Genomic DNA, 125,000 nt, shown 5'->3' with positions numbered 1-125,000 from the left:
TACAATGTGTATTTCAATGTGTATTCCTTTGTTCCTGAGAAAGAGAAAGTATAAAACTGAAGTCTGAATCGGCCCTCGGGGTTCAGAATTGCTTGTTGCTATTGCTTCTGAACCTGCGCAATAAATCTCTCTGCTAAAACCCTCTGGAATTCGTAAGAGTCCTTTCATTTTCCACAAAAGCCTGGTTGCTGGCATGCCGTGGTCTGGTACCTGTTGGGGACCCCTGAAGTAGAGATACTACCTGTTTAGATCTCTAACACAAGCTTGCAACCCAAACGGGCAACTACAAAGAGTGCAGAAAAGAGCAACAAAGATGATTAGAGGGCTAGAGGCAGGAAATGGGTATGTCTAGTCTAGTGAAAAGAAGGACTTTGGGGTGACAGGATAGCAGCGTTCTAATATCTCAGGGGCTGCCCCAAAGAAGAGGGAGTCAAGCTATTCTCCAAAGCACCAGAAGGCAGGAACAGAAGCAACGGATGGAAACGGATCGAGGAGAGAAGCAACCTAGAACTAAGGAGAAATTTCCTGACAGTTAGAACAATTAATCAGTGGAACAACTTGCCTCCAGAAGTTGTGGATGCTCCAACACTGGAAGCTTTTAAAAAAGAGACTGGACAGCCATTTGTCTGGAATGGCGTAAGGTCTCCTGCTTGAGCTTCAGAGGGTGAACTAGAACAGGGGTCCACAAGTTAGGACACTTTATGACTTATGAACTTCAACTCCCAGGAAGTTCATAAGTCATAAAGTCACCGAGGAATTCTGGGAATTGAAGTCCACAAGTCATAAAAGGGCCAAGATTGGAGATCTCTGTATTAGAAGACCGTCAAGGTTCCTTCTAACTCTATTCATCTGTTATTCTGTTAAATTTCATGCTTAGGATTCATCTGTGTGAAACGGTTTGTAATCCACACGATTAGGTGGTAATACATGTCTTAGTTTTAAGGAACCACTACTCATAGTGGCTTTAGACCCAGGGCTGGTGGTTTTTTTCCCCCCTTGGTTACTCAGCTTTTTTAATCTTTGAAATTACATAATAGGGAGATAATCTGATGGTGTTGCCTATCTTGAGTAATGAAACGTCTGCAAGAAAACAACCAAGCTCAGAGTGCGCCAAAGATGCCTCAGATAGAAAAATCACCCAATAAAGTGTTTCGCCGTCATTTCATTCACGACTACGTTGTGGGCATAACAGTGACGAGAGGATAGCAACAACTGATGGAAGCAGTTTACTTATTTTTCTATCCATGAGCTGTCCTTACTCTCAGGAAAATAGAAATCCAGTATCAAACTGGAAAGAATCAAGTTCTTTCAGTTCTCAGTTTTCAGCTGCAAAACCCACTTCCTTGTTCACGGTGATGCCCTTCTCGAACTACATTGAATTAAAATATTTGTTGGATGGAAACGAATCGAGAAAAGAATTAAGGAGAAACTTCCTAACAGTGAGGACAATTAATCAGTGGAACAGCTTGCCTCCAGAAGTTGTGGGCGCTTCATCCCTGGAGGCAGTGGTGGGATTCAAATAGGTAAACAACCGGTTCTCTGTGTGGATGCCACTTCCAGAAGTCCATTCTGGGCCTGGGCAACAAAAAATTAGCTACCGGTTCTGCCGAAGTGATGTGAACCGGCTGAATCCCATCCCTGACTGGAGGTGTTTAAGAGACTGGACAGCCATTTGTCTGAAATGGTATAGAGCAGTGGTTCTCAACCTGTGGGTCGGGACCCCATTTGGGGTCGAACGACCATTTCACGGGGGTCGCCAAACAATGCAGTCCGCCATTTTTTCCCCTTTTCCTTAGCTGTGCTATTCCCTTTTATTCTATTGGCTTTTGAAAGCCAATAGAATAGACTCTCTTAAATAGAGTCTAATTCTATTGGCTTTCAAAAGCCAATAGGAATTGTCCAGGCTGTCTCTGCCCTGCTGAGCCCACCAAAAGTCCCATTCTGCAAACGGTGCTGCACCAGTTGAATAGTCCTTGACTTACGACCGGTTGAGTAGTCCTCGACTTACGACCGGTTGGGGGTCGCGGGATTAAAAAGGTTGAGAACCACTGGTATAGGGTCTCCTGCTTGAGCAGGGGGCTGGACTGGAAGATCTCTAAGGTCACTTCCAGCTCCATTCTGATTCTGGATTTGATCTAACACAGTCGTTCTCAAGCTGTGGTCCATGTCATCACAGGGGGTCCGTGAAGGCTAGAAGAAACATTATGATTTAAATCTTGAGTTATGTCTCGGGGGTTCCGTGGCCAGGATATGTGGCCACAAAAGATATTTACAGGGGATCCGTGGTGAAGAAAAAGAAGCACTGATTTAACACGCTCAGGGATCCCAATTGGTGTCGTTTCTGAACCACAATTTGTGACACGTGGATTTTTGAAAAGAAGGGTTCATTCCGCAAATGCAGGTGGTCCTCAAACGTACGGCCACGACTGAGCCCAAATTCTATGTTGCGAAGTGAGAAATTTGTTAAGTGATTTTTTGTCCCGTTTTACGACTTTTCTCGCCACTGCAGCTGTTAAATTAGTTACACAGTTGTTAAGTGAATCTGTCTTCCCCCGTTGACGTTGTTTGTCAGAAGGTCGCCAAAGGGGATCACACGATCCCAGGATCACTGCGACCGTCATAAATGTGAGTCAGTTGTCAAGCATCCGAAGGTAAAACGTGACCACGGGGTGCTGCAACAGTCATAAACGTGAAAAATGGTCTTAAGTCGTTTTTTTCAGCGCCGTCGTAACTTCAAACGGTCACTAAATGAACTGTCGTAAGTTGAGAACTACCTGTATTGCAAAATTTGGCTTAGTGAAACAAACGAATTCCTTTGCTGTCTCTTATCCTAACCTTTGATGCTGGGCTAACTGTGACAGGATAATTTGGGGAGAGAAACAAAGATTCTGCCCCCCCCCCATGTATGCTGTCTTGAAATAACTATAGTGGCTCAATAAATTAATTCTAAACTACAACTGTAGTGGCTAAATGAATTAGACATCACCAGTAGTAGACGTTTATATACACTGTGCTAGAAGCACCTTCACCCTTCACGATCCGCAATATGACTTGTTCGATTTTAAACGGCCACGTTCCGTGAACATCGCCGTTGTGGTTTGCAGACGGCAATTGTTAGGTTTATGTCTGATTGGCTAATGGTAGTTTATGTGAGGCTGGAGCACAATGTATGAACTCCGACCTTATGCAGCAGGAGATGGTTACAGCCCCTAGCAAACTTGGCTAATCTTGAAAAATCTTGAGCAGGATTGTTCCCAGTTGGGACCTGGATGGGAGGCCACGAGGTAATCCTGTGGTTCTGGACTTCATCAACGACAGTGTTGTTGATGATGATGATGATGAGGAGGAGGAGGAGGAGGAGGAGGAGGAGGAGGAGGAGGAGAAGAAGAAGAAGAAGAAGAAGAAGAAGAAGAAGAAGAAGAAGAAGAAGAAGAAGAAGAAGAAGAAGAAGGAAGAAGAAGAAGAAGAAGAAGAAGAAGAAGAAGAAGAAGAAGAAGAAGAAGAAGAAGAAGAAGAAGAAGAAGAAGAAGAAGAAGAAGAAGAAGAAGAAGAAGAAGAAGAAGAAGAAGAAGAAGAAGAAGAAGAAGAAGAAGAGGAGGAGGAGGAGGAGCAGCAGCAGCAGCAGCAGCAGCGAGGAGGAGGAGAAGGAGGAGGAGGAGGAGAAGAAGAAGAAAGAGGAGGGGGAGGAGGAGGAGGAAGAGGAGGAGAAGAAGGAGAAGAAGAAGAAGAAGAAGAAGAAGAAGAAGAAGAAGAAGAAGAAGAAGAAGAAGAAGAAGAAGAAGAAGAAGAGGAAAAGGAAGAAGAAGAAGAAGAAGAAGAAGAAGAAGAAGAAGAAGAAGAAGAAGAAGAAGAAGAAGAAGAAGAATTCAAACAGATAAGCACCTACCCCATAACACCCCAGACTTAACAACTGTCGATAAGAAAGACAAAAAAGTCTGGATAGTGGACGTGGACGTGCCTGGAGACAGCAGAATAGATGAGAAAGAACTGGCTATTCTATGGACCAGGTCTCTCCACACCTTGCACTGCTTCTCTTAGTTATTCCATGTTCTGGCTGGCATCAGCTTGGATGGTGTCCACAATTACACACCATTTCCAAGAAAACTGCATAAATGTGTCCATGATATGCCGGGATTCTTTTCCCTCTTAAACTTTAGCCACAAAACCTCTGGATCTCCCTGCGGTGTGGTTAGTTGGCCAAATAAGTGTCGTTCCTCTCCTACCTTGATCTTCTCCAGGTTGGTGGTCACCAATGTACCCATCTGCCTTCCGGCTCTTCTTCACCGCAGGCCTCCCGTGAACTTCTGCAAACCAATCTTGCCGTTTGTCTCAGGGTGTTAAGCAATCCCAAAGGGAATTTCAGGGAACCATCCTTATCATCCTTATTGATCACAGGCTCAATGGTCAAGGCCATCATGAAATCTTCGTGCCCTGTAAAAGTTAATGGAAGTTAACTATTAAGGCTGTATATATTGAGTTTTCCGCAGCTATATAAAGGGAGGCGTTTAAATGGACAGACACATACCTTGAACGGCCTCTGATTTTTCTCCACTGGGGACAAAAATCCTAGCTAGATGCATCTTCGGTTCCACAGAGCTCGCTGAAGACTCTTCCAGGGTAAGAAAGAGATCTGTTTATACAGATCATTATAAGTTTTATATAGTTATCCAGTTATGCAGCATATATATATATATATATATATATATATATATATATATATATATATATATATATATATATATATATTTGTTTTCTGAGGTTTTCGCGGGCTTTTGTATGTAGGTCTTTGGTTATTTGGGTTTTCTCCTACGTAAAATTGGAAGTGTCTTGCCAACGTTTCGACAAAGTCCCATTCGTCATCTTCAGGCATTGCTCCTCGAAGCACGAAGCTGAAAACACCAGCCTGAAGATGACGAATGGGACTTCGTCGAAACGTCGCCAAGACACTTCCAATTTTACGCGGGAGAAAACCCGAATAACCAAAGACCTACAGATAGATAGATAGATAGATAGATAGATAGATAGATAGATAGATAGATAGGACTAGTTCTCTCTCTCTCTCTCTCTCTCTCTCTCTCTCTCTCTCTCTCTCTCTCTCTCCCTCCCTCCCTCTCTCCCTCCCTCCCTCCCTCTCTCTCTCTCTCTCTCTATATATATATATATATATATATAGGACTAGTATTGTTGTAGGACTAGTTCCTTTATATATATGTATATGTATGTATGTATGTATGTATGTATGTGTATATATATATATATGTATATATATATATATATATATATATATATATATATACGCATATATATAAAGGAACTAGTCCTACAACAATACTATTGTTATTATCTATATTTAAAATTCCCTTTCTATCAGGAACTCAAGGAAGTCTACACAATCTTCTCCCATCTCCTTTTTTTACTGCATAACCATAATCTTAGGAGTTTTATTCTTCATTTTTTTTAAAAAAATATTTTTCATAAGTATTTTGGAGCATCGGTGGGGCCGACAATGTTGATTGCTGTAGATACGGTCTGTGTGATGGCCAGCCATTTTAAAGAATCAAAAGTCAAGGGAAAAATGGATATCCTGAATCTTGACATTTAACGCAGGGCACCATCTAGAAGGACTTCTGCTCTGTGGACCCAATGGATTTGGAAGTTCTGATGGACATTGTCAACGGGTCTTTCAACCTGGGTCGGTGTTATGCTGAAGCTGAGCTGGAACAATTACTGAAGACCCCGTGGTCTAACTGCATTGGTTCCTTGAGAATGGTAGACTCATACGGCTGGAAGGATCCTTGAAGGTCTTCAAGTCCAATCTCCTGCCCAAGGCAGAAGTCCTTATACCATCCCAGACAAAGGGTTGTCCAATCTTTTCTTGAAAACCTCCACCCATAGCTCCTGGAGTCAAACTATTCCGTTGTTCTCGCTGTCAGGAAATTTCTCCTTAGGTTCCAGTTTGGATCTCTCTTCAGAACAAACTTTCACCCATTTCTTCTTGTGCTGTCCTCTGGCACTTTGGAGAATAAATTGATCCCCTCTTCTCTGTGACTGGCCCTCAAATATTGGAAGACAGTGATCATGTCATCCCTAAACCTTGACTAGACTAGACTAGACTAGACTAGACTAGACTAGACTAGACTAGACTAGACTAGACTAGAATAGAATAGAACAGAATAGAACAGAACAACTGAAAGAAGCATTGTTTGTCAAGATGGCATGCAGAGCACTTGCCTATAAAGTCGCCAAGAATCGGACACAACTGAAGGGTTAAAACAGTGGTTCTCAACCTTTTTAATGCCGCGACCCCCAACCGGTCGTAAGTCGAGGACTATTCAACCGGTCATAAGTCGAGGACTACTCAACTGGTGCAGCACCATTTGCAGAATGGGACTTTTGGCGGGCTCAGCAGGGCAGAGACAGCCTGGACAATTCCTATTGGCTTTTGAAAGCCAATAGAATTAGACTCTTTCAAGAGAGTCTATTCTATTGGCTTTCAAAAGCCAATAGAATAAAAGGGAGTAGCACAGCTAAGGAAAAGGGGGAAAAAAATGGCGGACTGCGTTGTTTGGCGACCCCCATGAAACGGTCGTTCGACCCCAAATGGGGTCCCGACCCACAGGTTGAGAACCACTGGGTTAAAACAACAAATGGCAATTATTGTTATTACAGTTCATTGCCCAGTCAGCCAGATGTTCAGGCTGGATTTGGCATTCTTATCCACCTATCTAGTCCTTCCCAAGGACCTGGAATAAGCAGATGTGGATGTTTGATGGCGGTTAAAGGTATCGCAAGATGGAAGCTGTTTGAAGTAAAGCTGCTTTTTTGCAATTGGCCGACGGTGATTTTGTCAATGCCGGAGGCGTTCAGGAGCGCTTCAGTTGTTTTGGGATAGCACCCAGGGCATCTGTGACTACTGGGATTGTTGTTAATATTATTAGCTGCAGTAGCATTTATTAATTCAGTTTCATATAATAAATGTTTGAGGGTGAGGCCGAGGGAGAATAGGAAATTTCACGAAGGGGTCCATTTACTGAAGCGTTTAAAAGGAACAGAGTGTTTACACAAACATCAAAGCAGCTTCAGCTGAGATTCCCAAACCCAGGACCTTCAGTAACGCAGGTACTCCTCGGCTTACAACAGTTCATTTAGTGACCGTTCAAAGTTACAACGGCACTGGAAAAAAAAGGGATTGGTGACTTTTTCACCCTTACGACCTTTGCAGCATCAACAGGGTCACATGACCAAAATTCAGACACTCGGCAACTGACTCATATTTACGACGGTTGTAGCGTCCCCCCTGGGGTCACGTGATCCCTTTTTGCCACCTTCTGACCGGCAAAGTCCATGGGGGAAGCCGGATTCACTTAACAACCGTGTTACTGACTTAACAACGGCAGCGATCCATTTAACAGCCATCTCAAGAAAGGTGGTAAAAATGGGGCAAAGCTCACTTAACAACTGTTTGGCTTAGCATTGATTTTGGGCTCATTTGTGATCGTGACTCAAGGATGTACCTGTAAAAAAGATGTTGAGACTCTAGAAAGAGTGCAGAGAAGAGCAACAAAGATGATCAGGGGACTGGAGGCTAAAGCATATAAGGAGCAGCTGCTGGAATTGGGTATGTCTAGTTTAACAAAGGGAAGGACGAGGGGGGACATGATAGCAATGTTCCAATATCTCAGGGGCTGCCCCAAAGAAGAGGTAGTCAAGCTATTCTCCAAAGTGCCTGAAGGCAGGACAAGAAGCAACGGATGGAAAAATCAAGAAGAGAAGCAACCTAGAACTAAGGAGAAACTTCCTAAGAGTTAGAACAATTAACCAGTGGAACAACCTGCCTCCAGAAGCGGTGAATGCTCCAACACTGGAAGTCTTTAAGAAGAGACTGGACAGACATTTGTCTGAAATGATATAGGGCCTCCTGCCTGAGCAGGGGGTTGGACTAGATGACCTCCAAGATCCCTTCCAACTGTATTATTATTATTATTATGGATCATCGCACAGTCAGCCAGATGTTCAGACTGGATTTGGCATTTTGTCTACCTATCGAGTCCTTACCCAGGACCTGGGATAGGCAGATGTAGATGTTTTATGGTATTACAGGTATCGTCGCAGGATGGAAGCAGTTCCTAATAAGGCCGCCTTTTGCAATTGACTAATAGCAAATTTGTCAATGCCAATGGTGTTCAAGTGGTGCTCCAGTTGTTTTGGGATTGCGCCCAAGGAGCCTATGACTATTGGTACTACCTTGCTTGCTTTTGCCACAGTCTTTCTATTTCTATTTGTAGGTCTTTGTATTTTGTTATCTTCTCCAGTTCTTTCTCTTCTATTCTGCTGTCTCCAGGCACTGCCACGTCCACTATCCAGACTTTTTTGTCTTTCTTATCGACAATTGTTACGTCTGGGGTGTTATGTTGCAGGTGCTTGTCTGTTTGAATTCTGAAGTCCAGAGCAGTTTAATTTGATCATTTTCTATGACTTTCTCTATTTTATGATCCCACCAGTTTTTGCTTACAGGCAAATGATATTTTTTGCAGATCTTCCAATGCACCATTGTTGCTACTTTGTCATGCCGCTGCTTGTAGTCAGTCTGTGCAATCTTCTTGCAACAGCTTACCAGGTGGTCCACTGTTTCTTCAGCTTCTTTGCATAGGCGGCACTTACTGTCTGTTGCTGTCTTCTCAATTTTGACTTTGTATGCATTTGTCCTTAAGCTTGGTCTTGTGCAGCCAGAATTAGTCCCTCGGTCTCTTTCTTCAATTTTCCTGCTCTTAGCCATTGCCAGGTTTTATTATTATCTGCTTTCCCAGCTATTTTTTTCATGTATTGGCCATGTAGTGCTTTGTCTTCCCATGCCTCTATTCTGTTCTTCATTTGGTCTTTCTTGTAGGCCGCTTTGGTCTCTCCAGTAGTTAGTAAACCTTCCTGATGTACTAATTTCAGTGCATCTTCATCATTGTTCTTCAGATATTCTTCCAAAGCCATTTTTTCTTCTTCAACCATCTGATGTACTTTTAGCATTCCACGCCCACCTATTTGCCTTGGTAGATAAAGTCTATCAATGTCACTGCGTGGATGAAGGACATGATTCATTGTCATTATTTTTCTGGTCTGCCTATCCATTGCTTTTAGTTCTGCTTGAGTCCAGTCCACTATTCCAGCTGTGTACCTAATGACTGGGATTGCCCAGGTATTGATTGCCTTTATGGTATTTCCTCCATTGAGTTTGGACTTTAAGATCTTCACTCTCTTGATGTATTCACCTCTAATCTTTTTCTTGACTTCAGTGTGCTTGATGTTGTCAGCTTGAAGGATACCCAAGTATTTGTAGTACTCTTCCTCATCCAGATTCTTAATGTTATTTTCATGGGGCATCTTGATTCCTTCAGTTTTCACTATTTTTCCTTGTTTGATAGTAAGTGTGGCACATTTGTCCAAGCCAAACTCCATTACAATATCTTGGCTATATATACGGACAGTGTTGAGCAGCGATTCTATTTCAGATGATGTTTTTCCATACAGCTTCAGATCATCCATGTAAAGGAGGTGGGATAGTCTAGCAGATGTTTTTGATGTTTGATAGCCATGTCCTGAGTTATTCAGTATTGTTGACAGAGGAAACAGTGCAATAACAAATAGTAATGGTGATAATGAATCTCCTTGAAATATCCCTCTCTTGATATTAACCTCTCCCAGCTTCTCACCATTGATCTGCAACTGTGTCTTCCATTGTGCCATCGATCTTTGCACAAATTTTCTGATGTTTCTACTGACTCCTGTTATTTCTAGGCACTTGATTATCCAATCATGTGGCAGAGAGTCAAATGCCTTTTTGTAGTCAATCCATGCCACATTCAGGTTGGTCTTCCTTCTCTTGCAGTTTTCCAAGATCATTTTGTCTATTAGGAGTTGATCTTTTGTTCCTCTGCTATTGGGGCAGTTTCCTTTCTGCTCAGGTGGAAAGAGATTGTTTTCAACTAGATGCTGTTGTACTGCATCAGCTACCACACCAGTTAGTAATTTGAAAGTTGTTGGTAAGCAGGTAATTGGCCTGTAGTTACCTGGTGTTGCCCCTTTTGCTGGATTTTTCATTATTAGGTAGGTTTTCCCAGTTGTTAGCCACTTTTCAATTTCTCCTCCTTGTAGTATATTGTTGAACTGCTTGGCAATGAGTGGGTGTATAACAGTTAGATGTTTCAACCAAAACCCATGCAGTTCATCTTCACCTAGTGCTGACCAATTTTTGATTTTTTTTGCTCTTTTTTCTACCATTTTTGTTGTTATTACTAGTTCTTTCATTTCAACTTCTGTTTTATTTGCATCCACCTCTTTTAACCAAGCCGCATCCTTGTTGTATTTCTTTGGGTTATCCCATATCTGCTTCCAGAACTGCACTGTTTCTTATTATCAATCATCGCACAGTCAGCCAGATGTTCAGACTGGATTTGGCATTTTGTCTACCTATCGAGTACTTACCCAGGACCTGGGATAGGCAGATGTAGATGTTTGATGGTATTACAGTATCGTCGCAGGATGGAAGCAGTTCCTAATAAGGCCGCCTTTTGCAATTGACTAATAGCGAATTTGTCAATGCCAATGGTGTTCAAGTGGTGCTCCAGTTGTTTTGGGATTGCGCCCAAGGAGCCTATGACTATTGGTACTACCCTTGCTTGCTTTTGCCACAGTCTTTCTATTTCTATTTGTAGGTCTTTGTATTTTGTTATCTTCTCCAGTTCTTTCTCTTCTATTCTGCTGTCTCCAGGCACTGCCACGTCCACTATCCAGACTTTTTTGTCTTTCTTATCGACAATTGTTAAGTCTGGGGTGTTATGTTGCAGGTGCTTGTCTGTTTGAATTCTGAAGTCCCAGAGCAGTTTAATTTTATCATTTTCTATGACTTTCTCTATTTTATGATCCCACCAGTTTTTGCTTACAGGCAAATGATATTTTTTGCAGATCTTCCAATGCACCATTGTTTCTACTTTGTCATGTCGCTGCTTGTAATCAGTCTGTGCAATCTTCTTGCAACAGCTTACCAAGTGGTCCACTGTTTCTTCAGCTTCTTTGCATAGGCGGCACTTACTGTCTGTTATTATTATTATTATTATTATTATTATTATTATTATTATTATCATCATCATCATCATTGTGGATCATCGCACAGTCAGCCAGATGTTCAGACTGGATGATGATGATGATGATGATGATGATGATGATGATTATGGATCATTGCACAGTCAGCCAGATGTTCAGACTGGATTTGGCATTTTGTCTACCTATCAAGTCCTTACCCAGGACCTGAGATAGGCAGATGTGGATGTTTGATGTTATTACAGATATCGTCGCAGGATGGAAGCAGTTCCTACTAAGGCCGCCTTTTGCAATTGACTAATGGCAAATTTTATTATTATTATCCCCCAGTGAGGCACTACCTTGACGTGGTTGTGGGGCTTGTGTACTTATTATTATTATTTGGATGGAATAATCTGGATGGCTATAGATTAGCAGAAGAGTAAATGTATTTCTTGGCTGCTAGTTTTAAAGCTTCGGCAGTCCACATACAATAACCCCACTTTTCTCAAAAGAACTATTTCTCCAGCACAGCAAAATGAGCTGCTTTTTCCTGTTTTGAGATTCTCGGTTGCCAGAGAACACTAAAAGGAAATAAATCTCTGGTAATCATTACTATAAATGTCCATATAAACCCACAAACCCACAAACCTGCTCTTGGGTTCCACAATTTCCTCAAGTGTAAATGAAACCTTGGTCATTTTGGCTCGGCTCCATCCCTTCATGGTGAAAGGACAGGTTGAAATTAAGTGGACCGTCCCTCTTTTTTCGAAAGCAGCCACGTTGCCCTTTCTCACCATTATAACTGGAAGCACACAAAAAGGGCCTTGATCGTTCTAATCTCCGAAACCGTTGACTCAGAGATAGGCAGATAGCTTCCTTATATTTAAGCTCTTTTGTCAGAATTGTGGTGATTGTGGTGATGGGGACAGAGAGTTTTATTTTTCCTTGCCAAAGAAGTGTGGAAATGGAGATGATGGAGGAGGAGGAGGAAGAAGAGGTTTCAATATTATATTCCTATTTTGTTTGATCTTCAAAGGTGGCAGTACTTAATTAGGGCTTCACGCCACTCTGGTCTTCAGGATACTAAGTTATGTTTTAAAGCACAGCCTGTTATTTATTTTCAAGCCTCCAGTGATTAAGAAGATGAAGGACTCAAACGGCTACCAGAAGGAACACTTGGCCAGAGAAAGGGTAGAAGCTGTCAATAACCAGTACGTGATCACCGGACCAGTTTACTCAGATCTATCATTTGATGAAGAGCACCAGAAGGTCCATAGACACCATAAAACGTTGGTGGACCATCTCAGATTATGCTTTAGGTAAGAGGCTTGCTTTTTTTTTTTTTTTAAACGTCATACTATAAACAATTAAGGGTTGATCATTGTCAGGTTTTCAAATCAGGTTGGTGAGATTAGGGGGGGGGGTGACCTGCGTGAAGATTTTCATGGACCTGATTCATCCATTGCCATAATAAGCCATGGTTTCAATTTGGCTTACTGACCAAACCAGAATGGACTGAATGGGCACACAAGGCACAAAAAATAAATTTACAGGCTGCAATGTCTAGATCAGTGGTTCTCAACCTTTTTAATCCCGTGACCCCCAACCGGTCGTAAGTCGAGGACTACTCAACCAGTCGTAAGTCGAGGACTACTCAACTGGTGCAGCACCGTTTGCAGAATGGGACTTTTGGCGGGCTCAGCAGGGCAGAGACAGCCTGGACAATTCCTATTGGCTTTGGAAAGCCAATAGAATTAGACTCTATTCAAGAGAGTCTATTCTATTGGCTTTCAAAGCCAATAGAATAAAAGGGAGTAGCACAGCTAAGGAAAAGGGGAAAAAAATGGCGGACTGCGTTGTTTGGCGACCCCCGTGAAATGGTCGTTCGACCCCAAATGGGGTCCCGACCCACAGGTTGAGAACCACTGGTCTAGATTCACACCCCGTGTTACCTGTCCAGAGAAAAAACCTTCACATTTAGAGCAGAACGTGTACCGAGTGGGTGGCTAGTTAATACTATATTGTGGCTGATTAATTTGCAGCCAAATATCTTGTACAAACCCAGGTGGTGTTGACAGTTTATGCTTCTATAAAATCCGGCAAGTGGATTAACCGATTAATACAGATACCAGTTAATCATGGATGATCATATTGCAATAGTCAGCATTGGGGTGCTGAAAAGAAAGACAGAATCGCAAAGGCTTTTTGTTCTGTTGATTTGCACCATAATAGGAAAAATATAACTTCTCACTTAGTATCCTGCTATTATATTCCACAAGGGAAAAGGATCTTCCCTTCACATTGTCAAAATACAGGATAAGAGAGTTGGAAGGGACCTTGGAGGTCATCTAGTCCAACCCCCTACTCAGGCAGGAAACCCTATACCATTTCGGACAAATGGCTGTCCAGTCTCTTCTTAAAAACTTCCAGTGTTGGAGCATTCACAGCTTCTGGAGGCAAGTTATTCCACTGGTTAATTGTTCTAACTGTCAGGAAGTTTCTCCTTAGTTCTAGGTTGCTTCTCTCTTTGGTTAGTTTCCGTCCGTTGCTTCTTGTCCTGCCTTCAGGCGCTTTGGAGAATAGCTTGACTCCCTCTTCTTTGGGGCAGCGCCTGAGATATTGGAAGACTGCTATCATGTCCCCCCTCGTCCTTCTCTTCATTAGACTAGACATACCCAATTCCAGCAATCATTTATCATATGGTTTCACCTCCTGTCTTCTAATCAGTCCCCTAAATACGGTTGCAGTTGTCTCAGCTAGCATATTAGTAGTAGAATATTTAGAACAGAATAGAGCTGGAAGGGACCATGGAGGTCTTCTAGTCCAGCCCCCTGCTCAAGCAGGAGAACCTATACCATTTCAGACAATATCTGAAGGATTATAGGATTTTCTCTTTGACATAACGTTGTTTCCACGTAAAATGTCCGTATTTGAACCGTCGCTTAGTGCTCTGTTGTCTTTTCAGGTGTACCCCACAAAGGGCCAAAAGTGCCGCTCTTCATTTGTTCCCTGTGGCTTCCTGGTTACCAGCATATCAGATCAAGAAATGGCTTCTTAGCGACATCGTTTCCGGAATTAGCACGGGGCTGGTCGCCATCCTACAAGGTGGCTGTTTTGCGTTTCCTGGTTAATAAATGCATCCTTTTCTCTTTTTTTCTGCATGAGGTGCTGTCCTCACCACCTCAGCTTATGACCACCATTGACCCCAAAATTTCTCTCGCTGAGCAAGAGACAGTGAGTTTTTAAGTGAGTTTTGCCCCCATTTTACGACCCTTCTTGTCCCAGCTGTAAAGTGAATCACTCCAGCTGATAAGTTAGTAACCTCGTTGTTAAGTGAATCTGGCTTCCCCCGTTGACTTTGCTTGTCAGAAGATCCCAAAAGGGGATCACATGATCCCGTCAGGATGCTGCGACCGTCATAAATACGAATCACTTGCCAAGCATCCCTATTTTGATCACGTGACCGTAGGGATGCTGCAACGGTCGTAAGTGTGAAAAATGACCGTGTCACTTTTTTCCGTTGTAACTTTGAACGCTTGTAAGGTGAGGACCATGTGCAGTTTTTCACTCAATATTATTTTTTTTTCTTTTCCTGAAGGCCTAGCATTTGCTTTATTGGCAAACGTTCCTCCGAGTTATGGACTCTACGCAGCATTTTTCCCCGTGGTTATATATTTCTTCTTTGGCACGTCCAGACATATATCGGTCGGTAAGTTGAACTAAATTCCAGTGAATTTGGAGCCAAGGTTTTAATTAGCCTTGCAATATCACATGCTCAATCAAGCTGAAGCTCAAATGACGTGGCTTATGATCAAGTGCAGCTGAGAAAATCCATAAAACATAATCTCAGGGGTCAACACAAACTTTTTGTCATAATCATGTTTGAGGGAGGCAGCATAAATAGGTGGCATAGGGTGATTTTTATGACTGCGCAAGACTGTCACGCATGAAGGAGATCTAAAATTCTTTCAAACAAAATTATATCAAGGAGAGAAGACACCTAGAACTAAGAAGGAATTTCCTGATAGTTAGAACAATTAACCAGTGGAACAACCTGCCTCCAGAAGTTGTGAATGCTCCAACACTGGAAGTTTTTAAGAAGAGACTGGACAGCCATTTGTCTGAAATGGTATAGGGTTTCCTGCCTGAGCAGGGGGGTTGGACTAGATGACCTCCAAGGTCCCTTCCAATTATGCTATTCTATTCTATTCTAGTCGAGAAGCAATCTAGAAATAAGGAGAAATTTCCTCACAGTGAGGACAATCAACCAGTGGAACAGCTTGCCACCAGAAGTTGTGGGTGCTCCATCAGTGGAGGCTTTTTAGAAGAGACTGGACAGCCCTTTGTCCTGAATGATATAGTGCAGGGGTAGGCAACATTGGCTCTTTTATGACTTGTGGACTTCAATACCCAGAATTCCTGAACCAGCCATGCTGACTCAGGAATTCTGGGAGTTGAAGTCCACAAGTCATAAAAGAGCCAAGATTGCCTATCCCTGGTATAAGGTCTCCTGCTTGAGCAGGGGGTTGGACTAGAAGACCTCCAAGGTCCCTTCCACCTCCCATCAGGGAGAAAATCCATGAGGTCCCTAAGGGTCAACAATGACTTGATCTCCCGTCAACCTCTTCATCGTTGTGATACAATTTCATTAATGACAGACTCCTTCTCTAGACTACGTAGCATAAAAATCACGGTGGCTGTTTGATGGACAGATAAATGAATAAATCATGTCACACAGGACCGTTCCCCATCCTGAGTCTGATGGTAGGAGGAGCAGTTTTAAACATGGTCCCAGATGAACCTGGGAATCCCAGCGTGCCAGCAAACAGTTCATCATTAAACCAGGAAAGAGTTATGGTGGCAGCATCCGTTACAGTCCTGGCTGGCATCTTCCAGGTAAACTTTACAAATGTTCCCCTGTTTTTAGTATTTGAAGCCATGCCAAAGTTGCTATCCATTTCCAAATGCTGTGCTATCATTCTCTTTTTTATCTCAGGTGCATGTCTGTTAGATAGCATCGTGACATTTTCCTGTCCTGTCCTCAACGCAAGCACTAACTACAAGGGCAGAGACAGAGTTGCAGAACCTTTAGTCCAGTGTTTCCCAAACTTGACAATTTTAAGGCATGAGGACTTCAACTCCCAGAATTCCACAGCCAGCGTTGCTGGCTGTGGAATTCTGGGAGTTGAAGTCCACATGCCTTAAAATTGTCAAGTTTGGGAAACACTGCTTTAGTCCTAAGGGCACGTTCAGAAGCAAGGGGGGGGGGAATCCCCAAATCCTCAGGACTATTTTCCTAAATAAATAGTTGTGAGTTGAGGACTGCCTGTATCCCAATTTTGCAAATTCCTTCGTTCCATTGGATCGAAAGAAATTGATTTAAAAAAAGAAATCGAAAAGAAGCTGATTTAAAACAACAACCACCACCACGAGAGAGGACAAAATTATTCACTGTTATTCGCTATTTCAATATTATTTTCATTAGTTAAATAGCAACGGTATATTAAGTAATATCCCACGAATGGAGGAGATATGGAGGAGAAGGAATGGCAGAAGCTGGGGGTGGAGTCAAAAGAGGAATCACCCTAGAATCCCTACGTAGCCACAAATGGACTAGGTCAGTGATGGCGAACCTTTTAGAGACCGAGTGCCCAAAAACTGCCCCCCCGCTTCACCCCCCCTGCCCTGCCCCCACTCTGCCCCCCCATCTCCTGCCCCGCCTGCCTGCAGGGCTACTCACTGCCTCCAAGGCCCGCCGCAGATCACTCAGGCAGCCCAGCAGCGCTATGGTGGTCATGCCCTCTGCCCACGCCCTGCAGCATCAACGGTGCACGATGGGGTATGAGGGCAGAGTCTTGCCTACACTGCCTGGCTGCCATGTCCTTGGCTGCGCTGCTCCGTGTGGGCCACGCTCGGGGGCGCTTCTCCTTCGGGGGGGCTGCTGGAGAGGAGGCAAGGGGGGAGGCGGGTCTAGGGCAACGGCACGTGTGCCCACAGAGAGGGCTCCGAGTGCCACCTCTGGCACCCGTGCCATAGGTTCGCCACCACTGGACTAGGTCCAGGCTCCCTTGGATTCCATTAACCAGTATCTAATTCCAAGCAGGTACTAACCATTAACCGAAAGGTGCTTTTTCAACAGGCAAGTGGACTTTCTTGTTTTTCTTAGAAGACGTTTTGCTTCTCATCCAAGAAGCTTCTTCAGCTCTGACTGGATGGTGGGGAACGGAAGGATGTATATTCCTTCCAGACAGCTGGTCATTTGCCTTCTTTTAGAGCAGTGGTTCTCAACCTTTTTAATGCCGCAACCCCCAACCGGTCATAAGTCGAGGACTATTCAACCGGTCGTAAGTCGAGGACTACTCAACTGGTGCAGCACCGTTTGCAGAATGGGACTTTTGGCGGGCTCAGCAGGCAGAGACAGCCTGGACAATTCCTATTGGCTTTTGAAAGCCAATAGAATTAGACTCTATTCAAGAGAGTCTATTCCAGCGGTTCTCAACCTGTGGGTCGTGACCCCATTTGGGGTCGAACGACCATTTCACGGGGGTCGCCAAACAACGCGATCCGCCATTATTTTGTCAGCTGGCGGCACCGCACATGGGGTGGCACCGCGCACGTGCACTGCACATGTGCGCTGCGCATGGGTGTCGCCGCTGCGCATACGTGCTGCGCTTGGGGCCACCATCGCGCATGTGCGCCGCTCTGCGCATGCGCGGCTCGCCCTTATGACCAGGGTCGCCACAAAAAAAAGGTTGAGAACCACTGGTCTATTCTATTGGCTTTCAAAAGCCAATAGAATAAAAGGGAGTAGCACAGCTAAGGAAAAGGGGGAAAAAATGGCGGACTGCGTTGTTTGGCGACCCCCATGAAATGGTCGTTCGACCCCAAATGGGGTCACGACCCACAGGTTGAGAACCACTGTTTTAGAGCATTGTTGAGGCCATTTGGAGGTTTACCTGTGTCCTCAGGGTCACTTGAGTAGTGCAAATGTGTGTGGAGCCTCTGTCCTGTGTCCCTTCACTGTTGAAGACAGGTGCAGGCTGTTGGGGATGAGTCTGTGTCATCTACATCTCAAACTGAAGCGCAAATGGTTCCTGTGGTCTGCAACGTTTTCTGGAAATCCATTCATCCTCCCGCACCATTCGACGGGACCTAGGGCAGAAAACATCCTGCAGCCAAGAAGGCTGCACTACTCAGGTGACCCCGAGGACACAGGTAAACTCCAAGTAGCCTCAACGACTCGCTAAAAGAATGCAAAGGACCAGCCGTCTGCAAGGAGTATAAATCTTCCTGTTCCCCACCATCCAGTCAGAGCTGAAGAAGCTTCTTGGGTGAAGAGCAAAACATCTTCAAGAAAAGCAAGGAAGTCCAGTTGCCTCTTGACCTGGATGACTGAGAATATCCATAGCACTAACCATTAGTTGAGAAGATCCCACTGTATTGGCTTTTAGTAATAAATCAGCTTAATTGAACCTTTACAGGTGGACCTACCGTTCATACCTGGTACAAAACGATAATTTCTATTCCGAAACAAACGTCCATCATTTAATTTTCAGTTTTTTCCCGAGTAACCCTCAAAGATCCTCATTTCTTCTTCCATCCCTAATGCCATTATTGTTCCGTTCCAGTTAGTCCTGGGTGCCTTTCGCTTCGGCTTCATCGTCATCTATTTGTCTCAGCCACTCATCAGTGGATTTACGACGGCTGCTGCGATACACGTTTTTGTGTCTCAGCTGAAGTTCATTTTTCAGCTACCGGTTGAGCCCTTTAACAAACCACTGGGACTCATCTGGGTGAGTGTTTCAAACCCCAAACCCTGATTTCTCACTTCTCTGATTTGCTATTATGAATTGCTGCTGTTTCTCAAGTACAGGAGTCCTGGACTGACCACAGTTCATTTAGTGACCGTTCAAAATTACAACGGCACTGAAAAAAGTGACTTATGACCGTTTTTCACACTTACGACCGTTGCAGCATCCCCACGATCACGTGATCAAAATTCAGATACTTGGACACTGGCTCATATTTATGACGGTTGCAGTGTCCTGGGGTCATGTGATCCACTTTTGTGACTTTCTGACAAACAAAGTCAACGGGGAATCCGGATTCACTATAACAACTATGTTACTAACGTAACTGCAGTGATTCCCTTCACAACTGTGGCAATAGAGGTCGTAAAATGAGGCAATACTCATTTAACAACTGTCTCGCTTAGCAAGGGACATTTTGGACTCCATTGTTGTCAAAAGCCAAGGGCCACCTGCCATCACAACAAAAGCTTTTTTCCAGTGTAAAATTATTGTATTGATCCGAGCCTTTTCTCGACAAATTTAAATCTAGGGTACTCATTGAAATATAATTGGGAAAGGTAACTGGATCACTAAACTCATTGGTCTTTGACTCAAGATTGCTCTGAATATTTCAGAGAAGTATCCAGATGTACGCCTTGATTTCTAGGGTTCTAATCGAGCCATTAAGGCAGATATGTCAAACACAAGGCCAGGGGGCCGGATGCGGCCCGCAAAGTGGTTTCATGTGGCCCGCAAAGCCATCCTGGAAACAGTGAGGGAACGGCCCCCCACTCCCTTGGCCCTGGCTGAGGCCGGCTGGGAGCCAATGTACAATTTTGTGGTGGCCATCTATGCTGAAATGCATTCAGTCTTAGCTCCACAAGGCCGTCTGGAAACAGCGAGGAACCAGCCCCTGCCGTGTCGGCCCCGTCCCCTGGGTGCATGCTGGGGAGGGGTCCCCCTTTGTGAGGAATGAAGAAATGCACCATCGCCTGGAAGTGGCCAGCAAATGGTCCTCGCCTACTTCACATGTCTGGCTTGATGGGCTCTGCTCTGGTCCCACCCCTTTCTGCCAGAGACCTTCAGATCTGTCCCACTCCTGCCCAGGCCTCCACAGGCACCCTTGACGCGAATGATGTAGAGCTGGCCACGCCCACCCAGTAGGCCACACCCATTCCATCCACGCCCACCCAGTAGGCCACATCCACCCTGGCCACACCCACCCACCCCCCTAAGGGCAACCACAATGCTGATGCGGCCCTCAATGAAATTGAGTTTGACACCCCTGCATTAAGGTCATTTTTTCCCCTAAAGTTCAATTGCGTCCAATTCTCAGAGCCCTACCTGGACAAGTCCGTGCAGTTTTCTTGGCAAGGTTTTTCAGAAGGGGTTTGACATTGCCTCCTTCCTGGGGCTGAGAGAGAGTGACTGGCCCCAGGTCTCCAAAGTGGATTCATGTCGGGACTAAAACTCCCAGTTCCCAGCCTGGTGCCTTAAACACTAATAAGAGAAAAACAAAGTTGGAAGGGATCTTGTAGTCCAGCCCTCTTATTGAAACAGGAACCCTATATCATTTCAGACAAATGGCTGCCCAATCTCTTCTTGAAAATCTCCAGTGTTGGAGGACCCACAACGTCTGGACCAAACCACCTCCCACAACTATACCAAACGGCCAGTATGATCATGATTACTATAGGGCAGTGGTGGCGAACCTGTGGCACGGGTGCCAGAGGCGGCACTCAGAGCCCTCTCTGTGGGCACGCGCGCCCTCGCCCCAGTCCTAGGCCTTCAGCTGGGTTTTATAAACCTTTTCGCCTTAGGCCTCCGCCACCGTGTGTGCAATAAAAAAAAAAAGGTTCAATCAATTTCAACTTCTCGCAGGAAAAAAAAACATCTTGCAAAGTTGGAATTGATTGATTGAACTTTTTAGTCCCACCCAGTCTGCCATTACCACCGCAGCCATGCCCATCCAATGGGTCACACCCACCCAATGGGCCACACCCACCCGGCACTCGACGATGCATAAGTGGATTTTGGGTTGCAGTCTGGGCACTCGGTCTCTAAAAGGTTCTCCATCACTGCTATAGGGTCTAGGCAGCTAGCCTCAGAAGGATGTTGTAATTCTGAAGCTGTATCTAAACATACCCTTAAGCCATGATTGTTTTCAATTATTAATGAGCAGCCACAGTCACTCTCACAGGTCAAAGTATCAAAGTATGCCTTATTTATCCCCGTTTTCCTTTTTTTTTTGAGCAGCTTTATAACAATAATAACAACAATAATAATAAAAATAAAGTTGGAAGGGATCTTGGAGGTCATCTAGTCCAACCCCTTGCTCAGGCAGGAAACCTTATACCATTTCGGACAAATGGCTATCCAGTCTCTTCTTAAAAACTTCCAGTGTTGGAGCATTCACCGCTTCTGGAGGCAGGTTGTTCCACTGGTTAATTGTTCTAACTGTCAGGAAGTTTCTCCTTAGTTCTAGGTTGCTTCTCTCCTTGATTAGTTTCCATCCGTTGCTTCTTGTCCTGCCTTCAGGCGCTTTGGAGAATAGCTTGACTCCCTCTGCTTTGGGGCAGACCCTGAGATACTGGGAGACTGCTATCCTGTCCCCCCTTGTCCTTCTCTTCATTAAACTAGACATACCCAATTCCAGCAGCCATTCCTTACATGTTTTAGCCTCCAGTCCCCTAATCATCTTTCACTTTACAGTTAATTGTTAGAGGCTTGGATGAAACCAACCAACCAACCAATCAAGAATAAACCACGCAGTCACAAACAATTCACTTGTCTCCTGTTTGGCAAAATCGACAAACCATGATCGGTGCCCACCACAAGGCATGATTTTGCACTGATTCTATTTTCAAGCCCCTTTGGGCTAACAGCAACCAACTCCCTTTGCTCTTTAACGTGGCACGTGAGGCTGAACATTGCCTTTATCAAAACACAATTGATCCCGTTCCTTCTTCATTTGCAACTATGTCGTATTAACATCCAGTTTCTTCTTCCTTTTTAACAGACCCTTAAAAGTATATTTGAGCAAATCACCAACACCAACATTGCGGATTTAGTCACTGCACTCATTATCTTAGTCGTTGTGTCAGTGGTCAAGGAACTGAATGACCGGTACAAAGCCAAACTGCCAGTACCAATTCCGATTGAAGTCATTGTGGTAAGAATGCCTCCATTTTTTTTGCAAGCCAAAGTACATTGTAAGTTTTAAAAAAAAACTTTAGATGTTTTGGGTTCTGTTAGAAATTCTTTTTATATATAGCACCACAGATCAAACAAAGTGTACAGTCACCATGTGCTTTACAGCTTAACTGTTTAACTGTAACAGGAAACAAGAAACTCTACTTACCACTAAAGAACATAGAGTATATACCCTAGATCCAAACTTGTAAACACTGCCATCTACTGGCTGAATACTACTGTAGTTGTTGCACAAAAATACATTCCAATAGTGAATTCCAATTTGTTCACATTTAACATTTGTTCAAATAGTGGCATCCTCAGTTGGGGGCAGGTCAAAAAATATCAAGATGGTAGCCACAATCATCTTACTTTTTTAAATGAAGCACATAAGAAAGAAATGAGGCTTCAGTCACGGCCACCATCTTGACTTCTGTGACTTGACTGCCTGTGGAAGTAAAAACAGAATACTTTCCACATCTGGAATTAAGCCACAAGATTATAAATAAACAGTGGGGTCCTTGGTGCTCTCTGAGCTTGGTTGTTTTCTTACAGACATTTCATTTCATGACCCAACTAGGTAACATCATCATTGTTAGAAGGGAGTGGGGTTTGGTCTCTTTTTATATATCCTGTCAGTGTTGGTGTAGGCTGTCGTTCATTGTTAGCTTGTTTGTCTGAGTTGGTCACTTCTTGATTGGATTATTGTTTATTTTTTGATTGTTGGCCTAGTATTAGCATTGGTGTTAATCTCTGCTCATTTGGGTGTTGATTGCTGACAATCAAGGGAGTTTGGATCCTTTTGTTTCCTCTTTGGCTTTTTGATTGTCTCTTTTGATTAGTGTGTAGATGTTGTTTATCTCTATGTGCCTGTTGATGGCTGATTTATCTGAATGCCAAACTTCCAGGAATTGTCTAGCATTTTAGGACTTGGCTTTGTCCAGTGGTGGTGAACCTATGGCACAGGTGCCAAAGGCGGTACTCGGAGCCCTCTCTGAGGGCACACGTGCCGTTGCCCCAGTCTTGCCTCCCCCCCATGACCCTCTCCTTTCCAGCAGCCTCCCTGAAGGAGAATTGCTCCCAAGCGTGGCCCACACGGAGCAGTGCAGCCAAGGACATGGCAGCCAGACAGCGTAGACAAGACTCTGCCCTCCCACCCCATCATGCAGTTGATGCTGCAGGGCGCGGGCAGAGGGTGTGGCTGCCATAGCGCTGCTGGGCTGCCTAGGCGATCTGCGGTGGGCCCTGGAGGCGGGGAGTGGTCCTGTGGGCAGGTGGGATGGGGGATGGGGGCAGAGTGGGGGCGGGGCAGGGGTGGAGCAGGGGCAGGGCCAGTTTTGGGGCACTCAGTATGTAAAAGGTTCGCCATCCGTGGCTTAGTCTATGATCAAGTTTCCAATTGAAACTATGGTTAGCTTTGTCCATGTGTTGAGAGATTAAGGAGTTTTCATCACATCTCCTGATTGCTGGTCGGTTAATATGGCTGTGCTTTGCTAATCTGTCCCTGTCGAGTGGGGTCTGACTCTAGGGCTCAATGTTCAATGTTCATTGATGAGCCGAGGTGGCGCAGCAGTTAGAGTGCAGTACTGCAGGCCACTTTAGCTGACTGTGTTCAGCAGGTCAGCGGTTCAAATCTCACCGGCTCCAGGTTGACTCAGCCTTCCATCCTTCCGGGGTAGGTAAAATGAGGACCCAGATTGTTGGGGGCAATGTAAATATATATATACATTGCTTACTGGTGTACACCACTTAGAGAGTGCTTGCACTTAAAGCGGTATATAAGTCTCATAAATAAATAAATAAAATCTCCGTTTCTTAGCCAAGGGAGCCAACATTGTCCAAAGACATTTTTCGTGATCATGTAGCCGGCATGTCTACACCAAGGCATAGCTAACATTGTTACCTTCCCACTGAAGTGGTATCTATTTATCTAGTTTATCTATTTCTCTACTCGGATTTGCATGCTTTTGAACTGCTTAGGTGGGCAGGAACCGGGACTAGTAACAGGAGCTCACTGCATCATGCAGTACTTGGGTCTCAAACTGCCATCCTTGACAAGTCCAGCGTCTTAACCGCTAGGCGACCACATCCCTGTAGAAGTGTAGGTGCTATGGCCCTGGCCTTAATCAACCCCAGTATTTTCCTGAAGAGTGAAAAATGAGTTTGTTCCTCAATTGGGAGTGCTCTCAATTTCCCACGAATATAAAGAGGAAATGACCCCGTCAGTCCTTACTGTGAAAAACATCATCAATTCAAACTGACAAATCTGGGTTCGGGTTTCAGAAGTGTTTCAAGTATAAAGACAATGAAAACTCGATGGCTTTTCTCCATCATTCATGGTGAAAGGCCAGGGTAAAACTGAACAGGCGTCCAGTCTTTCTTTAAGAACTTGAATTCTGTACAATAAAGTGAAAGTAAATATTGAAATAGCCGCTTGAAAACTTGTAAAGTTTTTTTTTTAAAAAAAAAATCTGTTGTTCTTCTTTCCAGACAGTCATAGCAGCTGGACTATCTTACGGCTTTAATTTCAAAGAGATATTCCAGGTAGATACAGTTGGAACATTAGATATTGGGTAAGTAGACAGTATCTGTGTATATTAATAAAAACAGATAGCTTTGGGGTTTTTTTTCCCCCTTCCTAGTAAATTTAGCCACAATTATAAACTGGAAGAGCTTCCACAGTCCAATTTAAATGCTTTGTAATTGGAATCCACCATATGGGCCATAGGTTTAAGCATACAGGAAGTCAGCCATCCATTCAGTGACCGTTTGAAGTTACAATGATACTGGAAAAAAGTGACTTACGATCGTTTTTCACATTTAGGACTGTTGCAGCATCTCTGTGGTCACGTGATCAAAATCCGGATGCTTGGCCAATGACTCCTATTTACGATGGGTCTCAGTGTCCCAGGGTCACGTGATCTTCTTTTGTGACTTTCTGACAAGCAAAGTCAATGGGGGAAGCCCGACTCACTTCACAGCTGTGTTGCGAACTTAACCATTGCAGGGATTCACTTGAAAACCTTGGCAGGAAAAGTCGTAACATGGGACCAAACTCACTTCATAACTGTCTCGCTTAGCAAACAAAAATTTGGGGCCCAGCTGTGGTCGTTAAGTCGAGGATTACCTGTACACTGAAGCAAGGGGTCATCCATGAGGGGTTGGAGACTGGAGATCCTGTTTTATATTGGCCTGCTTTGTTCTTATCAGGCAGATCAGATCAGATGTAGTGGGCATAGAGCAGGGGTCTTCAAACTTGGCCACTTTTAAGACCTGTGGACTTCAACTCCCAGAATTCCTCAGCCAGCAGAGGAATTCTGGGAGTTGAAGTCCACAAGTCTTAAAGTGGCCAAGTTTGAAGACGCCTGGCATAGAGAGTTCCTGTCACAATGGTGTCCCTGGACGTGTGGGTGCCAAATTGGCAAACTGCTGGACACAGAGTCACAATACAAGTGTCTTGGGTATCTCCGTAAGATGTCACACACACATTTCAGAGAGCCAGGGCTTGGATTACAACATTGCATCTGCCATCTTGTGATTTTGAAACCTTCTGCTGACACCCTTGAATCAATTAAAGAGAATATTTGTAGCTCTGGGTGGATCCGTGGAGTCCCTGGCGTTCTCTAAGCTTGGTGGTTTTCATGCAGACATTTCATTACCCAACTAGGCAACATGACCAGTTTGCACTAATGATGTTACCTAGTTTGGTAATGAAACATCTGCCAGAAAACCACCAAGCTCAGACAGCACCAAGGACATCACACACCCTTGAATCGCTCCCTTGAAGGACTTTTCAGAGTGATTCTCTCCCCATTCTGATGGCGGGACAACTTGCCACAGCCAATTCGTCACAGCCAACTCACCGAGGGACAATTCAACAATTCAATTTCGTTATTTAAAATAATTGAAAAATTATTTTAATGTCTGTCACTCACATTTAATTTTGTCCCTTTTCTGGCCTCCTTTCTTTAATGACTCTATTCCACTCTTCCTTTGATATTAGTCCTACAGCGAGTTGGCCGCGGCAAGTTGTCGTAGACCCTTCTGATGGTGCACTCCAAACAGGCAGTGCTTTGATTGCACCACTGAGTCACCAAGTTTTTAAACTAGGGGTCCCCAACTCCCGGTCCGTGAACTGGCACCGGGCTGTAGCGTGCCAGCAACCGGTCCGCGCAAAAAAGCAAAGCCCCATCTGCGGGAGGTAGGCAGCACACGAAACCACGCATTCTTCGTTCCTTGGAAAAACCTCTCTCCACGGAACTGGTCCCTGGTGCCCAAAACCTCTGTTTTAAACCATGTCCTGCAGAGCCTCCTGGACCCCTAAAGGCAGGGACAAACTACCAGCTAACCAGGACCCAAAGTGTCTTTCTCTAACTTAGCCATCTGTACTGAGTGCTAGGAAAACTACACAGGGTCTCCGTTTTAATGTCCTCCTCTGCCTTCATTCCAGATTTCAGGCTCCAGTTGCCCCAGATATCAAGTATTTCGAACGTTGTATAGGAGACAGCATCTCTATTGCCATTGTCGGCTTCGCTGTTGCCTTTTCAGTGGCTAAAGTTTATTCCATTAAGCACGATTACCCCATAGACGCCAACCAGGTAAGTCTCTAGCGCAGAGATCTCCAACCTTTCTCAGTTGGTGGACCGGAGGGAAAGGGAAAGGGGGAAGCATTTTTTGCACATGCACACACAAACTGGGCCACGAGCACACGCGACGCAAATGGGGCAGGGCTAGCGCCTGCGTGACATTCACTGGCACCGCCTTGTTTTGGTCACGTGGGCACTAGTGATGCCCCGTTTTCATTGTATGGTGCCCCGCTTTTTGCCATGCAGCGTCCCGCTTTTGCCACGTGGTACCCCATTATTGTGACGCAGTGCCCCGTTTTCACTGTGCAGTGCCCCATTTGCGTAGCGGCGATGCTAGCACGAATGGGGGTGAGTGCACGCACATGTGTAGTGGGTCGCGGTAGTAGGCTGCGGCCTACAGATTGGGGATCCCTGCTCTAGCAACTGTCACAACTGTTGTAAGTCGAGGACTACTTCCTGTTACCTTGCAGTGTGTAATTTGTGTGTGTTTTAAAGGAATTAATTGCCTTTGGAATCAGCAACATCTTTGGAGGGGTCTTCAAAGGATTTGCAGCAAGCACTTCTCTATCAAGGTCTGGAGTGCAAGAAAGCACCGGGGGCAAGACACAGGTATCTGGAGATTTAAGGTGTTGCGGTAAATGAATTACCCCCAGTTGTTTTACAGGAAGTGTGTTAACCAAGGGCTTTTGTCCTGCAGATTGCTGGACTCCTGTCAGCTATCATTGTCATGATTGCTATCTTAGCCATTGGCTTTCTCTTGGAACCGCTGCAAAAGGTACTGGCTTTGGGATCTAGTGGATTGGGTTGGATTGGGTTGGCTTGCTACAGGTGGCATCCTTTTCTGTAACTGGTAGTCCTCAACTTATGACCATGATTGACCCCAAATTTCTGTTGCTAAGTGAGACAGTTGTTAAGTGTGCTTTGCGCCCCTTTACGACCTTTCCTGCCACTGTTGTTCAGTGAATCACTGCAATTGTCAAGTTAGTAGAATAGAATAGAATAGAATAGAATAGAATAGAATAGAATAGAATAGAATAGAATAGAATAGAATAGATGGAGTGAGTAGAGTAGAATAATCTATATATAAATAAAAATGTAAATGTTCGTTTGTTCAAAATCTTAAATCTCCAAAGGTTCTTCACCGATTGCTTTGAAATTTTGACACAACGTTCCATTCGAATATGTGCGTGTTTTTATATACCTATATTATATAGATGTCACACCTGTGACAGGTAAAAACATGCTTTTATTGAAAAACAGATAAAAACATACTTTTTTGAAAAACAGTGCCATCTGTTGGACGTAATCTCTATATCTGCACACACAATGGAACAACAAAAAATATTGTATACCCACAAGCATTGTGAAATTAAATATATTACAAACGTGTGCTTTCTCTTTTCTTTCTTGAGCCACAGCAACGCGTGGCTGGGTACAGCTAGTGAAGAATAGAATAGAATAGAATAGAATAGAATAGAATAGAATAGAATAGAATAGAATAGAATGGAATGGAATGGAATGGAATGGAATGGAATGGAATGGAATGATAACTTTATTGTTGTCATTTCAAATGTACACTAATCAGCATGCATTAAAATGAAATTTTGTTGCATTCAGCTCTTAAAGGATCACCACCTCCGATATACACTGCATAAATATAACAAAAATAAATAAATACAGAATGATGCATATACCCACATATATTATATGATGAAGAGAGACAACACAGTCTCGTTCGGGTTATGTATACATGTGCATGGCGAAAAAACCAAAGCTTGTGAATTTACCAGACGGATGGCATGGGGAACAAAGCTATTACAGAATCGGTAGTCCTGCTAGAAATACTTTGAAACCTCCTCCCAGTGGGGAGCAACAGAAACAGACCATAAAGTGGGCATGTGGGATCTCTAACAATGCTTCAAGCTCTAAGCTCTGAGTGCTTATAAGCAGCATCCTGAATACCAGGGAGCGAGCTTCCTATGATCTTCTCAGCTGTCCTCACCACTCTTTGTATGGACTTTCTATCTGAGCAACTGCTGCCCCCAAAGCAGACAGTTCAATGAATCTGTTTTCCCCATTGTCTTGGCATGTCAGAAATTCACAAAAGGGGTTCACAAGACCCCAGGACACTGCAACCATCATAAATATGAACCAGCGCCCAAGCCTCTGAATTTTGATCACGTGACCATGGTCGTAGGTGTTAAAAACGATCATAAGTCTCTTTTTTTAGTGCCATTGCAACTTTGAACTGTCACTAAATGAATTGTTGTAAGTCGAGGACTATCTGTACTCTGAGATACTTCTCTCTCTTTCTCTCGTCTCTCTTTATTTCTTGCATTGTGGGGTGTTTTTTTTTCCCGTTTCCCGTGTCTGTCTTTCAACATGTACGTTATTCTTTCATTGACAGTCAGTCCTTGCAGCTTTGGTTCTGGGCAATTTGAAGGGGATGTTGATGCAGTTCAAAGAGATTGGAATTCTGTGGAAAAAGGACAAGTGTGACTGTGTAAGTGACTCCTCACCCAGCTGTGCAAATAGCGATTCAAACATAAACAATGTCATTGAACATGTCTGAAAGGGAGACCAAAAGCAGGGGAATCTGTCAGCCATTTTGTTCTGCTTTGGTGAAGTTGGTGATTCCCCCCCCACACACATACACTCTGCTCTCATTTTCACGAAAAGTTTATAAAAGGAGCCCTGGTGGCGCAGTGGTTAGAATGCAGTATTGCAGGCTAATTCTGCCCACCGCCAGAAGTTCAATCCTGACCAGCTCAAAGTTGACTCAGCCTTCCATCCTTCCGAGGTTGGTAAAATGAGGCCCCAGATTGCTGGGGGCAATATGCTGACTCTGTAAACCACTTAGAGAGGGCTTTGTAAAGCCCTGTGAAGCAGTATATAAGTCTAAATGTTATTGCTATGCCTCCCTCCCTTTCCTTCCTTCCTTCCTTCCTTCCTTCCTTCCTTCCTTCCTTCCTTCCTTCCTTCCTTCCTCTCTTATTCACTTTCTCATTCTCCTTCCTGGTAGCACAGTGGTTAGAATGCAGTATTGCAGGCTAATTCTGCCCGCTGCCAGGAGTTCAATCCTGACCGGCTCCAGGTTGACTCAGTCTTCCATTCTTCCAAGGTCAGTAAAATGTAAAATGAAGACCCAGATTGTTGGAGGCAATATGCTGACTCTGTAAAGCACTTAGAGAGGGCTGTAAAGCATTGTGAAGCGGTATATAAGTCTTAAGTGCTATTGCTAAAAGGAGTTTCTTAATCATACACTATTTAACTAACCATGCCAAATTAGCTAATGCTAGTAAGTGCTTTCATTCGCAAATAGAATGCACGATTGTGTATTTGGGTGAATATAGAAATAAGAGAAATGGACCCAAAAGAAGGTAACAAAGATCCATGGACCTGAATAAACATGTAACAACAAAGATATCATGGAGGCAAAGCCTATTTTCAAACACAGTCACACTGAACTGAAACTGAGCTGAAAATACATATTTGTGTATTCATGTTGATGGGATGTCTAATGCACAATCTTTAGTGCTCTCTGAGTTTCATTGTTTTCTTGCAGAAGTCTCATTGCCCAAACTGGGCAACATTATCAGCGCAAACCCCACTTCCTTCTAGCACTGATGATGTTACCTAGTTGGGTCATGAAACGTCTGCAAGAAAACCACCAAGGTCAGAGAGCACTACGAACCCTGCATTTCAACTCTAGGCTACAAATATTCTCCTTTATTGGTGTCTAATGGGATATATATATAGTTTTATCAACAGTGTTTCCTTGACATTTCCAGACAGAGCTGGGGAAAGTGTCTGAAAATCTGTAAAACCACTGCAAAACAAGGCTCAAAAAATGAAGCAAAATTGTTGGACAGTAACCTTCCCAGTCGGGAGGAGGGCTGACATAGGGAATTAGCCTGGACTCACTACATAAATACAAGAGGGTGAAGTCTGAGTAGTCCTGAATGCCTTTGAGACTTCTCTGGTCTTTCCCATGCGAAAGCTGCCAGTCGGGGAGATTCCTGTAGTATAGGCAGAGAACAATAAAGTAGCTAGTTTGAACTCTACACTTGTAAGTTTGGTTGTTCGTATCTGATAAAAACAGACCAACATCTGACTTGATACAAGGCAGTGTCTAAAGTTCTGTACATTGTTAAATTCCTTGCATGCCTACTCAGAAAGCAACTACTACGTCTACATGTCAAACAATGATATTGTCATCTATCACGTGAAGTATTAATACCACTCTTCAATGCCTTGGTAAGGCCACACTTGGAATACTGCATCCAGTTTTGGTCACCACGATGTAAAAAAGATGTTGAGACTCTAGAAAGAGTACAGAAAAGAGCAACAAAGATGATTAGGGGACCGGAGGCTAAAACATATAAGGAACGGTTGCTAGAATTGGGTATGTCTAGTTTAACGAAGAGAAGGACAAGGGGGGACATGATAGCAGTATTCCAATATCTCAGGGGCTGCCATAAAGAAGAGCCTTCAGGGGCTTTGTTTTCCAAAGCCCCTGAAGGCAGGACAAGAAGCAACGGGTGGAAACTAATCAAGGAGAGAAGCAACCTAGAACTAAGGAGAAACTTTCTGACAGTGAGAACAATTAATCAGTGGAACAGCCTGCCTCCAGAAGCAGTAAATGCTCCAACACTGGAAGTTTTTAAGAAGAGACTGGACAGCCACTTGTCCGAAATGGTGTAGGGTTCCTGCCCGAGCAGGGGGTTGGACTAGATGACCTCCAAGGTCCCTTCCAACTTTACTACTATTACTATTTATCAGCAATAATTTTTACAAAAAATGTTACATGAACCATCCCTACTATTTCTAGCATAGTTTCTCATATCTTGCTGTTGGTGAGGACCAGAAATTCCTTGCTGGTAATTTTCTCTAGTCAAATATATCAATGGTTTAATGTTTATTTAATGTTTTGTTGTTGTTGTTGTTAGCTTGTCTGGATTGTGACTTTCCTGGCTGCCCTTCTACTGGGACTGGATCTTGGCTTAGCTGCCGGCCTTGGATTTGAGCTCCTGACAGTTGTATTCCGGGTCCAGTTGTAAGTAAATACTTATTTCATTTGTCAGCTCAACTTCCTGAAGTGGAGGAAAGACATAAAGTCATTTCAAGTGGAGTGAAATCATTTAACCACCATATTATGGTCCATTTTCTGTCACAAATACACTACAGACAATATGCAGATCAAATATATGCGCCATATTTTCCTATTTTTCACCTGGACTGATGCTGTAGTATCTCCAAGGAAGTTTCCATGATGCTGTTATCATTTAGTGACCGTCCCAGGTTATGATGGAACCTCTCCCCCCCAAAGGTACTTATGACTCAGATTTAAAATTCCAAAGCTCCCTCAGTCACATGCTTGTATTTGGGCTGCTTAGCAACCAGCTCGCATTTACGGCCATTTGCAATATTCTGTGGTCACATGACCACGATTTGTGTCATCTTTTTTGTGCCAGAAATTGGCGTATACTTCCAGTTTACAGAGGGAAAGAACACCCATTACAAACAAGGGATTCTCTTGTGCTCTTCGCTTAATGACCGTGGCATTTGCTTTATGACCGGCACCTTCGCTTAACAACCACCACAAAAAAAAATTGTCATAAAATAATGACTGGCATAATTTACAGACATAATTCCAAACTCAATTACAGTCCTAAGTCAAAGGCAGAGTCCCTAAAGACCTACACATGCTAAAGATGTAGAGACTGCTAGAGATAGTTGTTGTTGTTCAGTCATTAAATCATGTCCAACTCTTTGCGACCCCATGGAGCACAGCACGCCAGGTCCACCCCTGTCTTCCACTGTCTCCTGGAGTTTGCCCCAATTCCCGTTCATTGCATTGACAACCCTTTTCTAACCATCTCATGCTCTGCTGTCCTCTTCTTCCTTTGCCTTCCATCTTTCCCAACATAAGAGTCTTCTCCCAAGAAGTCCTCCCTCCCCGTTAGGTTATTTTATGAGACTTATATACCGCTTTAAGTGCAAGCACTCTCTAAGCGGTGTACACCAGTAAGCAATGTATATATATATTGCCCCCAACAATCTGGGTCCTCATTTTACCTACCTTGGAAGGATGGAAGGCTGAGTCAACCTGAGCCGGTGAGATTTGAACCGCTGACCTGCTGAACACAGTCAGCTAAAGTGGCCTGCAGTACTGCACTCGAACTGCTGCGCCACCTCGGCTCTTTTATTCATTGTAGTAACACTCATATTTTTTATAACATTCGACCGGAATTCCATCTAAGCATGGTGATCATACAAATATTCTCATATTATTTAGTGCATATACTGTTTTTACTCTAATACTATTTCCAACATTAAAATTCACCCCTTTTCATCCAAGCATATTTATTTAATTTTATTTTCTTTGACATATATGATAATTCCTCCTTTCTTGTTTTATGCTAATATTGTGTATAATGTTTCTAAATTTTACTTTCTCTAGTAATTTTCTATAATCCTATTCTATGTAAACTTCCTAAAGATACATCACATCTATATCCAATTTCCTTAAATTGTTAAACGTCTAAACTCTTTTTCTTGATATATTTAATCCATTAATATTTATAGGAAAGAGCTTAATTACATCTCCCATTTTTAACTTGATCTATTTTTTTTGTTTTTATTTTGTTTTATACTTCTTGTCTCTATAAGTCTGCCTTTTGCTTCTCTTTCTAACCTTTCTCTTTCTTGTAACTTTTGTATTTCTCACTCTCGATCAACTTCATAACTCGATCTTCATCATAACTTTTACTCTCCGGCTGTTCCCTACTTTCTTGTTCTTCTCCTTGTGAAAAGTAACTCTCATAAAAGTCCTGTGCTTTCTCAAGTGTATCTATCTTGTATTTTTTCTCCTGCCAAGTTAAAAGTATGCCTTCAGGTATTAACCAACGAAACTTGACTTTATATTTAATTAATTGTGTCCATTCAACGGTCAGGGTTAGTTGAGTTCCTTTAGGATTGACTAATTTGATCCCCTTGCAGTCCAAGGGGCTCTCAAGAGTCTTCTCCACAATTTGAAAGCATCCATTCCTTGAAAGCATCCATTCTTTGAAAGCATCCATTCTTAAGATGCTCAGCCTTGTGGTCCAAGTCTCACAGCCATACATTGCTACTGGGAAATACATTACTACTGGGAAAAGAAATTACTTCCAGAATATCAATTTTGTAATTCTGTCTCTATTTTCTCGAAGGTAGCACCATTGAATCCAGCAATGAATATTCCCAAATTTTGTAGCTTAAGGGATACTACAGATATAAGCAAAGGCCCGCATCATTATTAGAATAACAGTTGATCCCATTCATTCTGCATTAATCAGCTCGTTTGCCTCTTCTCTTTTCAGTCCAAAATGCACACTTTTGGCTAACGTTGGAAGGAATGACATCTACAGAAACAGAAAAGACTACTCAGATGTAAGAACACCGTATTGTTAATTGCAATAATTTAACACGCACAGTTTTGGCAGTAGAGTGCCTCAAAATTAACAGGTGATATTTTGCTGTCTAGATATATGAGCCAGAAGGAGTGAAAGTTTTCAGGTGCCCATCTCCAATCTTTTTTGCTAATGTTGACTTCTTCAAGGAAAAATTGACTGCTGCGGTAAGTATTGCACAGACCATAATCTTAACAGAAATGATTTCCCATAAAACTTTTAATTTTAAAACCATATATACAGTGGCAGGAAATGTCTCACTTAGCAACAGAAAATTTGGGCTCAATTGTGGTCGTAAGTCGAGGAATACCTGTACAATTAAACACATAACTAGAATCTATTTAAATCAAATCCATGTTTTCCACTTGAAAAAATACAGTAGATTGTACTAAGGTGATTAAAATATATATATAATCAAATATCTGCTAAAACAATGATTCCATATTTCAGGTTGGTTTTAAACCATTGAGGGTGTTACAGAAACGCAACAAAGCTCTAAGGAAAATAAAGAAGATGTTAAAGAAGGGAGAACTTCAAGAAACTCCAGTAAGAATCCTTAATTATTTGAATGATAACCACAAAAATTGTGACCGATCTCTTTCACGTGCACTCTCTCTACATCAGACATGTCAAACACAAGGCCTGGGGGCCGGATGCGGCCCGCAAATTGGTTTCATGTGGCCTGCGAAGCCATCCTGGAAACAGTGAGGGAACGGCCCCCACTGCCTTGGCCCTGGCCCAGGCCGGCCGGGAGCCAATGTACAATTTTGTGGTGGCCATCTATGCTGAAACGCATTCAGTCTTAGCTCCACAAGACGGTCTGGAAACAGTGAGGAACCAGGACAACCTTGAGCAGCAGCCTTGAGGAAGTGGAGCTGGGCTTGGTGCGTGGGTGCTCAAGGGCCAGACTGGGCATTTGACCTCTGCTGCCCAGGGCTCCGGGCAGCCCGCACCATCATCCAGCCCCCCCCCCCCGCATGGCCTGAGAGGAACAGTGAGGTTCTTCCAGTGGACCATGCCTTGGCCTTGCCCCGGTCCCACCCCCTTCTGCCAGAGACCCTCAGATCTGTCCCATTCCTGCCCAGGCCCCCACAGGCCCCCTTGACGCAAACGATGTATAGTTGGCCATGCCCACCCAATAGGCCACACCCACTCCATCCACGCCCACCCAGTAGGCCGCACCCACCTTGGCCACACTCACCCGGCCCCCCGAGGGCAACCGCAATGCTGATGCGGCCCTCAATGAAATTGAGTTTGACATCCCTGCTCTACATCCAAAAGAAGCCATTCAGCCTTCAATTTCAGAACTGGCTGGTCAAGTGTTCCGATTTCTCTTTTTGTGGTTAAGAAGCATTCTGAACAGTTTCCTTCTTTCCTTCTATTTCATTCAGAAAGGTTTTCTTTGTACCGTCACTAATGCGACCGACTCAGATGAAGAGCTGGACAACAACAGGGTTGAAGAACTGAGTCAGCCCATAAATACGAAGGATTTTCCAGTTCTGATAAACTGGAACGCAAGCCTGCCTCCCAACATCAGAGTTCCGAGAATTGATGTCCATAGCGTCATTCTTGATTTTTCAGCAGTGTCCTTTCTGGATGTTTCAGCTATGAGAATCATCGGAGAGGTAAAATTGTGCTGTGAGCTGCGCATAGGTGTCAGGAAGGGCATCCGGCTAGTAAGTGCTCAGCTCCTCTCAGTCACCCAGACTCCACCCCAATGCAAGGGTTTTTAAAAGAATATAAAGATTGAGTTCACTCAGGATGAACTGCTCATGGATCCTTGTGTGTGTGTGTGTGTGTCTCTGTATGTGTGTGTGTATTTGTGTGTGTGTGTATGTACTTGTGTGTATGAGTGAACTTAATCTTTACAGAACAGAGTTGGAAAGGACCTTGGAGGTCATCCACTCCAACCCCCTGCTCAAGCAGGAGATCCTATAGTACCCGTGGTGGCGAACCTATGGCACATGTGCCAGAGGCGGCACTCAGAGCCCTCTCTGTGGGCACCTGTGCCGTCACCCCAATCCTAGGCCTTCAGCTGAGTTTTATAAACCCTTTTCGCTTTAGGCCTCTGCCACCGTGTGCAAAAAAAAAAAGGTTCAATTAATCAATTTCAACTTCTCGGGGGAAAGAAAAGGATCTCGCAAAGTTGAAATTGATTGATTGAACTTTTTAGTCCCACCCAGTCTGCCATTACCACCGCAGCCACGCCCACCCAATGGGTCATACCCACCCCCTGAGCCACGCCCACCCGGCACCCGATGATACATAAATGGGTTTTGGGTTGCAGTTTGGGCACTCAGTCTCTAAAAGGTTCGCCATCACTGTGCTATACCATTCCAGAAAAATGATTATCCAATCTCTTCTTAAAAAATCTCCAGTGATGAAGCACCCACAACTTCTGGAGACAACTCAACGTAAGGAAACAAGATCTGAGCTTGTTTCTCTCAAAGTTTAGCCTTTCTAATCCCAGACTACATAGAAATAAAATACAATTCACAGTTACTCATTTGTTGCTAATCACAGCGATAGCAGACAGAACTGCAAGAATGTTATGCCGGTGGCTATTATTATATCTATATAGTTATTATTCTGCTATTATCGTATTCTAAATTATTGTACACGCCTTTGTCTGCCTACAATTAAATATCACCCATTTCTCCTTTGAACAGACTTTAAGAGAATTCATCCGGGTTGATGTTGAAGTTTATATTGTGGGCGCACATGGTAAGGCTCTTTCTTAGTGACTGTTTTGATCTCCTTATCGATGTCCATGTAAAACAATACTGTGTGTGTGTGTGTGTGTGTGTGTGTGTGTCTGTAAATTTAGATTTTGCTGACAAAAGAGTTACAGGGAGACTAGTATAGCTATTTCAAGCTATTTAGCTCTCATCAGCTAGCCATACCCTTCTGAGATTCAAACCTGGGCTGCTTGCATGTTAGGCAGCTATATTAACCTCTAGGCCACGGGTTCTCCTCACTTCTGTCAGCTGAACCAGGGAGGATACATAGTAATTGGGTGTGTATGTGTGTGTGTATAGTATATACATATACATATACGCATACACATACGTATACGTATATGTAGTGTATAAGTGTGTGTGTGTGTATACATATATACACACACATACATACACAAACTTATATATTTATATTTTATATATTTATATTTTAAAAGCTGCTTTTAAAAGAAGGAAATAATTGCACTCCTAATGTTAGAAAGTGCATTCCTGCAAATGTGATACTGAACACAAAATATGTGGAACAAATCAAATGATACAGATAGTCCTTCATTTACGACCACACGAGTACAAAATTTCCATGGCCAGACAAAACAGTGGTTAAGATGAGTTTTGCCCCATCTTATGATCTTTCTTGCCACAGTTGTTAAGTTAATAACACGGTTGTTAAGTGAAATCTGGCTTCCCCCATTGACTTTGCCTGTCAGAAGTTTGTGAAAAGGGATCACATGAGCCTGAGACACGGCAACCGTCATAAAATATGAACCTGTGGCCAAGCCTCTGAATTTTGATCATGTGACCACAGAGATGCTGTAATGGTTATAAGTGTAAAAAATGGTCATAAGTAACTTTTTTCAGTGCCCTTACAACTTCAAACAGTCACTAAATGAATTGTTGTGAGTCAGGGATTATCTGTGTTGTTTAAAACTCAGTCACATCGTTTTCTAGGCCTGTAATTCTGTTTCTCTTTTTCCCTCTTCCCTCTTTGTTTTTCCTTCCCTTCCCCCCCCCAATCTACCCCTACACACACACACACACACACACACACAAAGATGGTCTCCTGGAGAAGCTACAGAGATGTGGATTTTTTGATGACGAAATTAAGCCCTCCATATTTTTCCTGACCATTCATGACGCAATTTTATACATATTGATGAAGGAGGAAACGATCACCCGCTTATCAAAATTAGAAGCCATCACGGTGAGACTGTTCATCCCTATAGTTCAAAAGCAGAATTTGGATCCTACCGTTTTCAGAATGTAAAAACAAAAACATCATTGAAGGATGAATGGAACTCGGCAACCAAAAATTTTCATGGCAATGAGAACATATTGGGGTTTCTCTTTTCCACTTAGATGTCCCAAAGGTGCTTTTTCCAAGAGGCAATTGGACTTTCTTGTTTTTCTTTGAAGACATTTCGCTTCTCATCCCAGAAGCTTCTTCAGCTCTGACTGGATGGTGGGGAAAGTCCCCTTTAACACTGGTTGGGATTAAAAGCACAATCTTGAAAATTGTAAGAGTAAATTCCCAGGCAGTGTTAAAGCAAGCCAATCAAAGCAGCAGTGTCTTCTTTAAATGTTCCCTTCTGTTAGAAATTCTGTTTATATATAGCACCACAGCTCAAACAAAGTGTACAGTCACCATGTGCTTTACTGCTTAACTGTAACAGGAAACAGGAAACTCTACTTATGACGAAAGAACATAGAGTATATACCAGTGGTGGCGAACCTATGGCACGGGTGCCAGAGGCGGCACTCAGAGCCCTCTCTGTGGGCACGCGCGCCGTTGCCCCAGTCCTAGGCCTTCAGTTGGGTTTTATAAAACCTTTTCGCTTTAGGCCTCCGCCGCCGTGTGCAAAAAAAAAAAAAAAGGTTTAATCAATCAGTCAATTTCAACTTCTCACAGGAAAAAAAAAGATCTTGCATAGTTGGAATTGATTGAACTTTTTAGTCCCACCCAGTCTGCTGTTACCACTGCAGCCACGCCCACCCAATGGGCCACGCTCACCCGGCACCCGACGATGCATAAGTGGGTTTTGGGTTGCAGTTTGGGCACTCGGTCTCTAAAAGGTTCGCCATCACTGGTATATACCATAGATCCAAAATTGTAAACACTGCCATCTACTGGCTGAATACTACTGTAGTTGTTGCACAAAAATACATTCCAACAATGAATTCCAACCCCTTTTTATGGCCCACATGTGTGGGTTAGATTGCCTCTTCTCACACCCACTGAATTGTTCCTTTACTGCCTGCTTCCTGCAGATGTCTACGACCATGGACTAAAACAGTGATGGCGAACCTTTTAGAGACCGAGTGCCCAAACTGCAACCCAAAACCCACTTATGCATCGTCCAGTGCCGGGTGGGTGTGGCCCATTGGCTGGGTATGGCCCATTGGCTCAATTTCAACTTTGCAAGATCTTTTTTTTTCTCGCAAGATTTTGAAATTGACTGATTGAACCTATTTTTATTTTTTTTTGCACACGGCTGCGGAGGCCTAAAGCGAAAAGGTTTTATAAAACCCAGCTGAAGGCCTAGGACTGGGGCGACGGCGTGTGTGCCCACAGAGAGGGCTCTGAGTGCCGCCTCTGGCACCCGTGCCATAGGTTCGCCACCACTGGACTAAAACATGAGTGTTTGTAGGGTACAATGAAAAAAGTCCAAAGGGGGCGACATTGTGTCGCGTTCTGCTCTTTTTTCATGTGGCTGCCATCTTAATTTTGTGGACCATAATTTACGGATCTCCCTAGACCAATTATTTCATATAACCTAGTTTGTGAACATAGGTACTCGAACTAAGATTGCTGTAGCTACAAATCAACAGATATTTTTTTTTAAATTAAAATAAGGGAAACCCATTGTTAACAGCGGAATGTTTATTCCATTACAGGATAATCAAAACAACAATCACTATATAATTAACACGAGTGGAGGACTACGCAATCGGGACCTAACGGTAAGGCTCTCTTCCCCATCTTGAATGGGATCAATAAAATTGAAAGTCTATAAGAGTCTCTTGAATGTAGCTCTCCTAGAACAGGGGTCCCCAACCCTCTGCTGTGGCCCATTGCCAGGACTTGAGCAGTTTGGAACCAGGCCATGGAAGTGTGGGGGGGACGAGCGCGTGCACACATCCCCACTTACGCAAGCAGCAGGCGTGCAGAACCATCCCCTCTTCCCCCTGCCAGTCCGTAAATCCCGAAAGATTGGGGAACTCTGTCCTAAAAGGCACGAGGCAGCTGAATGTTGATGAGAAGGAAAGTAGATCACAAGGACTCCTAATTACAAATATTTTTCATTTTAAACATGCTGAGGCAAATTCCCAGTTTCTCATTGCTAAATACAGTTAGTTCTCGATTTATGTACACAACTGAGCTCAAAATTTGTGGCTAAGCAAGACGTCTGCTAAAAGTAAAGTTTTGCTCCATTTTATGACCGTTATTAAGTTCAGTTAGTAACACAGCTGTTAAGGAAGTCTTCCCCATTGACCTCGCTTGTCAGATGATCGCAAAAGGGGATCCCACGACCCCGGGACAGTGCAACCGTCATAAATACGAGTCAGTTGTCGAGTATCTGAATTTTGTCTTTCGCAAGCTTGAAAGACAGTCGTACGTCGCTTTTTTCAGCGCTCTTGTAACTTTGAACGGTCACTAAATGAACTATTGTTCAATCGAGGACTGCCTGCACGTTTTTTTCTGGATCCAATTCCACTTTTGGTGACCACGTCTGAGGACCTTATCAGGCATAACCGCTTTTTGGGCAACTCTACAAAAGTGACTTGCTGTTCGTTGACTTCCTAAATCTTTGTTTCTTTCGTTCCCACAGGAATCAATAGAAACGAGAATGTAAAAGAACCGCCCAATCTTGAAACAACTGATAAAAGGAGATAAAATGTTGGTTCTCCAACAGGATCCCACATTGAATGAGGACAGAGGTGAGGGCCTGTCCCTCTTGTAAGGACATTAAGTCACATACACAAACATGTATGTACAAAAGAAGGTGGGCCTTCAACTACACGCCATGCCTGACTTCCGGCAGATTTAATTCCTTTCACGGATGCTTCAGCATCATAGGCAACCATTTTTTGCCTCTTAAAACTTTTTTTTTTTAACATCTTGTTTTGTTTTTCATGGTTTCTTCAAAAAAATGTTTGGGGTGTTTTTTTATTTGAACTTTTTTAAAAAATAAAATTAAAACAGATTAAAAAAAAAAGGAAGCACTTAACCAGGCTATCCCTGTATATGAGTGTGTAGATCGCATGTTGTGTGAAAATGCTGATCTCAAAGAGCACTTGGTTTATGCAGTCCCCCAAAGATGAAATATCCATTTCGTTGTATATTCCTCTACTATGCAAATATGTATATACAATATGTGTAAATAATTCCGTTTGTCGGTTGAAGATTGTACATTTCCACGTTGTAAATTGTTTATAGGCTTCGATATATTTTTTTCATCGTTTTTAATACTTTGTATTTTGTTATGTAAATATTGCTTCCATAGAAGTTTTTGGGTTTGTTTTTTTTTTTAAGCAAAGGCTATAAACGAAAGGCCTTTATAATTTATAACCACAATCAGGACTAGAATTTCCCATTTCTGAGCAAGGTGGGACTCGCACTCGGTTTAAAGACCTTTTTTATCACACTAATTAGGCGAATCGCTGAAGTTAAGTAAAACCTGTGGTTGTTAAATGAGTGTAACTTCCCCCCCCCCATTGATTTTGCTTCTCGGAAGAGCTCAATTTTTGATCACGTGATCTTGGGGCTGCTGTGACGGTCGCTAAGTGCAAGACTCGGTTGTAAGTTAATTTGTTTGTAACTTTGAACAGACGCTAAACGGATGTCAACTGAAGACTACCTCTGACTTGCTGTTTATTTGAGCAAAATGAAAACCCTAAAAAAATAAAATCCTCTTTTAAAGAATGCTTTAAGGTCTGTAGATCTGTGGCATTTTAAAACCAACGAGAAAAACTCAACGGCCTTTTAATGTTAGGAATGGCCCGTGATTGATAAAAGAAGTCTCTCTCCGATGGAATTTGAATTTGATTCCTAGTGTTTACCTCATTCACGTAATTTTAAAATCCGAATTGTGCTTGAAATCTAAAAATTAATGTTACCTATCCAATCACAGTGGATACCTTTCTCTGATATGCTTGATTTTTAATGCAATATTCGGTAAGCAAAAAATAAAGCATATTTGTTTTTAAAAAATGCTGCATTATATATCTGTGTGCTTAAACCAACGGTTCTCAACCTGTGGGTCAGGACCCCATTTGGGGTCGAACGACCATTTCACGGGGGTCGCCAAACAACCCAGTCCGCCATTTTTTTCTCCTTTTCCTTAGCTGTGCTACTCCCTTTTATTCTATTGGCTTTTGAAAGCCAATACAATAGACTCTCTCGAATAGAGTCTAATTCTATTGGCTTTCAAAAGCCAATAGGAATTGTCCAGGCTGTCTCTGCCCTGCTGAGCCCGCCAAAAGTCCCATTCTGCAAACGGTGCTGCACCAGTTGAGTAGTCCTCGACTTACGATCGGTTGAGTAGTCCTCGACTTACGACCGGTTCGGGTCGCGGCATTAAAAAGGTTGAGAACCACTGGCTTAAACAGTGTGGTCCTTATTCGTAAAATGTCTCCCAGCAACTAGTACTAGCCTAACTCCTCATATGTTTACAAGGCAATCTTACACATCACAAGTTCTCCAAGATGGCAACACTATACTTTACCAATAAAAGAAAATACTCAAATTAGCCACCATCGCTGCTGGATACTTTCCAATGATACATGCATTTTTGTGACCCTCTATTACAGTGGTTCTCAACCTGTGGGTTGGGACCCCATTTGGGGTCGAACGACCATTTCATGGGGGTCGCCAAACAACGCAGTCCGCCATTTTTTTCCCCTTTTCCTTAGCTGTGCTACTCCCTTTTATTCTATTGGCTTTTGAAAGCCAATAGAATAGACTCTTTGAATAGAGTCTAATTCTATTGGCTTTCAAAGCCAATAGGAATTGTCCAGGCTGTCTCTGCCCTGCTGAGCCCGCCAAAAGTCCCATTCTGCAAACGGTGCTGCACCAGTTGAGTCGTCCTCGACTTACGACCGGTTGGGGGTCGCGGCATTAAAAAGGTTGAGAACCACTGCTCTATTAAATCAGATCAGATAATAAATGTGCTGTGATTCATGGCTGGCTTTAACTCACAGGAACAGCCATCTGTTAATCTCCAGGTTTTTCTCTCTGCTTTAACACTACTCTTCCTTGAGCCACACAAGCCTAATCCACTGTAAAACCAAAAATAACGCCAGTGTTTGAATATAATAAGTTGCTTCGGTGCTTGGTGAAATATAAATACTGTGCATTGAATAGAGGCAAAAGACAATTTTAACTTCACGCTGCCCTTATTTTCAGAATCAATCAAAGCCTTCTCCTTAGAAAAAAAACCTCATTTTTCCAGCTTGAAGAAGAATAATAAAGAAAATCAAATCATTTCTCTTTACTCCTCAGCCCACCCCAATCTCACGTAAAAGAGCAAGCAGTTTTGGACAATAAATTTAATTATACACGGGTTGACACACAAAAAAAGTATCACAACGAAACTATCCAGATTTAACCAAAAATACTTTAAAGTGGTACAGTAAGTGTGGTTGTCGGGAGGCCTTTATAAACGTTTTATAACCTCTGGGACAAGCCAGTCAGACTAGGGATACAAAAATCTTTTTAAAACGGTGCTGTCTGCTACACAGCCACTTAGCTTACAGGGTACCAGGTGTCAAGAATCCTATAACCAAAGTTTTCTTTTTTAAAAAACAAAAATATTTAAGCTTTAAATCCCCCCGAGAGCTTTACAGTCGGAAATTACCTTTTTTTTTTTCTTCTTCAAGAAACAAAGCAAAAAACAGAAAAGAGAGCTCCTTAAACAGTCGGATTTACGAAAAGGCTTCTGCTTAGAACACGTTATCCTTCGATCGTGTTTTAGTTCCAATCGTTAACGACTATCATTGATAGTATGGCCTGTATCTGGCTTGGTCGGGGTGGTGGGGTCCCGGAAGTGGCGCTTGAGAAGGCGGGCCTTGCATTCGCGGGGGCGGGGGCGGCCCCCTCGGAGCCGGCCATATGCCTGGGCTCATCCCCCCGGGCTGAGTGAACGGTGGGCTGAGAGTTCCTTGGTCTTCGCTGAACTTCTGCAGAGCGTTCGGGTTGTAATGATGAGGAGGGGGTGCATTGACGTTGACGGGGGGCCCGCCGTGCTGGGGCGGCGGCGGCCCAGGGGGAGGGTGGTTCATGTAAGGAGGAAGCTGCGCAATGATGTGTCCAGGAGGCGGGGTGATAGGGGGAGGAGCCGAGGTCATGGGAGGGGGCGGGGCTTGGCTGTAAACCAGGTGGGGGGTACCTGCCCCCTGGGGAGGGTGCTGCATCGGGTGGTTGATGGGGGGCGGGGGAGGAGGGGGCGGGGCGTAGTGCTGCTGGGGGGGCATGATATGGTGTGGGTGGGACACCACGGGCTGGCCCTGATATTCGGGGTGGTGGTGAGCTGGGCCTGGGCCCGGCGGGGGCGGCTCGCGAGTGCCGGAGCTCGAATCGTCCTGGATAGGGACGGTGATGAGGTTGCTGTGCTTCCGGGTGGAGATGCGGAAGGTGTCCTGGTTGACGGGGCGAGGGGGAGGCGGCACCATGGACATCTCGGCGGGGGAGGCCCGGATGTCCTCGTGGGGCTGGTTGTAATGCTCGTGGGACACATGCTGCAGCGGCGGCGGGGGCGGCATCAGGAGGTGCTGCTTCGGCGGGAGGTGGCTCAGGTGATGCTTCTCGGGCGGCAGGATGAACCGCTCCGGGATTTCCGCTGGAGGAGGAGCAATAGGAGTGTGGACGGGCTCGAGAGGAGGACGCGCCACCGGCTTGCCGGCTCTCATGTGCCGGTGGTTGATGTGAGCCTGGAGGTCCCTCTGAGATAGGTAGGTTCTCTTGCAGCCCTGCACGATGCTGCACATGAACAGAGAGCCACGAAGGCACTGCTCAATTCGCTGCACCGGCTCGTTGCAGCTGGATCAGAGAAAGAAAGAAAGAAAGAATGGGGTTGGCGGACACCGCTGTTACTCAAACCAAAACAGAGGGGACAGCACAGTTCTCGACTTACAACCGCAGCTGGGAGCAGAATTTCCGTTGCTATGCAAGGAGGGTGTTGAGTGAGCCGTGCTTGATTTTACGCCTATTTTTGGCCACCGTGAATTGCTGCAGTTAAGTGAAGCATGCAGGCATTACATCAATCCCGTCCCACTCCCCCCCACTCACTTTGCTAGTGGGAAGCTAGCTGGGAGGGTTGTAAATGGCGATCACATGACCCCAGAATGCTCTAAATCAGTGGTTCTCAACCTTTCTAATGCCGCGACCCCATAATACAGTTCCCCATGTTGTGGTGACCCCCGACCACTTATACATCACCGGGTGCCAGTGGAGTGGCCAAAGAAAAGGGGAAAAAAATGGCGGACAGCCTTGTTTGGCGACCCCCGTGAAATGGTCGTTCGACCCCAAATGGGGTCCCGACCCACAAGTTGAGAACCACTGCTCTAAATGGTTGCCAAGGGCCCAAACTTTGATCATGTAATTGGGGATGCTGTGACAGCTTCAGTGTGACAACCGTTTTTTTTTTTCTCACAGTGACGCTGTAACTTTGAACTGTTGCTAAATAAAACAGTTGTGAGGACCGTTTTTTTTCCCCCTCACAGTGACCAGTTTTTTTCTCTCAGTGATGCTCTAACTTTGAACTGTTGCTAAATGAATGGTTGTAAGGACCATTTTTTTCCCTCGCTGTGACACTATAACTTTGAACTGTTGCTAAATGAACGGTTGTGAGGACCAGTTTTTTTTTCCTCACAGTGATGCTGTAACTTTGAACAGTTGCTAAATGAACGGTTGTTAAGTCAAGGATTCCCTGTATATGGGTAATCCTCATCTTACAACAATTCGCTTAATGACCGTTTAAAATTACAACGGCACTGAAAAATGTGATTTATAAGCGTTTTTCATACTTACAACCATTGAATTATCCCTGTGGTCATGTGATCAGAATTCAGATGCTGGGCAACTGGTTCATACTTATGATGGTCGCAGTGTCCCGGGGAGGTCATGTGATCCCCTTTTGCCATTTTCTGACAGGCAAAGTCAGTGGGGTTAGCCAGACTCGCTTAACAACCGGGTTACTAACTTACCAACTGCAGTGATTCACTTAACGATGGTGGCAAAAAAGGTTGTAAGATGGGGCAAATATCTCACTGAACAACAGAAATTTTGGGCTCCATTGTAGTTGCAAGTTGAGGACCGCCTATATTCTTCAAGTACAATTATTGTATTCTGTGTTGGCTCTTGGTTTTGAGTTGGAGTTTGCACACTGAGCTGACGGAGATGTAGGACGATACCAAGTTTCTCCGAAAAGAAGTCCAGGTCTTGTATTAATTTTTGCTCCAAAAACACACCTTAGGTCTTATTTTCGGATTAGGTCTTATATTCAGGGAAATACGGCACTAAATGCGTCCATCTGGCTGATGATCTTAACTGGGGCTTATTTTTGGGGTGGGCTTATCTTACAAGCATCCTGAAAAATCATGCTAGGGCTTGTTTTCCAGCTGGGTCTTATTTTGGGGAAAACACAGTAATAAACAATGGATTTTATCTGGAATTCCCTAATGCCACTGGGTCTAATGAACCACAGGCTGATTATTATATTCTGATCATTTTTCTGCTATAGCGTGCTGTAGAGTGGAAGTCTCACGGCTGTCAGCTAACCCTAAAATGAGGATTTCTTTGCAGGCGTTCAGTGCCATCCAAACACAGAGCAAATGTGATCCAATCACAAACGTCTTTTCTTCTCGGCTCCAAAAGAGAGACGATTCGGGCCTCAAAATGGAGTCGAGTACAAAGGCGTACTTTATTTAATGTTACACATTCTAATGGCTTCCAGACTGGTTTTTGCTCAAAATTGGAGGAATAAAGGAATTCCAACAGAAGAAGAGATCCTGTATAAAATCCTTTCATGTGCTGAGATGGACAGGCTTACAATGATTATGAAGGACAAGACAGAACACGAACACTTCGAAATCTGGGACAAATGTTGGTATGAATTAAGGAGAACTGCTCGGATCTCAAGTTAATGATAGGATTGATATATATATATATATATATATATATATATATATATATATATATATATATATATATATATATATATGATTTGTATGTAGGTCTTTGGTTGTTCGGGTTTTCTCCCGCATAAAATTGGAAGTGTCTTGGCGACGTTTCGACGGAGTCCCATTCGTCATCTTCAGGCTGTGTTTTCAGCTTCGCTTCGAGCAGCAATTCTTGCTGCTCGAAGCACGAAGCTGAAAACACCAGCCTGAAGATGACGAATGGGACTCCGTCGAAACGTCGCCAAGACACTTCCAATTTTACGCGGGAGAAAACCCGAACAACCAAAGACCTACATATATATATATATAACTGTACATATAATTGTATATTTAATTGTATTACATAGAAGGATGAGGCTTATATAGACATTAAGAATGATGTATTAAATTTTTGTACCACGAGAAGCAAACTGTTAGGAATACTTACTCTGGAATGTCACGCTTGTCCAGTTTTGTTTTAATTGTATTACAAATAAAAAACTTTTTTAAAAAAATGGAGTCGAGTAAAGATCAGGAATAAATGACAGATTATCAGCTACCCACAAAAACACCCTTTGAGAAAACTTACCCCGGACACATCTTGTCCGCTTTCTTCTCGTGTAAGAGCGCACACTCGTAGCAGAAAACGTGTTTGCAGGGTATCTATTAAAAAACAACACAAAAATAGACAATTCTTTTAATTGCTTCAGGGAATGAATGAAGGAATGGATGAACTTTGCTAAATCTGCCCTTTAAAACAGGACAGTATTTTCTATTCTTATTTTACATTTCGATTTTACATTCAAATATTTTATTTATACACACGCACACAGATTGTTTAGCAACTGAGGAGCAATTAATGAATATCAACTAATAATTCCAAAAGAAACAAAGTGACCTGGAAATAAAAATACCTGTGCCTGAATTGTTCAAAGGACTAGGACAAGGGTCTTCAACCTTGGCAACTTTAAGACTTGTGGACTTCAACTCCCAGAATTCCTGAGCCAACCTGGCTCAGCTTGGAAACCTCTCCCTTTCCCCTCAGCACAGCTGGCTCAGGAATTCTGGGAGTTGAAGTCCGCGAGTCATCAAAGGGCCAGGTTTGAAGACCCCTGGACTAGGACAATGAAAATATATTTATATATTATTTGACTGCTTTTCTCTCTCCCTCTGCTGGACATTCAAAGGTTATACAAAACCTTTTACTCTTGAAATGTATATATAATGAATGGCAGAGAAAAAGGCTGGACGGACTATAGCAGACATCCTTTAAAAAGTAGTATTGGGATGATTTTTGGGTCATTTTGACCTATCTATCTATCTATCTATCTATCTATCTATCTATCTATCTATCTATCTATCTATCTATCTATATCTATATCTATATCTATATCTATCTATCATCTATCAATATCTATCATCTATCATGAGCCGAGGTGGCACAGCAGTTAGAGTGCAGTACTGCAGGCCACTTTAGCTGACGGTGTTCAGCAGGTCAGCGGTTCAAATCTCACCGGCTCAAGGTTGACTCAGCCTTCCATCCTTCCGGGGTAGGTAAAATGAGGACCCAGATTGTTGGGGGCAATGTAAATATATATATACATTGCTTACTGGTGTACACCGCTTAGAGAGTGCTTGCACTTAAAGCGGTATATAAGTCTCATAAATAAATAAATAAATCTATCTATCAATCTCTATCTATGTATCTATCATCTATCTATCTATCTATCATCTATATCTATCTATGTATCTATCATCTATGTATCAATCATCTATCATCTATCTATCATCTATCTATCATCTATCTATTATCATCTATCTATATCTATCTATCATCTATCTAACTATCATCTATATCTATCTATGTATCTAACATCTATCTATCCATCCATCCATCCATCCATCCATCCATCCATCTATCTATCTATCTATCTATCTATCTATCTATCTATCTATCTATCAGGAGTATGATGGAAGGCATCAAATCCTTTGACTTACCATGCGCCCGTACATTTTAATGGGTAACCCACATTTGTCACAGAAATGAACTGGAGTGTCATCCTTCTCTCCAAGTAGATTTAGCTACCAAAATACAAATATTGTGTTTCATTAGCTGATCGTCATCCTGTACTTAGCGAACGCATCTTTAGAAAACCCCGATTTTTATTAAAACTTTTCAGCTTTTACCAATTTGATTAGGTTCTCGAAATATAAAATACAAAGACAAATGAAATGAAACAAGAAAAAGGGAGGAAAAAAGGGGAGAGGAAAAAGTGTAAAAGGGGGAAGATTAAAGAAAAGCATTGTTTTTGTGCTCTTTGTAGCGCAGAAAAAAAAACAAAAAACAACAACATTTCGGGGTCAACTTTCTATAGTAATGTATAGTAGCCATTTCTGTAACTCGGTTTTCTTAAAATTTTCAAAAGCATTTTGTTAGATCGCTATTGCACATTTATTAACACACAGTTCCCACTGTTTTAAAAAAAAAGGGAGCGAACTCCTGGTGGAAACACCTGAATTTTTATAAGCAAGCTAACATGTTATTTAGTGTTGAGTCAATTCCCATACCTTGAAGTCCCAGAAGAGGAGCCCAGGGAATCTTCGCTGGTTGCTAAACACGTCAGCACCTTTGCACTCATATCGTTCTTCATCGTTGTAATCAAACTCTTATGGAAAACAAAAGTCCAAACAACATTTTCGGCGTTCGGTCTCACCCTAATAGGTAAAATTCTAGCCTAAAAATGAATTAGAACAGTGGTTCTCCACCTGTGAGTTGGGACCCCATTTGGGGTCGAACGACCATTTCACGGGGGTCGCCAAACAATGCAGTCCACCATTTTCCCCCCTTTTCCTTAGCTGTGCTTGAAGAGAGTCTCATTCTATTGGCTTTCAAAAGCCAATAGGAATTGTCCAGGCTGTCTCTGCCCTGCTGAGCCCGCCAAAAGTCCCGTTCTGCAAACGGTGCTGCACCAGTTGAGTAGTCCTCGACTTACGACTGGTTGGGGGTTGTGACATTAAAAAGGTTGAGAACCACTGAATTAGAATTTCACAATCTAACTGGAAGTCAGAATGGCACAGTTAATTTGGATAAATACACCTGTCCAGGCTGACTTGGATTCTATCGCTCCCTGCAATATCAATTCCAATATAACTGAAATGTTTTCTCCATAATCAAAATACACGCTTGGATATTATTCATCATCCATATTGGAAATGACAGGGTACAAAGAGGCCATGTAAAAGACTAATGCCAACAGTACTTGAAAGATGGAACGTAAGTGCAGTTAGTCCTCATTTAGCAACCGCAATTAGGACCGGCCGTTAAGGGAAGCAGTTGCTAAATGAAACCAATTGCGGTTATCTTACTTCTGATTTTCTTTGCTTGCAAACCTGCAAATTTTATACATGCGAGGGCTGATTGCAAAGATACTTTTTCATCATCCTCTTAACACTCACCAAAGGAGTCAGTCACAAACTGGAATTAAGGAGAAACTTCCTGACAGTGAGGACAATCAACCAGTGGAACAGCTTGCCACCAGAAGTTGTGAGTGCTCCATCACTGGAGATTTTCAAGAGACTGGACATTCACCTGTCTGAGATGGTGTAGGTTCTCCTGCTTGAGCAGGGGGCTGGACTAGAAGACCGCCAGGGTCCCTTCCAGCTATATTCTATTCTATCATTCTAAATGACTCAAGACCTACAAGAGTGGCCAAAATTGTGGACACCTTTTGGGAAAAGTGTATTTTTGAGTTTTGATGGCTAATAACATCACTTTTTTTGGGGGGGGGGAGTAGCACCATAAAATTATATATCAATGGAAAGATAATTTAATCAAGAACGTAATGCAACATAGTTTGTTCAATTATCTGTACTGTATTCTGTGAAACGTTATAACCAAATAACCAGAAAAAGGAAGCACAACTTGCTTAAGTTGATCTCAGGTAGCTTTCCTTCATCTGATGGTAGCCAATGAGCGCGAGTGTTTAGAAAGCCAATCAGGTGTCCTCTTGTTGTGGCAATGAGCCAATCAGATCACAGGAGATTCAGTGATTGATGTCATGTATTGAAGCTGAGAGGAGGACATTTGTCAGGGTGTTATGTGATCGCTATCAAGTTGGTTGGGTTTTTTTGTGTTCTTTCACTTAGGGAGCTTGTGAAACGTAATAAAATTAAAGTCATGGTGCAAAGAGTTGACTGGTCGCCCAGAAAGCGACGTAAAATAGGATTATTAAGTGAACAAGGCTACAGTTATAAAGAAATTAGAAGAAAAATGGGTGGAAGCTTAACCCAAGGTGGCATTTCTACTATACACTATTCCCAAAATTTTGGCCACTACTGTATGTGAATGCTAACCGAAGAGGTGTCTCCAAAAGTCCACTCTGTTAATAAAGACATCACAAGACACCCAACAGATATACACAGACCGTATTCATCTTTAGCTGAAAAGTCGATCCCTCTCTTCAGAAAAATGATGAATGGATGTCAGAAAGGGCAAAAAAAAAAACCCAACCCCAAAATATTCCGGAATTTCAACAGAACGCTGCCCAAATTTGGATTTACCTTCATCTCCAGCCTTTGAAGGGACCCTGTTCATATTTCTTGTAGGGCGAGGCGGTGTCGGTTTGGCCTTGATGTTCTGTTTGGAGATCAGCTTTATAGGAATACGCCGACGGACATCCAGACCCCCCAAAGTCCCGGAACTGTTTGTGCCTTGCAAGTCACTGTCTGCATAAAAACAACAACAACGACAACAAATGCACCACACGACGTGATTGGCAAGTTGCCATTTCTCCAGGTCTGATGGAGCAGTGAACCTCTTCGCAAATCTAGGCTGTATTTGGCAAGCTAATCTCAGCCTAGGTTTGGGACACTCTCCTTTAATTGTAGAAACAGCAGGAGGACGTGACAATTTTTTTTTTAATTGAAATTTTTTAAATTTTACAAAACAATACAGTTCCCTTCCCCAAGCCCCCCCAACCCCCCCATACCCTCCCCCGACCCTCGCAGAGCTGAATACAGGCTTAATTAAAATTTTTCAAAAAATCTTCAAACAGATATAAACCATTAACAAGTCTAAATACATTAATTAAACCAATTTATGAAATAGTTAACAATAATATATATATAAAAAGACAAAAATACAAGAAAATACAAAAAAATAGGAAGAAAGGAAAAAGAAAAAAGAAAAAAAAGAAAAAAGAAAAGTCTATAAAATCTATAAGATATCTTAAATTTTAAAGAGGACGTGATGGTTCATCAAACCTGTCAAATGAACCATCAAACAAAATAAGCCCATCCTCAGTACTGTTGACTGTTATCAAAATTTGTCACGGAAGACGTGACAAATTTTGATAACAGTCAACAGTGCTGAGGATGGGCTTATTTTGTTTGATGGTTCATTTGACAGGTTTGATTGTTACTCGTTATTACAAAGCTTTCTTCTCAGTGAGGTCCCAATATTATCATCTACTTTTTTCACTGAAGGAAACAAGACAATAATGGTTAAACTGATTCACAGTATGGGAAGAGATGTTGCCTGCTACTCAGGCGTTGCTTTTTTCCTTTAATATCAAAACCAACTTAAGACAGTAAAGGCTCCTCTCACACATGAATGTTGGAACACTGGCAGCTTCTTGAGGCAGGTGGTTCCACTGGTTCATTGTTCTAACTGTCAGGAAGTTTCTCCTTAGTTCTAGGTTGCTTCTCTCTCGGATGGAAACTAATCAAGGAGAGAAGCAACCTAGAACTAAGGAGAAACTTCCTGACAGTGAGAACAATTAATCAGTGGAACAACCTGCCTCCAGAAGCAGTGAATGCTCCAACACTGGAAGTTTTTAAGAAGAGACTGGACAGCCATTGGTCTGAAATGGTAGAGGGCTTCCTGCCTGAGCAGGGGGTTGGACTAGATGACCTCCGAGGTTTGGTTCAGTTCTATTCTATTCTATTCTATTTTCTCTTCTATTTTATTTTATTTTATTTTCTATTCTATTTTCTTTTCTCTTCTATTTTCTATTCTATTCTGTTCTCTTCTATTCTATTTTCTCTTCTATTTTATTTTCTCTTCTATTTTCTTTTCTCTTCTATTTTCTATTCTATTCTGTTCTCTTCTATTCTATTTTCTCTTCTATTTTATTTTATTTTCTCTTCTATTTTCTCTTCTCTTCTATTTTCTATTCTATTCTATTATGTTCTCTTCTATTTTCTCTTCTCTTCTCCATCTACCTTCACTGTGACATCTTTGGCTGAATCCCTCTGTCCTCACCTCCAACTGAAATAAAACTGGAAGTACTGGCAATCCTCAACTCACAACAGTTCACTTAGTAGTGACTGTTCGAAGTTACAACGGCACTGAAAAATGTGACTTAGGACCGTTTTTCAAGAGTTACGACCTTTGTAGCACTCCCAGGGTCACTTTCAATTTCAGACGCTGGGCAACCGGTTTCATCTATATGACCATTGTAGTGTCCGCAGGGTCACGTGATCACCCTTTTGAGATCTTCTGGCAAGCAAAGTCAATGGGGGAAAAGCCAGATTCACTTAACAACCGTGTTGCGAACTTAACTGGTGCGATTCCCTTAACAACTGTGGTAAGAAACGACGTAAAATTGGGCGAAACTCACTTAACAAATGTCTCCCTTATTCACAGGAGTTTTAGGCTCAATTGTGGTCGTAGGTTGAGGATTTTACCTGTACTTATAACCTCATTTGCTCTGATTCGTGCTCAGCTATCCTGGTCTCTTCTCCTGTTTGCTGTATTTTTTTTAGTTGGCAAGCACACCGCATAATTTTAGATTGTTAAGTTCCTTGGATTCTGTACGGAAGTCATTGTTTCATGATTACCTTTGCCATGAAGCATAACTTTTTCGCCGGCTATTGATTTCTCTACAAAATAGAACCCATAAACTAACAATTACCCTTATGTGGGAACCTATCATATATAGCCACGTTGAACAAGCCATCCTGTACTTTTCAGAGCGTTTGGAAGCAGATCTGTTCCTTCGCTCGCAAAAAAGAGAGAACACGACAGTACTTTTTTAGCATGTGTAAAAGTTATTCATGTTCAAGGTATATAAGAAACTCATCCCTTAATAAAGTCTACGTTGGCATCAATACGGTCCAAACCATAAAAGAGAGTTAAACCCTACAACTTACACTAGAACAGTGGTTCTCAACCTGTGGGTCGGGACCCCATTTGGGATCGAACGACTATTTCACGGGGGTCGCCAAACAACGCAGTCCGCCATTTTCCCCCCCCTTTTCCTTAGCTGTGCTACTCCCTTTTGTTCTATTGGCTTTTGAAAGCCAACAGAATAGACTCTCTTGAATAGAGTCTAATTCTATTGGCTTTCAATAGGAATTGTCCAGGCTGTCTCTGCTCTGCTGAGCCCGCCAAAAGTCCCATTCTGCAAACGGTGCTGCACCAGTTGGGTAGTCCTCGACTTATGACCGGTTGAGTAGTCCTCGACTTACGACCGGTTGGGGGGTCACGGCATTAAAAAGGTTGAGAACCACTGCACTAGAAGTATATACGGGAAAATGTATGCTGCGTATCAAAACAACTGATAATTTAATTTAATTCATGATGTGTTGTCCAATCATAAGGGATTCTCACCCCATAGGACAGTGGTGGCGTACCTATGGCACGCGTGCCAGAGGGGGCACTCGGAGCCCTCTCTGTGGTCACGCGCACCTCGCTCTTTGGCTACGTTTTCACAGGAAAAAGCCATTTCTCAAGCCCCTTCCTAGCCAAAACAAACCTCCAGAGCAACAAACTTTGAATTATATCAAATCTGACACCAAAACAGACTAATAGATGACCTGAGTGCTGCATGTGTTGCTCTCAAACTTACAAAGTATAAGCCAAGGTTAGACAAATGATCAGGATTGCATACAACAGCAAAAATCACACTAATTCTTCAAAAGCATGCCAAATGCAAACTTTTATCTTTCAGTAAAAAGTTGCTTGTATCATTGAAAGCTCTGTTATTGTGGTTTTTCTTTTAAGACAAAAGATGTTAATGTATGAGTTGTTTTTTTCTAAACTAAAACGTGAATATTCAGATTAAATTGCTGTGTTGGCACTTTACGATAAATAAGTGGGTTTTGGCTTGCAGTTTGGGTACTCGGTCTCTAAAAGGTTCGTCATCACTGCCATAGGACCTGCAAATTTCTAACATTTTTAAATGCATATTATACTCAGTCCATCAAAAACAGCAACCATGCAGCAATAGCTACCGCTGTGTATAAACTTGTAAAAGAAACAGCTGGACAAAGAAAACTATCGTATACTTTATCGTACACTTTAATACAGCAGCCTGTAAGACAGTGGTTCTCAACCTGTGGGTCAGGACCCCATTTGGGGTCGAACGACCATTTCACGGGGGTCGCCAAACAACGCAGTCCACCATTTTTTCCCCCTTTTCCTTAGCTGTGCTACTCCCTTTTATTCTATTGGCTTTTGAAAGCCAATAGAATAGACTCTCTTGAATAGAGTCTAATTCTATTGGCTTTCAAAAGCCAATAGGAATTGTCCAGGCTGTCTCTGCCCTGCTGAGCCTGCCAAAAATCCCATTCTGCAAACGGTGCTGCACCAGTTGAGTAGTCCTCGACTTATGACCGGTTGAGTAGTCCTCAACTTACGACCGGTTGGGGGGTCGTGGCATTAAAAAGGTTGAGAACCACTGCTGTAAGAAGATATACAACACTTCCTGATCAAGATAAGATAGAAGGAGGGAATTTTAATCAGTAGTACGCAGATGTCATGTAGCTGGGACACGAAATGCAACAAAATCAGCAGCCCTACAGGCAGAAGTTTTCAATGCTTTATTCAAATGATCTTAAAACTGCCAAAAACTGAGTTTCCATTGATACTAATTAAGAGCACACCACATAATTTAAGCGATCTGAACCCTCTCTAGTAAATCAACTAACTCACCAACAGAATATTTTCTACATGGTCGAGTCACCGTTCAAATGGCTTCTCCTATTATCAGTTTCAAAGCCAACATTGTCAAGTTTATCTTTCACATTGGTAACATGACTTCTGGGTCATGCTGTGCACAATTAATTCGTGCTGTTTCACTAGCAATTCAGTGAATTTTTTTTCAGAACAGATTGAAATTAACCCTCACTGGCCAAAGATGTTATGCCCATTTTTATACGGCCTCTGCTCAGTGGGAATGGAATGCTCACAATTAATCACCTAACCGCCATGTCGATGACAGTCGATAACATATTATTCTTCCGGACATTGATTAATGGAAATGGGGAAAGGCTTTATTTTATTTACTGATATTATGAATAGGCCAACTGACGATAGAAATTCTCTGAATATAATTTTTTTAAAAAAATTGTGTTGCAGTAAGAACAGCAGGCACATGGAAAATGACTAGCCTATTGATCCTTCCAAAAACAAACAAACCAACAAATATATTACTGTATGCTCTTGTATAATGCTTCTATTGTTAAGATAGCATAGATTCTTGACTGTTTTTGGTGTAACGTGAGTCACAGGCCTATCCCACTGGAAACTATTAAAAGTCAATGAACAGAAAACAAAAGAAATAAAACTAAACTCAAGACGACTTAAAACAAAAGGACTACAGGCACTAAACAATGTTAAAACTCTAACAGCGTTTAAACGTGTGTGTGTGTGTGTGTGTGTGTGTGTGATCAAAATCCACATGCTTGGCAACTGGCATGTGTTTATGACGGGCGCAGAATGCCGGGGTCATGTGATCACCATTTGTAACCATTCCCAGGTTGGTTTCCGACAAAAGACGACGGGGGAAGCCGAATTCATTTAACAACCGCGCAATTCACTTAACGACTGCAGTGATCGGCCTAACAGCCGCAGCAAAAAGGTCATAAAATGGGGCACACCTCACTTCACTGTCTCACTTAGCGACGGAAATTACGGACTGCGCTGTGATCTTAGATTGAGGACTACCTGTTAAGTGTTTCACAAACTTTTAGAAGTGAGGACTTCAGACTACAAGTATGAAGAACGGTTGCAGGAACTGGGTATGGCCAGTGAAAAGTATTCTAGTGAAAAGAAGAACTGATAGCGGAACATGACGGCAATATTCCAGGGGGTCAACTTATTTTCCAAAGCCCCAGAAGGCAAGACAAGAAACAATGCATGGGAACTAATCAAGGAGAGAAGCAGCCTGGAATTAAGGAGAAACTTCCTAACAGTGCGGACAATTAAACCAGAGGAACAGCTTGCCACCAGAAGTTGCGGGTGCTCCAAGGTTTTCAAGAAGAAATTGGACAGTCACTTGTCTGAAATGGTATAGGGTCTCCTGCTTGAGTGGGGGGGGGTGTGGATTAGAAGACTCCAAAGTCCCTTCCAGCTCTATTCTGATTGATTGGATTGAATAGAATTTCAGTGGAGCTTTTTAAGAAGGAATTGAACAGTCACCTGTCTGAAATGGTATAGTGCAGGGGTGGCTCTTTTATGACTTGTGGACTTCAACTCCCAGAATTCCTGTGCCCTGGTATAGGGCTTGAGCGGTGGGGGGGGTGTTTGTCTAGAAGACCTCCAAGGTCCCTTCCAGCTCTATTTTGATTGATTGATTGACGTTCAGTGGAGATTTTCAAGAAGAGACTGGACAGCCACTTGCCTAAAACAGTATAGGGTCTCCTGGTTGAGCGGGGGGGGGGCTGGACTAGAAGACCTCCAAGGTCCCTTCCAGCTCTAGTCTGATGGATTGGATTGAATTTCAGTGGAGGTTTTCAAGAAAACACTGAGCAGCTATTTGTCTGGAATGGTTGAGGGTCTCCTGGTTGAGCAAGGGGGCTGGACTAGATGACCTCCAAGGCCACTTCCAGCTCTATTCTGATTGACTGAAGTTCAGTGGAGATTTTTTAAGAAGAAACTGGACAGCCACTTGTGTGAAACAGTCGAGGGTCTCCTGCTTGGGGGGGGGGGCTGGACTAGACGACCTCCAGGGTCCCTTCCAGCTCTATTCTGATGGATGGAATTGCAGTGGAGGTTTTCCAAGAAGAGACTGGTTTTTAAGAAAAGACTGAACAGCTAATTTGTCTGGAATGGTTGAGGGTCTCCTGCTTGAGCAAGGGGGCTGGACTAGACGACCTCCAAGGTGCCTCCCAGCTCTATTCTGATGGATTGGATTGAATTGCAGTGGAGGTTTTCAAGAAAACACTGAGCAGCTATTTGTCTGGAATGGTTGAGGGGCTCCTGCTTGAGCAAGGGGGCTGGACTAGACGACCTCCAAGGTCTCTTCCAGCTCTATTCTGATTGACTGAAGTTCAGTGGAGATTTTTTAAGAAGAAACTGGACAGCCACTTGTGTGAAACAGTCTAGGGTCTCCTGCTTGAGCGGGGGGGGGGGGCTGGACTAGACGACCTCCAAGGCCCCTCCCAGCTCTATTCTGACGGACGGATTCCCCAGCCAGCCTGGGGCATTCTGGGAGCTGTAGTCCACCCCTCTTAGAAGTGGCCCGCTGAGAGAAACCCTCCAGAGACCGGGGAAAGCCTGCCGAAAAGAGAGAGAGAGACGGGAAGCAAGCCCGTCTCTATGGAGACCTCCAAGCAACCCGGGGAGGGGAAGGGAAGCCCCAAAGGAGCCGCCTCGCCGAGAGGAGGCCCTCAGGACGGCCACGGCCGCGCGAGACAACCCGACGAGCCGGCTTGGCAAGGAAAAGGCCTGCCGGGGCCCATCCAGAGCCAGGCCGCGGTAGGCCGCGCTCGGCTCCGGGGCTTCCCCGCCTCAGCGCGCTAGGCCGCCGCGGCCGAGACCCTTCGCCATTCCCCGCTCGAGCGCCGCGGCGGTCGAAGCCGGCGGGGCCGGCTCGCTCGACGGCCCTCCTCGCATCGCCCCGCTCACCATTGTGGTCCATGGTTCGGCCTCGGGCACTCTGGGACCGGAAGTCGCGCGCGGCGACGCGGTGGGCGTGGCCGGAAGCGGACGGCGCGGCGCGAGAGGGAGCGGGAGGAGCAGCGAAAAAGAGAGAGAGAGAGAGAGACGTAGCAGAGGATAGAGGTGTCTTCCTGAGGGGGGGGGACACGATGCTTCCGAGTTCCTTGTAGAGAATTTTGTGAAGAAATTAAAAAAAAAATTGGGAACTTTAGAGGTGGAAAAAAAACCCTGTTTAAATCGGATATATTCGGGCTGCAGCTCAACTTCAGCGAAGAGATGCCAAGACAGGAGTGTTTTTTTCCCTCAGAGTTTTTCAACCTTCGCTACTTTTAAGGCTTGTGGACTTCAACTCCCAGAATTCCCCAGCCAGCGTTGCTGGCTGGGGAATTCTGGGAATTGAAGTCCACATACAGCTCGTCCTCGACTTACGATCACCATTGAGCCCCGTTGCTAAGTGAGACATTGGTTAAGTGAAGTTTGCCCCATCTGACGCACTGCCTTGCCACAGGGGTTCAGCGAATCTCTGCGGTTGTTAAGTGAGTAACCCGGTTGTTAAGTGAATCTGGCTTCCCCACTGACTTGGCTTGTCAGAAGGTCGCAAAAGGGGATCCTCCTGCGACTGTCATAAATAGAAGTACGTTGCCAAGCGTCTGAATTTGGATCGCGTGACCATGGAGGGGGCTGCAACGGTCGTAAGTGTGAAAAACGGTCATGAGTCACTTTTTTCAGTGCCGTTGTAACTGAGGTCACTAAATGAACTGTTGTAAATCGAAAACTACCTGTACTGTATCTGAAAGTAATCAAGGCTGAGAAAACAGTTATCTACAGAGAAAAAGAAAATCGGAGGCTGTATATATTCTCTGTTTGTCTATCTACCATCTATGTCTGTCTGTCTGTCTGTCTATTATCTATCTATCTATCTATCTATCTATCTATCTATCTATCTATCTATCTATCATCTATTTCTATCTGTCATCTATCTATCATCTATTTCTATCTGTCATCTATCTATCATCTATATCTGCCTATCTGCCTCTATCTATCTATCCATCTATCTAACTAACTAACTAACTAACTAACTAACTAACTAACTCTCTCATCTACCAGTATGTCTGTCTATCTATGTCTATTTATCATTTATATCTGTCTACTGGTAATTATCTATCTGTCTGCCTGCCTGCCTGCCTGCCTGCCTGCCTACCTATCATCTACCAGTATGTCTGTCTATCTATCATCTATCATCTATGTCTATCTATCATCTATATCTACCTATCTATGTCTATTTATAATCTATGTTTCTCTACTGATATGTATTTGTCTATCTATCTGCCTGCCTGCCTGCCTACCTACCTACCTATCTATCTATCAGTATGTCTATCTATCATCTATGTCTATCTATCATCTATCATCGATGTCTATCTATCATCTATGTCTGCCACTCTGTCTGTCTATGTCTATTTATCATCTATGTCTGTCTGTCTGTCTGTCTGTCTGTCTATCATCTCTCTCTCTCTTTCTCTCTCATCTACCATTATGTCTGTCTGTCTATCTATGTCTATTTATCATTTATATCTGTCTACTGGTAATTATCTATCTGTCTGTCTGCCTGCTTGCCTGCCTGCCTACCTATCATCTACCAGTATGTCTGTCTGTCTATCATCTATCATCTATGTCTATCAATCATCTATGTCTACCTATCTGTCTATGTCTATTTATCATCTATGTCTCTCTACTGATATCTATTTGTCTGTCTCTCTATCTGCCTGCCTACCTACCTACCTACCTATCAGTATGTCTATTTATCATCTATCATCTATGTCTATCTATCATCTGTGTCTGCCTATCTGTCTATGTCTATTTGTCATCTATGTCTGTCTGTCTGTCTGTCTGTCTGTCTGTCTGTCTGTCTGTCTATCTATCTATCTATCTATCTATCTATCTATCTATCTATCTATCTATCTATCTATCTATCTATCTATCTATCTATCTATCTATCTATCTATCTATCTATCTATCTCTTGGAAGGAAGGGAGGGAGGGATGGATAAATGCATAATATTGCAGGTTGCCCCTTGGGGGCGCTGCAAGGCTTGGCTGCGACTTTCCACCATGAGGACCAGGGGGCTTGCCAACACCTTTCAAAGTCTAAATCCCACCCAGGTCCAACAGAGAACTCCGCGCGCACGTTAAAAAGAAGTTAAGTTGCTCCTCCGTCCGTCTCTTCTACACGGGAATCTCGCCCTCTCGAAAAGCAAAATTCTGACTTTTATGATCCATCCAGGCAAGCCTCGTCGACCCTCCTCCCCCGCCCTCGCCCCCGGAAGAGGTTGAAGGAATCCTGGGGCGATCCGGGGACTCGAAAGTCAAGGCGGCTCGTGTGAATCGGCGTTTCCTGATCGGCCAAAGCGGTAGCGCTTCTCTTCCTTGCACGGGAGTGGAGGGTTAGGCGCGCCGTGCAATGTCTTCGGCCGCCTTTCCAGCAAAACGCTTCAAAGCGGTGGAGCGCGGGAGTTTTTTCCACCCTTTTTAGCAGAAATTGAGGTCGTGCGTCCCTTTGCAGCTTGTTTATTCTCTTAAGTTGGGGGGGGGGAATGTTTTGTCTCTCTTCTCTCTATCGCGTGGGCAGATTTCTTGGGAGGTAAAGTGAGCGTAAGTACCAAGGCAGCCTTTTGCATTCGTGTGTGTTGATCACGTGTGAATGTGACATTGGTGACAATGCAGAGGCTGATGATGGCGGTAGATGACCGCAGAGATTTTGTTGTTGCTTTTTAAAATTATTATTATTATTATTATTATTATTATTATTATTATTATTATTATTCATTAAACATGAACCTCAGTCAACTGAACATTCAAACGGGCTGGCGCTGATGGTTGACACGGGTTGCTACCAGCATCCTAGGTGTCAACTAGGTTCCATCCTTAAAATGTAAGATGTTCCGAGTAGCGCAGTTTTTTGTAACATTGCTGGAGTTATTGCAGGAAGCTGCAGTTTCTTGATGTATTTTGCAAAGTTGTTTATTATTATTATTATTATTATTATTATTATTATTATTATTATTATTATCATCATCATCGTTATTATTTCCATCACTGGAAATTTTTAAGAAGACACTGGACAATCACCTGTCTGAAATGGTATAGGTTCTCCTGCTTGAGCAGGGGGCTGGACTAGAAGACCTCCAAGGTCCCTTCCAGCTCTAATCTATTCTAAAAATAATTATAATTTTGTTTTATAAAGGACAATTCAAGAAGAAAAACCAAGAAAGTAATAATTAAATTACATAAATCTAAAGGACGGCTTTCTGAAATAAAGGAGCATAATTATTATGGATCATGGCACAGTCAGCCAGATGTTCAGACTGGATTTGGCATTTTGTCTACCTATCGAGTCCTTACCCAGGACCTGGGATAGGCAGATGTGGATGTTTGATGGTATTACAGTATCGGCGCAGGATGGAAGCAGTTCCTAGTAAGGCTGCCTTTTGCAATTGACTAATGGCAAATTTGTCAATGCCAATGGTGTTCAAGTGGTGCTCCAGTTGTTTTGGGATTGCACGCAAGGCGCTAATAATAATAATTGTTGTTACTATTATTATTATTATTATTATTATTATTATTATTATTATTATTATTATTATTATTATTATTATAGGACATACGCTCAGGCTGGGCTTGGAGGCTTCCAAAGAGTAAGCTAGCATTTCTCAACCTTTGGCGATTTAAAAGACTTGTGGACTTCAACTCCCAGAATGCCCCAGGAAGCATTTGCTGGCTGGGGAATTCTTGCAGTTGTCTGTGGCCTGCATACAGTCCAGCATTTCTCAACCTCGCCAACGTTACGATGGGTGGACTTCAATTCCCAGAATCCTCCAGCCAGCAGAGGTTTCTGGGAGTTGAAGTCCACCCGTTGTCGCTAGGGTTGACCTGGACCTTGCATTGAATTTGGGGCTTTATGATAGAATAAAAGACAGTTCTTTCTTTCAGAAAGCCGCCCTTTAGATTTATGTAATTTAATTGGTTTTTGTTCTTGAATTTGTCCTTTATAAAACAACATTATAATTATTTTTAATCCTTGTGAATCTCTTTCAGATGCGCCCCGCTGTCAGGTTTCTCCTTTGGTTTTGGTTTTTCAAAAAGTGTGTACTTAAGATGTTTTGAGACTGTTCATCAGATGGCTATTAGGGAACTGAGTTTGCAGCCATCCGAATCAAACTCAAGGTTCTGAGCGTTCAGTTCGTAATCAAGGAGATGGCGCTGGAATTTGGGAAAATTGCTCTTATGTCCTTTTTTAAAAAAAATTTGTTTTCTAGATGCGGCCTGATAACATTGACCACTCCAATCTCTCTGGGCAAATGGGACGGTCTCCAGTGAAAAACCCATCTGATTTGTTTCATTTGGAACACGTTGTGAAAATATGTGCCCCTATGGTTAGGTATTCAAAGTAAGTGCTGTTTTCAGCTTGTGCCCATTTATCTGGGCATAAACAGTCAACATTATGCTTACATTAACCTAATAATGACTGTTTTGCTCCGTTTGCAAGCCACATTTTATCAAAGATATCCTCTAGTGCAGCGGTTCTCAATGTTTGTGTGACGGCGACCCCCGCCACACAAACGTTATGCGCATGCGTGGCGCGGGGGCCGCCCCCATGCACGGTGTGCATGTGCGGGGGGGCACCCCATGCGCGGCATGCATGTGCAGCGCCCCCCCCCCGGAGGGGAGAAAATGGCGGATCGCCGCCTTTGGCGACCCCCGAAAAATGGTCGATCGACCCCAAATGGGGTCGCGAACCCATAGGTTGAGAACCGCTGCTCTAGTGTAAAAGTTTTAAATAAGGGAATACCTCTAATTTAATAAGGAACGGTTGCTGGAATTGGGTCTGTCTAGTTTAACGAAGAGAAGGATGAGTGGGGACATGATAGCAATGTTTCAATATCTCAGGGGCTGCCCCAAAGAAGAGGGAGTCAAACTGTTCTCCAAGGCGCCTGAAGGCAGGACAAGAAGCAACGCGTGGAAACTAATCAAGGAGAGAAGCAACCTGGAACTAAGGAGAAACTTCCTGACAGTTAGAACAATTAACCAGTGGAACAACCTGCCTCCAGAAGCGGTGAATGCTCCAACACTGGAAGTTTTTAAGAAGAGACCGGATAGCCATTTGTCTGAAATGGTATAAGGTTTCCTGCCTGAGCAGGGGGTTGGACTAGATGACCTCCAAGGTCCCTTCCAACATTATTATTATTATTATTATTATTAATAATATATGAGTGGCCCTGAGCTTTTTACACAATCAACTTTGAGCAAGACCACCAGTAGAAACACCGGATCCAGTGCTTTTCTTCAGTGGCGCCAACTACAAAAGACTCAGAACAATATCATTGATCTGTACAGGTAGTCCTCGCTTAGCAACCGTTCAGAGTTACAACCGGACCTACTTACGACCTGGTTCCAGATTTCCAAATGGCCGCTACTCCTCGGTCACGCGATCACATTTGGGAGGCTTGGCAACTGGCTCGCATTTACTGCCGTTTGTAGCGCATCCCACCATCACGTGACTACATATTTTCGGCAGGTTTTTTTTTTCCTTCAAATTTCTGGTTTTTTATTTCCAGTTTCCAGCAAAAAAAAAAAAAAACTGTCCATGGAAAATAATGCGTTTTGTTTAACGACCGCAGCATTGGCTTAACGATCGCCAGAAAAAAAGTTTGTAAAATTGGGCTTGGTCACAGGGTGACCCACTTAATAATAATAATAAAGTTGGAAGGGACCTTGGAGGTCATCAAGTCCAACCCTCTACTCAGGTAGGAAACCCTATAGCAGTGATGGCGAACCTTTTAGACACCGAGTGCCCAAACTGCAATCCAAAACCCATTTATGTATCGTCGTGGCCCATTGGGTGGGCATGGCTGCAGTGGTAACGGCAGGCTGGGTGGGACTAAAAAATTCAATCAATCAATTCCAACTTTGCAAGATCTTTTTTTTTTCCCGCAAGAAGTTGAAATTGACTGATTGAACCTTTTTTTTTTTTTTTGCACACAGCGGCGGAGGCCTAAAGCGAAAAGGTTTTATAAAACCCAGCTGAAGGCCTAGGGCTGGGGCGACGGCACGCGTGCCCACAGAGAGGGCTCTGAGTGCTGCTTCTGGCACCCGTGCCATAGGTTCGCCACCACTGCCCTATACCATTTCAGACAAATGGCTGTCCAGTCTCTTCTTCCAGTGTTGGAGCATCCACTGCTTCTGGAGGCAGGTTGTTCCACTGGTTAATTGTTCCGACTATCAGGAAATTTCTCCTTAGTTCTAGGTTGCTTCTCTCCTTGATGAGTTTCCATCTGTTGCTTCTTGTCCTGCCTTCAGGCGCTTTGGAAAATAGCTTGACTCCCTCTTCTTTATGGCAGCCCCTGAGTTATTGGAACACTGCTATCCTATCCCCCCTGGTCCTTCTCTTCATTAAACTAGATGTGCCCAATTCCAGCAACCATTCCTTAACCCGCCCTGACTTTCGACCTTAATTCCAGGCTGAATTATCATAAGTTGGGGACTGCTTGCGCTGATGATCAATCAGAGAATGCCTTTCCTACCCTTATTTTTTATTTTATTGCGTTATTTCCCAAAAATCCAAGTGGTGAAGAGGAATTGTGAGACCATGAAGGCACTTTGCCTCTTTTTCTGAAAATGTTTATGAGATAATATCAGCTTGACAAGGTCTATAAATCTCTGCCACAGGGAGGAAGTGGTAGATTCAACCCAGGAGAGCAATTTGAAGTAGGATAACCTTCCGTTGAAAGTCTGCTCACCCATAAGTTCCCCATAACTTTGTGCCTTAATCACTAGACCAAGCTGCTATATAAATACATAAAATGACTCGATTGCATGCAGTCTTTTTCAGAATAAAATACCAGAACTAAAGAGAGTAATAATTTGGAGGGAAACCCCCCCCCCACACACTCTTTTGATAAATTAAACATGTACTTATGCTTTTATATTTCTAGGTTGCCTTTCAGAACTTTAGTCAGGAAATACAACTGTGATTTGTGCTACACACCAATGATCGTTGCGGCTGATTTTGTCAGATCTGTGAAAGCCAGGCACAGTGAATTTACCACAAACCAAGGTAAGGTGTTTGCCTTCTCTTAGGTATCTGGAGCTTTTGAAAATCCTTTTTAACACTCGTTTAGTTGTCCTCAAACTATCTTTCAAAAAAACCCCTAACAAAATCGTATTTATACCCCAGGAAGTTGAGTAGGATCAAATCATTTCACAGAGATGTGGAATATTATGTTTGGGTTAGGCCTGGAGTGTTGTTGAGAAGAAGCCAACAGTGAATTATTCCGTAAGGATGATGGAACAAACTGAGGTTTAGTGTGATAGAGGAATTAATTCCCAGCCTGCAGTCTTATGTGGTAAACCTTCTTCTGTCTGTTGCCTACCAAGTTTGAAATTGTCTACTTCTTCAAGTTAAATTATCCTTGGATCAAAGCCTTATTCCTTTAGTAGATTTGGAACATGTTATTCTCCCCAAAGTATAGATCTCCATCTACGAAGAACCTTGTAAGGTAGCTGGAGCTGGAAATAGCTTCTAGTCAAAGATACCCATTGAATTCCTACAACGAAGTTGAACAATTTGAAATAGACAGAAGAACAATTTCAAACTCAATATACAGATACAGATTGAAGGTTTGGTGCACAGGACTGCAGGCTATGAATTCATTCCCCTATCACACTAAACCCTGGTTTGTTCCATCCTTACTGAATAAATCACCATTTGCTTCATTTTAGACTCTTCCTTGCTGAAGTTCAGCGCTAGCCAGTTCTCTCATTCACGTGCTCTAAAATGCATCAGTATATTTGTTTTCATTTATTACATTTTATTCTTTTACAGGTGACCGTCCTTTGATTGTTCAGTTTGCTGCTAAGGAAGCACAAGTTTTAGCAGATGCAGCTGGCCTTGTTAGTCCATTTGCAGATGGCATAGATTTAAACTGTGGTTGTCCACAAAGGTAGGTGACCAGAGCTAGTGTATGGAAGCAATTATACCTACCTATCTATCTATCTATCTATCTATCTATCATCTATCTATCATACATCTATCTATCATCTATCTATCATCTATCTATATCTATCTATCTATCATCTATATCATCTATCTATCATCTATCTTTCTATATCTATCTATCTATCATCTAGCTATCTATCATCTAGCTATCATCTAGCTATCTATCTAGCTATCATCTATCTATCTATATCTATCTACCATCTATCATCTATCTATATATCTTTCTATATCTATCTAACTATCTAGCTATCTATCATCTAGCTATCTATCATCTAGCTATCATCTAGCTATCTATCTAGCTATCATCTATCTATCTATCTATATCTATCTATCTACCATCTATCATCTATCTATATATCTTTCTATATCTATCTAACTATCTAGCTATCTATCATCTAGCTATCTATCATCTAGCTATCATCTATCTATCTATCATCTATCTATATCTATCATCTATCTATCATCTATCTATCTATCTATCTATCTATCTATCTATCTATCTATCTATCTATCTATCTTTCAGGGGGAAAACTCCCAACCAGTTTCAAATAAATAGAACGTACAACTGAAAACAGTAGAAAGTGTATAAAAAACATTCCTTATTTAAAATGTATATATACATATCATCCCCTCTCTCCACACAGACCTATTTGACCAGTGTCTGAAATGGTGTTTCTCAACTTTGGCCACTTGAAGATTGTGTGGACTTCAATTGCTAGAACTCCCTAGCCAGTATGTTGGCTGTGGAATTCTGGGAGTTAAAGGTCACCATCTTAAAGTTGGCAAGGTTGAAAAATATCAGTCAAAAAGGTCCTTTTGAAGGTGCCTCTAATTTAACATGTTTATCCCTGGGCAGAAAATCTGAAGGAGGAATCTTAGGGTGTTTGTTGCTCAGTCACTGAGTTGTGACTGTGTCTTCGTGGCCCCGTGGACCACAGCACCGCAAAGCCTCCTGTCCTCCACTGTCTCCCAGAGTTTGCCCAAATTCGTGCTCCGTACTTCAATGACCCTATCTAACCATCTCATCCTCTGCCTTCCTCTTCTCCCTTTGCCTTCCATCTTTCCCAACATCAGGGTCTTACCGATGCTTCGATGAATGCAAATAATTTCTATGAAATCACAAGCTCAGTTTCGTATTGATATATATGTACAGTAGTGGCCAAAATGGTGGAAACCTTTTGGGAAAAGTGTACAGTAGAAATGCCACCTGTGGTTAAGTTTGCACCCATTTTTCTTCTAATTTCTTTATAACTGTAGCCTTGTTCACTTAATAATACTATTTTACATAGCTTTCTGGGCGACCAGTCAACTCTTTGCACCATGACTTTAATTTTATGACGTTTCACAAGCTCACTAAATGAAAGAACGTAAAAAACCCCAACCAACTTGCTAGCGATCACATAACACACTGACAAATGTCCTCCTCTCAGATTCAATACATGAGATCAATAACTGGATCCTACTGTGGTCTGACTGGCTCATTGCCACAACAAGAGGACACCTGATTGGCTCTCTAAAGACTCACGCTCATTGGCTACAATCAGAGGAAGGAAAGCTACCTGAGATCAACCTAAGCAAGTTGTGCTTCCTTTTTCTGGTTGTTTGGCTATAACTTTTCACAGAATACAGTACAGATAATTGAACAAACTTTGTTGCATTACATTCTTTATTAAATTATCTTTCCACTGATATATAATTTTATGGTACTACTCCAAAAAAAAAAGTGGTGTTATTAGCCAACCTCAAAAATACACTTTTCCCAAAAGGTTTCCACAATTTTGGCCACTACTGTATGTATTGACTGCAGGGAGAATCATATCTAAAGCCAACTGCTGTTGATTACTGATTTTCTGTAAACTATTTAGCAACAGCAATAGCAATGGCACTTAGACTTATAAACCGCTTCACAGTGCTTTACAGCCCTCTCTAAGCGGTTTACAGAGTCAGCACCTTGCCTCCAAGAATCCGCGTCCTCATTTTACCGACAATGGAAGGACGGAAGACTGAGTCAGCCTTGAGCCGGTGAGCCTGCAATACTGCATTCTAGCCATTGGGCCACCACGACTCGCTGGCTTCCTTTACATTTGAAAACAGGTCTAGCTGCGCAGGAATTGGAGCTTTTTTTACATTTTTTTATTTAAATGTCTGATTAATATAACATGGTAGGCCATATGTTGTGTAACGACACGAGTACAGAAAAATATAAGCAGCGTGTATTATGCAAATCATTGATGACATCGTGGGAAAATTTGACAATTCACTTTTCTGGAATTACATAGTATGCTTGTTAGACAATTTAATTCTGGCTTCCAGAAAATTTTGCTTTTACCATAGATTCAGATAACTGAAATGAATTCTTTAAAAAAAGAATAGGAAAAATAACCATGCATCCCTTCACAGAGGATTTATTGTTTTCTTCCAGGTGGGCCATGGCAGAAGGCTATGGTGCTTGCTTAATAAACAAACCAGAACTGGTACAAGACATGGTGAGATCAGTAAGAAATCAGGCAGAAAAACCCACGTTTTCGGTATCTGTTAAGATACGGTAAGCCCTTTATAGATGTATATGTGAATCGCCTTATAGGGGAGGTGGGCAGCATAAAAATTTAATAACTAAAAAGAAATAAATGTATTTATTTAATAATAAAAAATACATAAAATGCATTTTATTTATTACCTACATTAAAAAGGTATTACAAATAATCAGTGAAGTATATATCTTTATTTCAGAACGATATGATTTAGAGAAAAACAATCAAGAAATGTGTATTATTCAGGAATAATAATGCAATTGCAATAGCACTTAGAGTTATATACCGCTTCACAGGGCTTGACAGCCCTCTTTAAGCGGTTTACAGAGTCAGCATATGGCTCCCCCAACAATCTGAGTTCTCATTTTACCGACCACGGAAGGATGGAAGGCTGAGTCAACCTTGAGCCGGTCAGGATCAAACATCTGGCAGTGGGCAGTCAGCCTGCAATAGTGCATATATTTAAAGGATACAATACTCATTTTCTAAACATTTGATTTGGTATGTGTCCAGCACAACAATGTGATTCATGAAATTATGCTAACATACTACTTGATATACCCATTCTAACTACATTTTATTGATGAGAAAGTTTTTAGGGTCATAATGTGAATTGATGTTAGTGGCCTAGGGTAAGGTCCAGTGGAAATTACTTGACTTAATAGCCCCCTGAAAGCAAGCAACATTCAGATACAACTAGCTCAAATGCCATGGATTTGGGCACAACTAATTTCTTTAAGATTAAAACCAAAGTATGCCAATCCTGACCCTTATAAGCAACACTGGATGGCTATTAGTAATCCAGATGGGTGTTTTAAAGCATGTTTACTGTATTGTAAAAGTGTGTAAGTGTAAATACACATACACTTCCTACACATATACATACAGATATTTAAAGTCAATCAGATAAAAATAAAGAGCTCTGGGATGTAAGATAAAAGGCTTTTTTATTAATTGCTGAGCTTTTGTTAACAACCTGTTAACATCATCAGAGCAAAGGGCTAAATGAGAAGGGGGAGCATGTGCATAAATTTACATAACAGTTTTTTAACTGTTATGTAAATTTATGCACATGCTCCCCCTTCATGCTCAGCAATTAATAAAAAAGCCTTTTATTTTAATATTCTTAATTCTTCACTGTATTTTCACATCGTATTTACCTGCTGAGTTACCATATTTCTCTTGTATGGAACGGAAGGATCCATGAAGATCTAAAGAGAACCGTAGACCTTTGCCAAAAAGCAGAATCAGCTGGAGTATCCTGGATCACGGTACATGGGAGAAATGTAGAAGAAAGACATCAGCCGGTGCGCTACCATGCAATTAAAACAATTAAAGACAGCGTATCAATACCGGTGGTAGCTAACGGTGACGTGAAGTCCCTGAAAGATGTGGAGTCCATTCATGAAAGAACAGGAGCTGATGGTGAGAACAATCTTGGTTCTTTTGAATTTCTCTCAATGCTTGTTTCCAGCAATGCTGGCTGGGCTGTTGTAGGAATTGGAGTTCACACATCTTAAAATGGTTAAAATTAGGAAATGCTACACTCACCTGTTTTAAATAGCTATACAGGAGCTCATGTTACATGGCATAAGCCAATGATGGCGAACCTTTTAGAGACCGAGTGCCCAAACTGCAATCCAAAACCCACTTACGTATTGTTGGGTGCCGGGCAGGCGTGGCCTATTGGGTGGGTGTGGCCCATTGGGTGGGCGTGGCTTCAGTGATAACGGCAGACCGGGTGGGACTAAAAAGTTCAATCAATCAATTCCAACTGTGCGAGATCTTTTTTTTCCCCGCGAGAAGTTGAAATTGATTGATTTGACTGAACCTTTTTTTTTTCTGCACACGGCGGCGGAGGCCTAAAGCGAAAAGGTTTTATAAAACCCAGCTGAAGGCCTAGGACTGGGGCAACGGTGCGCGTGTCCACAGAGAGGGCTCTGAGTGCCGCCTCTGGCACCCGTGCCACAGGTTCGCCACCACTGGTATAAGCTCATATTCTAAGAAATACTTTTCACTGTGTTAAATGGGCCTTTCTCCTAAGTTTCTAGACTCCAGTGAAATTTAGTCAAATCTATCTCCCTCTGTTAATCTTCCGAATCTTCCAGAATGCTGCCTTTCTGCTTCTAATATCTTCAATATTACTGTTCATCAATTCTTCCCATTCGGTGAATAACCAGCGTCATGAAACTTTTTAATAAATTAGAAATTATGACGCTCTTTAGATGGAATCTAAAAAGTCTCTTTGAAATTGCCTTTCAGAGATTGATGCACAATCTATGTTCACCAATCCCTTCACATTTTGCAATCTCTTCAGCCCCCCCTTGTCCAAAGTTGGCAGTATACATTTTTGCCTTTTGAGGACTATCTCGCTGAGGGAAAAGATCAGGTTGATATTCTTCCAATATTTTGCAGGCCGTCAAATCCAGGACAAGATCTGCTTAGGTAGAAAGAAAAAAAAAAGTAGAAAAGAATGGATTTCGGGAGATGTATTTTTTTCAATTTTGAAATTATTTTTATCTTGTGCAAATGAGAAGATGGAACTGCTTTAATGCGTTAAAAGAGATAGCTAGTTGTTTTTAATTATTATTATTATTTGTTAAGTCAGTGTTGACTTCTGACAAATTGCTTGGACAAGTCCCTGCACTTCTTGGCAAAATTTCAGATGTTGTTTGGCATTGCCTGCTTCCTAGGGCTGAGAGTGAGTGACTGGCCCAAGGTCATCCAGTTGGCTTTGTGCAGACTCCCAGTTCCTAGCCTGATGCCTTTACCATTACACTACACTGATTGTCCAGTTGTTTATTATTGTGTGGGTTTTCTTTTTCTTTTAAAAAAAACTTTTAGCACATTTTTTATCTCTTTCACACACTCCGTAGTATCACAGTTCTGTCATTTGTATTTTCAATTTCACAAAATTAAATAAAACAGAAGGCAGATTCTAGCTAAAAGTTAGAACTTCAGAATATCAAGACTGCTTGGATGGGGGGAATCAGTTGTCCAGAGAAATAGTAGTTTTTCCTTTCATTGGATGGGTTTAAACAGAGCTAAAGAGTCATCAATCAGAGAAGTTTTAATGAATCTTTCTGCACTAACCAAGTGTTGGGGCTTAGTGGCACAATAATCTTTTTCCAACTCCATGATTCTGGGTATTATACATTCTGATACAGACTTAACAAAAAAAAAGATCTTTTAGACTAGTGTTTCTCAGCTTTGATGACCTGAAGACAGGTGGACCTCAACTTCCAGAATTCTGGGAGTTGAAGTCCATTCTCTTAAAGTTGCCAAGATTGAGAAACTTTTAGACTCCTGAAAGAAAGAATTAAAAAAACAGCCCAATCTTTTTTCATCATCTTCTTTTCTTGTTCTACCCTGCCCTTCAAATAGTACAACTGTAGCCACCCTCAATGTAGCCAAAAATTATCCACTCCAGCTTTAAGATAAATACGTCTTTGTGGTTTTCTGAAATATATATAATTTTTTTCCCTTTCGTAGGTGTCATGGTTGCTAGAGGACTCTTAGCCAATCCAGCTTTATTTGCAGGATATGAAGACACACCTCTGCAGTGTGTCCAGGACTGGGTGGACATTGCCCTTGATCATGGGACCCCTTTCACCTGCTTCCATCACCACTTAATGTACATGCTGGAAAGGGTGACTTCGAAACAAGAAAAGAAGATTTTTAATGTTTTATCAAGTACGTCTGCCGTTTTGGACTACCTGAGAGATAATTATGGCATTCGGTAACTTGCTCAATATATTAAACCGTGAGAAGATCAATCTTATTTTAAAATTGTGGACATCTACGATCGTTTCTCCTGCTCAGTGATTTCAGTATGTGTATTTATATAATTTTAGCATTTTTCTGTGAGCAAATTGTGAAGAAAAGCAGCAGCCGTCTATAGGTTTGTTCAGCCCCCATCGGCAAACCATACTTTCATGTGTGCAAACTGTGAACCATAATCTGAAGTTGGTTTGTTTTGACTGAGCAGAGTTATGGACCATGGCTATAACGTATAAAGATGCTTATTACAATGACGTATGCAGGTAGTCCTTGATATACAACCACAACTGAGTCCAAAATTTCTGTTGCTAAGCAAGACAGTTGTTAAGTGAGTTTTGCCCCATTTTACAACCTTTCTTGCCACAGCCACTAAGTGAACCACTGCAGTTGTTAAGTTAGTAACCCGGTTGTTAAGTGAATCTGGCTTCCCCATTGACTTTGCTTGTCAGAAGGTTGCAAAAGGGACCCTGGGACACTGCAACCGTCGTAAATGTGAGCCAGTTGACAACATCTGAATTTTGATCACATGACCCTGGGGTAATGCCACGGTCACAAAAGTGAAAAACAGTCATAAGTCACTTTTTTCAGTACCACTATAACTTTGAACAGTCACTAAACAAACGGTTGTAAGTCAAGGACTACTTGTAATTCTCCTCCTCCTCCTCCTCCTCCTCCAATATTCTGCATTCCTTTCAGCAGAGATTACTATTACAAACTGATTAAAAACTTCTCCTACTAATCATTCCAAATAATAACCATTCTTTGGGAGGAATGTACATTTGGTATATATTTGAACGATCATAGCTTGCCGAATATCCTTGATCATGCCATAGCGAATATAGTAGATTTCTGAAGAAATAAGATGTGTAAAACATCAGGCCGAAGCCCATGCTGAAGCTTTTATTCTGCAGTTTTATCCATACTTGCAAAAGTCAGACATACATTCATGACCCTTGCTATTAAATAAACATGCATGACATTGTATTTATCAACCTATATCTGTTCAAAATTGCTTCACATGTATGCCACACCCTTAATCTTGGAATAATCCTGCTGTACAGGTAGTCCAAGACTTGCAATCATTTTTTTAGTGACCGTTTGAAGTTACAATGACACTGAAAAAAAAGGACTTATGGCCGTTTTTCACACTTACAACCGTTGCAGCATCCCCATGGTCACGTGACCAAAATTCAGCGGCTTGGCAACTGGCATGTATTTATGACGGTTGCACTGCCCCGGGGTCACGGGATCTCCTTTTGCGACCTTCCGACAAGCAAAGTCAATGGGGGAAGCCAGATTCACTTAATAACCGTGTTGCGAACTTAACAACTGCAGCGGTTCACTTAGCAACTGAGGCAAGGGAGGTCGTCAAATGCGGCAAAGCTCACTTAACAACTGTTTCAACAGAAATGTTGGGCTCCATTGTGGTCATAAGTCGGGGACTACCTGTGTTTGTAATTTAAGGCCTAACTTTTCTATGGGTTTCTGGGTGGAGTAATTACAACTGGTGTATATGGAGCATCAGGCTGATTAAAGCATGAATGAGCTTGTGAATGAAGAGATATAATTAATAAAGATGCACCAGAAATAGTTCAGTTTGAATTGGTTGATAAAAGCATGAATGAGCTTGTGGATGAAGAGATATAATTAATAAAGATGCACCAGAAATAGTTCAGTTTGAATTGGTTGATTAAAGCATGAATGAGCTTGTGGATGAAGAGATATAATTAATAAAGATGCACCAGAAATAGTTCAGTTTGAATTGGTTGATTAAAGCCTGAATGAGCTTGTGGATGAAGAGATATAATTAATAAAGATGCACCAGAAATAGTTCAGTTTGAATTGCACCAATCCAGGATGACCAGATTGGGAACAATTCAGCTGTTGCTGTTGCCACCCTACATACTCCCATTCAGAGGCTCAGATTTCAAGTTACTAGTCCTCATCCTTGCCAGTTGGACAACCCCTCCCCCAGTTGGAATCCACCGGATTCCCCAGACCCCATTGCACGTGTGAAAACACCCCTCTATAAGGCACGTACGGGACCCGTGTCCCTCACTCACACACACACACCCCACACACATAAACACACCCAACCCGGGTTCGCCAGCCACGTGGGCCGGGTTCACACGTACACGCCCACCCAGCCTCCCCCGTGCGCCGAGCCCAAACCGAAGCACCCTCCGGGGAAACCTGAGGTAAATCCATCTCTTCCCCGGCCCGAAGGGGCCCTTTGGGGGCCGCCGCAACCCCCAGCCTGAGGGCCCGAAATCCCGCCCTTCCCCGGAATGGGAGTATTAGCCGTGGAAGGAGGACTTCGCTCGGGCTCGCCTGACAGGAAAGCCCGGGCTGAGGCGGAGGCAGCGGCCGCCGGGGGTGACGCGGGAAAAGCGCGGCTAGTCTCGGACCGACTGGCCGCGCGGCTCTTCCCGGCCGAGTTGGGGTCGTTTGAGCCGGCGGAGTCGGGGGGCTGTGCCGGCCTGAGGAGGGCTTTTGCTTCGGTCCCCGGCCGAGACGGAGCTAACGGGGCTTCCCTCCTCAGGAGCGGCGAAGGCGGCGGCGGCGGCGGCGGCGGGTCCTCCTCTGAGGCGCCATGACCTTCCAGTGGAGCGCCGTGGCCGTTTTTCTCTACGGCGAGATCGCCTTGTTGCTCCTGCTCTGCCTGCCGCTCGTCTCGCCCGTGAGGTAAATCGAGGCCGGGCGGGCGGGCGGGCCTCCTTTGGCGGGGCGGGGGTGCGGGGGGGAAGAGAAATAAATCCCTGAGGCAATTTTTATTTTTTTTTCTCCCCCCCCCCTCCCCGGCTGGTTGATTATAAACTGAATTGAGGTTTATTTTTGTGTGGGGGGGGGAGCTAAGGAGAGAAGCCGTTGATGTGGGTTTGTTTGCGGGGGGGTGCTTTTAAAATGGGGGCTTGACATTATACCTAGTTAAAAAAAAAAACCTGATAAGCAAAGTACATATCTGATTTTTTATTACATGTGATAACAGCGGCCAGAATTCTTACATTCGCAGGATAATTGGAAGAAGGAAGGAAATGCCAGCAGAAGAAGAAATAATGAAAAAAAAATACTAGACTGTGAGGAAATGGACAGGCTTACTTTAAGGTTGAAACCAAAAAGAAGAAGAAGAAACAGAATATTTTCAAACTTGGGACCTGTTTTATCGATGGTTAGAGAAAAGGTTTAGGGACTAGGAATTTAATTTGTATTAGTGAATAAGATGCTCAGACAACACGTTTTTTTGTTGAGTGGTTGCTACTGAATTCTGTTAAAAAAATATCAATAAAACTTTAGAAAATGAAATAAAATGGGGGCTTGATCGTGGTCTGCTGCGGTGGGCTTCAGCCTTTTCCAATGGCAACAGGTGCCTGGAGGCTTCCCCCCCCGACATATACAGGTGGTCCTCGACTTACAACGGTTCATTTAGTGACCAAAGTTAAAAATGGCACTGAAAAATGTGGCTTATGACCGTTTTTCACAGGATCGTTCCCGCACCTGCAGGATCACGTGGTCAAAATTCTGAGGCTTGGCGACTGACTCATATTTATGACGGTCGCAGTGATCCCGGGGTCACGTGATCTCCTTTTGCGACTTTCTGACAAGCAGAGCCAATGGGGAAGCCAGATTCACTTAACGACCGTGTTGCTAACTTATCCAATGCAGTGATTCATTGTGTGGTGAGAAAAGTCGTAAAATGGGGCAAAACTCACTTAATAAATGTCTCGCTTTACAACAGAAATTTTGGGCTCAGCTGTGGTCGTAAGTCATCACTGGGGGGCTTTCAAGAAGAAACTGGTCCGCCATCTGTCAGAAATGGTGTAGGGACCCCTGCTTAGGCAGGGGGTTGGACTAGATGACCTACAAGGTCCCTTCCAACTCTGTTATTCTATCCTATTCTATATTCTGTTCTATTCTTTCGTATTTCTATTCCTATTCCTATTCTATGTCAAGGACTACCTGTAGTTCGTTCTCTACAGGTAGTCCTCGACTTATGACCAAAATTTCTGTTATTCAGCAAGACAGTTGCAAACTGAGTTTCGTCCCATTTTATGACCTATCTGGCCACTGTTGTTAAGTGAGTACGGTCTAAAATCTATGTTGCTAAGTGAGAAATTTGTTAAGTGAGAATTTGCCCCATTTTACAACTTGTCTGGCCACATTTGTTCAGCGAATCGCTGCAGTTGTTAAATTAGTAACCCGGATGTTACGTGAATCTGGCTTCCCCCTTGACTTTGCTTGTCAGAAAGTCGCAAAAGGGGATCATGTGACCCCGGGACACTGCAGCTGTCATAAATATGAATCAGTTGCCAAGCGTCTGAATTTTGATCACCTGACCGTGATGCAGCAGTCGTAAGTGTGAAAAAATGGCCATTAGTCCCGTTTTTCAGTGCCCTTGTGACTTCGAACAGTTACTAAGTTGTAACTGTTGTAAGTCAAAGGACTATCTGTACAAGTCGGTTGCCAAGCAACTGAGTTTTGATAATGTAACCATGGGGATGCTGCAATGGTCAAAAGCAAATGTTTATAAGTCAAGGACTATCTCTAGTGGCCCTACCTACACCAATAATACACATGTATTATTGTGCTTGATATTTTGTCAGCAACGTATTGTCTGGATTTCAATACCTAGCTTGCTAATACATAGTAAGTTGCTTTCTACCTCGTTTTTCTAGCCAATGATAAAAGGTATCCCCTGTTCTAAAATAAACTGAGTCTTCTTTCTCTTTCATTTTCAATGTCAATCTATCCATTTCTGCACACTCTTAAGATTTTTTTAATTAACACTTCCTCCGTTGGTAGATCTTCGTTTTTCCAATGTTGAGCGAATACAACTCTTGCTGCAGTTAATATATGTAAAATTAAATATATACACTCATAATCTTCTACAATTATGCCTAACAAAAATAATTCTGGCTTAAACTCTATATGGTTTTTTTTTTGGCATTTTCTCTCACCACGTATGTATTCTTAACCAAAAGCTTTTGGCTTTAGAGCATGTCCATCAAAGATGGTAAGTCAAACTGTGGGCATCTGCCTTATAAATTCTACAGAGCTAAATCTGACTGATTTAACCCAAAATATTTCCTCAGCTGGCTAGGGAATTCTGGGAGTTGCCAAGTCTTAAAAGTTGCCAAGGTTGGATATCCCTAATCCAGTGTTTCCCAAACTTGACAATTTTAAGGCATGAGGACTTCAACTCCCAGAATTCCACAGCCAGCAATGCTGGCTGTGGAATTCTGGGAGTTGAAGTCCACATGCCTTAAAATTGTCAAGTTTGGGAAACACTGCCCTAATCTAAAGTATGGGCAGGCATGCAGCTGGAAAAAGATAGTCATGGAGATGGCTGCGTGCTGAATATTTTCATGTAATTTTTATAAGCTTCCCATGTTATTGGCAACTGCTTGAAAAGTAATTTGGGCAAGTTTGTGATGCATACTTAAAATGCCTATGTAATGGAATGTTCATATATTAATTCTTTGAAATATATTTCTGTTTTATAGATGGAACAAATTTTTTATGATCTCTGTATGGAATAAAATTGCAAGCTATTGGAACAAGGCATTCCTTACTATTATAGTCATATTAATTGTTTTATTTCTTGGTAAGTAGAACATCAATTTTGCATGTGGCTCTTAATATGAACAGGCTGTGAAAGCAAGTGTGGAGATTGCCTTTGCAGCCTAAAGATTGATTTTGATGCAGATGGGCAATATATCTTACAAAACCCAAATGAATTAAACAAGAGGCAAGTGTTGTTTTCCCATTATCAGATAGTAAAATTTAAATAAGATTGACATAGAACATCTGTTGGAATATTTATGGAAGAAGGGTTTTTTTGTTTAAGAATCAGCAGGTGGCACTCTTTCTTTCTATAGTTACTTTTGAATTTTTATGAGAAAAACAGAGTTTCTGGAAATGGATTTCTTTAGGACAATTTTTCTCACTGTAGTGGTTCCTAGAAATTTGTATTGCAAGTCTCACCACTTGCTGCCAGCATGTTCAGTAGCCCGGATTAAGAGATTCATTATCCATAATACTTGGAGAACATCAGGTTAGGAAAGGCTGCTTTAGAAGAACTGCACAAAACTTTTGTGCTTTGTTTTTCTTCGAGGATCGTTCTAAAACGATTGCTAAATATTGTATTGATTTTATTTTCAGTTATGAAAAATAAGACCTACCCCGAAAATAAGCCCTAGCTTGATTTTTTGGGGGTGGTCCTAATATAAGCCCTACCCTAAAAATAAGTGAGGAACACACCTAAAAAGCTGAGGGGGTGGAGGCGCCCCACGTGTCCCTCACCCATTTACCTTGCAGCCAGGCCTCTACTTGCAAGCCCATTTCTTCTCCGGGGTCCCCAGGCCTGCATTTCATCGTCACAGGCCTTTCTGAAAGGCCTCTGCAGCTGACAGCCAAGCTATAGATTGAATCCATTGCTCGGTTCTCGGCTGCAGAGGCCTTCCAGAAAGGCCTGTGACTGCGTAATGCAGGCTGGAGCTCCATTTTGAGTGGCAGAATGAAGCTGCTCCTTTGGCCACAGAAGAAGTGGGCCAGCTGGGCGGGGCTGTCAGTGCCGGAGGTGAGTGGAAAAGACACACACACACACACACACACACACACAAAAACCACTCTCTTTTGGAGGCAAATAAATAAAACTGGGTCTTATTTTCGGGGAAAAATGGTAGATTAATAGATACCATTTTGGTGGGAAGGTAACAGCATCCTGTGTGCCTTTGGTGTTTAGCCATGCTGGCCACATGACCCTGGAAAATGTCTTCGGACAATGCTGGCTCCCTCAGCCAAGAAACTAAGATGAGCACTGTGCCCTAGAGTTAGACATGACTGACAAGGAAACCTTTACCTTTTTTAATTTATTTATAAAATTTATAAATATATATATATATAAATTATATATATTACACACATATAATACATATACATGCAAACACACACAGATAGATAGATAGATAGATAGATAGATAGATAGATAGATAGATAGATAGATAGCCTTTATTATACAAATTCATCTATTTGAAGTATGTAACGGTAAAATTAATTTCATATTAAAATGTCTAAGGAAGCCTATGTACTTTATATTTCATTTCAGTAGCTATTAATTTTAATGCTTAAATATAAATCTATTTTCTGAGGTCCGATGATTAAAATGTGGTATTGGCAGAAGAGATACATACCGAACTAGCAGATAACAGAAGATAATAGAAAGCAGGTGCACTTAATACATGTGTGCATTTATGCTCCCAGATGCAGTAAGGGAGGTGAGGAAATACTCAGCTGTGCATTTGAGTGAAGACACCAGCCATTCCAGCCCCACCGCATTTGATCACCTCCATATGAAACTTTTTAGATCACAACGAAATCTTTACATATCAGGATTTTCCCTCTTTCTTTGGCTGTAAGTATAAGCATTCATACTAGCATAAATATATGAAGTGGATAAGTGAGAGTAATTAAAATAAAGAATAGCAGATCTTCATGGATACAACTAATACATATTAATCAAGTGGGTTATATTAAAAGAAAATTGTTCTTGGCTTTTAACTTTAAAAACCCCTCTGTCTTATGAACTGGTATAGTCTTCTTAAAATAGTGTTGTTTTCAGAAGGCAGCGATAGAACAATTGATTGAAAAGACGGCTCATGCTATATTTACTTTCTCTGTGTTTGGAACACTTGCCATTAAATTTTTTGAGAGGAAATAAAATCATGATGCTGCTTTCAAGTAAATAATTCTACAGGGGTTTCCATAAATTGGACTGTCCAATACAAAGCTTCTGAGATGTGTAAGTAAAGACACAGGCAAGGAATGCTGTTTACACTGTATTTCATCCTTCAGGCCACATTTGTTAATATATTGAATTTTATCCTCTCGTGAATTGATTGAGCATTCTTTCAATTCGACAGCCACTTTATCTATACAGGTAGTCCTACACCAGGGGTAGGCAATCTTGGCTCTTTTATAATAATAAAGTTGGAAGGGACCTTGGAGGTCATCTAGTCCAACCCCTTGCTCAGGCAGGAAACTCTATACCATTTTGGACAAATGGCTGTCCAGTTTCTTCTTAAAAACTTCCAGTGTTGGAGCATTCACCACTTCTGGAGGCAGGTAGTTCCACCGATTAATTGTTCTAACTGTCAGGAAGTTTCTCCTTAATTCTAGGTTGCTTCTCTCCTTGATTAGTTTCCATCTGTTGCTTCTTGTCCTGCCTTCAGATGCTTTGGAGAATAGCTTGACTGCCTCTTCTTTGTGGCAGCCCCTGAGATATTGGAAGACTGCTATCTCGTCCTTCTCTTCATTAAACTAGACAGACCCAATTCCAGCAACCCTTCCTTATATGCTTTAGCCTCCAGCCCCCTAATCATCTTTGTTGCTCTTTTATGCACTCTTTCTAGAATCTCAACATCTTTTTTGCATCGTGGTGACCAAAACTGGATGCAGTGTTCCAAGTGTGGCCTTAGCAAGGCCTTGTAAAGGGGTATTAACACTTCACATGATCTTGATTCTATCCCTCTGTTAATGCAGCCCAGCACTGTGTTGGCCTTTTTGGCAGCTGCAGCACATGGCTGGCTCATAATTAGGTGATTGTCCACTAGGACTTCTGGAGTGTTGGCTATTCCTGCCAGCTTGGTGTCATCTGCAAATTTGATGAGTTCCCCATCTATCCCCTCGTCCAAATTGTTGATGAAGATGTTGAAGAGCACTGGGCCCAGAACAGAGCCCTGGGGCACCCCACTACACACTTCCCTCCATGTAGATGCGGTTCCATTGAGGACCACACGCTGAGTACGGCCGGTCAGCCAACTATGGATCCATCTGGTGGTGATGGATTTTTCCTGCATTTTTCTATCTTATCAAGTAGTAGTTTGTGATCTACTTTATCAAATGCCTTACTGAAGTCCAAGTAAATTATGTCCACAGCATTCCTCTGGTCCACTAATTTTGTCACTTGGTCAAAGAATGCAATAAGATTTGTCTGGCATGATCTATTTTTGACAAACCCATGTTGGCTTTTAGTAATGACTTTGTTTGCCTCTAGGTGTTCATTGATTCGTTTTTTGATTATCTTTTCCAGGATCTTCCCAGGTATTTAGTACAGGCCCATAGGTCTGTAATTTCCTGGGTCCATTTTTTTATGACTTGTGGACTTCAACTCCCAGAATGCCTGAGCCAGCCACGCTGAGGGGAAAGGGAGAGGTTTCCAAGCTGAGCCATGCTGGCTCGGGAATTCTGGGAGTTGAAGTCCACGAGTCATAAAAGAGCCAAGGTTGCCTACCCCTGGGTTAGACTTAACAATAGTTCATTTAATGACCATTCAAAGTTATAACGGCACTGGAAAAAGTGACTTATGATCATTTTTTTTTTTACACATACAAACTGCAACATCCCCTTGCTCATGTAATCAAAATTTGGATGCTTGGCAAATGGTTCATATTTATGATGGTCACAGTGTCCCGGAGTCAATGCGATCCCCTTTTGCAACCTTCCAACAAGCAAAGTCAATGAGGGAAGCTGGGTTCACTTAACAACTACGTTACTAACTTAATAACTGCAGAGATTCACTTAACAAACTGTGGCAAGGAAGGTCACAAAATGGGGCAAAATTCACTTAACAACTCTGTCGCTTAGCCACAGAAATTTGGGGCTCATTTGTGGGTGTAAATCGAGGACTACCTGTACTTCACATTTACATCTCCTGCATGTGGATCCAACTTGTTCAGCATTTGGGTTGCAGACCAAAGCTAAAGCTGAAGGTATTAAAAAATTTTAAAAATGTAAAATTTCAGTCCAAATTTAATAGCAAATGCATTGTAATTCATCAGGAAGTTTCAGCAAATAATTCCTGAAGTATTTGAACATCTAGGATACCGCACAGCAGTAAAGTCTGATAACTAATTTTTTTTTTAAAAAACCCATAAAGTATTGTTTCTTTTAATTTTAAATCCCTTTTAACGTCATTATAAAAAATGAGGCATTTCCTCTGCTTTTTAAATAGAAAACTTATGAAAATGATTATCAGTGGATGCTTGGGCTGTGATGATGAATTAGTGATTTTTTGTTTGCTTCCTGTAGCGTCCTGAGACGTCTTGTTTCTCTTATCACTTTATTGGCAAACGAAATGGAAACGGAGAATATTCTGAAAACAGAAGTAGCAAACAGCAACGAAGTCGCCCGGAAGTACTTGGAAGAAAACGAAAAATTGCAGCTGGTACGTTCCCTGACGCGCAGGTTTCGTTTCTGTATTAATTGCATCTCTTTCACAAGAGTCTCATTTGTAGACTTCCCTCTCACGGCCTGTGTTTATTACGATCCTTAGAAGACCTCACAAGACGTAATGCCCTTAGTTCATCAGCCGTGCCTGTTTTTACAGGACCTCCATCCTTTAGTAAAAGAACATTTGCTGTAAATACCAGTGAGAAAAAAGCAATAGCACTTAGACTTATATACAGCTTCCTAGTTCTTTACAGCCCTCTCTAAGCAGTTTACAGAGTCAGCACATTGCCCCCAATAATCTGGGTCCCTATTTTACCGCCCTCAGAAGGATGGAAATTCAAAATTAGCTTGAGAAATCGAAATGAAAAACAAAATGACACATTTATGCAACGCGCCAGCTTTGGCTGTACCTGCAGTGTCACAGTTTGGTTAATCAGCTTAGTATAGAGTGAATTACTTAATCTAAAGGCATCTCCAAGATTACCAAGTTCCTCCCACTGTCCCACCAAATGTGAGTAGGGGCAGGATTGTGTAAAACAGTGCTTCTCAACCTTTTTAATACCGCGACCCCCAACCGGTCGTAAGTCAAGGACTACTCAACTGGTGCAGCACCGTTTGCAGACTGGGGCTTTTAGCGGGCTCAGCAGGGCAGAGACAGCCTGGACAATTCCTATTGGCTTTTGAAAGCCAATAGAATTAGACTCTATTCAAAAGCCAATAGAATAAAAGGGAGTAGCACAGCTAAGGAAAAAATGGCGGACTGCGTTGTTTGGCGACCCCCGTGAAATGGTCGTTCGACCCCAAATGGGGTCCCGACCCACAGGTTGAGAACCACTGGTGTAAAACGTGAACCAAAACACAACTGATTTTTTTTTTCCCCCTTTGGGCAGTCATTGAAGCAAATCAAACATTCTACCGGCGAACATTTGTCTACGGTAACCAACGAGAAGCTAACCATAGAAGTGGAACAGTTAAAAACAGCATTAAAGGCAACTTCCGAAGGTATTTTTTTAAAAAATAATAATAATACTGTATCGTTTAAGTAAATAGACTTTGCCTAGAATCAGACGTGCAAAACGTTTTGTTCCCTGTCGTGTAGGATGCAAAATACATTGCTCCCTTTGATGGAGCAAATAGGTAGCCACCTGCTTCTGTTATTTTAACCACGATGTGCGCAGCTGTAGCTAAAAGCAGGGTTGTGACAGGCCTTTAGTGTGGGTGAGTAAAGCCCTCTCGGTTTGCGTGGGTGTGTTTTTTTTTTTTTTTTTTTTGTTTTTTTAAGTCCAGTCCTTTCTCTGTCATCTTGCTGTCTTTTACAAGTAGTCCTCAACGTTTCGGCTGTTCATTCAGTAATGGAAGTTCTGAACGAATGGTAGTTACCTTTGGTCATTGAAGTTCTGGCTGCCCCAATGGTCACACGGTTACAACCTGGGAACATGGCAACCTGCTCACACTTGACAACCACTGCCCCACGGTCGTTTGGTACTTTCCCTCCCAGCTTCTCCAGAAAGTCAATGGGGACGCCGGCAGGGAAGGTTCAAAAATCACTAGGTTAAGTCTCCCTGACCCGTGCCCACTTCCCCAGCCCCTTTGCGCTAGCAGCACACCGGCTACTTGTGCAACCCCGCACACCCTCCCCTCCCCAAGCCTTGCCATCCTGGCCGCTCGCACAGCCCCACCCTTAGCCCCGTCGTACCTCCCTTGCAATCTCCCGGAGCCTCACACCTCTGCATTCCGCAGCATCCTTCCCAAGCCTTGTCACATCGCTCTTGTGCATTCCTGCATATCCTCCACCAGCCTTGCCGTGCCCCTTTGTGGACCCCCATGCCCCTTCTTTGGACCTCACCACACCTCCCTACCACTTAACCTCCCCCCCCCCCCGTGCATCATCCCCGAGACTCGCTGAGCCAATCTCGCGCACCCTTGTGCACCCTCCCTGAGACTCGCCACACTTCCTGTCCATCCTGTTATTCCCTCCCCCAGGAGCCCCCCCAAGCCTTGTTTCACTTACGCCACATTGCTCCAGCTACCTGTGCCCCCCCCCCATGCGTTCCTAATCTACCTATCAGCAGCCACTTACCTAGCAGCTTTGGACTTGCAGCTTCCTGCTGGCTCCCCCACTGACTTTGTTCGTTGGCAGGAAGTTTCAAACCCTCTTCTAACAACGGCAGTTGGGATTGGAGGGATTACTTTTGCTGACCAATGCCGTCTCGGTTTACAACCGCACCATTTGGCAAGGGAAAGCTTGGTCCCAATTTTTGTTGTAACTTGAGGATTATCTGTTGCCTGTTTTTCTTTCTTTAATAATAATAATAATATCATCATCATCCCAGCTCCTGGGTAAGGACTCGATAGGTAGACAAAATGCCAAATCCAGTCTGAACATCTGGCTGACTGTGCGATGATCAATAATAATAATAATAATAATAATAATAATAATAATAATAATAATAATAGAGTTGGAAGGGACCTTGGAGGTCATCTAGTCCAATCTCCTGCTCAGGCAGGAAACCCTATACCATTTTGGACAAATGGCTGTCCAGTCTCTTCTTAAATACTTCCAGTGTTGGAGCATTCACCGCTTCTGGAGGCAGGTGGTTCCACTGGTTAATTGCTCTAACTGTCAGGAAGTTTCTCCTTAGTTCTAGGTTGCTTCTCTCCCTGATTAAATGCTTTTATTTGTGAGACACAGAGTCGTTGGGATTCAGGTGGCATACATATATAATAAATAGATTTTTGGCAAGCAAATTGTAATGTTAAAACGTAGTTTTACTTAGCTGCTGAGAAGTTTAGAAGCTGGTTACAGTCGTATCGTGAAAAAACTGCAAAACCAACAGTGCAGAATTATTGGGGACATATTGGTAAGTTCTAAGGTTAGGACCATATTCCGGTATAATCTGTTTTGTAGTCAATAGGATACTTAGATAGAAATTCTCTGCGTTTGCTTCAAGAGAATCAAAACCAAGACTATGATAACACCATCATTTTATTAGCTTCCTTGTTCAACCTAGGGTTTTTTTTAATAAAATAGCACTAAGATACAGACAGAATTTTCCTGACTCTGCGTGCTCTTTCTGGATCTAGCAAGATTTATGAAACTTCTTGGGTGTTTACTGGCTGAAATGAATAATATTGCTTGACCTTGTGAAGATCAGACAGTTAAAATGTATTAAATCTTTGGCTACATAAGAGAACATAATGTTTTTCTGAAGGCAAACATCAGTCTTCGAATTAAATCTCAAAACAGTTGTCAAAAGTCAGTATAAATTATCAAATAGAATAAAAAGCCAGTGGAGTTTTCCAAACATTAGCATTTCAAACACCAGCCAAGGAAGCAAGAATCTTCTAAAAAGAATTGACTGAAATATTGATACAGAAATTTGAGCATTGAATGTGGAACTAACTATAGAAAAATGGAAAATGAGAGCTGTTTTTTTTTCTTCAGAAATCACTCTTTGTTGTAAATTAGGTTATTGAGAAGTTTAGGCAAAGAGACATAATGAGCCAGTAAATCTGCATTAAGTTTATCAAGGTGAATTAACTTTGATTTTGTACATTAAGGAGCTATCAACTATTTACAAGATTACAAGATTTTTTTTTCCTTCAGGATTTTGTGACCTACTTGTAAATAGTAAAGATTATAGGCTTGTTCTGTGAGTATAATTCTATAGATCTAATAGCTATTCATTATCTAACTGTTTTCAATAATAGTATATTAGAACTGCGTAGCAAAGAGCTGCCTATGTGTGCTTGAAAAAATAAAGATCATAAGCAAAAGTGTTACAGCAAAATAACTGAAACATATGCATTAGAACTGCTTAATATCAGTAATTGTAATCATTTACACAGATGTATGTGTGCACATGGAAACTTACAGAAGTTTTTATCACGCACCTCTGTATGTATAAAAAGATGATAAGATTTGGAACGAGGAAAGGAAAGTAAAGTTTACACAATGTTTGGCAGCTCTTATAAACAGACATGGCTTGTATACAAAATAAGCGTGATAAGAACATTGTTCTTGAGATGAACTTCTTCCTATACAGTTTCCTGTGGTGGTTTAGATAGCTATGAAACAATTTAATATACCACATTGTGAAACCAAAAAATTATAGTCAAAATCTGAAAATAATTTTAGAAAATTGAAAAGAAAATTATGCACAATGCCTTCAGTTTTTCAATGCTATTTTTAGTTAGGCAGGTGTCATACTTGACATTTTAAATTAGTCCAGGCATGGAAATTAAAAGGTTTATTTTTTTTTTATTTTTCTAAATGTTGAACAGCATTATTAATTTACTTCTCTAAGGCACAAAATGATTGGATTAGATTGTGGCTTCTTCTATGCCAACAAGCTATGATCATTTGGCTCTTAAAAATATTTAAGCCTAGAGAGATTTAAATCACCAAGAAAACTGCATATATACACACCAGAATAATAGAGTTGGAAGGGACCTTGGAGGTCTTCTAGTCTAACCCCCTGCTCAAGCAGGAAACTTTATGCCATTTCAGACAAATGGCTGTCCAATCTCTTTTTTAAAACCTCCAGTTTATCAGAACATATCTCAGTGCAGTATTTCTTATTTTATAAGTTCAGTGATTAACCACTTTTCTTTGTAAAGTTTCCAATTTTGTTTGTGTGTGTGGATAAACATGTTAAAGGTCCTGTATTGCATTGTTGTAACTTCTTACATTGTTCTGAGGTTATGATTGTGAATTCTTTATGAAGAATGAAGATAGATAGAAGAAATAATGAATTAGTGCAATTGAAAAATCATCAAAAAAAAATTCCAAGTATAAAATGTGTAAAGAAGCAGAAGAAACAATAGATGGTATATTCTGCTGGTGCAAGAAGATCACACAAACTGATTACAAACAACAACGCTACACAATTGCCAAAATGTTTCACTGAAACATCTGTGAAAATTATATGCCAGTAATGAAAAATTGGTGAGAACATAAGAGTAGAAAAAGTAGTTTAACGCGAGTGGGCTAAACTATTGTGTGACTCTCAGTTAACAAACTGATAAAGTCTTGACACATAACCCACCAGGTTTAACTGGGATTGAAAAGAAGATGTGACAATACCGTGGGATATTCAAATAGAAGACAAAGAATTGGAGAATATTACAGAGTATCAACTTTTGAAAATTCAAAGCTGAAAGATTATAGCATAAATGGATTGTCGTGGTCTCTGTGATTATTGGGTGCCACACCCAAAAAAAAAAAATCACAGTTTTATCTGCACATTGATAAAATATCCATCTGTCAATTACAAAAGGCCATATTGCTTCAATGTGCACATACACTATGCTAATACATTAGGACAAACATGTCAAACACAAGGCCTGAAGGCCGGATGGGGCCCGCGAAGTGGTTTCATGCGGCCCGCGAAGCCATCCTGGAAACAGTGAGGGAACGGCCCCGCTGCCTTGGCCCTGGCTCAGGCCGGCGGGGAGCCAATGTACAATTTTGTGATGGCCATCTATGCTGAAACGCATTCAGTCTTAGCTCCATAAGCCCCCCCCCCCCGCATGGTCTGAGAGGAACAGTGAGGCTGCTCCAGTGGACTATGCCTTGGCACTTGCCCTGGTCCCACCCCCTTCTGCCAGAGACCCTCAGATCTATCCCACTCCTGCCCAGGCACCCTTGACGCGAACGATGTAGAGCTGGCCACGCCTACCCAGTAGGCCATGCCCACCCTGGCCTCACCCACCCGGCCCCTTGAGGGCAACCGCAATGCTGATGCGGCCCTCAATGACATTGAGTTTGACACCCTTGCATTAGGACATCCAAGCTTTTTGTGTTTTTTTTAAATTATTTAACTTATCAAAGTATACAGTACAAATGAAAATGAAAATAGTGAGGAAAAAAGGAAAGAAAGGAGAGAGAAAGTAGAAAGGAAGAGGAAAAGAAAGAAAAAATGCAGAGGAAAGGGGGGGGAAGAAAAGCATTGACTCTTTAGCACAGTAGAATAACATAACCTTACAGGCTCAACGTTTTTACTTTTGCACAATTAATATGGACAAGACGTTTCTGTAACAACAAACTTATCTAATCAACCAAACCCAAAATCAACATTTCATTTTCCTCTATCTCAAGCACAAAATCCAGAAGTGGTTTCCAAGTAAAAACAAAATTGGATGTATTCTTTTATTCCAGCAGTTAATATAGCCATCTCTGCTAGTTCCATATCGTTTTTCCAGCAGTTCCTCCTTTGTGGGATGACATCCTAGGTTCTTGAAGAGAACCCGATGGATATGAAGGGTCACCATTGGCAGCTGTGACTTCAGATTGTTGTATATATAATAATGACAATACAAAACTAATATCTGTCAATTGCAAAAGGCAGCTTTACTGGAACAGCTGAAGAATGACAAAAGAAAACAACTACAATACCAATAGTCATAGGCACCTTGGATGTGATCCCAAAATAACTGGAGTACCACTTGAACCTCATCGGCATTGACAAAATCACCATCAGTCAATTGCAAAAGGCAGCTTTACATGGCAGAGCTTACATTCTGTAACAATACCTCTAACATCATCAAACAACAATATCTATCTATCTCAGGTCCTTGGGAAGGACTCAATAAGTAAGTAAAAATATCCAGTCTAAACATCTGGCTAACTGTAATCAAAAATAATAATTTATTAAATTTATATGCCTTCTAATGCCAACAACTCTGTGTAGTTTACAATTGTTAACACATTTTTTTTTAAAGTTTGACATTTGAAAATAAAACATAACGGATTTGAGTTACAAGCTGATTCTAACGAAATGTTAGAAAATAGTCCCTAACTGTAAAGATAATTAAATAGTAAAGGATACATAACATTCTTTTCAGCAGTTTTAAAATATTAGAAATAGCCAACCCGTAACTTAAAAAAAGTGGCAGTAACTTAAAAAAAATATTGATTGCAGTATTAAAGCAATCGGTAATCTGAGGCTACCTTGATATGGATGCTAGCCCACTAAAGAACATGATGTTACTAGTCACAGCCCAAAGCTAAAGATTTTTAATACACTGAACTTTGACATTCTTCTACTTAGAAGACCTCACCCATCTTGCCACAAGTTTATTTTTGTCAAAACAGAATAACAATGTAGTGAATGTGCAACTATCCCTGGCTATCTCGGTTGTGTTTGGAGATATTGTTGTTTTTAGTTACAACCCAAAAGTTTTGACTCTCCTTCCTAAAGCATACAGTAATTCAGTTACTCTGGGATCAAGTTACCAAAAAGAGCTGTTTTGCAATCTAATACTATGGCACTTTCCTTAGCATAAAAAAAAAAAACAGTAAATCACCATCAAATTAATACATCCTCCTGGCAAATATTAAACTGTTATGTAATGAATCTTTATTAACGGAAAATTGACTATAATAGATGTTTTCTTCCGTAACCAAATAATGGACAAGTGTATTAACAACAAAGCCTGGACAATTCATGTATATCTTATATGTAATAGTAGTAAAGTTGGAAGGGACCTTGGAGGTCATCTAGTCCAACCCCCTGCTCAGGCAGGAAACCCTATACCATTTCGGACAAATGGCTGTCCAGTCTCTTCTTAAAAACTTCCAGTGTTGGAGCATTCACAGCTTCTGGAGGCAGGTTGTTCCACTGGTTAATTGTTCTCACTGTCAGGAAGTTTCTCCTTAGTTCCAGGTTGCTTCTCTCCTTGATTAATTTCCACCCGTTGCTTGTCCTGCCTTCAGGTCCTTTGGAAAATAGCTTAATTCTCTCTTCTTTATGGCAGCCCCTGAGATATTGGAGCTACATACATTTATCATAAATGTATGTAATCTATTTAATCAGGTGATTGCACGACTGAATAATAATCATGTCACTTGTAAATTGCATGATGCAGGTTAATGGAAACAAAGTCATTTATAGATGATTGGGTTGATCATATATTCTCTTCCAGCTGGTCTACTAAACAAAGAGCTTATGCATTTTAAAATAAGCCTTAACAAATGTGTGTGTGTGTATAAATATATAAAAATTACACTCTTTGTCTCCCCTCCATTTCTTTTTCTCAGTCTGAAGCTACCTTTCGTATCCCCTATTTTCCTTTTTTTTTTTTTTTTTTTTTTTTGCAATAGCTCTGACTTTTCAGGTAAAATGCATTATTTGTCAAAGGCACTTTGTGTATTCCAGAGCAGTTGGAATTATTCAAACTCCAGTTCCCCCTTTGCCATCTGTTCGAAAGCCCTTGCCAACTTTATCCTCATTTTAAAAAATACAATTTCATTTTTGAGAAGGGCGTTCTTCAGTGGACGGAGGTTTTAATAAAAATGCAGTGATGGATGCTGAATAGCCTTGCGCCCGTGTCTTACAGCTCTCTTCAAAACAAGAAATGAAATTGTGGCTGTTAGGAAGCAGTCCGAAGACCTCAAAAAAGAATATGACCTCCTTGTAAAAGAACATGAAAAACTGCAGGTAGGAAGCAGAGGCCTCCGATTGGCTCGAGCAGAACTTTTTAAAAATCAGACAACTGAGCCAAGACAACATTCGTAAAGACATTTGAATTCAACGTGCAGGTAGTCCTCGATTTACAACAGTGTGTTTAGTGACCGAAGTTACAACAGCACTGAAAAGGTGACTTAACAACCATTTTACAACCATTGCAGCATCCCCAAGGTCAAGTGATCAAAATCCAGACGCTTGGCAACTGACCGGTATTTATGACCGTTGCCGCCTCCTGGGGTCACGTGATCACTTTTTGCGGCCTTTTGACGAGCAAAGTCAATGGGGGGGAGCCAGATTCATTTAACTGTTACTAACTTAACAACTGTGGCAGATTCACTTAACAACTGTGGCAGGAAAGGTCACTCAGCAACAGAAATTTTGGGCCTTAATTGTGGTTGTAAGTCGAGGATTTACCTGCACTCTTTCAGAATAATGAGATTTTCTTAATATCTTTAGAACACTTGTTAGAATGAAGCCTATTTGGTTTTAAATAATTAAATCCATCAATATTTTAGGAACTTGGTCTTCCTTGCATAGCAAGGTGGAGAAGGGGGGGGGGGAAGAAAAATTTCAGAGCTGCTGAATTTGCTTTCTTCAAAAACACCTTAGATAAAATAAAATAAAAATTGGATTCAGTGCAGCGTGAAATATAGACAGGAAAAATGCATTTTAGCAAATAGCCAAAACCTTTTTGAGATAGGGGAAAATTCACCCACGGTGGATTTTCATCTTTGAATTATGATTTGCGTGCTAAGTCTTCCTTATCAGATTTTACCTCTAAAGCACACGTTTTACTTTCCTTCGGTATTTATTAAAATACGCTAAACTAGGTGTATTATAGAGGCTCTTCTCCACCTGTGTGGTTTTTTTTTTCCCCTGTGCGATTTTGAAATGAAAATTAACCATATAAAACATTATACTTATTTTTTCCATACATCTGTTTTTTCTTTACAGCAACAAACAGCGGGAGCCTCTAGTAAGAAAGATCTTTAAAGCAGAACAAGGACGTGTGCATCAACCGGAATTGTTTATTTGTTTGGTTTTTACTTTACAGGTATAGATGGGGTATGTTTTTGTAAAATAGATTTGCTGCATTCATTGCTGAAACATCACAATTTAACAATTACCTAGTCCTTTTTTCATTTTGCAGCAGTGTTTTTGCCAAATTTATTTTAGTCGTGCCAAAAAGTGCATTGATTCCTTGTTACAAACTCTGTTTGGTTACAAAATATGGATGAGTTCATAACGGTGGATTACTGTTCAAACCCCACGTCTGCACCCTTTGGGTGAAAGGAACTATTCATAAGCTTACATGGTACATTGAATGCCAATATGTGTTATTTTTTTGTTTTAAATCCAACAAGGGTGATATAAATCATTTTAAAGTATTCCTACTTGCTACTCTGAGATTTTTTTAAAGAAAGGTTTAAATACCAAGTTATTGTGATGTTGAAATTGCTTTCTGCATCACTTCAAACATCAAATGAAGATGAATTAATAAGTCCACTTTGCTAGAAATGATCAGGAATGTCATCAAATTTGGTCAGTATAAGAATTAGCCTAGTGAGGTTACCTAACTATACGGGTGAAATTAGATAGTCGGCAGAAATAATGAAATTGGTTCAAAGCAATCTATCTGAGCCAGATGTTTTGAGACTGCAATTCTTAAACTTACCAGCTGATTTCCCGCTTTGGGGAATTCCTGGCCAACCACATCTGTCATATCGGGAGAAGGACTGTGTACTTTATTTTTATATATTGAAGGAGAGCTATAAGCTTTGTTCCAGGCTGTAGATTTTCACTTTAACATTCGTTCAAGAGTTTACCTAGCTATTTTGCCAGTATCTCACGTTCCACAATGGATAATGCTTTTGCGGGGGGAAAAAATTAAACAGTATTTACTGAGCTACATTTTCTGTGATTAATTACACTGTACTTGTGCTGGGTTAGATTCCAGCATGTTTCTCCAGAGGATACAAGAGAGGTTTTAGGTAAAAAGAGGGATCCTTCTGATCCCTTAAGATCTCTTAACTTTCCTGAGCGACTTCACGAAGAGAATTTGCAATTGATGGAAAAATCTGTTCTCGTTTGCTTCCGCTGTCAACGGGGGAACGCTGCTGAATACAAACCTGAACGTTGCTTTCATTCTCCCCATTTGAATGGGTTGCCTTTACCATAGTTGTGTCACTCTTTCACTTGAATGTTTTATTTCTTAATAAAGAGACGTTTAAGCTTTATTTGGTCTTCGTGAAGGGACAATTTTGGTAACTCTGAAATCATTCTGTTGGAAATGAATTGGACGGAATTAAGTTGGACGCAGAGTTCAAGGCAGTACCTTTGCCTGGGCTTGTTTCAAAAAAGATGAAATAATTTCTTTTAAAATAAGACAAACATACTGCATCCAGTTTTGGTCACCACGATGTAAAAAAGATGTTGAGACTCTAGAAAGAGTAGAGAGAAGAGCAACAAAGATGATTAGGGGACTGGAGGCTAAAACATATAAGGAACGGTTGCTAGAATTGGGTATGTCTAGTTTAACGAAGAGAAGGACAAGAGGGGACAGGATAGCAGTGTTCCAATATCTCAGGGGCTGCCCCAAAGAAGAGGGAGTCAAGCTATTCTCCAAAGTACCTGAAGGCAGGACAAGAAGCAACGGATGGAAACTAATCAAGGAGAGAAGCAACCTAGAACTAAGGAGAAATTTTCTGACAGTGAGAACAATCAATCAGGGGAACAACCTGCCTCCAGAAGCAGTAAATGCTCCAACACTGGAAGTTTTTAAGAAGAGACTGGACAGCCACTTGTCCGAAATGGTGTAGGGTTTCCTGCCTGAGCAGGGGGTTGGACTAGATGACCTCCAAGGTCCCTTCCAACTTTACTATTCTTATATTATTATTATTATAATTTAGAGTTTGCTTTCAGGATGGATATGCAGAAGCTATTTTGAGACTCCAAAGCGTTGCTTCCCGCTTCTGTACCTGTGCAATTCATAGTAGTTGCAATCGCTGCATCTCACAGTCTTAGAGGATCTTGGTGCAGTCAGAAACAAAGTTTTTTTTAAGAAATAGAAGGTTGCCATTGGTATAATGAAGGCATTTTTAAAAAACTCTCTTTTAAAGATGACACATTATGGTAACCCTAATTATAAATAGGATTGTTGCTGAATATCAAGAGGAGATCTCTAAGGGAACCAACTGAAAAGTAGGGAAGAGATACTTTGCTAATTGAGAATATACAATTGGTAGTAGGATGTCCAATCTATACTTTATTAAGATGGGAACTGGTAGTCCTCGACATAACAAGTTCATTTAGTAACCATTCAGAGTTAACAACGGCACTGTAAACAGTGACTTATGCCTGCTTTTAACACCTAATGACTTGCAGCATCCCTATGGTCACATGATCCACCTTCAGATGCTTGGCAACTGGCATCTACTTATGACGGTTGCAGTGTCCTGGGGTCACGTGATCCCCTTTTGTGACCACCTGACAAGCATGGGGAAGCCAAACCATGTTACTAATTTAACAACTGAAGCAATTAGCTTAACTGTAGCAAGAAAGGTCAAATGGGGGAAAACTCACTTTACACCCGTCTCACTTAGCGACGGAAATTTTGGGCTCAGTTTCGGTCGTCAGTCGAGAATCTACCTGTACAGTTCCCCAAATCTTCATTTATCCCTTAAGCTTTAAGAAAATGGTTTTGGGGTTGCATCGCAACCTGTCCGTGGTAGATTGTGACTTCGCCATTAAATAGGGATGCTAAGAAGACGCAAAGGGCGCAGGATAACATTGAATGAGAAAAACCACGTGACGTTCTTTTGTTTCCATGTTGTGAGATAAAATTGGATCTCGTACAAGCTATGAACAATATCCACTCTGCCCTTTGAACTAATCTAGTGCAGCAGATGTAGTCAAGAATGGAGAAATCTACAAAACTCCGTTGGCAGCTGCCAAGATATGCGTCTCTTCGACATGACCATGCTATCATTTTTTTGGATACTATATATACTATACCAGTGAGGGGTGAACCTATGGCACGGGTGCCAGAGGCGGCACTCGGAGCCCTCTCTGTGGGCACACGAGCCGTTGCCCCAGCCTCGCCTCCCCCCGTGACCCCCTTCTCTCCAGCAGCCCCCCTGGAGGAGAGTCGCCCCCGAGCGTGGCCCATGCAGAGCAGCGCAGCCAAAGACATGGCAGCCAGGCAGCGTAGACACGACTCTGCCCTCACGCCCCATCATGCAGTTGACGCTGCAGGGCGCGTGCAGAGGGCGTGGCTGCCATAGCGCTGCTGGGCTGCCTGGGTGATCTGCGGCGGGCCCTGGAGGCGGGGAGTGGTCCTGTGGGCAGGCGGGGCGGAGGATGGGGCAGAGCGGGGGCGAAGCATGGAGGTGGAGTGGGGGCGGGGCCAGTGTTTGGGCACTCGGTCTCTAAAAGGTTCGCCATCACTGTACTATACTATATTTGGTGGGGAATATAAGGTCTAATTAAATAAACAGAAAAAAAAACAACTACCATTGCAAAAATTCTGGTGCAATGTCATACACGCGTGCACACACACACACACACAATCCATCCATCTGCATTCTGTCTGTCTCTCCGTCTTTGTCTGCCTGTCTTGTCTATTTCTACATACTGCTATCTATCTATCTGCCTCTCTGTCTTTCTGTCTCTCTCTGTGTCTGTCGCTGTGTCTGTCTATAATATCTATCTATCTATCTATCTATCTATCTATCTATCTATCTATCTATCTATCTATGTCTCTGTGTCTCTGTGTCTATCTATGTCTCTGTCTATATCCATCCCTCTATCTATCTATCTATCTGTCTGTCTGTCTGTCTGTCTATCTATCTATCTAATCCAGTGGTTCTCAACCTGTGGGTCGGGACCCCATTTGGGGTCAAACGACCATTTCACGGGGGTCGCCAAACAATGCTGTCCACCATTTTCCCCCCCTTAGCTGTGCTACTCCCTTTTATTCTATGGGCTTTTGAAAGCTAATAGAATAGGCTCTCTTGAATAGAGTCTAATTCTATTGGCTTTTAAAAGCCAATAGGAATTGTCCAGGCTGTCTTTGCCCTGCTGACCCCGCCAAAAGTCCCATTCTGCAAACGGTGCTGCACCAGTTGAGTAGTCCTCGACTTACGACTGGTTGAATAGTCCTCGACTTACGACCGGTTGGGGGTCGCGGCATTAAAAAGGTTGAGAACCACTGATCTAATCTGTCCTATATCCATCTGTCTCTTGTCTTTATCTGTATCTATCTATGTCTGTCTGTCTGTCATGAAATAGTAATGCAGTGGGAAGTCCAAGCTTCAGTTTGCTGTGGTACTACATTCTCACCATGTGAAGAGATGGGTAGCATGAACATATTGCAAATTAATTGTTGCGAAAGACCACCCGTAAATGGACGATTTGCTAAAGGGAACAACAACAAAGCAGCAATAAACCGGCCGTAGCTTTCCCATACAGTATACATTTAGTAAAACAGCTCTGGTGAAAAGTGCCGTGGTTTTGATCCCTGACAACTGCTCATATTGGTCTCGAGTTCCTCTGTTTTAACAAACATCTAAAGTATTTGGGATTACATGGTTATTATGGGTCACAAAAGGACCTGTATGGATTTTGGTGTTGAACAAGAGTCCCATTATACGCCTCATTCGGTGTAGCCAGACAGTGGCCCAGCCAGGTGTTTTCACCGTCGCACACAAAGATTTGCCTGTGCTCAGGTCTTTAGTAACTAAGAGCCGTGGAAAGCCCTCCGTAAGGATGGAGAATGGTAACATCATTTCCCAGGAAAGCTTTCTGAGAACCGTAGTATGCTTTCAAGGAACTTAAGTGAGGAGTTTCCCTTCCGTTCATCGCTTCAAAGAGCTGAAAGAACAGCCTCAAAACAAACAATGGAAAAACGGGATGAAATGCAAGGTCGCGGCGTTAGAAAAAACGACACTCTCTTGCCGTAACGTCGATTTAAGAGGCAGCCAAAGGTTTTAAGGCTGGTATCCTCTTGGCACTCCTGTGGGGAGCACGCATTGTGTCAAGACTTATTGAGACTGAAGGCAGGTGGCCCTTAATTTACAACCGTTCATTTAGTGACTGTTGCAGTGGCGCTTTAAAATGTCTGCAAGGCAACAGTCAAGTTCAGACAGCACCAGGGACCCCTCATTTCAACTCTGCGCTGCCAGTGTTCTCATTTGCTGTTTAATACCTCTGTGAAACAACTGGAGGAGAACTTCGTAATGAGATACCACAGGCAGATTAATAACACTCATACTCTTTGCCATGTTATTTCGAAGAAAACAATTGCTTCTCTTGGTCATTCTGTAGATTCAATAATAGATGGATGACAGTGAATAATAATAATAATAATAATAATAATAATAATAATAATAATAATAATAATAATAATATAGAAGTAGACACTGCGACCGTCATAAATGAGTCAGTTGCCAAGCGTCTGACTTTTGGTCATGTGGCCATGGATGCTGCAACGGTCGTTAAGCGTGAAAAAGACCTAAGTCGCTTCTTTCAGTGATGTTGTAACTTTGAACGGTCACTAAACAAGTTGTTGTAAATTGAGGATTATCTATACCAGTGATGGCGAACCTTTTAGAGACCGAGTGCCCAAACTGCAACCCAAAACCCACTTATGCATCGTCAAGTGCCAGGTGGGTGTGGCCCGTTGGCTGGGCGTCCCTTCTTAAAAACTTCCAAGGTTGCAGCATTCACAACTTCTGGAGGCAAGTAGTTCCACTGGTTAATTGTTCCAACTATCAGGAAATTCCTCCTTATTTCCAGGTTGCTTCCCTCCTTGGTTAGTTTCCATCCACCTGTTACTTCTTGTCCTGCCTTCAGGGGCTTTGGAGAATAGCTTGACTCCCTCTTCTTTGGGGCAGCCCCTGAGACACGGCTATCATGTCAAAAGATGTATTCCAAAAGGCAACTTGGGTGGTTCCCCCCCCTCCTTAAAAACCTTTGGCTGCTCATCCGAGATGCTTCTTCTGTTGTTTGATGTGAAAAAAAACTTTTTTGGGGGGGGGACCAAGACAGTCCAGTTGCCTTCTGGAAAAGTCCTTTTGGGACACCTGCGACCTGGATGACTGACACCCTCCGTAGACCTTAATTAGGATTCCATCCCCAAAGAGAATAAGAGGATTTTTGGGAAAAAGGTTACTTAAAAGTGGGAAAGATGGAGGGGGGGACACACAAACGCCCCTTCCTCAGCCGGGCATCCAACTTCCCAGGGAGTGAGAAAGAGGGAGCCCCCCCCTTCTCCAAGGGAGGGTGAACCCCGAGTCTCAGTTGCGGGTTCCCCCCCCCCCAGGCTCCCCCAGCCCAGCCCAGCCCTCGTTCAGACGAGCCTGCGAGGCAGGAAAGGCAGCGAGGGCCGAGCCGAGCCGAGCCGGGAGAAGGGAGGGAGGGAGAGAGGCGGTGGCGGGCGGGCAAGCAAGGCAGGCAATCCTCTGCCCGGTAGCCGGACGGTTCTGTTTGCCTGTAAATAAAGGCGAAGCGTCCCAGGCGGAGATGGCCGTATAAAAGCGGCTGCCACGCGGGTCCAGACGCCTGGCCCAAAACTGGGACTCCGGGCGCAGGAGGAGGAGGAGCAGGTAAAGAGGCGACGGGGACCTGCTGAGTGGTCTCTGGGGGGCCCCGGCTGGGGAAGGGTCGTCCCGGCAGGTTGGGCTGCTGTAGAGGAGGAGGAAGAGGAAGAGGAAGAGGAGCGGGGCGCGCTTCAGACCTCGGACAGCGCTCGAGGGGGGCCGGGACCCCCCCCCAATTCCGACCCGGCGTCCTGGGCTTGGCTAGAGGGAGGGAGGGGAAGGAAGGGAAGGGATGCGGCTAAGCAAACGAGGGGGGGTCACGGAAGGTTGCCCCCCTCCCTCTGCAACTCGCGAGGTGCGCCTTGCCTGGTGGAATGAGGAGGGGGGCATCCCGGGGTGCCTCTCCTCCACCTGTGTGCCCAGGGGTGGGGATGCTCTCAGGGCGTCCCAGTTGACACTAGCCCTCCCCCCCCGAGCCCCAGCCCCCCATTCATCCCTTTCCCCCAGTCCTTTTGGCCTCTCAGCCCCCCCTCTCCTCCCTGGGGATCCCGCAGGGACCCTTGCCCCAGCCAGTTCTGCTTCTCATCCCCCTCTCATCCCCAGCCCCCTTCACCCCTCAGGGACCCCCAGGGCCCCTCACCCGCCCAGCCCTTTTTCCCTCTCAGCACCCCTCAGCCTCCCTCTTCCACAATCCTCTGTCCCTTGCTTCTCGTCCTCCCTCAGTTCCCTTCACCCCCAGCCCCTTTTCTAGATCCTTCACCCTCAACCCTCCTTGCCTCTCAAAGCCCGTTGACCCCCCCCAGCCCCTCTTGCCTCTCAGCACTCCTCTCCCCTCAAGTTCCTAGCCCCTCAGCCCCCTCGCCCTCCATCCCACACTATCTCTTAAGGGTTGAGGGTTTTCCTCAACTCAAAGAAAGGAGAGAGGGAGGGAGGGAGGAAGGAAGGAAGGAAGGAAGGAAGGAAGGAAGGAAGGAAGGAAGGAAGGAAGGAAGGAAGGAAGGAAGGAAGGAAAAAAGGAAAGAAAGAAAGAAGAGAGAAAGAAAGAAAGAAAAAAGAGAAAGAAAGAAAGAAAGAAGAGAGAAAGAAAGAAAAGAGAAAGAAAGAAAAGAGAAAGAAAGACAGAAAGAAAGAAAGAAAGAAAGAAAGAAAGAAAGAAAGAAAGAAAGAAAAAGAGAAAGAAAGAAAAGAAAGAAAAAAGAAAGGAAAGAAAGAGAGAGAAAGAAAGAAAGAGAAAAAGAAAGAAAAGGAAAGAAGGAAGGAAGAGAAAGAAAGGAAAGAAAGAGAGAAAAAAGAAAAGGAAGGAAGGAAAGGAAGGAGAGAAAGAAAGAAAGAAAGAAAGAAAGAAAGAAAGAAAGAAAGAAAGAAAGAAAGAAAGAAAGAAAGAAAAGCGCCTGGTTTGGTACTCCGGCTTCTGCCGTTGCTCTGTCAGGATCTTTGCCTGGCTGGTCCCCTTCCTCGGCTTGCAAAGAGCTTGAGGCTGGGGGGGGGGGAATGGGGAGAGCTGGCCCAGGTGGGTGGTGGGCAGGAGCTGGCAGGAGCCGGCCCAGGGCTGCAGAAGTCCAGGCGTGGGCTCGGTTTGTCCTTTGATGCCTCTGCGCCCGAGTCTGCTTTGGGAAGGCTAGTTGTCTCCTTCGCTGTCTTTCCCCCAGGTGGGGGACAGCCATGGCAGCCAGCGGTGGGGCCGACGGAGACCGCCCGGATCTCAGTCGCTACGTGGTGAGCCGACCCATCTACAACGAGCCCAACTTCCAGGAGGAGAACGAGAAGAAGCTGGTGGTGCCCAAAACGCTCCGCGAGCGAGTCCAGAAATCCTGCAGGTAACCTGGCCGACCTGCGTAGGTTTGGGGAACGGTTTTGAGCCGAGAGTGGTGTCCGCTCAAGGGGGCCTCTCACTCAGTCCTTTTGGCAAGTGACCGTTGTTTTTTGTTTTTGTTTTTGTCTTGGGCAGCTGTTCGAGAAGAAAAGCCTTGCAAGTCACCAAGACCTTCTTCCCTATTCTGGAGTGGCTGCCCAAGTACAGGATTAAGGAATGGCTCCTGAGCGACATAATTTCGGGCGTCAGTACGGGACTCGTGGCTACCTTACAAGGTAAGAGAGGGACACACCTTTAACCTCAGGAGATGCAGAGGTCGAACTATACTGGGGCTATTCAAGGTCTCTTCCTCTCCCTCTTTCTCTCTCTCCCCCTCTCCTTCTCCCTCCCTCCCTCTCTCCCTCTCTCTTTCCCTCTCCCGCTCCCGCTTCCTCTCCCTCTCTCCCTCTTTCTCCCCCTCCCTTCCCCTTCTCTCATTCTCTCCCTCTCCTTGTCTCTCTCCCTCCCTCTCCCTCTTTCTCCCCCTCTCCCTCCCCTCACCCTCTTTCTCCCCCTCCCTCCCCCTTCTCTCATTCTCTCCCTCTCCTTGTCTCTCTCCCTCCCTCTCCCTCTTTCTCCCCCTCTCCCTCCCCTCACCCTCTCCCTCTTTCTCCCCCTCCCTCCCCCTTCTCTCATTCTCTCTCTCTCTCTCCCTCCCCCCTCTCCCTCTCTCTCCCCCTCCCTCTCTCCCTCCCTCTCTCTCTCTTTCTCCCCCTCTCTCCCTGCCTCCTTCCGCTCCCTTTCTCTCTTTCTCCCCCTCCCTCCCCATTCTCCCATTCTCTCCCTCCCCCTCTCCCTCTGTCTCCATCTCCCTCTCTCCCTCCCTCTCCCTCTCTTTGTCTTTCTCCCCCTCTCTCCCTGCCTTCTCCTTCTCCCTCCCTCTCCCTCTGTTTCTCCCCCTGTCCCTCCCCCCTTATTCTCTTTTTCATTCTCTCTCTCTCTCCCTCCCTCCCTCCCTTTCTCCCTCTCCATTTGGATCAAGGAGCGATCCAACCTCAAACGAAGCTGAATTTTTCTGAGGGTGGGTACAATTATTCAGTGGAACGATTTGCCTATTTGCTTCAGGCTCAGAAAAAAAAAACCACGCTTGCCTCCAGACGTTGTGGGTGCTCCACCGCTGGAGGTTTTCAAGAAGACATTGGACAGCCATTTATCTGATATGGTATGGGGTCTCCTGTTGAAGCAGGGGTTGGACTGGAAGACAACCCCCCCCCCAGGTCCCTTCTGACTCTGTTATTCTGTATTGTGTTCTGCATTTAACGTGGATTGTTTGTTCACCCCTGTGGCTCAAAACCAGTGGAATCATTTGGCAATTAAACTGACCCGGATGTTTCCCTAGCTTTAAATGTTGCTCAGGTTTACTTAGACCAGTGGTTCTCAACCTGTGGGTCGGGACCCCATTTGGGGTCGAACGACCATTTCACGGGGGTCGCCAAACAACGCAGTCCGCCATTTTTCCCCCCTTTTCCTTAGCTGTGCTACTCCCTTTTATTCTATTGGCTTTTGAAAGCCAATAGAATAGACTCTCGTGAACAGAGTCTAATTTTATTGGCTTTCCAAAGCCAATAGGAATTGTCCAGGCTGTCTCTGCCCTGCTGAGCCCGTCAAAAGTCCCATTCTGCAAACGGTGCTGCACCAGTTGAGTAGTCCTCGACTTATGACCGGTTGGGGGTCGCAGCATTAAAAAGGTTGAGAACCACTGACTTAGATGCCTTTTCATGTTCGCAAACCCTAAAGTTTGTAGGGTTTCAGCTCGTGTCTTATTTATTTAAATTTGATTCCACTGAAATACTGCACAAAATCAACCCCGGTTTACTTTTTAGTATTACCTGCTCAGTATTTTTACATGTAGCACATGGTCTAGACCAGGGGTAGGCAACCTTGGCCCTTTTATGACTCGTGGACTTCAACTCCCAGAATTCCTGAGCCAGCCACGCTGAGGAAAAATGAAGAGGTTTCCATGCTGAGCCATGCTGGCTTAGGAATTCTGGGAGTTGAAGTCCACGAGTCATGAAGGGGCCATAGTTCCCCCATGCTGGCTCAGGAATTCTGGGAGTTCATCCACGAGTCATAAAAGAGCCAAGGTTGCCTACCCCTGGTATAGACCCATACCACTATATTGTATATAAATAACAAATAAATATTAAATACTGTGTGAACTTCAACTCCCAGAATTCCTGAGCCAGCCATGCTGAGGAGAAATGGAGATGTTTCCATGCTGAGCCATGCTGTCTCAGGAATTCTGGGAGTTGAAGTCCACTAGTCATAAAAGATCCAAGGTTGCCTACCCCTCGTATAGACCCATACACCTACATATAAATAACAAATAAATATTAAATACTGTGTGGACTTCAACTCCCAGAATTCCTGAGCCAGCCATGTTGAGGAGAAATGGAGAGGTTTTCATGCTGAGCCATGCTGTCTCAGGAATTCTGGGAGTTGAAGTCCACGAGTCATAAAAGAGCCAAGGTTGCCTACCCCTGGTATAGACCCATACCCCTACATATAAATAACAAATAAATATTAAATACTGTGTGGACTTCAACTCCCAGAATTCCTGAGCCAGCCATGCTGAGGAGAAATGGAGAGGTTTCCATACTAAGACATGCTGGCTCAGGAATTCTGGGAGTTGAAGTCCACGAGTCATAAAAGAGCCAAGGTTGTCTATCCCTGGCCTAGATGTAGAAGGGGTGAACCTCAGATGGGAAATACATATTCAGGTAATTCTCATTTGGGACTACTAGATTATCAAAAAGCACTGAGGCTGTTAATTAAATTGTCCCATGACTGCGTCCAGTTTTACAGCCTTGCTTTCCCTGTCCGTTAAGCAAATTGTGCTTCCACCATTTCATTTTGATGGTTAAAAGCACGGAAATGACCTTCTCGTGTGATGCTGCAATGGTCAAAAACTCATGCCAGTTGCCAAGCCAACCAAATCATGATCACATGACTGCAGGGACCCTACAACGGTCATAAATAACCAGGTTACTTTTTTCAGTGTTGTCGTAACTTTGAGCAATTGCTCAACGAACAGTCGTAAGACAAGGGCTCCCTGTTACAGATTGTATTTGTCTATTAAAGAACAGCGTGTTTACATTAATGTATTTATAATTGACTTTAAGATGCCGCAGAATACGATTTTACATTTTTTTTAAAAAAAAAAATTCTGTACCGTCAGGTTTGGCGTACGCCTTATTGGCTGCAGTTCCCATTGGATACGGCCTCTATTCCGCATTTTTCCCCATCCTGACGTACTTCTTCCTAGGAACATCAAGACACATCTCCGTCGGTAACTGGATATATTTTTTTTAATTTTAATAAGAGATATGTTTCTGTGAGAAAGAGGCATTCTGGGAGTTGAAGTCCACAAGTCTTAAATTCGCCAAGGTTGGAGACCCCTGCCTTTGCCATAACATTGGCTTCCAAAGATACATTTTAAAAACAGATATACTTCCTTTCGACAGGACCTTTCCCTGTGGTTAGTTTGATGGTGGGCTCCGTAGTATTAAGCATGGTACCTGACATGGATAACAGTAACATGACGGGGGTGAACGGAACAACCGGGGTAGTCATGGCCTCCACAGACGCCCAGCGGGTCCTCATTTCCAGCACTGTGACCTTCCTGGTTGGCATAATCCAGGTAATCAAACCAGACCAAGCTGTCTCAAAACTTTATTGTATATATAACTGGAGAAAATGCTCTCTTTTTTTCCCCCTTTTAATTTTTGGACAATTGATCTATAGCAGACATGTCAAACACAAGGCTTGGAGGCCAGATGCAGCCCGTGAAGTGGTTTCATGCGGCCCGTGAAGCCATCCTGGAAACAGTGAGGGAACGGCCCCCGCTGCCTTGACCCTGGCCCAGGCCGGCCGGGAGCCAATGTACAATTTTGGGGTGGCCATCTATGCTGAAATGCATTCAGTCTTAGCTCCACAAGGCTGTCTAGAAGCAGCAAGGAACCAGCCCCTGCCGCGTCGGCCCTGGCCCCGGAGTGCATGCTGGGGAGGTGTCCCCCTTTGTGAGGAATGAAGAAATGGACCATGCCTTGGCACTTGCCCCGGTCCCACCCCCTTCTGCCAGAGACCCCCAGATCTGTCCCACTCCTGCCCAGGCCCCCACAGGCCCGCTTGACGCGAACGATGTAGAGCTGGCCATGCCCACCCAGTAGGACACACCCACTCCATCCACGCCCACCCAGTAGGCCGCCCCTCCCCGCACCCCCCCCCCCGAGGGCAACTGCAATGCTGATGCGGCCCTCAATGAAATTGAATTTGACACCCCTGATCTATAGTTTTGCATAATGGATCCATTGCACTGTTTTTATTTTAACCACAAGAAGACTGAGGATTATTTCCTGGGAAAGATGGGGTTAGAGTCTATTAAATTAATACCGGGATAAGTAAAGATGGGCGGAAATTTATTGATTTATTTTCGTATCAGACAAGAAAGGAAGGCCAGGAAAGTGTAGGATCTTGTCTGGGGGATATTGAGTTATAGGTCTTCCACCTCCTTACTTTTTAAATAGTTTGCTGTGCTCCTTATTATTTTTTAACCGTTTAGGAAATTATGTGGTTTTTTTTCTCCCTTCCCCTCAGCTAGTGTTTGGAGTACTTCAAATCGGTTTTATTGTAAGGTACCTTGCTGATCCGTTGGTTGGTGGATTTACAACAGCTGCTGCTTTTCAAGTATTTGTTTCACAGCTGAAAATTGTGCTGAACGTTTCAACCAAAAACTACAACGGAGTCCTTTCCATAATCTACGTAAGTGTTTCTTACTAAACTGAACTTCCTTGGCTAACTGTTGCTCCCTTGTGTTCCTCAGCTTTTGGTCCACAGTGTGTTGATCTACAATAGTATGGATAAATGTCTGTGGAGAGTGTCCGACATCCAGATCATAGTGGCCTCGAAGGTGCGCTTTTTCAAAAGGCAACTGGACTGTTTCAAGGAGGAGGAGGAGGAGGAGGAGGAGGAGAAGAAGAAGAGAAAGAGGAGGAGGAGGAAAAGAAGAAGAAGAAGAGGAGGAGGAGGAGGAGGAGGAGAAGAAGAATAACAAGAAAAAGAAGAAGAGAAGAGGAGGAGGAGGAGGAGGAGGAGGAGGAGGAGGAGAAGAAGAAGAAGAAGAAGAAGAAGAAGAAGAAGAAGAAGAAGAAGAAGAAGAAGAAGAAGAAGAAGAAGAAGAAGAAGAAGAAGAAGAAGAAGAAGAAGAAGAAGAAGAAGAAGAAGAAGAAGAAGAAGAAGAAGAAGAAGAAGAAGAAGAAAGAAGAAGAAGAAGAAGAAGAAGAAGAAGAAGAAGAAGAAGAAGAAGAAGAAGAAGAAGAAGAAGAAGAAGAAGAAGAAGAAGAAGAAGAAGAAGAAGAAGAAGAAGTTGTTTCTCTTCTCATCCAAGGATGAAGCTTCTTGGATGAGAAGAGAAATGTCTTTCTCTTTCTCCTCAAGGAAAAACAGTCCAGTTGCCTTTTGGAAAAGCAATTTTGAGACAACAGAATGGATAGTTGTTGAGTGGCAGATGTCTACACTTAACAATTTTGTGGGGTACGAGGTTACATTAGTGGGGTACGAGGTTACATTAGATCAGGGTCTTCAAACTTGGCTGGCTGAGGAATTCTGGGAGTTGAAGTCCACAAGTCATAAAAGGGCCAAGTTTGAAGACCCCTGCATTAGATGGAGGAAGACCACACAACCTGTCACACCTATGGGATGGACTAGGGTTTCCAATAAAAATTAGCCAGCATTCTCTGCCCACTGAGTATCCAGGGTCTTAATCAGAATAAAACAGGAAGGGACCTTGGAGGTCTTCTAGTCCAGCCCCCTGCTCAAGTAGGAGTCCTTACATCATTCCAGGAAAAGTGGCTACCCCATCTCTTCTTAAAAACCTCCAATGATGGAGCACCCACAACATCTGGAGGCAAGCTGTTCCACTGGTTAATTGTCCTCACTGTTAGGAAGTTCCTCCTTAATTCAGATTGCTTCTCTTCTTGATTTGTCTTCATTAAAATGAACTTCAGTTCTCCTTCCCATTAAAGTTTTCCCTAAATATCTTATTGACAGAAGCCATTATTTCTTTTTGCCATCATGGAATTCAGAATAGGTTTGCTCTCATCACTTTTAAAAAGAAGGGGAGAAAATGATTATTTAAGAGCAATTCTACATTGCTTTTCATTTTTAGATAAAATAGCCCAAATGGCTGTAACATTATTCAAGAATAAAAGAAAAGAAAATATTTTTTAAACAAAAAAAAATAAATAAGAACATGTTAAAAAAAGAAAAGAAGATGAAACAAATGAGATAAATTAATCTGAGAAAGAGAACTGGGGTAGATGGTTATTTGTCTGAAATGGTACAGGGTTTCCTGCCTGAGCAAAGGGTTGGACTAGATGACCTCCAAGGTCCCTTCCAACTTTATTATTATTATTATTATTATTATTATTATTATTATTATTATTATTATTATTATTCATCGCACAGTCAGCCAGATGTTCAGACTGGATTTGGCATTTTTGTCTACCTATCCAGTCCTTCCCAAGGACCTGGGATAGGCAGATGTGGATGTTTGATGGTATTACAGGTATCGTCGCAGGATGGAAGCAGTTCCTAGTAAGGCTGCCTTTTGCAATTGACGAATGGCAAATTTGTCAATGCCAATGGTGTTCAAGTGGTGCTCCAGTTGTTTTGGGATTGCACCCAAGGCACCTATTACTATTGATACTATCCTTGTTTGCTTTACTACTACTATACTACTACTACTACTACTACTACTACTATTATTATTATTATTATTATTATTATTATTATTATTATTATATTCTGACTCTGTTAAAGGAGGGATACCAGTTTGACAGCTGTGCAGCTTCTCCTGAAAAACTCTAATGAAGTACAGCCAATTCTTTTTGGAGGCAACCTAGTCAATTATTAATCCATGCGTATTACTAAGATGTTCTTGTAGTACTATTTCTGCAATTCAGGTTTGCTAATTTTGGGCCCTAACTACTTGAACAACCGGAACACATAATTCTCGTCTTATTTTTGTCTTCTGTCTTTAGACGCTGATAGAAATATTTGAAAATATTAGAACCACCAATATAGCTGACCTAGTGGCGGGGCTGCTGACCATTGTGGTGTGCATGGCTGTCAAAGAGATTAACGACCGCTTCAGGCACAAGATCCCAATTCCCATTCCGATAGAAGTGATTGTGGTAAGCCGACAACTTTGAGAAACTCAAGAAAGTTATAGGAGAACCAGATCGGCTTTCTTTCTTTATACCTTTTTGAATTTGGACTTCTATTGCGATTGCGGTTCTACGGCTCCGTACAGGTAGCCCTCGACTTACGACCAAAGTTGAGACACAACATTTAGGTTGCTAAGCGAGACGGCTTTTAAGTGAGCTTTGCCCCATTTTACGACCTTTCCTGTCACAGATGCTAAGTGAATCATAGCGGTTGTTAAATTAGCAACAGGTTGTTAAGGGAATGTGGCTTCCCCCATTGACTTTGCTTGTCAGAAGGTCGCAAAAGGGGATCACGTGACCCCCCCGGGACACTGTGACCGTCGTAAGTGTGAACCAGCTGCCAAGTGTCCAAATTCTGATCACATGACCACGGGGATGCTACGAAGGTCGTAACTGTGAAAAATGCTCACAAATCTCTTTTTTCAGTGCCACTTTAACTTTGATGGTCACTAAATGAACTGTTGTAAATCGAGGACTACCTGTATTATGGTGATTTTCTTATGGTTTTATCTTAATTTAATATATTATCTCCTATATTGTATTGTCCACATATCATATATATATATATATATATGATATGGTTAATAATGCTAAAAATATGATATATATGTGTATATGTATGTGTGTGTATATATATATATATGTGTGTATATGTTTTCTGAGGTTTTCGCGGGTGTTTGTATGTAGGTCTTTGGTTATTCGGGTTTTCTCCCGCGTAAAATTGGAAGTGTGTTGGAGACGTTTCGACGAAGTCCCATTCATCATCTTCAGGCTGGTGTTTTCGGCTTCGTGCTTCTAAGAGCAATGTTCCTAGAAGCATGAAGCCGAAAACACCAGCCTGAAGATAACGAATGGGACTTCGTCAAAACATCGCCAAGACACTTCCAATTTTACGCGGGAGAAAACCCGAATAACCAAAGACCTACATGTGTGTGTGTGTGTGTGTGTGTGTGTGTGTGTATGTATGTATGTATGTATTTATGTGTGTATATATATATATATATACACATACATACATATTTTATATATACATATACATACACATACACACACGTGCGCACACATACATACATACATACATACATATATATATATATACACATATATATATACATATCAAAAATGATATTAAAAATAAAAGAATGATTCCTGGGTATATTCATATCGAACAACAAACAGGCGTGAACACCAGGAAAAGTTAAAAACTATAAAAGTTTTAATTGAATAAAATACCAAGCTTTCGTTGGCTACTGCCAACATCGTCAGGGTTCGTTCAGGAAAACTTATTTATAGATGAAAAGCCGTTTGCGCCCGACTCTTGGATCTCGTCATGGGTCCTGACCGGCCAATCAACGCTTCGGTCCTAATCCCCGTGTTATTAACTAATTTGCCCTTGCTTCCCTTACTTGCGCATATATTGCTACTCACTTCCCTCTCCTCTTCCATACATATACATAAATAGTAAATAAATAAAATGTCTTCTGCTATTTTTATTTTTGAATCCAGACTATCGTTGCCACGGGCATTTCCTACGGAGTGGACCTTGAGAAGAAATATAATGCAGGGATTGTGAAAACTATTCCTAGAGGGTGAGTACAGATTATTGGTCTTCTAACATTCAAACCAAAGGCTAAATGCAACTAAATTTTGAGTTTAAGGAGAAAAGTTAAGAGGGGAATCAAGCGATCCCCAGTTATAGATACTCCTCAACTTACAACAGTTCATTTAGCGACCTTTCAAAGGTAAATGGCACTGAAAAATGGGATATAAGACTTCGCACTTACAGCCATTTTGGGACCCCCAAGATCACATGATCAAAATTTAAAGCTCAACAACCAACATGTAATTCCAAGGGGCATCCAGAGAGAGCCATACGTTCCCAGCCGGCTTCTAACAAGCAAAGTCAATGAACAGGAGCGGGATTCACTTAACAGCCACGTGATTTCCTTAACAACCATGGCCAAAAAGATTATAACGTTGGGCAAGACTCATTTAATGACCGCCTTGCTTAGCAAAATGAATTTAATTTAATTTATTGATTGATTTGCATCCCGCCTTTATGATTTTTCACAAAAAACTCAAGGTGGCAAATGTATTCAACTCCTCCTCCTCCTCCTCCTCCTCCTCTCCTTTCTCCTCCTATTTTCCTCACAACAACAACCCTGTGAGGTAGGTTGTGTGTATGTGTATTTGCCACCTTGAGGTAGTTGTAAAAATAATAATGGCAGGATATAAATAAGAAAATAAATAAATGTATGTGTCTGTAAAAAAATCTATTATTATTATTATTATTATTATTATTAATAATAATAATAAAATAAAATAATAAAATAAAATAATAAAATAAAATAAAACAATAAAATAAAACAATAAAATAAAATAAAATAAAATAAAATAAAATAAAATAAAATAGTAAAATAAAATAAAATAAAATAGTAAAATAAAATAAAATAAAAGTACAGGCAGTGCTCGACTTTCAACCACAATTGTTCCCAAAATTTATATTGCTTAGTGAGACAGTTCTTAAGTGAGTTTTGCACCATTTTACAACTTGTGTTGCCACCATTAAATGAGTTTTGCCCCATTTTATGACCTTTTTTGCTACAATTGTTAAATGAATTAACAAATTAGTCACACGGTTGTTAAGTGAATCTGGCTTCCCCCATTGGCTTTCTTTGTCAGAAGGTCACAAAAGGGGATCACGTGACCCTGGGGACGCTGCAACTGTCACAAGTACATGTCAGTTGCCAAGCCTCTGAATTTTGATCACATGATCATGAGGATGGTGCAACGGTTGTAAATGTGGAAAAATGGTCATGAGTCACATTGTAACTTCGAACTGTCACTAAGCAAACTTTGTAAGTCAAGGGTGATCTATCTATACCAGGGGTAGGCAACCTTGGCTCTTTTATGACTCGTGGACTCCAACTCCCAGAATTCCTGGGCCAGCCATGCTGAGGAGAAAGGGAGAGGTTTCAAAGCTGAGCCATGCTGGCTCAGGAATTCTGGGAGTTGAAGTCCACGAGTCATAAAGCGGCCTAGGCCTAGGTTAGAGGTAGGCAACCTTGGCTCTTTTATGGCTCGTGGACTTCAACTCCCAGAATTCCTGAGCCAGCCATGCTGAGGGGAAAGGTAGAGGTGTCCAAGCTGAGCCATGCTGGCTCAGGAATTCTGGGAGTTGAAATCCACGAATCATAAAGCGGCCTAGACCTAGGTTAGAGGTAGGCAACCTTGGCTCTTTTATGACTCATGGACTTCAACTCCCAGAATTCCTCAGCCAGCTTGGAAACCTCTCCCTTTCCCCTCAGCATGGCTGGCTCAGGAATTCTGGGAGTTGAAGTCCACGAGTCATAAAAGAGCCAAGGTTGCCTACCCATGATCTATAGAATTATCCATATGCATTTCTCTCCTGCTCCTTTTCCTCTTCAGGTTTTTGCCTCCTCAACGTCCAGCGGTGGAGAAGTTTGGAGAGATGCTGGCCTCGTCATTTTCCATTGCGATTGTCGCTTACGCTATCGCCGTCTCAGTAGGGAAAGTCTATGCCACCAAGTATGATTATTCCATTGATGGAAATCAGGTATGGAGAACGGGGCCGGATTCCCGACGAACAGGGAAATGCCATCTAACCTGAGTTTTCTTTAAGGCACTAAATAAAAGAACCTGCATATCTAGCCTTTTTTGGGGGGGAGAGGGGGGGGCTAGAATATTAAAATTTACAGCTGAAGTTGGCAGCTTGTAGAGAATACCATCACCACATTAATAGAGGTGGGCAGCCATGCACATGGGTAACCGAAAGTAAAAATAAAGTAAAAAGTGGAGTGAAGCAGCCATGCAAATGAATAAAATAAAATAAAGTGAAATACAATAAAGTGAAGTGAAGTGAAATGAAGCAGCCATGCAAATGAATAAAATAAAATAAAAATAAAGTGAAGCAGCTATGCAAATGAATAAAATAAAGCAAAAATGAACTGAAGCAGCCATGCAAATGAATAAATTAAAGCAAAAATGAAGTGAAGTGAAGCAGCCATGGAAATGAATAAAATAAAGTGAAGTGAAATGAAGCAGCCATACAAATGAATAAAATAAAGCAAAAATGAAGTGAAGTGAAGCAGCCATGCAAATGAATAAAATAAAATAAAAATAAAGTAAAAATAAAGTGAAGTGAAATAAAGCAGCCATGCAAATGAATAAAATAAAGTAAAAATAAAGTGAAGTGAAGCAGCCATGAAAATGAATAAAATAAAGCAAAAATGAAGTGAAGTAAAGCAGCCATGCAAATGAATAAAATAAAATAAAAATAAAGTGAAGTGAAGTGAAGTGAAATGAAGCAGCCATACAAATGTATAAAATAAAATAAAAATAAAGTGAAGTGAAGTGAAGCAGCCATGCAAATGAATAAAATAAAGTAAAAATAAAGTGAAGTGAAATAAAGCAACCATGCAAATAAATAAAATAAAGTGAAGTGAAATGAAGTGAAATGAAGCAGCCGTGCAAATGAATAAAATAAAGTGAAGTGAAATGAAGCAGCCATGCAATTGAACCAAATAAAATAAAAATACAGCGAAGTGGTGAAGTGAATTCAACGTTCCAGTCCAAAAGTCCCAAGCCCATTTGAGGAACTTCCGAGAGGTGTGGACTTCAATTCCCAGAATTCCTCACCCATCTTAAAGGGGCCAGGGCTGACAAGCAGGAAGGAGAACCACAGGGCTGAATAAATCTGAGCTGTTCCAGAAGACCTCAGTCTGTCATATCCGACATCATTTAGCAATCCTTCGAAATCACAGTGACATTGAAAAAAGTGACTTATTAGTGGTCCTCTCACTTATGACCGTCGCAGCCCATGATCAAAATTTAGCTCCATGGCAACTGGCATGTATTTACTAGGGTTGCAGCGTCCCAGGGTCACGTGATCGCCGTTTGCCACCTTTCCAGCCAGCTTCTGACAAGCAACATCAGTGGGGGGAAGCCAGATTCACTTAACGACCTCGTGGTTCACTTAACGACGATGGCGAATCACTTAACGATGGTGGAGATTCATTTAACGGCAATGATGATTCACTTGATGGTGATGATTCACTTAACGGCGGCGATTCACTTAACAAATGTGTCATAAAAGTTTGTAAAAATGGGGAATCGCCTTGCTTAGCGACAGAAATGCTGGTCTTCTTTTGTGGTCGTAAGTCGAGGGCCACCTGTAGTTTCTCCAAGCCTGTTCTAATAAAATATTTCCATGTATGATGAAGGACTTTGTGTTTTACGCACGGTTTGTTTATTCCCGTTTTCTAGGAATTTATTGCCTTTGGAATCAGCAATATCTTTTCAGGAGCCTTTTCTTGCTTTGCTGCAACCACCGCGCTCTCTCGCACTGCGGTCCAAGAAAGCACAGGTGGAAAAACTCAGGTATTTACCTGGCCCAGAAGGAAGGGACGTCTGCTGCCTGTCCATCATTCTTGGAACTGATTTGCCGGAGCGGATTTTGAACAAGTCATCTAATGATTGATCCTAGTTGCATAGGATTTTAGCCTAAGACAGGGGCGGGCAACCTTGGCTCTTTTATGACTCGTGGACTTCAACTCCCAGAATTCCTGAGCCAGCATGGGGGAACTATGGCCCCCTCATGACTTGTGGACTTCAACTCCCAGAATTCCTGAGCCAGCATGAGGGAAACTTTGGCCCCCTCATGACTTGTGGACTTCAACTCCCAGATTTCCTGAGCCAGCATGGGGGAACTATGGCCCCTTCATGACTGGTGGACTTCAACTCCCAGAATTCCTGAGCCAGCGTGGGAGAATTATGGCCCCCTCATGACTTGTGGACTTCAACTCCCAGAATTCCTGAGCCAGCATGGGGGAACTATGGCCCCTTCATGACTGGTGGACTTCAACTCCCAGAATTCTTGAGCCAGCATGGCTCAGCTTGGAAACCTCTCCCTTTCCCCTCAGTGTGGCTGCTCAGGAATTCTGGGAGTTGAAGTCCACGAGTCATAAAAGAGCCAAGATTGCCTACCCCTAGTTTAGGGTTTGGGTTAGGGTTAGGGTAAGGGTTGGCGTTAGGATTAGGATTAGGATTAGGATTAGGCTTTGGGTTGGAGTGGGCTTGGGTTAGGATTAGGCTTTGGATTAGGGTTAAGATTAGGATTAGGCTTTGGGTTAGGGTTGGGGTTGGGGTTAGGATTAGGTTTTGGATTAGGGTTAGGGTTAGGGTTCGGATTAGGATTAGGATTAGGCTTGGGGTTAGGGTTAGGGTCAGAGTTAGGATTAGGGTTAGGGTTAGGGTCAGAGTTGACTTCCTTATCTTGTCAGCTTTGCTTGTTCCTGTAGACCCAAACATTCTTCTCCTAGAACTAATATTGATAATTCTGCTCTATCTGTCTCTCCCAACACTTTAATTCCTGTCGCACATTAAACAGGCACGTGTAGATCGGACATCCTTATTGGTATATGACTATGAAGCTTAGTTTTAAAAATATCAAGTTTTAAAATAGGGTTTTGAAGTCACATGTCCTTGTGCAAAAAGAATGAAAAAATATCTCTGATTCTCTCGGAATGTTATTTTGACAAGTCAAACTCTCTACTGAAAACAGCTCACTAACTGTGTAAACTAGCCCCTTTGCATAAGTATTCCTGAAAACAAACTTATTTTCTTGATGATTCCCAATATTTTATTTTCAGGTGGCCGGTATAATCTCAGCGCTTATTGTACTAATTGCTATTGTCGCTTTGGGGAAACTGCTGGAACCGCTGCAAAAGGTATTTTATTCTGATATATTTTACCCTTTGTTTCATATTTTGTGCTCTGGATAAACAGAAATCTCCCTCCTTTTCTTGCATGACACAGGTCAGCTACTGTAATGGGGATAAAATAAAAGGTGATCCTTAAATTGACAACTGTTCATTTAAAAATGGTTCAGAGTTACAACAGCCTCAGTAAACACAGCTTACAATTTACAACAGGTGCACCCACCCTTACTATCACATAATTGCAACTCAGGCACTGGGTAACTAACTCACATCTACAACACTTGCAGCAACTAAGATGATTAAAGGTTGGAGATTAAAACATAGGAAGAACGGTTGCAGGATTTGGGTTTGGCTAGTCTAGATAAAAGAAGGACTAGGGGGGACATGATAGTAGTATTCCAGTATTTGAGGGGCTGCCACAAAGAAGAGTGGGGGGTCAACTTATTCTCCAAAGCACCAGAAAGCAAGACAAGAAACAATAGATGGAAACTAATCAAGGAGAGAAGCACCCTGGAATTAAGGAGAAAGTTCCTAACAGTGAGGATGATTAACCAGTGGAACGACTTGCCACCAGAAGTGGCAGGTGCTCCATCACTGGAGGCTTTTAAGAAGAGACTGGACAGCCACTGGTCTGAAATGGTAGAGGGTTGCCTGCTTGAGCAGGGGGGTGGATTAGATGACCTCCAAGGTCCCTTCCAGCTCTATTCGGATTGATTTTGCAGTTACACGATGGCAATTTATGATCTTCCCAGCTGGGAAGTCATTTGAGGAATCTGGATTTGCTGAACAACTTCATGATTCGCCTTAATGACTCTGGTAGAAATGGTGATAATTTGCTTCATGATAGCAAGCGAAATTTCAGTCCCGATTGTAATCAGAAGTAGAGGACTTATCTGAATTTATCTATCCAGAGGCATTCCTAGGAGATTAGATTAGATTAGATTAGATTGCCTTTGTTGTCATTTTTTTGTAAAATGTAAAATGTACATTTTTGTAAAATGTAAAAGACATGGACATAAACAAGGGGCTACATTTTGACATTTTTAACCACTCCCCCAAAACCTCCGCTTGTACAGGTAGTCCTCACTTTATGACCATCCAGCCCAAAATTTCTGCTGTTAAGTGAGACATTTGTGAGGTGAATTTTGGTCTTTTTTATGACCTTTCTTGCCACAGTTGTTAAATAAATCATTGCAGTGGTTAAGTTAGTTCCCCCGTGACTTTACTTGTCAGAAGATCACAAAAAGTTGATCACATGAACTTTGGACACGGCCACGGTCGTAAGTATGAACCCAGTTGCCAAGCGTCTGAGTTTTGATCACGTGACCCTGGGGATGCTGCAACAGTTGTGTGAAAAACGGTCATAAGTCGCTTTTTTCAGGGCCGTTGCAACTTTGAACCATCCCTAAATGAATTGTCGTAAGTCGAGGATTACCTGTAACTTCTTCGGAGTCTCTCAAACGGGTTTTTGCTTTTTTTAAAACAACAATAACGCTAATGTTTCTTTTTCTCTTTGTAGTCTGTTTTGGCAGCTGTGGTCATTGCGAACTTAAAAGGGATGTTCATGCAAGTTTGCGATGTCCCTCGTTTGTGGAGGCAGAGCAAAGCAGACGCAGTGAGTCCCGTTGCCGTTCGGTTCACAAAAAGCTGAGAGTTATTGGTCACACTTGAATTAATCTCTTCTCTATTTAAGCAGCTGCCTTTCGCTTCACTTAATAATTAATCCCTTGCTGAGAATCTCATGTCACCGGGAGAAAAAAACAACAACTAAAAACCAAGAGCTTCTTGGTTATTCCAGGGAATTTCTGACCATCGAAGATCCGTGTCGGGCAAGAAAAATCAGCCCCACACCGAAGGTCAAATTAAACTGATTTACTATTAAAGGCCTATGCAGAGGAATCTTCTCAACTAGGAGTTGAGAATTTGCTAGCAGTTAGATAAGGGTCCACAGAATTCAAGGGAGGCTACAGTTTGTTTGTTTGTGGCTATGTAGGGATGCTAAGCTGATTCCTCTTTTGACTCCACCCACAGTTTCTGCCATTCCTTCTCCTACACTCCTATAACCGTCTCTAACTAATTTCGCTTTTCTGAAATAGCCTTCCTACACAGGCTTTGTTTTTACTGAGGAAGTTTCAGTAACATATCGGTTATCATACTATCAAGAGGATGGCCTCAGAAAAATGTATTCATCCTATCTATAGAAAACTAGCACGTTAAGAAGAAAATAAAACTGCAGACCTTTCTTCTAACAAATATTTGTTGTTGGTTATTGGAAGGTGCAAAACTTGTGTGGACCCTCTGGTGTGAACTTTCTAACCACACCCGATTTAACCTGTGTTGGGCAGCCACTCTCCAACCGTTGTGGGGAGATGTTAACTTCTTCATGTTCAAAAAATTAATTAATGAATTCACGAAAGTGGGATTAAACGAGTATGAGGCTAAGACAAAAGTTTATCAAATCAGGTAGAACTCGATCACATATTGTAATACTAGGAGCAATAGTACTTAGACTTAGTTACTTAACAATTGCAGTGACTCACAATTGGGGCGAGAAAGTTTGTAAAAATGGGGCAAAGTTCACTTAGGAACAGAAAATTTGGGCTCAACTGTGGCCGTATGTTGAGGACTACCTGTATACTGGCCCATAGTGCTTTACAATCTGAGTCCTCATTTTACCGAATTCGGGAGGACGGAAGGCTGAGTCAACCTTGAGCCAGTCAGGATCAAACTCCAGGTGATGGGCAGAGTTTGCCTGCAATTCTGCATTCTAACCATTGCACCACCAGGAAGGAGAATGAGGAAGGGAATAAGAGGGAAGAAGGGAGGGAGGGACGAAGGAAGGAAGGGAGGGAGGAAGGAAGGAAGGAAAGGAGGAAGGAAGGAAGGAATAGCAATAGACTTATATACTGCTTCACAGTGCTTTACAGTTCTCTCCAAGCGGTTTACAGAGTCAGCCTGTCGCCCCCAACAATCTGGGTCCTCATTTTACTGAATTTGGAAGGACAGAAGGCTGAGTCAACCTTGAGCCAGTCAGGATCAAACTCCTGGCAGTGGGCAGAGTTAGCCTGCAGTATTGCATTCTAACTATTGCACCACCAGGAAGGAGAATGAGGAAGGGAATAAGAGGAAAGAAGGAAGGAAGGAAGGAAGGAAGGAAGGAAGGAAGGAAGGAAGGGAGGGAGGGAGGGAGGGAGGGAGGGAGGAATAGCAATAGACTTATATACTGCTTCACAGTGCTTTACAGCCCTCTCCAAGTGGTTTACACAGTCAGCCTGTCGCCCCCAACAATCTGGGTCCTCATTTTACTGAATTTGGAAGGACAGAAGGCTGAGTCAACCTTGAGCCAGTCAGGATCAAACTCCTGGCAGTGGGCAGAGTTAGCCTGCAGTATTGCATTCTAACTATTGCACCACCAGGAAGGAGAATGAGGAAGGGAATAAGAGGAAAGAAGGAAGGAAGGAAGGAAGGAAGGAAGGAAGGAAGGAAGGGAGGGAGGGAGGGAGGGAGGGAGGGAGGGAGGGAGGGAGGGAGGAAAGGAGGAAGGAAGGAAGGAATAGCAATAGACTTATATACTGCTTCACAGTGCTTTACAGCCCTCTCCAAGTGGTTTACACAGTCAGCCTGTCGCCCCCAACAATCTGGGTCCTCATTTTACTGAATTTGGAAGGACAGAAGGCTGCGTCAACCTTGAGCCAGTCAGGATCAAACTCCTGGCAGTGGGCAGAGTTAGCCTGCAGTATTGCATTCTAACTATTGCACCACCAGGAAGGAGAATGAGGAAGGGAATAAGAGGAAAGAAGGAAGGAAGGAAGGAAGGAAGGAAGGAAGGGAGGGAGGGAGGGAGGGAGGGAGGGAGGGAGGGAGGGAGGAATAGCAATAGACTTATATACTGCTTCACAGTGCTTTACAGCCCTATCCAAGTGGTTTACACAGTCAGCCTGTCGCCCCCAACAATCCGGGTCCTCATTTTACCGACCTCGGAAGGATGGAAGGCTGAGTCAACCTTGAGCCCCGTCAGGATCGAACTCCAGACAGTGGGTAGCGTTTGCCTGCAATACTGCACGGTGCCACCAGGGCTCTTCAAAGCCTATTGACGGCAATCTCGATGGGGTGATTTAACACCCCCGTCTCTTTCTTTTTCCAGATGATCTGGATTTTCACGTGTGTAGCATCCATCATCCTGGGATTGGATTTGGGATTACTTGCTGGTTTGGTATTTGCCCTGCTGACGGTGGTGCTGAGAGTTCAGTTGTGAGTATAATTCCCCCAAAAAGAACTTTGCGCCCAAGACTGGAAAATAAATGCAAACCCCTCCCCAGACGGAGGTTTTTCAAGCACAAAGTGCTACCAAAGCTGCCATTGCTTTTGCTTCTGCTATTTGCGGATAGCCCTTGACTTCATTTAGCACACTGGTTCTCAACCTTTTTAATGCCGCAAGCCCCAACCGGTCGTAAGTCGAGGACTACTCAACCGGTCGTAAGTCGAGGACTACTCGACTGGTGCAGCATCATTTGCAGAATGGGACTTTTGGTGGGCTCAGCAGGGCAGAGACAGCCTGGACAATTCCTATTGGCTTTTGAAAGCCAATAGAATTAGACTCTATTCAAGAGAGTCTATTCTATTGGCTTTCAAAAGCCAATAGAATAAAAGGGAGGAGCACAGCTAAGGAAAAGGGGGAAAAAATAGTGGACTGCGTTGTTTGGCGACCCCCGTGAAATGGTCGTTCGACCCCAAATGGGGTCCCGACCCACAGGTTGAGAACCACTGATTTAGCAGCTGTTCAAAGCTACAACGGCACTGAAAAATATGACTTATAACCGGACCTTTTGCTCCTGATGGTTGCAGCATCCCCATAGTCACAGGATCACAATTTGGGCACTTGGCAACTGGTTGCAGCATCCTGGGGTTGTGTGATCGCTATTTGTGACCTTCCCAGAGAGCTTCTGACAAGCAAAATTAATGAGAGACGACAGATTCGCTTAATGACAGAAAGATTCACTAAAACTGCAATAGAATAGAATAGAATAGAATAGAGAAATAAGAATAAAATAGATAGAATAGAATAGAATAGAATAGAATAGAATAAAGAAATAAGAATAGAATAGAATGGAATGGAATAGAATAGAATAGAATAGAATAGAATAGAATAGAATAGAATAGAATAGAATAGAATAGAATAGAGAAATAAGAATAGAATAGAATAGAATAGAATAGAATAGAATAGAATAGAATAGAATAGAATAGAATAGAATAAAGAAATAAGAATAGAATGGAATGGAATGGAATGGAATGGAATAATAGAATAGAAAGGATAATAGGATAGGATAGAATAGAATAGAATAGAATAGAAGAGAATAGAATAGAATAGAAAGAAATAAGAATAAAATGGAATGGAAATAGAATGGAATGAATATGAATAGGAATAGAATAGAGAATAGAATAGAATAGAATAGGAATAGAATAGAATAAGAATAGATAGGAATATAAGAAGAATAATAGCATAGAATGGAATAGAAATAGAATAGAATAAGAATGAATAGAATAGAATAAGAATAGAATGGAATGGAATGGAATAGAATAGAATAGAATAGAATAGAATAGAAAAGAATAGAATAGAACAGAATAGAATAGATAGAATAGAATAAATAAATAATAATAGAATGGAATTGAATGGAATGGAATGGAATGGAATAGAATAGAATAGAATAGAATAGAATAGAATAGAATAGAATAGAATAGAATAAAGAAATAAGAATAGAATAGAATAAATTAAATAAGAATAGAATAGAATAAAGAAATTAGAATAGAATAGAATAGAATAGAATAGAATAGAATAGAATAAAGAAATAAGAATAGAATAGAATAAATTAAATAAGAATAGAATAGAATAGAATAAAGAAATTAGAATAGAATAGAATAGAATAGAATAGAATAGAATAGAATAGAATAGAATAGAATAGAATAGAATAGAACGCAGAATGGAATGGAATGGAATGGAATAGAAGCTGGAAGAGACCTTGGAGATCTTCTAGTCCAGCCCCCTGCTCAAGCAGGAGAACCTATACCACCTCAGACAGATGATTGTCTAGACTCTTCTTAAAAATCTCCAGTGATGGAGCGTCCACGATTCCTGGTGGAAAGCTGTTCCACTGGTTGATTGTCCTCACTGTTAGGAAGTTTCTCCTTAATTCCAGGTTGCTTCTCTCTTTGATCAGTTTCCAACCATTGTTTCTTGTCCTTCCCTCTGGTGCTCTGGTGAACAACCTGACCCACTCTGCCTTGTGGCAGCCCCTCAGATAATAATTCACTTATAATTCACCATGGGAAAGAAAAAGTTGCAAACAGGCTGGGATTCATTTAACAATCACTTCTGTTCCCAATTGTGGTCGTACGTTGAGTTAGGCTATCAGTGATGGCTGAGCTACCCTTGCTTGCAACAAATTTTGTGTATGGCTCCCAGCCATTGCTTGCAACAAATTCTGTTCTGTAGGATTGCATTGGTTTTAATTTTGAAATCTTGATCTTGATCAATATTTTGTTTTGTTTTGTCAGTCCTTCCTGGGGTAAACTTGCTAACGTTCCTGGCACGGATCTGTATAAGAACATCAAAGAATACAAAAATGTAAGACGGTCTAGCAAACTAATATTTCAAATACTTAGAGGGGGGAATAAAAGACTGTTTAAGATTTATTTCGGAGTTGATTGAAATGCGGTCTGCATGACAAAAGGATGGATAGGTCAATTTCTGGAGTCTCATAAAAGATAAAAGTGGGCGGATCGAGAATTAATAACCATTTGAAGCATATCAAACCAAATCAATCCGTTCATCAATTCACTGTTACTTCAGTAGATTATGGCAGGAGTAGGCAACCTTGGCTCTTTTATGACTCGTGGACTTCAACTCCCAGAATTCCTGAGCCAGCCTGGCTCAGCATGGAAACCTCTCCCTTTCCCCTCAGCGTGGCTGGCTCAGGAATTCTGGGAGTTGAAGTCCACGAGTCAGAAAAGAGCCAAGGTTGCCTACCTCTGGATTATGGGAACAAATTGAATTCTTTTTATATAACCAAAGTCTTGTGAAGACTGTTTTTAAGAAAGAGATCATAGCATTTTCGCTGTAGGAGAACCTACAGAAGTGGTAGGACTACAATTCCCAGCATTCAGATGGTCCTGAATGATGGTCATCGACTTACAACAGTTCATTTAGTGACTGTTCAAAGTTACTTCAGCACTGAAAAAAGTGACCTACGACTGTTTTTCACACTGTTGCAGCATCCCCACGGTCACGTGATCAAAATTCGGACGCTTGGCAGCTGACTCATATTTATGACGGTTGCCGCGTCCTAGGGTCACGTGATCCCCTTTTGCGATCTTCAGACAAGCAAAGTCAACGGGGGAAAAGCCAGATTCGCTTAACAACCGTGTTACTAACTTATCAGCTGCAGTGATTCACTTAAAAACTGAGTCACTAATTTAACAACTGCAGTGATTCATTTAACAACAGTGGCAAGAAAAGTCGTAAAACGGGGCCAAATTCACTTAACAAATATCTCCCTTAGCAACAGAAATTTTCAGCTCAACTATAGTTGTAAATGGAGGATTATCTGTATGGGCCAAATTGTTTTGGCTGCTGAGAAGCATATTTCAGCAAGATCTGCAATGCCAAAGGCTGCTTGCTCCCATTTTTGTGGACAATAATATTAGAAGAGCAAAGTCTTGATAGAGGAGAGCGAAAGTAGAATAAAAATCCTCAGAACAATGCTTGCTTCTGTTAGAAATAGTTGGGGCATGGCGAAAGGGCATAGTCTTTATAAATCTAAAACAATACTGTATACACAGTGTGTTATACACACAGAGATATATAGTACACAGTACACAATAAGATAAGATAACCTTTATTGTCATTTTTTTACTGTGGGCACAAAGGCACACATCAAAAATGAAATTTAGTTGCCCGCTCTCAAAGTGAAACTCATACATGATACACACCTAAACATACCATGAACAACATATGTATAGACCCACATCCCTACATATATGTAGCAAATAAATATTAAATACTGTCCATCTTGAAAATATAAGGGAAGGAGGAAGCTTGAGAGTTCACAAGGTTAATGCTGTATGGAATGAAAATTATGGCTGAATCTGGATGTTTTGCTACGGATAATACCCAATATAGTGTACCCTTCATCATGAGCGGCGTTCATCCGATGCAAAAGTGGATTGATTATCTCTGATTGCCAACGAGAGCACACTGTGGGCACTTTAAAAGATTGTTTGAAGGGGACCCATCTATATTTGAACAAATAGCTACTTGATCTTCATATATAGCAGTGGTTCTCAACCTTTTTAATTCCGCGACCCCCAACCGGTCGTAAGTCAAGGACTACTCAACTGGTCGTAAGTCAAGGACTACTCAACTGGTGCAGCACCGTTTGCAGACTGGGGCTTTTGGCGGGCTCAGCAGGGCAGAGACAGCCTGGACAATTCCTATTGGCGTTTGAAAGCCAATAGAATTAGACTCTATTCAAGAGAGTCTATTCTATTGGCTTTCAAAAGCCAATAGAATAAAAGGGAGTAGCACAGCTAAGGAAAAGGGGGGAAAAATATGGCGGACTGCATTGTTTGGCGACCCCCGTGAAACGGTCGTTCGACCCCAAATGGGGTCCCAACCCACAGGTTGAGAACCACTGATATATAGCATATTGGCATATTGACAGCTGTCACTGTAGTGGGGAGAGATGTATAGAGGTTAAGAAGAAGACCGTTATTTGTGGGTTATACAGAATATTATAGAAGTAATTGGGAATTGACCAAGAACAATTTATCTACATGAGAGATGGGAAAATTTGGTTCTGTCTACCTTATTGTTTAAGTCTCACACCCTCTGCTTAGGTTAATCGTAGTAACAGTATAACAGAGTTGGAAGGGACCTTGGAGGTCATCTAGTCCAACCCCCTGCTCAGGCAGGAGACCCTATACCATTTCAGACAAGTGGCTGTCCAGTCTCTTCTTAAAAACCTCCAATGATGGCACACCCACAACTTCTGAAGTCAAGCTGTTTTGCTAGGTTTTTTTTTTCTGAGCCTAAAGCAAATAGGATTTATTTATAATGGAGTCAATACTTATTTTTGCAACAGGTGGTGGAACCCGAAGGAGTGAAGATCCTCAAGTTTTCGAGTCCCATTTTTTACGCTAATATCGATGGCCTAAGAAGCAGTGTCAAATCTACCGTAAGTAGTCGTGTTTTCAAATGTTTGCTACTGAGGTTTATCAAAATATCAATACAGTGTTCCGTGTGAGGTGTAGCACGGATTAAGTTTGTTGAAATGATACCAATAGAATGGAACTGTGGAGTTCTTGAGGCTCTCTGCGTTTGATAGTTTTCGTGTAGACGTTTCATGACCCAGCTGGGCAATATCATAAATCAGAACAGAATTAGGAGGGACCTATAAGGTCTTCTAGTCCAGCCCCTTGCTGAAGCAGGAGACCCTATACCATTTCAGACAAGTGACTGTCCAGTCTCTTCTTAAAACCCCCTACTGATGAAGCACCCACAATTTCTGGAGGCAAGCTGTTCCACTGGTTAATTGTCCTCCCTGTTAGGAAGTTTCTCCTTAATTCCAGGTTGCTTCTCTCCTTGGTTAGTTTCCATCCATTGTTTCTTGTCTTGCTTTCTGGGGCTTTGGAGAATAGTTTGACCCCCTCCTCTTTGTGGCA

At 42.6% G+C, this 125,000-nt stretch overlaps 4 protein-coding genes across 10 annotated transcripts in view; 3 read left to right on the top strand and 1 right to left on the bottom strand.

The window, feature by feature from the left end:
* Positions 1-4,536: 4,536 nt before the first annotated feature.
* On the top strand, positions 4,537-42,029 carry SLC26A3 (solute carrier family 26 member 3). 2 transcript variants are annotated; one of them, XM_039354486.1, is made up of 21 exons: positions 4,537-4,617; positions 12,196-12,389; positions 14,036-14,175; positions 14,669-14,779; positions 15,809-15,966; positions 18,699-18,863; positions 21,880-22,032; positions 24,543-24,625; positions 26,503-26,650; positions 27,134-27,247; positions 27,336-27,413; positions 29,046-29,141; positions 31,588-31,694; positions 34,000-34,069; positions 34,164-34,256; positions 34,540-34,635; positions 35,481-35,714; positions 36,759-36,813; positions 37,880-38,028; positions 39,720-39,785; positions 40,655-42,029. In XM_039354486.1, exons 2-21 carry the CDS (start codon positions 12,214-12,216, stop codon positions 40,676-40,678), a joined length of 2,316 nt encoding a protein of 771 aa, XP_039210420.1. In that variant the 5' UTR covers positions 4,537-4,617; positions 12,196-12,213; the 3' UTR covers positions 40,679-42,029. The 2 variants fall into 2 exon arrangements, with proteins under 2 accessions (XP_039210420.1, XP_039210421.1); XM_039354487.1 differs by lacking the exon at positions 29,046-29,141.
* A 1,329-nt stretch (positions 42,030-43,358) lies between these two features.
* Positions 43,359-58,985, bottom strand: CBLL1 (Cbl proto-oncogene like 1). Its single transcript, XM_039354485.1, has 6 exons — positions 58,834-58,985; positions 51,543-51,707; positions 49,551-49,648; positions 48,981-49,064; positions 47,572-47,645; positions 43,359-44,862 (listed from the first exon to the last, which is right to left on the bottom strand). The coding sequence occupies exons 1-6, from the start codon at positions 58,844-58,846 to the stop codon at positions 43,818-43,820; spliced, it is 1,479 nt and encodes a 492-aa protein (XP_039210419.1). The 5' UTR covers positions 58,847-58,985; the 3' UTR covers positions 43,359-43,817.
* Positions 58,986-60,937: 1,952 nt separating this feature from the next.
* On the top strand, positions 60,938-94,164 carry DUS4L (dihydrouridine synthase 4 like). Of its 5 annotated transcripts, XM_039354484.1 has the most exons (13): positions 60,968-61,273; positions 63,179-63,309; positions 65,855-65,976; positions 66,745-66,862; positions 69,341-69,463; positions 70,648-70,874; positions 75,818-75,914; positions 78,731-78,831; positions 80,490-80,640; positions 83,316-83,451; positions 84,347-84,458; positions 91,797-91,897; positions 92,882-93,019. In XM_039354484.1, the coding sequence occupies exons 2-13, from the start codon at positions 63,179-63,181 to the stop codon at positions 92,918-92,920; spliced, it is 1,458 nt and encodes a 485-aa protein (XP_039210418.1). In that variant the 5' UTR covers positions 60,968-61,273; the 3' UTR covers positions 92,921-93,019. The 5 variants fall into 5 exon arrangements, with proteins under 5 accessions (XP_039210414.1, XP_039210418.1, XP_039210416.1 ...); XM_039354483.1 differs by lacking the exons at positions 60,968-61,273; positions 63,179-63,309; positions 65,855-65,976; ... (1 more) ...; positions 69,341-69,463; positions 70,648-70,874 and adding an exon at positions 75,288-75,427 and having other exon boundaries at positions 75,772-75,914; positions 92,882-94,164; XM_039354480.1 differs by lacking the exons at positions 75,818-75,914; positions 78,731-78,831; positions 80,490-80,640; ... (2 more) ...; positions 91,797-91,897; positions 92,882-93,019 and adding an exon at positions 72,942-73,230 and having other exon boundaries at positions 60,938-61,273.
* Positions 94,165-99,451: 5,287 nt separating this feature from the next.
* Positions 99,452-125,000, top strand: part of SLC26A4 (solute carrier family 26 member 4) — a 36,584-nt gene continuing 11,035 nt past the window's right edge. The window contains exons 1-15 of one of the 2 annotated variants that reach the window (XM_039354477.1): positions 99,452-99,531; positions 101,115-101,282; positions 101,414-101,553; positions 104,496-104,606; positions 104,782-104,957; positions 105,914-106,078; positions 108,358-108,510; positions 110,050-110,132; positions 111,973-112,120; positions 113,830-113,943; positions 115,215-115,292; positions 116,803-116,898; positions 119,428-119,534; positions 121,836-121,905; positions 124,421-124,513. In XM_039354477.1, coding sequence (XP_039210411.1) covers positions 101,128-101,282; positions 101,414-101,553; positions 104,496-104,606; positions 104,782-104,957; positions 105,914-106,078; positions 108,358-108,510; positions 110,050-110,132; positions 111,973-112,120; positions 113,830-113,943; positions 115,215-115,292; positions 116,803-116,898; positions 119,428-119,534; positions 121,836-121,905; positions 124,421-124,513 — 1,689 coding nt within the window. In that variant the 5' untranslated portion in view covers positions 99,452-99,531; positions 101,115-101,127. Of the gene's footprint in view, positions 99,532-100,961; positions 101,283-101,413; positions 101,554-104,495; positions 104,607-104,781; positions 104,958-105,913; positions 106,079-108,357; positions 108,511-110,049; positions 110,133-111,972; positions 112,121-113,829; positions 113,944-115,214; positions 115,293-116,802; positions 116,899-119,427; positions 119,535-121,835; positions 121,906-124,420; positions 124,514-125,000 lie in introns of those variants that run through there. The other variant, XM_039354478.1, reaches the window with a different exon arrangement.

This window comes from Crotalus tigris, unplaced genomic scaffold (genome assembly GCF_016545835.1).
Source record: "Crotalus tigris isolate CLP2741 ecotype Arizona unplaced genomic scaffold, ASM1654583v1 scf7180000018553.2237530, whole genome shotgun sequence".
In the NCBI taxonomy this organism is placed as follows: domain Eukaryota; kingdom Metazoa; phylum Chordata; class Lepidosauria; order Squamata; family Viperidae; genus Crotalus; species Crotalus tigris.
The sequence above is the reverse complement of the archived record's forward strand: the minus strand, read 5'-3'. Positions and strand labels throughout refer to the sequence as shown.

Excerpts from the sequence above, each read along its gene's own strand:
- DUS4L (XM_039354484.1), top strand. The coding sequence starts at position 63,179 with ATGCGGCCTGATAACATTGACCACTCCAATCTCTCTGGGCAAATGGGA. Across the intron at positions 65,977-66,744 it reads TGAATTTACCACAAACCAAG|GTGACCGTCCTTTGATTGTT; the intron begins GTAAGGTGTTTG and ends ATTCTTTTACAG. Across the intron at positions 78,832-80,489 it reads ATTAATTGTTTTATTTCTTG|ATGCAGTAAGGGAGGTGAGG; the intron begins GTAAGTAGAACA and ends TTATGCTCCCAG.
- SLC26A3 (XM_039354486.1), top strand. The coding sequence starts at position 12,214 with ATGAAGGACTCAAACGGCTACCAGAAGGAACACTTGGCCAGAGAAAGG. Across the intron at positions 14,176-14,668 it reads GCTGGTCGCCATCCTACAAG|GCCTAGCATTTGCTTTATTG; the intron begins GTGGCTGTTTTG and ends CTTTTCCTGAAG. Across the intron at positions 22,033-24,542 it reads TTCCGATTGAAGTCATTGTG|ACAGTCATAGCAGCTGGACT; the intron begins GTAAGAATGCCT and ends TCTTCTTTCCAG.
- CBLL1 (XM_039354485.1), bottom strand. Across the intron at positions 49,649-51,542 it reads TTCAAAGGCTGGAGATGAAG|AGTTTGATTACAACGATGAA; the intron begins GTAAATCCAAAT and ends GTTTTCCATAAG. Across the intron at positions 47,646-48,980 it reads TTAAAATGTACGGGCGCATG|ATACCCTGCAAACACGTTTT; the intron begins GTAAGTCAAAGG and ends GTTTTTTAATAG.